The 144,179-nt window shown below is 48.2% G+C and overlaps 3 protein-coding genes across 4 annotated transcripts; 2 read left to right on the top strand and 1 right to left on the bottom strand.

Annotated features, from left to right (window-relative positions):
- Positions 1-31,483: 31,483 nt before the first annotated feature.
- On the bottom strand, positions 31,484-56,452 carry FBXW5 (F-box and WD repeat domain containing 5). 2 transcript variants are annotated; one of them, XM_063936173.1, is made up of 9 exons: positions 56,336-56,452; positions 50,630-50,856; positions 38,944-39,101; positions 38,682-38,856; positions 38,448-38,596; positions 37,922-38,369; positions 33,838-33,985; positions 32,079-32,291; positions 31,484-31,911 (listed from the first exon to the last, which is right to left on the bottom strand). In XM_063936173.1, exons 2-9 carry the CDS (start codon positions 50,820-50,822, stop codon positions 31,665-31,667), a joined length of 1,731 nt encoding a protein of 576 aa, XP_063792243.1. In that variant the 5' UTR covers positions 50,823-50,856; positions 56,336-56,452; the 3' UTR covers positions 31,484-31,664. The 2 variants fall into 2 exon arrangements, with proteins under 2 accessions (XP_063792243.1, XP_063792244.1); XM_063936174.1 differs by lacking the exon at positions 56,336-56,452 and adding an exon at positions 56,282-56,306.
- Positions 56,453-60,779: 4,327 nt separating this feature from the next.
- On the top strand, positions 60,780-98,528 carry C8G (complement C8 gamma chain). The gene is made up of 7 exons (XM_063936172.1): positions 60,780-61,024; positions 68,337-68,488; positions 72,981-73,054; positions 73,229-73,336; positions 73,841-73,942; positions 84,508-84,546; positions 97,643-98,528. Exons 1-7 carry the CDS (start codon positions 60,890-60,892, stop codon positions 97,654-97,656), a joined length of 624 nt encoding a protein of 207 aa, XP_063792242.1. The 5' UTR covers positions 60,780-60,889; the 3' UTR covers positions 97,657-98,528.
- A 27,716-nt stretch (positions 98,529-126,244) lies between these two features.
- On the top strand, positions 126,245-141,716 carry PTGDS (prostaglandin D2 synthase). Its single transcript, XM_063936171.1, has 7 exons — positions 126,245-126,408; positions 128,143-128,282; positions 129,132-129,208; positions 130,032-130,145; positions 132,443-132,544; positions 134,137-134,167; positions 141,598-141,716. The coding sequence occupies exons 1-6, from the start codon at positions 126,313-126,315 to the stop codon at positions 134,157-134,159; spliced, it is 552 nt and encodes a 183-aa protein (XP_063792241.1). The 5' UTR covers positions 126,245-126,312; the 3' UTR covers positions 134,160-134,167; positions 141,598-141,716.
- The last annotated feature ends 2,463 nt before the right edge of the window (positions 141,717-144,179 follow it).

Genomic DNA, 144,179 nt, shown 5'->3' with positions numbered 1-144,179 from the left:
AACCATGTTGCACTGCAGGTGGGGCAGATATAACATGTGCAGAGAGAGGTAGATTTGGGTGGGTTATATTGTTTCTCTAACGTCCTAAGTGGATGCTGGGAACTCCGTAAGGACCATGGGGAATAGCGGCTCCGCAGGAGACTGGGCACAACTAAAGAAAACTTTAGGACTACCTGGTGTGCACTGGCTCCTCCCTCTATGACCCTCCTCCAGACCTCTGTTAGAATTTTGTGCCCGGCCGAGCTGGATGCACACTAGGGGCTCTCCTGAGCTCATTGAAAGAAAGTAATATTTAGGTTTTTTATTTTCAGTGAGATCTGCTGGCAACAGACTCACTGCTACGAGGGACCTAGGGGAGAGAAGCGAACCTACCTGCTTGCAGCTAGCTTGGGCTTCTAGGCTACTGGACACCATTAGCTCCAGAGGGATCGAACACAGGCCCAGCCTCGGTCGTCCGGTCCCGGAGCCGCGCCGCCGTCCCCCTAGCAGAGCCAGAAGCAAGAAGACGTTCCTGGAAATCGGCGGCAGAAGACTTCGGTCTTCACTAAGGTAGTGCACAGCACTGCAGCTGTGCGCCATTGCTCCCCAGGCACAGCACATACTCCCGTCACTGATGGGTGCAGGGCGCTGGGGGGCGCCCTGGGCTGCAATATAAGTACCTTACTTGGCAAATTAACACATAATATAGCCTTTAAGGCTATATATGTGTAAAATCCCCAGCCATCACTATAAAAAAAGCGGGAGAAGCCCGCCGGAAAAGGGGCGGGGCTATCTCCCTCAGCACACTGGCGCCATTTTCCCTCACAGCTCCGCTGGAAGGATCGCTCCCCAGGCTCTCCCCTGCAGTTCCAGACTACATAGGGTAAAAAAGAGAGGGGGGGCACTAAATTTAGGCGCAATCTGTGATATATATATATAAGCAGCTATAAGGGGTAAAATCACTGTGTAGTGTGTATCCCTGTTTTATATAGCGCTCTGGTGTGTGCTGGCATACTCTCTCTCTGTCTCCCCAAAGAGCTTTGTGGGGTCCTGTCCTCAGTCAGAGCATTCCCTGTGTGTGTGCGGTGTGTCGGTACGGCTGTGTCGACATGTTTGATGAGGCTTATGTGGAGGCGGAGCAGGTGCCGATAAATGTGATGTCACCCCCTGCGGGGTCGACACCTGAGTGGATGGATATGTGGAAGGAATTACGTGACGGTGTCAACTCCTTACATAAAAGGTTTGACGACATATCAGATGTGGGACAGCCGGCTTCTCAGCCCGTGCCTGCCCAGACGTCTCAAAAGCCATCAGGGGCTCTAAAACGCCCGCTACCTCAGATGGCAGACACCGATGTCGACACAGATACTGACTCCAGTGTCGACGATGATGAGACTAGTGTACATTCCAATAGAGCCACACGTTACATGATTACGGCAATGAAAAATGTGTTGCACATTTCTGATATTACCCCAGGTACCACAAAAAAGGGTATTATGTTTGGGGAGAAAAAACTACCAGTGGTTTTTCCCCCTTCTGATGAATTAAATGAAGTGTGTGAAGAAACGTGGGCTTCCCCCGATAAGAAACTAGTAATTTCTAAAAAGTTACTAATGGCGTACCCTTTCCTGCCAGAGGATAGGTCACGTTGGGAGACATCCCCTAGGGTAGATAAAGCGCTCACACGCCTGTCAAAGAAGATGGCACTACCGTCTCCGGACACGGCCGCCCTAAAGGAGCCTGCTGATAGGAAGCAGGAAGCTATCCTGAAGTCTGTTTATACACACTCAGGTATTATACTGAGACCAGCTATTGCTTCAGCATGGATGTGCAGTGCTGCAGCTGCGTGGTCAGATTCCCTGTCAGAAGATATTGATACCTTAGACAGGGACACTATATTGCTAACCATAGAGCATATTAAAGACGCAGTCTTATACATGAGAGATGCACAGAGGGATATTTGCCGGCTGGCATCTAAAATAAGTGCAATGTCCATTTCTGCCAGGAGGGGTTTATGGACTCGGCAGTGGACAGGGGATGCAGATTCTAAAAGGCACATGGAAGTTTTGCCTTACAAGGGTGAGGAGTTGTTTGGGGATGGTCTCTCGGACCTCGTTTCCACAGCGACAGCTGGGAAGTCAGCATTTTTACCCCATGTTCCCTCACAGCAAAAGAAAGCACCGTATTATCAGGTACAGTCCTTTCGGCCCCAGAAAGGCAAGCGGGTTAGAGGCGCGTCCTTTCTGCCCAGAGGTAGAGGGAAAAAGCTGCAACATACAGCCAGTTCCCAGGAACAAAAGCCCTCCCCCGCTTCCTCTAAGTCCACCGCATGACGCTGGGGCTCCACAGGCGGAGCCAGGTACGGTGGGAGCCCGTCTCAAGAACTTCAGCAACCAGTGGGCTCGCTCACGGGTGGATCCCTGGATTCTACAGGTAGTATCTCAGGAGTACAAGCTGGAATTCGAGACGTCTCCCCCTCGCCGTTTCCTCAAATCTGCCTTGCCAACAGCTCCCCCGGACAGGGAGGCAGTGCTGGAGGCAATTCACAAGCTGTATTCGCAGCAGGTGATAGTCAAGGTACCCCTCCTTCAACAAGGAAGGGGTTACTATTCCACAATGTTTGTGGTACCGAAACCGGACGGTTCGGTGAGACCCATTTTAAATTTGAAATCCTTGAACACCTATATAAAAAGGTTCAAGTTCAAGATGGAATCGCTCAGGGCGGTTATTTCAAGCCTGGAGGAAGGGGATTATATGGTATCACTGGACATCAAGGATGCTTACCTACATGTCCCCATTTACCTTCCTCACCAGGAGTACCTCAGATTTGTGGTAGAGGACTGTCATTACCAATTCCAGACGTTGCTGTTTGGTCTGTCCACGGCACCGAGGGTATTTACCAAGGTAATGGCCGAAATGATGCTACTCCTTCGAAAAAAGGGAGTTTTAATTATCCCATACTTGGACGATCTCCTTATAAAGACGAGGTCCAGGGAGCAGTTGTTGGTCGGGGTAGCACTATCTCGGGAGGTGCTACAACAGCACGGTTGGATTCTGAATATTCCAAAGTCACAGCTGGTTCCTACGACACGTTTACTGTTTCTGGGGATGGTTCTGGACACAGACCAGAAAAGGGTGTTTCTCCCGGAGGAGAAAGCCAAGGAGTTGTCGTCTCTAGTCAGAGATCTCCTGAAACCAAAACAGGTCTCGGTGCATCACTGCACGCGAGTCCTGGGAAAAATGGTAGCTTCCTACGAAGCAATTCCATTCGGCAGGTTCCATGCAAGAATTTTTCAGTGGGATCTGTTGGACAAGTGGTCCAGATCCCATCTTCAGATGCATCGGCTGATAACGCTGTCTCCAAGGACCAGGGTGTCTCTGCTGTGGTGGCTGCAGAGTGCTCATCTTCTAGAGGGCCGCAGATTCGGCATACAGGACTGGGTCCTGGTGACCACGGATGCCAGCCTTCGAGGTTGGGGGGCAGTCACACAGGGAAGAAACTTCCAAGGGCTATGGTCAAGCCAGGAGATTACCCTACACATAAATATTCTGGAACTAAGGGCCATCTACAATGCCCTAAGTCAGGCAGGACCCCTGCTTCAAAACCAGCCGGTACTGATCCAGTCAGACAACATCACGGCGGTCGCCCATGTAAACCGACAGGGCGGCACGAGAAGCAGGACAGCGATGGCAGAAGCCACAAGGATTCTCCGATGGGCGGAAAATCACGTGTTAGCACTGTCAGCAGTGTTCATTCCGGGAGTGTACAACTGGGAAGCAGACTTCCTCAGCAGGCACGACCTCCACCCGGGAGAGTGGGGACTTCATCCAGAAGTCTTTCAGCTGATTGTAAATCGCTGGGAACGGCCACAGGTGGACATGATGGCGTCCCGCCTCAACAAACAGCTAGAAAGATATTGAGCCAGGTCAAGAGACCCTCAGGCAATAGCTGTGGACGCTCTAGTGACACCGTGGGTGTACCAGTCGGTTTATGTGTTCCCCCCTCTTCCTCTCATACCCAAGGTACTGAGGATAATAAGACGAAGAGGAGTAAGAACTATACTCATTGTTCCGGATTGGCCAAGAAGAGCTTGGTACCCAGAACTTCAAGAAATGATCTCAGAGGACCCTTGGCCTCTGCCGCTCAGACAGGACCTGCTGCAGCAGGGACCCTGTCTGTTCCAAGACTTACCGCGGCTGCGTTTGACGGCATGGCGGTTGAACGCCGGATCCTGAAGGAAAAGGGCATTCCGGAGGAAGTCATCCCTACGCTGATTAAAGCTAGTAAAAAAGTGACCAAAAAACCATTATCACCGCATATGGCGAAAATATGTTGCGTGGTGTGAGGCCAGGAAGGACCCAACGGAGGAATTTCAGCTGGGCCGTTTTCTGCACTTCCTACAGTCAGGGGTGACTATGGGCCTAAAATTGGGTTCCATTAAGGTCCAGATTTCGGCTCTATCGATTTTCTTCCAGAAAGAACTGGCTTCACTACCTGAAGTTCAGACATTTGTTAAGGGAGTGCTGCATATTCAGCCCCCTTTTGTGCCCCCAGTGGCACCTTGGGATCTCAACGTCGTGTTGAATTTCCTAAAGTCACATTGGTTTGAACCACTTAAAACCGTGGATTTTAAATATCTCACGTGGAAAGTGGTCATGCTGTTGGCCTTGGCTTCGGCCAGGCGTGTGTCAGAATTGGCGGCTTTATCATGTAAAAGCCCTTATCTGATTTTTCATATGGATTGGGCGGAATTGAGGACTCGTCCCCAATTTCTCCCAAAGGTGGTTTCACCTTTTCATTTGAACCAGCCTATTGTGGTGCCTGCGGCTACTCGTGACTTGGAAGATTCCAAGTTGCTGGACGTAGTCCGGGCCCTAAAAATCTATGTTTCCAGGACAGCTGGAGTCAGAAAGACTGACTCGCTATTTATCCTGCATGCACCCAACAAGTTGGGTGCGCCTGCTTCAAAGCAGACTATTGCTCGCTGGATCTGTAGCACGATTCAACTTGCACATTCTGCGGCTGGACTGCCGTATCCTAAATCTGTAAAAGCCCATTCCACGAGGAAGGTGGGCTCTTCTTGGGCGGCTGCCCGAGGGGTCTCGGCTTTACAACTTTGCCGAGCAGCTACTTGGTCGGGGTCAAACACATTTGCTAAATTCTACAAGTTTGATACCCTGGCTGAGGAGGACCTAGAGTTCGCTCATTCGGTGCTGCAGAGTCATCCGCACTCTCCCGCCCGTTTGGGAGCTTTGGTATAATCCCCATGGTCCTTACGGAGTTCCCAGCATCCACTTAGGACGTTAGAGAAAATAAGATTTTACTCACCGGTGGGTGGCGTGGCCTGGCTGTATCCCGGAGCAGACGTGCTGCAACATGGCTCCTGGGAATATAGCCACTAAACTTTCATCTCCGTGACCACACTTGGACCTGAACACCCCCAAGTGCTGTATTTGTGCCAGAGAGTGCCTTGCTGTGCGACCCCGGGCGGCGACGAACCACCGCAAGCTGCTACGGCGGTGAGGCCTACGCCGCCCACTGAAGCCGGGGCCTTGAGTTTGAAGACGGCCCGGCGGGAAGCTCCGGACTGGTGCGCGGCCGTAGCGGGACCCGGACGGCGCCCTGCGGACACCCCTGGAGCCCCCCTGATTGCCTGGAGACCTCCCCTGGACCCTCAGGTACTTTAATATAAAGGGGAAACCCCTCTAAAGCCCGCAGGCTCCACACACAAATCCGCACACCTCAGCCTGTCACAGCAGCGGCGGCCATCTTGGCTGCCAAGTCACAGTACACAAGCTGCACAGAGAAAGGAGCTCAGCTGTTTACCCTCCTGTACTGGACTAAACTCATTATAGCTATATCCTGGCTTTGCCCTGCCTGAGCCACCCCTAACACCGTTAAAAGCCACCCCTGTGCGGCCCGTTCCTGTCAACTGGTGCTCGCTGCGGAGCCGGCGGACAACTTAGGTGCCCGTGCGGGTTGCGGCCTGCGTCGAGATAGCAGCGGTGACCATCAGTAGTGCTGCCCCCTCTTCTCTGATCCCTGCCAGCCTAGACAGCCACAAAAGAGATCTCTGGGCTAATCCATAGCCCTCACCGGTCTACTCTCCTGGTCTTCATAAATATCCGTCGCGGTGCGGGCGCAGTGCCCTGACTGGTCGCATCCTGGCAGGCAGAGATTCCACACCTCTCCTACGAACCTGGCGGTGAGCTTCTAAGCCCTCATAGCATCCCCACCGTCCCCGGCCTGGGCTACACAAGCCCCACGAATTGGAAGCACGGTTACAAAGCTTGAAAAGAACCTGCTCCCTGGCTTCACTGATGATGGACTGATGCTGCCCCCGTGTGGCCCCCATTCCCAGTGTTTTTTTTAATTCTTTTTGTGGATCCGTGCATACTTTGTGTTCCCAAGTCAACTTGTGCCAGCTGTTAATATGTCTAACAAGAACAAGAAAGCGTCGGCTGCGAGTATATTCTATATTCACGCCCAAATCTAAAGCCCCGCCGCAGAATACATATCGTGCGGGATCATCTCCCCCCGACTCCCCGCTGGAACTGGACATAGACCCGTCCATACACTCTGTCCTTACTACCCTGGTTGACGGAATAAAGCTGACCTTTCAACAGGAGCTCAAGCGGGCAGTGGATGACTTTAAATCTGAACTGACTTCTCTTGGTACGAGAACAGACGCATTGGAGTCCAAAACAGACGACATATGCCGCTATCAAGGCTCAGTGGAAAAGGAGCTATCTCTCCTCAGATCTGAAATTGCCGACCTCAAGGAGAAACAAGAGGATATGGAGAACAGATCGCGCAGGAATAACCTGCGGATTCGGGGTGTTCCTGAGACTATATCGGCTCCATCTATACCCGCATTCCTTAAAGATCTTTTCCGGCATATTCTCCCCGGCCTTCAAGATAACGAACTTCTTCTTGATAGGTGCGGGCACTCAGAGCCAGGCCCCCGCCGGACCAACAGCCTCGGGATATTATCACCCGCCTGCACTATTATCAGACAAAAGAAAAGATCGTTGTTGCGACCAGGGATACACCGTCCATCACATTTAGGGACGCACAAGTCCAACTGTACCAGGATCTAGCACCTTCTACCATACAGAAAAGGCGAGATCTTCAACCCATTACCAGAATTCTGCGCCAGCATAACATTAAATATAGATGGAATTTTCCCTTCCAACTCCAAGTTCTAGCGGATAACACTGTTCGCACAGCCAAGACGGTAGAACAAGGTCAAAAATTGCTGGAGGACTTAGATATCCTGCCTGAAGCTAATTCCGGTTCTGTTCCACCGGGCTCTCCTAGACCACAGCGAACCCGTCCCTCTCAAGCGACATGGCAACAGGCGCGCCGTGGTCCGAAAAATGACTCTGCCCCGCCTTGACTTGGAACTCGCAAGCGATTTGTCTGATGTCCCACTTGCAGGCGGAAACGTGGCGGTTTAATTACTCCCAGGTGTTCGTTATTAATGGTTTGCCTCCTTATGCTCGGCCTCCTTAGCGCTGAGTTGTAACGAGGATTGTTTAACGATATGTTCTTATAGTTGAATGATGTTTTAACTACCCACCATTAGGGCCCGGATCGCGGCCACCACATCACCTGTCGTTAACTATAGATACCGATGGTTGCAATTTTTGATACTCTGTCTCTCTCCTTAGTTAACCTATTATATCTGTTCTAGATGTTATTGATTACCGTAAATTTCACTTTGTATAATACGGATCCACCACTCTGACTCCTCCCCACCGGGGAGGTCTGTTTACTGGTTTGGGGGCCCATGGTGTCTCGCCAGCCCCAAACTTTCTCTCCTCCTCTAGCGGAGGTCATTTTTGTAATTCTTGTTTACCATGGCCCTCATTCCGAGTTGATCGGTCGCAAGGCGAATTTAGCAGAGTTACACACGCTAAGCCGCCGCCTACTGGGAGTGAATCTTAGCTTCTTAAAATTGCGACCGATGTATTCGCAATATTGCGATTACTAACTACTTAGCAGTTTCAGAGTAGCTCCAGACTTACTCTGCCTGTGCGATCAGTTCAGTGCTTGTCGTTCCTGGTTGACGTCACAAACACACCCAGCGTTCGCCCAGGCACTCCCACCGTTTCTCCGGCCACTCCTGCGTTTTTTCCGGAAACGGTAGCGTTTTCAGCCACACGCCCCTGAAACGCCGTGTTTCCGCCCAGTAACACCCATTTCCTGTCAATCACATTACGATCGCCGGAGCGAAGAAAAAGCCGTGAGTAAAAATACTTTCTTCATAGTAAAGTTACTTGGCGCAGTCGCAGTGCGAACATTGCGCATGCGTACTAAGCGGATTTTCACTGCGATGCGATGAAAAATACCGAGCGAACAACTCGGAATGAGGGCCCATGTTTGTTTCCCCTTTTAATTCCAGTGCATTCCTAAATATCATCATTATGATTAGCCCCATAGTTGGGGTCCACTATGCAAGGGGTTCTGGCCTATTGAGGCCCTCTATTTCTTTTCTGGTTCCTCTATTCTCCACCTCTTCGTTCCTTTTCTTCCTTCCCTCTCTCCACCCTTCCTCTTCTCTTTCCCTGGCTCGTCCGGTCCTGTTCAATTTACCTAAGCTCTTCCAGCGGAACTCAAAGAGATCCTTATGATTGGCCTCCCCCATGGGTCTGAAGGTCTTCTCCTTGAACGTTAATGGTCTCAACTCCCCCAAACGACGTACGTTGGTCCTAGATGCTTGTAGACGTGAAAGGGCTGACATCGTGATGTTACAAGAGACTCACATGACTGGTTCCCATTCGCTATTACGAGGTAAGCGCTTTCCCCAATCCTATTTCGCTTCTGCCCCCTGTAAGAAAAGAGGCGTTGCAATCCTGATATCTAATAAGGTCCCTTTTACTCTAACTTCATCCTTAGCGGATCCGGAGGGTAGATTTCTTATGTTACTGGGCGCCATTGGAGCGGAGACAATAACCCTGGTTAACCTATATGCTCCGAATAACTGGCCAGGGACGTTTCTTTCGCAGTATATTCAGACAAATCGAAAGGTTCTCTCGGGGTCATGTATTGATTGGTGGTGACTTTAATGCGGTTTTAGATCCGACTCTCGATAAAAAGGCTGCCACACGGATCAAACATTCCCCTGAGATACTGCGAACGTCACAGGTCCTGGGTGAGGGTATGAATAGGCTGATGCTGTTAGATTCCTGGCGCCTTAAGAATTCTTCGGCTCAAGAATACACCCATTATTCTGCTCCCTACCAAGTGTATGCTAGAATAGATATGATACTTGTCTCCCGCTCCATGGCGTCAAAAGTCACCTACGCGGGTATAAAACCAATTTCGTGGACTGACCACTCGGGAACTGTCCTCTTGTTTGATCTTGGGGGTTTCAATGGTAGGACCGGGTCTTGGAGATTTGACGATAGCCTTCTTTTGGATCCCTCCACTCTCCGGGACGTTCGGTCAGCAATCTCGGAATACTTTGAGATCAACGTCTCTGATGAGATCGCTAGTAGTATTATCTGGGAGGCTCATAAAGCCACGATTAGAGGTAAGCTCATTAGTGTGGCATCGCACCGTCGGAAGCAAACTCAACATGAAATCGCGGCCTTAGAAACTGAAATAGCGTCGCTACTAACTGAACATCAATTGCGTCCCACCCCTGCCTTGCTCTCTCAAATTAATACGCTTAGAGGCAGGCTCAACACTATACTGTCACGTAGGTCGGCCTTTATCTTACGACGGCTCCAGCAGATATATTACGATAAGGCTGACAAGGCCGATTCTGTTCTAGCTAATAAGCTTCGGGATAAAAAGGCCTCAAACTTGATTAACAGAGTACGGTCCCCCATCACGGGGAACGTCACGTATGACCCGGAGGCAATTGTTCGGGAATTTCAAACCTGCTATGAAACACTCTATAATCTACACAATGCCACCCCCCAACGTGAACCAGAGGACATTCCCTCCCTACCTGCTTTTTTTACTGATATTATACTTCCCCGTATATCGGCCCAACAACTCTCAGATTTAAATACCGATTTCACGGATATAGAAATCCTTAATGCCATTAAAAATCTTAAGGCATCAGCTGCTCCGGGCCCGGATGGCTTTTCCCCCCAATATTATAAAAAATGTGCGGCGGTACTCACTCCTTTCCTAACAAGTTTTTTTAACGATATACTGCACGGTGCATCTTTTGACGCTTTGACCTCATTGGCAAAAATAGTTGTTATACCAAAACCCGGTCGGGACCCAGAGCTGGTCACTAACTATAGACCTATATCGCTCTTAAATGTCGATATCAAAATATATGCAAAATTATTGGCCAATAGACTGGGGCCTCTTCTCCCCCAATTGGTACATCCAGACCAGGTCGGTTTCATTCCGGGTCGTCAAGCTTTAGATAACACGCGCAGAACGGTCGACCTGATACACCAAATTCACAGACAAAAAAAGCCGGCACTGGTGCTGGGTCTGGACGCTGAAAAGGCATTCGACCGGATTAAATGGCCTTTCATGTTCCACACGCTTCAACAAGCAGGGATTACAGGACAATTCTCTCAAGGTGTATCAGCTCTATATGACAATCCTAGGGCGGCTGTACTTGCCAATGGGGTGATGTCCCCGACTTTCCAAATCGCTAACGGCACGCGTCAGGGTTGTCCGCTATCCCCACTAATATTCGCCCTCTCTATAGAACCCCTCGCTGCTAGGATTCGAGCCAATCCATTAATTAAAGGAGTGAAAGTGGGTGCTACTGAACACAAAATTGCGTTATATGCAGATGACGTGTTACTTACAATTTCCGACCCTATACACTCACTACCCCACCTTTTTCGAGAGATAGAGGAGTTTGGTACACATTCTGGCTATAAAATTAACCCGGACAAAACTGAGGTCTTGGACTTTTACATTCCGCAAGCCACAAAAAATATGTTGGCCAATAGCTTCAATTTTCGATGGAACACAAAGCAACTTACGTACTTGGGAGTTGCTATAACTAAAAATTATTCCCAACTTTTTCAGGCAAATTTCCCCAAGTTGCTCTCCCAACTTCAACGAGATCTTGAAAAATGGGGAACCCACTATATCTCTTGGATCGGCTTTATCAACGCCGTCAAAATGAACCTTTTGCCCAGACTCCTCTATTTGTTCCAAACCCTCCCGGTTCGGGTACCGCCTTATGTCTTCAAAAACCTCCAACACGCCACGTCCCAATTTATCTGGTCCAAAAAGAAACCTAGAGTGAAGCGTATAACTTTACAGAAACACACATCGGAGGGCGGTCTGGGGGTCCCGGATTTCAAAGCCTACTACATAGCGTCCAAACTCGCACAATGTATTCAATGGAACACGCCAAAAACGGAGAGAGTTTGGGTCGCAATAGAAACCGACTCTATTAAGTTGAACTATATCTCCTCTTTGCTATGGCTCCCCTGTTTGACACGCCCCCGTTCAATTAAATCCCATCCAGTAATCTCCCACTCCTTAGACATCTGGGACACGGTTAACCGTAAATTCCACCTAGCGCCGCCCCCTAGCCCCTTAATCCCGCTATTTGACAACCCCCTGTTCCAACCAGGCCGACACCCCAATGCCCTACCACATTGGCGGGAAGAGGGGGTTAAACTATTAAACGATATAGCTGCAGATTCCATGTTCCCATCTTTTATAGAGCTCCAAGCTAAATTTACGTTGCCGCGCTCCCTCTTCTTCCAATACCTACAGATCCGACACTTCCATTCCACACTACTGACGCAACTCAATCATAGACCACCGACTTCTCTGGAAGTTCTTGCACTGCGTACGGAATCGGCTAAAGGACTTATCTCTACCGTTTATAAGTTATTGGGGCCCCCCTCACAAGTAGACAGGGAGCCACACGAGAGGGCATGGGAATCTGACCTGGGAGAAACATTTGATTCTGAAGACTGGACTGACATATACGCTAGCCTAGCATCTAGTTCCATATGTGTTCGTGCAAAGGAAAACGCATATAAGCTTTTCTATAGATGGTATTATGTTCCCACCCGTCTTGCCAAGATGTTCCCAGACTTGTCTCCTCTCTGTTGGAGATGCAAGACAATGGATGGAGCGTTTTTGCATATCTGGTGGGAATGCCCTAGATTACTCCCCCTCTGGAGGGAACTGGGTTCCCTGTTTTCCACAATCCTTGGGATCCCCATTCCCCTGTTACCCAAGCACTTCCTTCTCTCTGTGTCACTGCCTGGGGCATCGCGATGTCAGAATAAACTGTTCACGCACATGGTTCTTGCATCTAGATGTGCCATTGCAACGTATTGGAAATCCTCAGAGGTCCCTGCCATGGGAGAAATTATAGGGAAAATATGGCACATATATACTATGGAACACATCACTAGCATCCTAAAGGGATCTTCTGAGACCTTTCTTAAGACTTGGGAGCCGTGGACGTCCTTTTTTAAGGCGTCTCCTCCCTTCCTTTAACAGGGCCCAGTTATTCCGCTAGTTTTAAACGATATCCGCAGCCTCGTATTCCCAGAACGGGACCGGTCGAGTCTTCCCCAACCCCCTCCACAGAATCATCTTATTTTGTTGCTTTCCTTTTACTCCCCCCTCTTCTAGAACTATGTTTCCTACTTGCCTATCTTCTTTCTTGCCCCCTCTCGTTTTCTTCTTCTTCTGTCTATCTATAATACCTCATAATATTTTGAAAATTGATGAGTTTAAGTTGTATTTTGAAGAGACTATAAGCTCTCCGGAACTTGCTCGTTTTGGTTAAGGATCTCCCTGAGTGGGATGTTTATTGTATTCAGACGACCATGTAAGTTCTCTGTTATACCTAGTTTACGTCTATATATGTATTGTATCTCATCTACCCAATAAAAACAAATTAAAAAAAAAAAAAAAAAGATTTTACTCACCGGTAAATCTATTTCTCGTAGTCCGTAGTGGATGCTGGGCGCCCGTCCCAAGTGCGGATTGTCTGCAATACTTGTATATAGTTATTGGTTAACTAAAGGGTTATTGTTATGAGCCATCCGTTGACTGAGGCTCAGTTGTTGTTCATACTGTTAACTGGGTATAGTATCACGAGTTATACGGTGTGATTGGTGTGGCTGGTATGAGTCTTACCCGGGATTCCAAAATCCTTTCCTTATTGTGTCAGCTCTTCCGGGCACAGTATCCTAACTGAGGTCTGGAGGAGGGTCATAGTGGGAGGAGCCAGTGCACACCAGGTAGTCCTAAAGTTTTCTTTAGTTGTGCCCAGTCTCCTGCGGAGCCGCTATTCCCCATGGTCCTTACGGAGTTCCCAGCATCCACTACGGACTACGAGAAATAGATTTACCGGTGAGTAAAATCTTATTTTTTGTGCAGATTAAATACTGGCTGCTTTATTTTTACACTAATTTAGATTTCAGTTTAACCACACCCCACCCAAATCTAACTCTCTCTGCACATGTTACATCTGACCCACCTGCAGTGCACATGGTTTTGCCCATTTAGAGAACAATTTTGCTGCTGCGATCAGGTCTGAATTAGGCCCCATGTTTTATTCTTTGCAATCAGTGGTGTTTTAAAAGTTTGAGTTAAAAACCTGCTGCTTGGAACTTTACCCCCAAAAGTTTCTTCACTAATTTCCGATCTAGGGGGCCTGATTCAGCGACGGATGCAGTAATACAGCTGCTACTACTGTGTACACAGTGGGTGTGCAATAACATGCAAATGTTTTAGGAGTGGCCCTGTGGAAACAGACTTCCCTTCCGGCTTCTCTGATCGGCTGCTGCGTCCGAAGATGCAGCATCAGAGTACTCTGCAGGAACATCGGTCATCTGAGTAACAATCACGATGGGTGGAGTTTTCATGCAGCCAGGGCCAGTGATGCGGTATCCAAGAACGCAGTCACTGGCCTCTGCACGCCCCCATTTTCTGGAACGTTGGCCGTCACTGCCCCTACCCCAAACCGACGGAGCGCGTCAGTCGCACTGTATATACATCGTGCAGTGTCCTTGGAGCTGGAGAAACTTTAGAAGCCACCGGACTCGAAGAGAAACACAGCAGTGACCTAAACTGGTTGATGCCTACAACATAACTATGATGCGGGATACCTGACGTCATATTAGATCAATTGATTATTTTATTATGTCACCAATACTCGACATTTAATAGGTCCTGTCACCTTTCTTGCCTCTGGTCAATAGCGGGCCAATTACCTCCAAGATAATGTAATAAAATAAAATGTACATTTTCCATAAATAGAAACAGCCATGAACATTTGAGGGAAATATATAAAAAAATAAGAATTTACTCACCGGTAATTCTATTTCTCGTAGTCCGTAGTGGATGCTGGGAACTCCGTAAGGACCATGGGGAATAGCGGGCTCCGAAGGAGGCTGGGCACTCTAGAAAGATTTAGGACTACCTGGTGTGCACTGGCTCCTCCCACTATGACCCTCCTCCAAGCCTCCGTTAGGACACCGTGCCCGGACGAGCAGACATAATAAGGAAGGATTTAGAATCCCGGGTAAGACTCTTACCAGCCACACCAATCACACCGTACAACTCGTGATACTATATCCAGTTTGACAGTATGAAAACAACTGAGCCTCTCAACAGATGGCTCAACAATAACCCTTTAGTTAACAATAACTATTTACAAGTATTGCAGACAATCCGCACTTGGGATGGGCGCCCAGCATCCACTACGGACTACGAGAAATAGAATTACCGGTGAGTAAATTCTTATTTTCTCTGACGTCCTAGTGGATGCTGGGAACTCCGTAAGGACCATGGGGATTATACCAAAGCTCCCAAACGGGCGGGAGAGTGCGGATGACTCTGCAGCACCGAATGAGAGAACTCCAGGTCCTCCTCAGCCAGGGTATCAAATTTGTAGAATTTTGCAAACGTGTTTGCCCCTGACCAAGTAGCTGCTCGGCAAAGTTGTAAAGCCGAGACCCCTCGGGCAGCCGCCCAAGATGAGCCCACCTTCCTTGTGGAATGGGCATTCACAGATTTTGGCTGTGGCAGGCCTGCCACAGAATGTGCAAGCTGAATTGTACTACAAATCCAGCGAGCAATAGACTGCTTAGAAGCAGGAGCACCCAGCTTGTTGGGTGCATACAGGATAAACAGCGAGTCAGATTTTCTGACTCCAGCCGTCCTGGAAACATATATTTTCAGGGCCCTGACAACGTCTAGCAACTTGGAGTCCTCCAAATCCTTAGTAGCAGCAGGCACCACAATAGGCTGGTTCAGGTGAAACGCTGACACCACCTTAGGGAGAAATTGGGGACGAGTCCTCAATTCTGCCCTATCCATATGGAAAATCAGATAAGGGCTTTTACATGATAAAGCCGCCAATTCTGACACTCGCTTGGCTGAAGCCAAGGCCAATAACATGACCACTTTCCACGTGAGATATTTTAGATCCACGGTTTTTAGTGGCTCAAACCAATGTGATTTTAAGAAACTCAACATCACGTTGAGATCCCAAGGTGCCACAGGAGGCACAAATGGGGGCTGAATATGCAGCACTCCTTTCACAAATGTCTGAACTTCAGGTACTGAAGCAAGTTCTTTTTGAAAGAAAATCGACAGAGCCGAGATCTGTACTTTAATGGAGCCTAGCTTTAGGCCCATATTCACTCCTGCTTGCAGGAAATGCAGAAATCGACCTAGTTGAAATTCCTCTGTTGGGGCCTTTTTGGCCTCGCACCATGCAACATATTTCCGCCATATGCGGTGATAATGCTTTGCCGTAACATCTTTCCTTGCCTTAATAAGCGTAGGAATGACTTCTTCCGGAATACCCTTTTCCTTTAGGATCCGGTGTTCAACCGCCATGCCGTCAAACGCAGCCGCGGTAAGTCTTGTAACAGACAGGGCCCCTGCTGTAGCAGGTCCTGTCTGAGCGGTAGAGGCCACGGGTCCTCTGAGAGCATCTCTTGAAGTTCCGGGTACCACGCTTGTCTCGGCCAATCCGGAACCACGATAATGGTGTTTACTCCTCGCTTTCTTATTATTCTCAATACCTTTGGTATGAGAGGCAGAGGAGGGAACACATAAACCGACTGGTACACCCACGGTGTCACTAGAGCGTCCACAGCTACCGCCTGAGGGTCCCTTGACCTGGCGCAATATCTTTTTAACTTTTTGTTGAGGCGGGACGCCATCATGTCCACCTGTGGTTTTTCCCAACGGTTTACCAGCATCTGGAAGACTTCTGGATGAAGTCCCCACTCTCCCGGGTGGAGGTCGTGTCTGCTGAGGAAGTCTGCTTCCCAGTTGTCCATTCCCGGAATGAACACTGCTGACAGTGCTAGTACATGATTCTCCGCCCATCGGAGAATTCTTGTGGCTTCTGCCATCGCCATCCTGCTTCTTGTGCCGCCCTGTCGATTTTACATGGGCGACTGCCGTGATGTTGTCTGACTGGATCAGCACCGGCTGGTGTAGGAGCAGGGATTTTGCTTGACTTAGGGCATTGTAGATGGCCCTAAGTTCCAGAATATTTATGTGAAGGGAAGTCTCCTGACTCGACCATAGTCCTTGGAAGTTTCTTCCCTGTGTGACTGCCCCCCAGCCTCGAAGGCTGGCATCCGTGGTCACCAGGACCCAGTCCTGTATGCCGAACCTGCGGCCCTCTAGAAGATGGGCACTCTGCAGCCACCACAGTAGAGACACCCTGGTTCTTGGAGACAGGGTTATCAAGCGATGCATCTGAAGATGCGATCCGGACCACTGGTCCAACAGGTCCCACTGAAAGATTCTGGCATGGAACCTGCCAAAGGGAATTGCTTCGTAAGAAGCCACCATCTTTCCCAGGACCCGCGTGCAGCGATGCACTGATACCTGTTTTGGTTTCAGGAGGTCTCTGACTAGAGATGACAACTCCCTGGCTTTCTCCTCCGGGAGAAACACTTTTTTCTGGACTGTATCCAGAATCATACCCAGGAACAGTAGCCGTGTCGTCGGAACCAGCTGTGACTTCGGGATATTCAGAATCCAGCCGTACTGGTGCAGCACCTCCTGAGATAGTGCTACTCCCACCAACAACTGTTCCTTGGACCTCGCTTTTATTAGGAGATCGTCCAAGTACGGGATAATTAAAACTCACTTTTTTCGAAGGAGTATCATCATTTCCGCCATCACCTTGGTAAATACCCTCGGTGCCGTGGACAGTCCAAACGGCAGCGTCTGGAATTGGTAATGGCAATGCTGTACCACAAATCTGAGGTACTCCTGGTGAGGATGGTAAATGGGGACATGCAAGTAAGCATCCTTGATGTCCAGGGATACCATGTAATCCCCCTCTTCCAGGCTCGCAATAACCGCCCTGAGCGATTCCATCTTGAACTTGAATTTTATTATGTATGTGTTCAAGGATTTCAAATTTAAAATGGGTCTCACCGAACCGTCCGGTTTCAGTACCACAAATAGTGTGGAATAATAACCCCGGCCTTGTTGAAGTAGGGGTACCTTGATTATCACCTGCTGGGAATACAGCTTGTGAATTGCCGCTAGCACCGCCTCCCTGTCTGAGGGAGCAATCGGCAAGGCAGATTTTAGGAACCGGTGGGGTGGAGACGCCTCGAATTCCAGTTTGTACCCCTGAGATACTATTTGAAGGATCCAGGGATCCACCTGTGAGCGAGCCCACTGATCGCTGAAATTCTTGAGGCGGCCCCCCACCGTACCAGGCTCCGCCTGTGGAGCCCCACCGTCATGCGGCGGACTTGGCAGAAGAAGCGGGGGAGGACTTTTGCTCCTGGGAACCTGCTGTTTGTTGCAGCCTTTTTCCCCTACCTCTGCCTCTGGATAGAAAAGACCCGCCTTTTCCACGCCTGTTTTTCTGGGTCCGAAAGGACTGAACCTGATAAAACGGCGCCTTCTTAGGCTGTGAGGGGACATGGGGTAAAAATGCTGACTTCCCAGACGTTGCTGTGGAAACTAGGTCCGAGAGACCATCCCCAAATAATTCCTCACCTTTATATGGCAACACTTCCATGTGCCTTTTAGAATCTGCATCTCCTGTCCACTGGCGAGTCCATAAGCCTCTCCTAGCAGAAATGGACAATGCACTAACTTTAGATGCCAGTCGGCAGATTTCCCTCTGTGCATCTCTCATATATAAGACTGAGTCTTTTATATGGTCTATGGTTAACAGGATCGTGTCTCTGTCTAATGTGTCAATATTTTCTGACAGTTTATCTGACCACGCAGCGGCAGCACTGCACATCCAAGCTGACGCAATAGCTGGCCTAAGTATAATGCCTGAGTGTGTATATACAGACTTCAGGATCGCCTCCTGCTTTCTATCAGCAGGTTCCTTGAGGGCGGCCGTATCCGGAGACGGTAGTGCCACCTTTTTTGACAAACGTGTGAGCGCTTTATCCACCCTAGGAGGTGTTTCCCAACGTGACCTATCCTCTGGCGGGAAAGGGAACGCCATTAGTACCTTCTTAGGAATTACCAATTTTTTATCAGGGAAAGCCCACGCTTCTTCACACACTTCATTTAATTCATCTGATGGGGGAAAAACTACGGGTAGTTTTTTCTCCCCAAACATAATACCCTTTTAGTGGTACCTGTATTTATATCAGAAATGTGTAACACCTCTTTCATTGCCTCAATCATGCAGTGAATGGCCTTAGTGGGCATCAGATTAGACTCATCGTCGTCAACACTGGTGTCAGTATCAGTGTCGACATCTGGGTCTGCGGTCTGAGGTAGCGGGCGTTTTAGAGCCCCTGATGACCTGTGCGACGCCTGGACAGGCACGAGCTGAGAAGTCGGCTGTCCCACATTTGGCATGTCGTCAAATTTCTTATGTAAAGAGTCTATACGTGCACTCATTTCTTTCCATAAGCTCAACCATTCAGGTGTCTGCCCCGCAGGGGGTGACATCCCTTCTAAAGGCATCTGCTCCGTCTCCACATCATTATCCTCATCAAACATGTCGACACAGCCGTACCGACACACCGCACACACACAAGGAATGCTCCAACAGAGGACAGGACCCACAAAAGCCCTTTGGGGGGACAGAGTGAGAGTATGCCAGCACACACCAGAGCGCTATATAATGCAGGGACTAACTGAGTTATGTCCCCTATAGCTGCTTTTTCTATATAATTTAAACAGCGCCTAAATTTAGTGCCCCCCCTCTCTTTTGTTACCCTTTTCTGTGTAGACTGCAGGGGAGAGCCAGGGAGCTTCCTTCCAGTGGATCTGTGAAGGAGAAATGGCGCCAGTGTGCTGCAGGAGATAGCTCCGCCCCTTTTCCGCTGCCTATTCTCCCGCTTTTTTATGGATTCTGGCAGGGGTATTTTCCACATATATAGCCTCTAGGGCTATATATTGTGGTATTTTTGCCAGCCAAGGTGTTATAATTGCTTCTCAGGGCGCCCCCCCCCCAGCGCCCTACACCCTCAGTGACCGGAGTGTGAAGTGTGTGTGAGGAGCAATGGCGCACAGCTGCAGTGCTGTGCGCTACCTTGGAGAAGACTGATGTCTTCTGCCGCCGATTTTCCGGACCTCTTCTTGCTTCTGGCTCTGTAAGGGGGACGGCGGCGCGGCTTCGGGACCGAACACCAAGGACTGGGCCTGCGGTCGATCCCTCTGGAGCTAATGGTGTCCAGTAGCCTAAGAAGCCCAATCCGGCTGCAAGCAGGCGAGTTCGCTTCTTCTCCCCTTAGTCCCTCGCTGCAGTGAGCCTGTTGCCAGCAGGTGTCACTGAAAATAAAAAACCTAAGTCTATCTTTCTTTCTAAGAGCTCAGGAGAGCCCCTAGTGTGCATCCAACCTCGGCCGGGCACAAAATCTAACTGAGGCTTGGAGGAGGGTCATAGTGGGAGGAGCCAGTGCACACCAGGTAGTCATAAATCTTTCTAGAGTGCCCAGCCTCCTTCGGAGCCCGCTATTCCCCATGGTCCTTACGGAGTTCCCAGCATCCACTAGGACGTCAGAGAAAATAAGATTTTAAACCTACCGGTAAATCTTTTTCTCCTAGTCCGTAGAGGATGCTGGGGACTCCGTAAGGACCATGGGGTATAGACGGGCTCCGCAGGAGACATGGGCACTCTAAGACTTTAGATGGGTGTGAACTGGCTCCTCCCTCTATGCCCCTCCTCCAGACCTCAGTTATAGAACTGTGTCCAGAGGAGACGGACAGTACGAGGAAAGGATTTTTGTTAATCTAAGGGCAAGATTCATACCAGCCCACACCATCCACACCGTATAACATGGAATATACTAAACCAGTTAACAGCATGAACAAAACAGCATCAGCCAGAGACTGATCTCAACTGTAACATAAACCTTATGTAAGCAACAACTATATACAAGCCTTGCAGAAATAGTCCGCACTGGGATGGGCGCCCAGCATCCTCTACGGACTAGGAGAAAAAGATTTACCGGTAGGTTTAAAATCTTATTATCTCTTACGTCCTAGAGGAAGTGTTTGAACCCGACCAAGTAGCTGCTCGGCAAAGCTGTAATGCCGAGACGCCTCGGGCAGCCGCCCAAGAAGAGCCCACCTTCCTAGTGGAATGGGCCTTTACCGAATTTGGTAACGGCAATCCAGCCGTAGAATGAGCCTGCTGAATCGTGTTACAGATCCAGCGAGCAATAGTCTGCTTAGAAGCAGGAGCGCCAACCTTGTTGGCTGCATACAGGACAAACAGTGCCTCTGTTTTCCTAACCCGAGCCGTCCTGGCTACATAAATTTTTAAGGCCCTGACTACATCAAGGGACTTGGAATCCTCCAAGTCACCCGTAGCGACAATAGGTTGGTTCATATGAAACGACGAAACCACTTTAGGCAGAAACTGAGGACGAGTCCTCAACTCTGCTCGATCCACATGGAAAATCAGATAGGGGCTCTTGTGAGACAAAGCCGCTAATTCGGACACCCGCCTTGCAGATGCCAAGACCAACAACATGACCACTTTCCAAGTGAGAAATTTTAATTCATATGTTTGAATAGGTTCAAACCAGTGTGATTTAAGGAACTGTAACACCACGTTAAGGTGCCACTGGGAGCACAAAAGGAGGCTGGATGTGCAGCACTCCCTTTACAAAAGTCTGGACTTCTGGGAGAGAAGCCAATTCCTTCTGAAAGAATATAGATAAGACCGAAATCTGCACTTTAATGGAGCCTAACTTTAGGCCCATATCCACTCCTGTCTGTAGAAAGTGGAGAAAACGACTCAGCTGAAAATCTTCCGTAGGGGCCTTCTTGGCTTCACACCAAGATACATACTTCCTCCAGATACGGTGATAATGTTTCGCCGTTACCTCCTTCCTAGCTTTGATTAGAGTAGGGATGACTTCCCCCGGAATACCTTTCCTAGCTAGGATTTGGTGTTCAACCGCCATGCCGTCAAACGTAACCGCGGTAAGTCTTGGAACACACAGGGCCCCTGTTGTAACAGGTCCTCCCTGAGAGGAAGAGGCCACGGATCTTCTGTGATCGTTTCCTGAAGATCTGAATACCATGCCCTTCGAGGCCAATCTGGAACAATAAGTATTGTCTGCCCTCTTGTTCATCTTATGATTCTCAGTATTTTTGAGATAAGCGGAAGTGGAGGGAACACATAGACCGACCGAAACACCCACGGTGTCACCAGGGCGTCCACCGCCACTGCCTGAGGGTGCCTCGACCTGGAACAATACGTCCAAAGCTTCCTGTTGAGGCGTGACGCCATCATGTCTATTTGAGGAAGTCCCCAACGACTTGTTACTTCTGCAAAGACCTCTTGATGAAGTCCCCACTCTCCTGGATGGAGATCGTGTCTTCTGAGGAAGTCTGCTTCCCAGTTGTCTACTCCCAGAATGAAGACTGCTGACAGAGCGCTTACATGATTTTCCGCCCAGCGAAGAAACCTGGTGGCTTCTGCCATTGCTGCTCTGCTCCTTGTCCCGCCCTGGCGGTTTACATGCACCACAGCTGTGACGTCTGATTGGATCAGAACGGGTAGGTTGCGAAGAAGACTCTCCGTCTGTTGCAGGCCGTTGTATATGGCCCTTAATTCCAGCACATTGATGTGTAGACAAGCCTCCTGGCTTGACCATATTCCCTGAAAATTTCTTCCTTGTGTGACTGCTCCCCATCCTCGGAGGCTCGCGTCCGTAGTCACAAGAACCCAATCTTGAATGCCGAACCTCTAGAAGGTGAGCACTCTTTAGCCACCACAGGAGAGACACCCTGGCCCTGGGGGACAGGCTTATCCTCCGACGCATCTGTAGATGGGACCCTGACCACTTGTTCAGAAGGTCCCACTGAAAAGTCCTCGCATGGAACCTGCCGAACGGAATGGCCTCGTAGGCCGCCACCATCTTTCCCAATACTCGAGTGCATTGATGAACTGACACTCTTTTTGGTTTCAGCAGGTCCTTGACCATGCTCTGGAGTTACTGGACTTTTTCCATTGGGAGAAAAACACTCTTTTTTTCCGTGTCCAGAACCATGCCACAAAAATGACAGCCGAGTTGTCGGAACCAACTGCGACTTTGGTAGATTTAGAATCCAGCCGTGTTGCTGTAGTACTCTCAGGGAGAGAGACACGCTTTTTAGTAACTGCTCCCTTTATCTTGCCTTTATCAGGAGATCGTCCAAGTATGGGATAATTGTGACTCCCTGCTTGCGCAGGAGCACCATCATTTCTGCCATTACCTTCATGAAAATTCTCGGGGCCGTGGAAAGCCCAAACGGCAACGTCTGAAACTGGTAATGACAATCCTGTACAGCGAATCTCAGGTACGCCTGATGAGGAGGATATATGGGGACATGAAGGTATGCATCCTTTATGTCTAGTGACACCATAAAATCCCCCCCCCTTCCAGGCTGGAGATCACTGCCCTGAGAGATTCCATCTTGAATTTGAACCTTTTCAAATATAGATTTAGGGATTTTAGATTCAGAATTGGTCTGACCGAGCCATCCGGCTTCGGGACCACAAATAGGGTTGAATAAAACCCTTTCCCCTGTTGTCCTAGGGGAACCTTGATAATCACCTGCTGTTGACACAGCTTTTGTATGGCAGCTGAAACCATTTCTCTCTCTGGGGGAGAAGCTGGCAAGGCCGATTTTGAAAAATCGGTGTGGAGGCACATCTTCGAACTCCAGTTTGTAGCCTTGGGATACAATTTCGACCACCCAAGGGTCCAAATCCGACTGAACCCAGACGTGGCTGAAGAGACGAAGATGTGCCCCCATCGGTGCGGACTCCTGCAGCGGAGCCCCAGCGTCATGCGGTGAATTTTGTAGAGGCCGGGGAGGATTTTTGTTCCTGGGAACTAGCTGTAGCTGGTGTTCTTTTCCCTCTACCTCTGGCGAGGAAGGAAGAGCCCCGACCCTTTCTGAACTTATGCGACCGAAAGGACTGCATCTGATATTGAGGTGTTTTCTTTTGCTGTGGGGGAACGTAAGGCAAAAAAGAAGACTTACCCACGGTAGCTGTGGAAACCAGGTCTGCGAGGCCCTCCCCAAATAAAACTTCACCTTTGTAAGGCAAAGCCTCCATATGTCTCTTTGAATCAGCATCACCTGTCCATTGACGGGTCCACAGGGACCTTCTAGCCGAAACTGCCATGGCATTGGCTCTTGAACCCAACAGCTCAATGTCTCTCGCAGCCTCTCTCATAGATAACGCTGCGTCCTTAATGTGACCCAAGGTCAACAAAAATAAGAATTTACTCACCGGTAATTCTATTTCTCGTAGTCCGTAGTGGATGCTGGGTACTCCGTAAGGACCATGGGGTATAGACGGGCTCTGCAGGAGACTGGGCACTCTTAAAAGAAAGATTAGGTACTATATCTGGTGTGCACTGGCTCCTCCCTCTATGCCCCTCCTCCAGACCTCAGTTAGGGAAACTGTGCCCGGAAGAGCTGACATTACTAGGAAAGGATTTGGAATCCAGGGTAAGACTCATACCAGCCACACCAATCACACCGTACAACTCGTGATAACTATACCCAGTTAACAGTATGAACAATAACTGAGCCTCTCTCAACAGATGGCTCATACAATAACCCTTTAGTTAAGCAATAACTATATACATGTATTGCAGAGAGTCCGCATTTGGGACGGGCTCCCAGGATCCACTACGGACTACGAGAAATAGAATTACCGGTGAGTAAATTCTTATTTTCTCTGACGTCCTAGTGGATGCTGGGTACTCCGTAAGGACCATGGGGATTATACCAAAGCTCCCAAACGGGCGGGAGAGTGCGGATGACTCTGCAGCACCGAATGAGCAAACTCAAGGTCCTCCTCAGCCAGGGTATCAAACTTGTAGAATTTTGCAAAAGTGTTTGAACCCGACCAAGCAGCAGCTCGGCAAAGTTGTAAAGCCGAGACCCCTCGGGCAGCCACCCAAGAAGAGCCCACCTTCCTCGTGGAATAGGCTTTTACTAATTTAGGATGCGGCAGTCCAGCCGCAGAATGTGCAAGCTGAATCGTGCTACAGATCCAGCGAGCAATAGTCTGCTTTGAAGCAGGAGCACCCAGCTTGTTGGGTGCATGCAGGATAAATAGCGAGTCAGTTTTTCTGACTCTAGCCGTCCTGGAAACATAAAGTTTCAGGGCCCGGACTACGTCCAGCAACTTGGAATCCTCCAAGTCCCTAGTAGCCGCAGGCACCACAATAGGTTGGTTCAAATGAAACGATGATACCACCTTAGGGAGAAATTGGGGACGAGTCCTCCATTCTACCCTTTCCATATGGAAGATCAGATATGGGCTTTTACATGACAAAGCCGCCAATTCTGACACACGCCTAGTCCAAGCTAAGGCCAAAAGCATGACCACTTTCCACGTGAGATATTTTAGCTGCACGGTCTTAAGTGGCTCAAACCAGTGGGATTTTAGGAATCCAACACACGTTAAGATCCCAAGGTGCCACTGGAGGCACAAAAGGGGCTGAATATGCAGCACCCCTGTAACAACGTCCGAACTTCAGGCAGTGAAGCCAGTTCTTTTTGAGAGAAAAAGGGATAGGGCCGAAATCTTGGCCTTTATGGATCCTAATTTTAGGCCCATAGTCACTCCTGACTGTAGGAAGTGCAGGAATCGACCCCCCTGGAATTCCTCTGTAGGGCCTTCCCGGCCACCCACCAAGCAACCTATTTTCGCCATATACAGTGAAAAAGTCTTGCTGTCACGTCTTTCCTAGCCTTTATCAGCGTAGGAATAACTTGCTCCTGGAATGCCCTTTTCCGCTAGGATCCGGCGTTCAACCGCCATGCCGTCCAACGCAGCCGCGGTAAGTCTTGGATCAGACAGGGTCCCTGTTGCAACATGTCCTGACTGAGAGGCAGAGGCCATGGGTCCTCTGAGAGCATTTCTTGCAGTTCCGGGTACCGAGTCCTTCTTGGCCAATCCGGAGCAAAGAATATTGTTCACACTCCTCCGTTTATTACAATTCTCAGCCCTTGGGTCTGAGAGGAAGAGGAGGGAATATATAGACCGACTGGAACACCCACGGTGTTACTAGTGCGACCACAGCTATCGCCTGAGAGTCCCTTGACCCAGCGTAAAACCTTTTTTATCTTTTTATTGAGGTGGGACGCCATGTAGTCCACCTGAGGCAGTTTTCATCAATATGCAAAACTGCGTGAAGACTTCCTGATGAAGTCACCACCTTCCCGGGTGGAGGTCGTGTCCACTCCCGGAATGAAAACTGCTGACAGTGCGCTTACTTGATTCTCCGCCCAGCGAAGAATTCTGGTGGCTTCTACCCTCGCCACCCTGCTCCTTGTGCCGCCCTGGCGGTTTACATGAGCCCCTGCGGTCTGACTGGATCAGAACCGGTTGGTCGCGAAGCAGGAACTCCGCTTGACTTAGGGCGTTGTATATGGCCCTTAGTTCCAGGATATTGATGTGAAGGCAAGTCTGTTGGCTTGACCACAAACCTTGGAATTTTCTTCCCTGTGTAACTGCCCCCCCACCCTCGGAGGCTTGCATCCGTGGTCACCAGGACCCAGTCCTGAATGCCGAATCTGCGGCCCTCGAGAAGGTGAGCACTCCGCAGCCACCACAGGAGAGACACCCTGGCTCTGGGGGATAGGGTGATTAACCGATGCATCTGAAGATGTGATCCGGACCACTTGTCCAGTAAGTTCTATTGTCCTTGCATGGAACCAGCCGAAGGGGATGACCTCGTATGATGCCATCATCCTTCCCAGGACTCGAGTGCAGTGATGCACTGACACCTGTTTTGGTTTTCAATGGATTCCTGACCAGTGTCATGAGCTCCTGAGCTCTCTCTATCGGGAGATAAACCCTCTTCTGGTCTGTGTCTAGGATCATGCCTAGGCGAGGCAGATGAGCTGTAGGAATCAACTGCGACTTCGGAATATATAGAATCCAGTCGTGTTGCCGTTTCACTTCCAGAGAAGGTGATACGCTGTCCAGCAACTGCCCTCTTGATCTCGCTTTTATGAGGAGATCATCCAAGTATGTGATAATAGTGACACCTTGCTTCCGCAGGAGCACCATCATATCCGCCATTACCTTGGTGAAATTGGTAATGACAATCCCGTACCGCAATTCTGAGGTACGCCTGATGAGGTGGATAAATGGGGACCCGAAGGTATGCATCCCTTATGTCCCGATTCATTTCAGGCTTGCAATGACCGCTCTTAGCGATTCCATCTTGAACCTGAACCTTTTCAGGTATATGTTCAGGGATTTTAATACAATATGGGTCTAACCGAACCGTCTGGTTTCGGGATTATAACATGGTCGAATAATAACACCCTCTTGTTGAAGGAGGGGACCCTTGACCACCACCTGTTGAAGATACAATTTACGAATTGCAGTTAACACTGGCTCCCTCTCTTGAGGGGAAGCCCGCCGGGTCCTCGGTGAGGGGGCATCTTCTCACAGTCCAGCCTGTATCCCTGCGATACAATTTCTATTGCCCAGGGATCTAACAGGGAGTGAACCCACTTGTGGCTGAACTTACGAAGGCGTGTCCCCACCGGGCCTAGCTCCGCCTGTGGAGCCCCAGCGACATGCGGTGGATTTTTGTAGAGTCCGGGGAGGACTTCTGTTCCTGGAGACTAGCTGTGTTGTACAGCTTCTTTCCTCTGCCCCCGGCTCTGACAAGAAAGGACGCACCTCAGACTTTCTTGTTTCTTTATTCGAAAAGCTGCATTTAATAATGTCGTGCTTTCCTAGGCTGTGCAGGAATATAAGGCAAAATATCAGAATTACCCGCTATAGCTGTGGAGACCAGGCCCGAGAACCTTTCTCCACACAATCCTCAGCCTTCCATATGCCTCTTAAGTCGGCATCATCTGTCCAATGTATATTCTACAGGACACGTCAAGCAGAAATCGACATAGCTTTTGTCTCTAGGACCCAGTATACTCATGTCCCTTTGGGCATGCTTTATAATTATATATCTATCACTTAAGACAGCATCTTAAAATATTTATATGCATACTAGGGTCTCAATCTCTGCTGATAAGGTACCTGTCCACGCTGCCACAGCGCTATAAACCCATGCCGACACAATCGCTGGTCTGGGTAGTATACTAGAATGTGCACACTATCTGCAGGATCCCTGAGAATAGCTAGTGCAAACAGGACACCCAAGGGGAAGATTCTCAACACATCCTGGCCCTAGTGGGGAAAGGATACAGCCTGAGAATTCTCTTGTGGGAAGCTGCCGTCTCTTGTCTGGAGATTCCCGCTCTTTTTCCTCATGAGAGGAGGGAAATTTACCTCAGCATTCTTCCCCTTAACATGTGTACTCTCGTGTCAGAGACAGATGAGTCATCAGTGATATGCAAATCATCTTTTATTCCAATAATCATATATTGAATATCTTTTAGCCCTCTTGGCTGTAACTTTGCATTATCGTAGTCGACAGTGGAGTTAAACTCTGTGTCGATACTTTGTTATTTTGGATAGTGAACATAGAGAGACTCTGAAGGACTCTGTGACATAGGGACAGACCAGGGTAGATTTCCTTTCTGTTCCCTAACCTTTTGTGCAATAATTTTACCTCAGCACTTACACATATCCAAACAGGTGTCGGCGTTGTCGACGGAGACACCCTCCCACACACATATCCGCTCTATCACCTCCTTAGAGGAGCCTTTTACCTCAGACATGTCGACACACGCGTACCGACACACCACACACACAGGGGATGCTCTATTTGAAGACCGTTCCTCCACCAGGCCCTTTGGAGAGACAGAGAGAGAGTATGCCAGCACACACCACAGCGCTATATAATACAGGGATGTACACTATACTGAGTGATTTTTCCCCTATAGCAGCTTATATACACAGTTTTGCGCCTAAATTTATGTGCCCCCCCTCTCTCTTTTTTACCCTTTGTGTACCTGGGGAGCTTCCTTCCAGCTGAGCTGTGAAGAGAAAATGGCGCCGGTGTGCTGAGGAAGAAGGCCTGGCCCCCTCAGCGGCGGGCTTCTGTCCTTTTATGTACTTTAATGGCGGGGGTTAATGCACATATACAGTTTATCAGACTGTATTATGTGCTTTTCGCCAAGTAAGGTAATCTAATTGCTGCCCAGGGCGCCCCCCCCCCCAGCGCCCTGCACCCATCAGTGACCGGAGTGTGTGGTGTGCTAAGGGAGCAATGGCGCACAGCTGCAGTGCTGTGCGCTACCTTAATGAAGACCGGAGTCTTCAGCCGCCGATTTTCAACTTCTCTTCGTTCTTCTGGCTCTGCAAGGGGGACGGCGGCGCGGCTCCGGGACCGGACGACCGAGGACTGGGCCTGTGTTCGATCCCTCTGGAGCTAATGGTGTCCAGTAGCCTTAGAAGCCCAAGCTAGCTGCAAGCAGGTAGGTTCGCTTCTCTCCCCTCAGTCCCACGTAGCAGTGAGTCTGTTGCCAGCAGATCTCACTGAAAATAAAAAACCTAACAAATACTTTCTTTTCTAGGAAGCTCAGGAGAGCCCCTAGGGTGCATCCAGCTCTGGCCGGGCACAGATACTAACTGAGGTCTGGAGGAGGGGCATAGAGGGAGGAGCCAGTGCACACCAGATATAGTACCTAATCTTTCTTTTAAGAGTGCCCAGTCTCCTGCGGAGCCCGTCTATACCGCATGGTCCTTATGGAGTACCCAGCATCCACTAGGACGTCAGAGAAATACTATCTTTATCTATGGTGTCAATGTCAGATGACAAGTTATCTGCCCACGCTGCAATTGCGCTACCCACCCATGCCGACGCTACTGTAGGTCTGAGCAGGGCTCCGTAGTCGCATAAACTGATTTTAAGGTAGTTTCCTGTCTGCGATCTGCAGGATCCTTTAGGGCCGCCGTGTCCGGGGATGGTAGCGCCACCTTTTTGGACAAGCGCGTCAAGGCCTTCTCCACCGTGGGTGAGGATTCCCACCGTAACCTGTCCTTTGAGGGGAAAGGATACGCCACAATAATTCTCTTGGGAACCTGCAGTCTCTTGTCTGGAGTTTCCCAAGCCTTTTCAAATAAAGTGTTCAGCTCATGAGATGGGGGAAACGTTACCTCAGGTTTCTTTTCCTTAAACATGCAGACCCTTGTGTCAGGTACAGAGGGGTCATCTGTGATATGCAAAACATCTTTTATTTCAATAATCATATATTGAATACTCTTGGCCACTCTTGGGTGCAATCTCGCATCATCATAGTCGACACTGGAGTCAGAATCCGTGTCGCTATCAGTGTCTGCTATCTGGGAGAAGGGACGTTTATGGGACCCTGAAGGGTCTTGTGACACAGCCAAAGCCATGGATTGAAAGAAAGTCAAATGTGTGAGAAGTTGGAACCTTATCCAAAGCGCTTTCTATATCAAACTGCAGCTGTGTCTCTTTAAAGGAAATTGCTGATCAGCCAATCAGCCTTGTATTGTACAGAAAAAGAATAAGTTCCTTTAAAAAAAATCTCAGCGCCGATTTTACTCCACAGGTATAAACAATTAGATACCACTTTGCACTCTATTTCTAGGTATGCAATCCAGCCAACAAAGAGTTAAAATGTAAAACACAGTTCATTTATTCATAAAAATCTTCTTGAGCTAAAAAGTTCTTTCAATCAGTATTGGGGTTCGCAGCGTTTTGGCACCTCAGCATAAATTTCAAATGTTATGATAGGAATTATCTCACCGGACTCTCCGGACGGAAGAAGATTTTTATGAATAAACGAACTGTGTTTTACATTTTAACTCTTTGTTGGCTGGATTGCATACCTTGCAATAGAGTGCAAAGTGGTATCTAATTGTTTATACCTGTGGAGTAAAAACGGCGCTGAGATTTTTTTAAAGGACCTTATTATTTTTAAAGCCATGGTTTGACTCCCTGCTCTGTCCTTGGACTCTGCTTTGTCCAATCTCTTATGTAATAAGGTCACATTAGCTTTTAAAACATTCCACGTGTCCCACCAATCAGGTGTCGGCTGTGCCGACGGAGACACCACCACCATCTGCTCTGCATCCTCCCTAGACGAGCCTTCCGCTTCAGACATGTCGACACACACGTACTGACACCCCCACACACACTGGGATATAAGAATATTGGGATAGACCCACAATAAGGCCCTTTGGAGAGACAGAGAGAGAGTATGCCAGCTCACACCCAGCGCCACTAGAAACAAAATCCCAGCCTGTAAAGGGCGATATCTACACAATTTAGCACCAAATAAATGTGCCCCCCTCGTTTTTGCCCCGTTACTTGTTCAGCAGGGGAGAGTCCGAGAGCAGCTTCTCTGCAGCTTGCTGTGGAGAAAATGGCTCTGGTTAGTGCTGGAGGATCAAGCTCCGCCCCCTCGACGGCGGGCTTCGGTCCCGCTCTTTTCCTTTAAACTGGCAGGGGATTTATTATATACTGCCTCTGCAGTATCCATATAACTGTGCCAGACTTATTTCTGTGTGTGTTGTGGGAGCAATATCGCGCAGCGCGGTACCTCATGAAGATCTGAAGTCTTCTTGCTTCTTACACTTACCCGGCTTCTATCTTCCGGCTCTGTGAGGAGGACGGCGGCGCGGCTCTGGGACGAACAGCAAGGACGACACCTGTGTTCCGACCCTCTGGAGCTAATGGTGTCTAGTAGCCTAAGAAGCAGAACCCATCAGTCCAGGAAAGTGGGACTGCTTCTCTCCCCTCAATCCCACGAAGCAGGGAGCCTGTTGCCAGCAGCGCTCCCTGAAAATAAAAAACCTAACAAAAGTCTTTTCAGAGAAACTCAGTAGAGCTCCCCTAGTGTGTGACCAGTCTCCTCTGGGCACAGGATCTAACTGAGGTCTGGAGGAGGGGCATAGAGGGAGGAGCCAGTTCACACCCATCTAAAGTCTTAGAGTGCCCATGTCTCCTGCGGAGCCCGTCTATACCCCATGGTCCTTACGGAGTCCCAGCATCCTCTAGGACGTAAGAGAAATTATATTAAAACAAAAAGTTTCATAGAGTCATGAAAGTGTTATTGAACCCAAACATACTGGACCAGGGAAACCCATCATGTTCCATTCTCTTGAAATTGTGGAGACCATGAGGACGTGAAATAAAATGTGACCACACAGGAACATGAGCTCAGGAGGTGCTATAACCTGGGTTTATTCACTGAAGGATAGAAGAGGAGTTCTGGGGTCCCGGTACCTTTTACGTAAACTTGTCGCACTTCCAAAATATTTTCCGGCCCCTGAGTTGTTAGACACTCGTTAGCTGCGATGGAGGACGGAGGAAATAGTTTAGCATTAGAAGGCTGTTCATAGTGCAGGATCTCCGGTCTTGTGGGATGAAAGCTGAAGAGACGTCCTCAACAGTTCCTGGGAGTCGCGAAGGGCCCGAGTGGAGCGCCAAACTTTGATGGTAAAGTCATCGCTGGCGCTAAGCAGTAGCTCCTGGTCCACAGGGTTGAAAGCCACAGAGTTGACCACGTCCTCGTGCGGCAGCGTGGCCAGGCAGACGTTGTAATGGCGGTCCCAGACGTAGCCGCATCGATCTTCTGCGCCGCTGGAGCAAGAGAAAATAGATTAGTCGATGACGTCACAGATACTTCTAATACTGTCCGTTATGAAAATTCCGTTGATGAAACGAAAGTTCCACAACAATAAAGTTAAACTTATTACTCACTACAAAAGGGGCAAGCAATTATATATATGTGTGCGCCTTGCGCTTACCTGGCCACAAAGTCCTTGCTGACGTCTAGGAAGATGAAGAAGCACTCATTATTCGGAGTGTAGGCACGGTGGGCTCGTAGAGGCTCCTTCACCTCTCTAAGGGTCCTCAGGTCAAAGACACGAAGTTCAATTTCTTCAGCTATGGGCGGAGGACACATGGGGTCGGAGATCACACAGTCGCGAGGCCAGGACCGGCAATTAACATACAAATACCTAGCAAGGCCAAGTGAGAGATTAATAACTGCTCTCCCCTACGCTTTGCATACAAACGCTGTACTATCAACTCAAAAACACAGGGCTCGATTCAGAGGTGACCCAGCACAGCAGCCACAGTGGCCATACCTAGAGAACGTTACCAGGGAGACTCTGTGCCAGGCAGGGGCAGCACGAGCAGCTGATGGTGCGTCAATGGTGGAGTAACTGGATCCCCTAGTGTACTTGGGTAAGTGCGTCGCAGGTAATGCACAATGGGGAATGCTTGCACTTGCAGGTGCAGAAAGAGTAAAGGGTAAATTCATCAAAAATGTATTCATCTAATTAAAATAATTATCCTGGGTACAGCAGGGAAAACCTGAAAGTTGAAGCAGGAGTTCCACCTGAAATCACCTGTTGAACTATCAGAACACACGTGTGACAGACAGCTGACCTTCTTCAGGATCATCGATAACATCGATACCAAGCTTAACTACACATTTATATCAATTCTGGGTGGGACGTCTTATTTCATGCATCCCAAGTTCAGTGTAAGCTTTCTAATTAATCATACATATATTTAACTGGCGTTACCCTTAAACTTTTTGGGTGAAAAATATTTCAGGCAGACCCCAAGTGTGCTGTACACATTCATTGTAGAATCCACGAGCCCCAAAATTCAGAATGGGGTCTCACCTCTGGGACCCCCTGTGTTAATTGTATATCACCCTTCACACATCTTCTGATTTATTGGAAATGAGGCATTTGTGACAAAACCCCCCCAATGGATGACTATTTCCCGGCCATCTATAGGGTCCAGGAGGAAGTGCCCAGAGACCTGAACAGAGAAGCCGCAATGCAGCGGATAATGTCAGGGATTCTAGGAACATTAATAATATTGGGAGAGGGTCGTCTCGAGCTGTCACCTTTGTCCAGAGAATCTGGAGAAGCCGCATCGTCACCGGCAGAAATCGTCTATTTTACCCAAATCACAACTATGAAATAGATTTAAGCATCAGAGGACACTTGTGGTCATTCCGAGTTGATCACTCGCAGTTTTTAGCAGCCGTGCAAACGCTATGCCGCCTCCCACTGGGAGTGTATTTTAGCTTAGCAGAAGTGCGAACGAAAGGATCGCAGAGCGGCGGCAAAGTTTTTTTGTGCAGTTTTAGAGTAGCTCAAAACCTACTCAGCGCTTGCGATCACTTCAGACCGTTCAGTTCCTGTTTTGACGTCACAAACACGCCCTGCATTCGCCCAGCCACACCTGCGTTTTTCCTGGCACGCCTGCGTTTTTCCGAACACTCCCTGAAAACGGTCAGTTGACACCAGAAACGCCCACTTCCTGTCAATCACTCTGCGGCCAGCAGTGCGACTGAAAAGCTTCGCTAGACCCTGTGTGAAACTACAACGTTCGTTGTAATAGTACGTCGCATGTGCGCATTGCGCAGAAGTGCATTTTTTTTGCCTCATCGCTGCACAGCGAACGAATGCAGCTAGCGTTCAACTCGGAATGACCCCCACTAACCGTAGTGATGGCTACAATACATATAGAGGGCACGCGTACCTGTGGTCAGGAGAAAGACGCATGCCAATGATGTGACCATGAATGTTGATGATGTGGTCAAGAGCATCGAAGAACTCGTTGGGGCCACGCTCTTCGCCCAGTACAAACCCTTCTGTGCTCATCTGATGAGGAAGGAGCCGCTTAATACCTGTGGGAACACAGACAAAGCTAAACAATCGCCGAACAGCTGCCATAAAGCAGTGCCGTTATATACGGCTCTATAGGAAAATGTATATATTTTCCATATAACTTATTTTGCAGCGCATTAAATGGGTTGTCTGTTCTCGGATAACTTTCATGCACTGGCTCGTACATGGGCTCCTCCTACTTTTACTGTTACATTGACTCTCTAAATCAGGGGTGGGCAATTATTTCAGCTGGTGGGCCACTTAACACTTTCAGTGAATATTCGAGGGCCGCACACAAAATATCTTGTATATACAATACCTATCACATTGGAAAATCATTGGAAATTGGGACCAGCTCCTGCAGGTCTTGGGCACACTTAAGGGCCCTACACACTGCACAACTGGCTGCTGAGCTGCCCGATGGCTGATACGGCCTTCAGACGACCCAGCGGCGGCGGGGGGAAGTGGGTGGTGATGGGGGAGGTGAAGTTTCTGCACTCCCCCCGTCACCCGGCCCCATAGCACTGCATGCTAATATAGACAATATTGTCCATATTGGCTTGCAGGCATAAACAAGCCGGCACCAATGATGAACAAGCGCGGGGCCGTGCATCGTTCATCGTTGGTGCATACACACTGAAAGATATGAACGATATCTCGTTCATTAATGAACGAGATCGTTCCTATCGCTCAGTGTAATCGGCCAGTGTGTAGGGCCCCTAATACAGAAGTTACACTTCTATAAAATCACACTTCTAAAAGGTAAATGTGTCACAAAATCACCAGGTCTCTCCATAGGAATAGATCTCAGAGTTTAACACAGCATGATATTATGCTGCATCATACACACATACGCCCTATACTCGGCACCCCTGCACCCCTTGCCAGCTATTTGTGTGCTACCAGGGGCGTAACTAGACCTTTGCGGGCCCCACAGCAAGATTTTTAAAAGGCCCCCCCGTGTGCGCTCCGTAGAGAGTGAGGGGGAGTGGGTGGTGGGCTGAGCGTGTTGGGGGACAGAACAGCAAAGAGGGGGTGGGTCCCACAAAGGTACATACAGTGTGTGTGTGTGTACCGTATTTGCCGGCGTATAAGACGACTTTTTCCCCCTGAAAAACATGCCTCCAAGTGGGGGGTCGTCTTATACGCCGGGTGTCGTCTTATACGCCGGGCGGGAAGTCGCCCGGCGTGGGAAGTCGCGAAACAGGGGCGTGACCTAGCATAAGGGGGCGTGGCCTCGCGGGCGGACCCCCGTTTTCAGCAATGGTGGTTGAGAAGATGATGTTGGCTGCCCCTTTCCCCACTTCCCCCGTGAAGTGCCTCTATCTGTACGGTGAGTGTACGGGTGAAGCTGTGTGAAGTCCGGCTCCTACACAGGGACAGGAGCCTGGTGCTGCACGTATTGTTACAGTGCAGCACCCGGCTCATGTCACTGAGCAGGAGCCGACATTCAGCAGTGACAGGCGGACATCGGCAGCACTTACAGTATAAGAGATTTGGTATGCATAAGAAGGGGGGGGGTGGACAGCGGCTTAGGCAGGGGGGACAGCGGCAGCACTGCAGGGAAGCTGCAGGTGAGGGGGGCTTAATACTGGTACTACAGGGCAGACCAGACAGCTGCTAGTGACAGAGAGACGTCAGGGACCAATCCAATCAGGCTTTGTATACAGCCAACAGCCAACCACAGTACTGCACCATTGTACAGTACAGTATAGCATAGCAAAATGCCTGCCTGTGTTTCTGAGAAATCAAATCAAATCTGATGTTCTTTTACGTTTTATTTGGTGTGTGGAAGGTGTGCGGAAGAGGGGGTAGTCTTATATGGCGAGTATATAACAAACTCTATATTTTGAGTGGAAATGTTGGGGGGTCGTCTTATACGCCCAGTCGTCTTATACGCCGGCAAATACGGTATATGTATATGTATATATATATATATATATATATATATATATATATATATATATATATTCCAAAAGCGGCACTCTGAATATGAAGTATGGACCACCATTCTTACATCAATATTTCAGAACTATTTATTCAGTTCTTATATCAGGATACATATCCTGACGAAAGAACTGAATAAATAATTCAGAAATGGTAATGTAACAAAAGTAGTTCCATACTTCATACTTTAACACAGACGATATAGAAAATAAATATATACAGTATATATATATATATATATATATATATATTTAAAAAAAAATAATTTTATATATATATATATATATATATATATATATATAATATATAATATATATTATCACACACACACATTTACATATACAGTCCCCGGAGATTATGGACCTTGTTCGGCAGGGAGCTCCGTTTTTCTGTGCCCAGATCACCCAGCAGCGTGAGCGAGTGTCAGCGTCTGGGAGACGGGAGTGCGGCCAGGAACTCACAGCTGCGGCGGAAGTGCGGGCGGGGACATAGAGTGGCAGCGGCGGAGAAGCTACTTGTGTGCTGTAACCTAACGTGACGGTGCAGGGGAGCAGCAGCCGGCAGGCCCCACGCGTCTAGGAGCGAGCTGCTGTACAGCAATGACAAGCAGCTCAGCTGCTCGGGCCGCTTGTCATTGCGCATTGGAGGGGGGCAGCGGGCCAGACAGGATCGGATCGCGGGCCGCATCCGGCCCGCGGGCCGCCTGTTGCCCACCCCTACTCTAAATGACCTACGCGTTTCGCTGCTTATTTTATTATGTATGTCGTACACGTTTCGCTGCTTATTTTATAATGTATGGCCTACGCGTTTCGCTGCTAGTTTTAGAATTTAGTATGAAGTACAAAATGATTGGACACATATTAATGAATACAATAGGAAATCTGCTAAATATGTTCAACTGTATATTAACCACTGGATGGCCGAAGGAGGGGCTTCACCCCTTCACAACCAGTCCATATTTCATTTTCTGGATGTGTCAAATTAAATGGTAATACCGTTTTTCGTTTTATGACTCATTCGACCTTAGTTAGTTTTATATTGTCTTTGCCTAGACAGACAGAGGTTTATTTTGTAGCAAACTTAAATATCTATTGATTATTATTTGTGAAGTGTTACCTAGGAGAATGCAAGCAAAATAACTAAGAAAATATAGCGTCTTAGGAATGTTGCCATAGTTACATGAATGATATTAGTACAGTCACCGAATTCTATAATCGCAATTTAATGTATTGGTTCTCCTGAGTAAAGCAATGGCAGATAAGTACTTTATTCAAAGTACAACATAGTTATAGGGCGCAAGAATAAAAGTTGTTTTTTCAAACTGTGTTTGGTATCCTCAGGGTGGCTGATGGGCTGAGAAAGGATTTGGATGGGTGAAAGGAATTTTGGTCCACAATTTTATATGGTTTATACAGTTTTTTAAAAAATTTTACAATTTGTTTCTTTTTTGTATATCATTTTTTATTTGCGGCATCAAGGAATACGGGAGCAGATACATAATGAGACAAAATAAACCTTGGCTTGATAGGACCCAGCAGTTAGAGAACCTGGCTAAGAAAACAAGGTTATAATATTTAATTATTTTTGGGGAGGACACAGGTGCAGGGGGACATAGGTCATCTCTCTCCATCCCTACCACAAATGTAAATAACTTCTAAAAGGGATCAACTGCTACTGAGAAGCCGGGCAGCCGCAGGGTCTAACAATAGTCTCAGCCTCTAAAGGAGGAAGATCCACTGGTTAAAGAAGCATTGTCACTTTTTACAGGCAATCTCACAGCTGTAGCAAATGATGCCCCTGAACCAAAGAGCATGGTTCCGTGCACCCACGGCTGGAACAGCGACAGCTAGGCTCTAGAGTCAGGATAACAAAACATGAGGCTACACCACATTTTGGCATTTTACCGGACATAGGAAATTGATAAGCTGCGAGAAAGCTGTTGGCGGCTATTTTTGGCATCCAGTTCGCCTGTAATTCATTTTGGATTCCCATTTACAATTGCCACGTACCTATCTGATGGGGTGAGTAGGTGAGGCAGCCGGTGGTGAAGATCAGGTACTTCCTGCTTACGGTTTCCTCCTTGGCGTTAGGGCTTTGTGGTCGCCTTGTCCTGTATTTTGCGTACAACTGGGCCACCTTGGTCTCAAACTGCTCAACGGTCAGCGGAGGTGGGGGCGGCTCCACCTGGTCTTGGCCTCCGTCGTCCATGAAGAGCTGAAGAGCAGCCGCAATCTCCGCATCATTTCCGACAATGTCCCTTTCTTCTTCGTCCTCCCCGGCGCTGTCCACCTCAGCCGGCTGTGGAGGGCTTTTTTGCGTGGCCTCTTCCACCTTCTCTCCAGCCTCCATCAGCAGATCTGGTGAATCAGCCACCATCACCATACGGATGGTGCTACTGTTCAGGTTCTGAATCTTGAAAAGTCTCTTCACCACATTCAGGTTCTCAGACTCCACATCCTGGGGACACAGCACAAATGTAATGACCCCATACGTCATCACTAAGCCTACGTTCCCTCTGCCGAGCCTAGCGCTTACCTGAAAGGCCTTATTTAACCACAGCACAGAGCAAGAAGTGACCCGGCCCATGCGGTGCAGGTTCCCGGAGATGAGGTGGGTGTTATTAAGCCAACAGCCAAACACGTCATACGGTTTATTTCTAACTCGACTCAAAAGGTTAAATCCATCTGCAAGTGAAGGGAAATGTAAGTCCTTCTGGTAATACTAGGTGTTTCCACGCCTGCAAAGTGGCAATGTTGCCCCCCGCCTTACCTAGGCTGAAGACTGCGATCTCCCCCGCAGTTGAGTTGTGAGGCCCCACGAAGACCCCAGACACCAGGAGGAGCGTGTCGTCAGAATTAAACTGGGAGAACTGAGTGTAGCTCCAATGGTGGGGTCTCATGTTGGCGCTGTGCAGGAGGGATAGGGGGTGTTTGGTGCTCCAGATCTGCAGAGGGACAACAGGAAGAAGGATCAGGACCAAACCATTCTCTATGCAATCAGGGCAACAGCGCAAGAGGTGGGGTCTCCTCACCTTGACTGTGCAGTCCTTAGAGCAGGTGGCGCACAGGTCCCCCGAGTGTGAGAAGCTGATGTGCAGGACCTGGTCCGTGTGCTCCTGGAGTCGCTGCACCTCCACGCACGGGGCCGTGTCACGCAGACGCTGGAACTCCTCATACCAGGAGTCCGTGCCTGTCACCAACACAATGAACACTTGATTATTTTATATATATATATATATATATATATATATATATATATATATATAGGATGTGGTGTAGACCCAATTATGCGCTATATATGAGCTGCAAACCTTATGACGTACTCTCTGTTAGCTAGAGTACAGATAATAGGATACAAAAATACAGAATGTCAAAGGGAGCTGTATATGTTGCTTGTGTAAAATACTCTTCCGGATTATGACCACAAAGTGATAAAATAACACTTGGTTTATTCACATATTATCTATGCACATTATACTTTGATAAACATAGATTATCACATAAAAATCAAATGGTGAACATATTTAAAATACAGATTCCAATTTTGTTGAAGACATGATATAATCAGTGTATTCCATCCAATAGTATTATATACAGGATGTCTGATGTTCTCACAGAAAAACCAAACCCGGCGCGTTTCGTCCCAAAGGACTTCATCAGGGGTTCATGTCAATCAATATTGGAAGAGTTATGGGGGAAAGAAACCGATTTAGCGGTAATGTTGTTCCCACAAGTAAATTCAGACACTGCTGTTCAGGAGAGCTTGTCACTATTCAAAGCTGGACCAATGGTGAACACTGGTGCACTCAGCGTGATTTTGTTTTGATTTTAATTCCTTGAATTTACTTGTGGGAACAACATTACCGCTAAATCGGTTTCTTTCCCCCATAACTCTTCCAATATTGATTGACATGAACCCCTGATGAAGTCCTTTGGGACGAAACGCGTCGGGTATGGTTTTTCTGTGAGAACATCAGACATCCTGTATATAATACTATTGGATGGAATACACTGATTATATCATGTCTTCAACAAAATTGGAATCTGTATTTTAAATATGTTCACCATTTGATTTTTATGTGATAATCTATGTTTATCAAAGTATAATGTGCATAGATAATATGTGAATAAACCAAGTGTTATTTTATCACTTTGTGGTCATAATCCGGAAGAGTATTTTACACAAGCAACATATACAGCTCCCTTTGACATTCTGTATTTATATATATATATATATATATATATATATATATATAATATAAATAAACAGGATACTGGTAGGAAACATTTATGAAGAGACCACTCATAATTGTGTATTGTAAGTCACAAACGCTGTCTGCAACATTTTCTGTAATACAATTTTACAATGCAGGACACACATCAATCACACTGGTGTTATACACATTTTACAAATATGTTACTGTGATGATACAATCATTCTGTCTCTTGGGTTCCCCACAAGACTGCATCTCCCTCAGGATTGCTGTAAATTGGATCCCCTGAACAGACTGTTATTTCAGCGGGATCCGGTTAAGGATTAGGTTTAGGCTGCGGGGAGGGTTAGGCTTAGGTTTAGGCTGGGGGGAGGTAGGTATACTTACCTTCCCCTGTCGGGATTACAATCATCAGGATGCTCTGGTCAGTATTCTGACCACCGGCATCCTAAACGCTGGCAAATTAATCCCAACCCATTCCAGCGATCGGAGCGTTATATCATTATTGGCTATAAATATTCACTTTATGTACTGCAGTGCCCCCTAGTGGCATTTCCAGTTATTTTGCCCTCTCCCCAAATGTCTCTCATTTTGAGGCTACACGAACTATGGGGGTAATTTAGACCTGATCGCAGCAGCAAATTTGTTAGCAGTTGGGCAAAACCATGTGCACTGCAGGTGGGGCAGATGTAACATGTGCAGAGAGAGTTAGATTTGGATGGGCTATATTGTTTCTGTGCAGGGTAAATACTGGCTGCTTTATTTTTACACTGCAAATTAGATTTCAGTTTGAACACACCCCACCCAAATCTAACTCTCTCTGCACATGTTACATCTGCCCTACCTGCAGTGCAGCATGGTTTTGCCCAACTGCTAACAAATTTGCTGCTGTGATCAGGTCTGAATTACCCCCATACGACCAGAGCCGGCCATAGGCATAGGCAAACTAGGCAATTGCCTAGGGCATTTGATATGCCTAGGGGCATCAGCAGCTTCTGCTGATTAAAATGATATGCGGCATGCTTATATTCTGTGTGTAGCATTTCATATGCAGATACAGCCACAGTCTCCCACAGTATATAGGCATGCTGCATATCATTTTAATCAGCAGAAGCTGCTTGTGCATCCTAGCCACATAGTAATGCAAATAAGATCCATTTTCATAAAAAAATGTGCCCGACATTAGCAATGAGGCAAGATTTATGAGGACACATCTGTATTCAAGCAGAGGCAGAGGTCACAGTGTTAGTGGCAGTGTGAGTGCTGTGTGCATGTGAGTGGGATGATTGTGCAGTAGTGTTCAGAATATGTGTAAGGAGCATTATGTGTGTCATGTAAAAATGCATTAATAATGTGCAACATATGTGTAAGGGGCACTATGTGTGTCATTATGTGTATAAGGGCATTAATAATGTGCGGCATATGTGTAACAGGGTACTACTGTATGTGTGTCATTATGTGTATAGGGGCACTAATATTGTGCAGCAAATGTGTAGGGGGCACTATGTGTCATTATGTGTATAAGGGCATTAATAATGTGCGGCATATGTGTAAGGGACATTATGTGTAAAAGGGCATTAATAAAGGTTGTCATAATGTGTAAGGCACATTATGTTTATAAGGACATTAATAATGTGTCTCATATGTGTAAGGGGCATTACTGTGTGGCATTATGTGTATAAGGTGCTCTACTATGTAGCGTTGTGTATAGAAAGGGCACTACTGTGTCGTCTAATGTGAATAAAGAGCAATAGGGTGTGGTGTAATGTGAATAAGGAGCAATTCAGTGTGATGTAATGTGAATAAGAGGCTCTACTGTGAGGAGTAACGTTTATAAGGTAAAGTGACACTACTGTGGGATGTAATATGAATTATGGACACTATCGCATGATCAAATGTGAATAAAGTTGCAGTACTGTGTGGCGTAATTGGAATTGGTGTTACTATTGTGTGGCCATGCCCCTTGCTAGCAAAAACACACCCCTTTTTGGGCTGTGTGCAAACTGTTCCTATTCAAAATATAGGGGGTACAAACCCCAAAATAAGGACTGCTATGGATGAGGGGTGATGGTGCTGGGAAAGAGGTGCAAGGTCAGAGGCGGAACCAGCGGTGGTGCTTGGGGGGCACCAGCCAAAATCTTGCCTAGGGCATCATATTGGCTAGGGCCGACTCTGCATACGACATTGGGCTGCTCGCTGATAACACAGCTCTAGATAGGAGATGACACAGAGGAGACACTGCCGGCGCCTCCCTTACTACACACTAACAAGGGGACAGTTCAGTTCACAATCATCAATGCTGGTTAGCAAATCTGAAGACACATTAAGAGAATCTTTTTTTTCAAGGTTATTTCCTCTCTATTCCTGCAGCAGTTGCCAGCGGCAACCAGCACTCATGTAACGTCTTGTACTACAGCGATCTGCATTATTCCCTTGTTCGTAATTGTTATACAGAGAGGGGTGGCTTGGGCCTATAGTGAGCTCCTGGGCACAGGCATCTACTTCCCGGTGGAAGGATACTGTCACATGACCAGCCACCAGGAAGCACACGTCCAGATCGATACGGAATCGCCATGTCTGTATTTAATACAGAAAATAATTGGTAAAATAATATTGATCTTCCCCAAGATATTGGGGTTATTGTTCACTAATCCTGAAGGGCCGGTTTTTCAAAACTCTGTGCTATTTAAAATAAGAATTTACTTACCGATAATTCTATTTCTCGGAGTCCGTAGTGGATGCTGGGGTTCCTGAAAGGACCATGGGGAATAGCGGCTCCGCAGGAGACAGGGCACAAAAAGTAAAGCTTTTCCAGATCAGGTGGTGTGCACTGGCTCCTCCCCCTATGACCCTCCTCCAGACTCCAGTTAGGTACTGTGCCCGGACGAGCGTACACAATAAGGGAGGATTTTGAATCCCGGGTAAGACTCATACCAGCCACACCAATCACACCGTACAACTTGTGATCTAAACCCAGTTAACAGTATGATAACAGAGGAGCCTCTGAAAGATGGCTCCCTAAACAATAACCCGAATTAGTTAACAATAACTATGTACAAGTATTGCAGATAATCCGCACTTGGGATGGGCGCCCAGCATCCACTACGGACTCCGAGAAATAGAATTATCGGTAAGTAAATTCTTATTTTCTCTATCGTCCTAGTGGATGCTGGGGTTCCTGAAAGGACCATGGGGATTATACCAAAGCTCCCAAACGGGCGGGAGAGTGCGGATGACTCTGCAGCACCGAATGAGAGAACTCCAGGTCCTCTTTTGCCAGGGTATCAAATTTGTAGAATTTTACAAACCTGTTCTCCCCTGACCACGTAGCTGCTCGGCAGAGTTGTAATGCCGAGACCCCTCGGGCAGCCGCCCAAGATGAGCCCACCTTCCTTGTGGAATGGGCCTTAACAGATTTAGGCTGTGGCAGGCCTGCCACAGAATGTGCAAGTTGAATTGTGTTACAAATCCAACGAGCAATCGACTGCTTAGAAGCAGGCGCACCCAACTTGTTGGGTGCATACAGTATAAACAGCGAGTCAGATTTTCTGACTCCAGCCGTCCTTGAAATGTATATTTTTAAAGCTCTGACAACGTCCAACAACTTGGAGTCCTCCAAGTCGCTTGTAGCCGCAGGCACTACAATAGGCTGGTTCAGGTGAAACGCTGATACCACCTTAGGGAGAAAATGCGGACGCGTCCGCAGCTCTGCCCTATCCGAATGGAAAATTAAATAAGGGCTTTTATAAGATAAAGCCGCCATTTCAGATACTCTCCTGGCGGAAGCCAGGGCCAGTAACATAGTCACTTTCCATGTGAGATATTTCAAATCCACATTTTGTAGTGGTTCAAACCAATGGGATTTGAGGAAATCTAAAACTACATTTAGATCCCACGGTGCCACCGGAGGCACCACAGGAGGCTGTATATGCAGTACTCCTTTGACAAAAGTCTGGACCTCAGGGACTGAGGCCAATTCTTTTTGGAAGAATATTGACAGGGCCGAAATTTGAACCTTAATAGATCCCAATTTGAGACCCATAGACAATCCTGATTGCAGGAAATGTAGGAAACGACCCAGTTGAAATTCCTCCGTCGGAGCACTCCGATCCTCGCACCACGCAACATATTTCCGCCAAATGCGGTGATAATGCTTCGCGGTGACTTCCTTTCTTGCCTTAATCAAGGTAGGAATGACTTCTTCTGGAATGCCTTTTCCTTTTAGGATCTGGCGTTCAACCGCCATGCCGTCAAACGCAGCCGCGGTAAGTCTTGAAAGAGGCAGGGACCCTGTTGAAGCAGGTCCCTTCTCAGAGGTAGAGGCCACGGATCGTCCGTGACCATCTCTTGAAGTTCCGGGTACCAAGACCTTCTTGGCCAATCCGGAGCCACTAGTATCGTTCTTACTCCGCTTTGCCGTATGATTCTCAATACCTTTGGTATGAGAGGCAGAGGAGGAAACACATACACCGACTGGTACACCCAAGGTGTTACCAGCGCGTCCACAGCTATTGCCTGCGGATCTCTTGACCTGGCGCAATGTCTGCTGAGGAAGCCTGCTTCCCAGTTGTCCACGCCCGGGATGAACACTGCTGACAGTGCTATCACGTGATTCTCCGCCCAGCGAAGGATCCTGGCAGCTTCTGCCATTGCACTCCTGCTTCTTGTGCCGCCCTGTCTGTTTACATGGGCGACTGCCGTGATGTTGTCCGACTGGATCAACACCGGTCTTCCTTGAAGCAGAGGTTCCGCCTGGCTTAGAGCATTGTAGATTGCTCTTAGTTCCAGAATGTTTATGTGAAGAGACTTTTCCAGGCTCGACCACACTCCCTGGAAGTTTCTTCCTTGTGTGACTGCTCCCCAGCCTCTCAGGCTGGCGTCCGTGGTCACCAGGATCCAATCCTGTATGCCGAATCTGCGGCCCTCCAATAGATGAGCCCTCTGCAACCACCACAGAAGAGATACCCTTGTCCTTGGAGACAGGGTTATCCGCAGGTGCATCTGAAGATGCGACCCTGACCATTTGTCCAACAGATCCCTTTGGAAAATTCTTGCATGGAATCTGCCGAATGGAATTGCTTCGTAAGAAGCCACCATTTTTCCCAGGACTCTTGTGCATTGATGTACAGACACCTTTCCTGGTTTTAGGAGGTTCCTGACCAGGTCGGATAACTCCTTGGCTTTTTCCTCGGGAAGAAAAACCTTTTTCTGAACCGTGTTCAGAATCATCCCTAGGAACAGCAGACGAGTTGTCGGCATTAATTGGGATTTTGGAATATTCAGAATCCATCCGTGCTGCTTTAGCACCTCTTGAGATAGTGCTAATCCCATCTCTAGCTGTTCTCTGGACCTTGCCCTTATTAGGAGATCGTCCAAGTATGGGATAATTAATACGCCTTTTCTTCGAAGAAGAATCATCATCTCGGCCATTACCTTTGTAAAGACCCGAGGTGCCGTGGACAAACCAAACGGCAGCGTCTGAAACTGATAGTGACAGTTTTGTACAAGGAACCTGAGGTACCCCTGGTGTGAGGGGTAAATTGGAATGTGGAGATACGCATCCTTGATGTCCAAGGATACCATAAAGTCCCCTTCTTCCAGGTTCGCTATCACTGCTCTGAGTGACTCCATCTTGAACTTGAACTTCTTTATGTACAGGTTCAAGGACTTCAGATTTAGAATAGGCCTTACCGAGCCATCCGGCTTCGGTACCACAAATAGAGTGGAATAATACCCCTTCCCTTGTTGTAGAAGAGGTACCTTGACTATCACCTGCTGAGAGTACAGCTTGTGAATGGCTTCCAAAACCGTCTCCCTTTCGGAGGGGGACGTTGGTAAAGCAGACTTCAGGAAACGGCGAGGTGGATCTGTCTCTAATTCCAACCTGTACCCCTGAGATATTATCTGCAGGATCCAGGGATCTACCTGCGAGTGAGCCCACTGCGCGCTGTAATTTTTGAGACGACCGCCCACCGTCCCCGAGTCCGCTTGAGAAGCCCCAGCGTCATGCTGAGGCTTTTGTAGAAGCCGGGGAGGGCTTCTGTTCCTGGGAAGGAGCTGCCTGTTGCTGTCTCTTCCCTCGACCTCTGCCTCGTGGCAGATATGAATAGCCCTTTGCTCTCTTATTTTTAAAGGAACGAAAGGGCTGCGGTTGAAAAATCGGTGCCTTTTTCTGTTGGGGAGTGACTTGAGGTAGAAAGGTGGATTTCCCGGCTGTAGCCGTGGCCACCAAATCTGATAGACCGACTCCAAATAACTCCTCCCCTTTATACGGCAAAACTTCCATATGCCGTTTTGAATCCGCATCGCCTGTCCACTGTCGCGTCCATAAAGCTCTTCTGGCCGAAATGGACATAGCACTTACCCGTGATGCCAGTGTGCAGATATCCCTCTGTGCATCACGCATATAAAGAAATGCATCCTTTATTTGTTCTAACGACAGTAAAATATTGTCCCTGTCCAGGGTATCAATATTTTCAATCAGGGACTCTGACCAAACTACCCCAGCACTGCACATCCAGGCAGTCGCTATAGCTGGTCGTAGTATAACACCTGCATGTGTGTATATACTTTTTTGGATATTTTCCATCCTCCTATCTGATGGATCTTTAAGTGCGGCCGTCTCAGGAGAGGGTAACGCCACTTGTTTAGATAAGCGTGTTAGCGCCTTGTCCACCCTAGGAGGTGTTTCCCAGCGCTCCCTAACCTCTGGCGGGAAAGGGTATAATGCCAATAATTTCTTTGAAATTATCAGCTTTTTATCAGGGGCAACCCACGCTTCATCACACACGTCATTTAATTCTTCTGATTCAGGAAAAACTATAGGTAGTTTTTTCACACCCCACATAATACCCTGTTTAGTGGTACCTGTAGTATCAGCTAAATGTAACGCCTCCTTCATTGCCAAAATCATATAACGTGTGGCCCTACTGGAAAATACGGTTGATTCGTCACCGTCACCACTGGAATCAGTGCCTGTGTCTGGGTCTGTGTCGACCGACTGAGGCAAAGGGCGTTTCACAGCCCCTGACGGTGTTTGAGGCGCCTGGACAGGCACTAATTGATTGTCCGGCCGCCTCATGTCGTCAAACGACTGCTTAAGCGAGTTGACGCTATCCCGTAATTCCACAAATAAAGGCATCCATTCTGGTGTCGACCCCCTAGGAGGTGACATCCCCATATTTGGCAATTGCTCCGCCTCCACACCAATATCGTCCTCATACATGTCGACACACACGTACCGACACACAGCAGACACACAGGGAATGCTCTACACGAAGACAGGACCCACTAGCCCTTTGGGGAGACAGAGGGAGAGTCTGCCAGCACACACCAAAAAAGCGCTATATATGACAGGGATAGCCTTATAATAAGTGCTCCCTTATAGCTGCTTTATATATATCAAAATATTGCCATTAAATTTGCCCCCCCTCTCTGTTTTACCCTGTTTCTGTAGTGCAGTGCAGGGGAGAGACCTGGGAGCCGTCCTGACCAGCGGTGCTGTGAGAGGAAATGGCGCCGTGTGCTGAGGAGATAGGCCCCGCCCCTTTTCCGGCGGGCTCGTCTCCCGCTATTTTGTGAATCCAGGCAGGGGTTAAATATCTCCATATAGCCTCTGGGGGCTATATGTGAGGTATTTTTAGCCTTTTAATAGGTTTTCATTTGCCTCCCCGGGCGCCCCCCCCCAGTGCCCTGCACCCTCAGTGACTGCGTGTGAAGTGTGCTGAGAGGAAAATGGCGCACAGCTGCAGTGCTGTGCGCTACCTTTAGAAGACTGCAGGAGTCTTCAGCCGCCGATTCTGGACCTCTTCTTACTTCAGCATCTGCAAGGGGGCCGGCGGCGCGGCTCCGGTGACCATCCAGGCTGTACCTGTGATCGTCCCTCTGGAGCTGATGTCCAGTAGCCAAGAAGCCAATCCATCCTGCACGCAGGTGAGTTCACTTCTTCTCCCCTCTGTCCCTCGTTTCAGTGATCCTGTTGCCAGCAGGAATCACTGTAAAATAAAAAACCTAAGCTAAACTTTCTCTAAGCAGCTCTTTATGAGAGCCACCTAGAATTGCACCCTTCTCGGCCGGGCACAAAAATCTAACTGGAGTCTGGAGGAGGGTCATAGGGGGAGGAGCCAGTGCACACCACCTGATCTGGAAAAGCTTTACTTTTTGTGCCCTGTCTCCTGCGGAGCCGCTATTCCCCATGGTCCTTTCAGGAACCCCAGCATCCACTAGGACGATAGAGAAATATACTTTGCTCAGCCTGAATAGCGTTCTGACACTACCTCGTCCCTGTTACGGTGAAATGGAGATTTTTATTCGGGGTTCCACGTCGCTTGAAGGTCTTCAGGCAATGACCCCTGTACAGCCGGGGTCCTAGAACGCACACAGCAGGTCTTCTTGCCTATAAGAGCCGTTTTACCCATAAGACTCTATGCGTCTACCGGTACTGGGATGCCTACCAGGACTTACTCCACTGGCGGTAGTATGAGCTCAACCCCAAAGTGATCTGAATCAAGGCCGGCAGGAAATGAAACCCTAAGATGCCTAAGAGGGCAGCAAGGATGGACGGGGAGAAGGGAAGGCAAACTATGGCTAGGTAACTGAAACTAAAGTACTGAGGGGAGAAGGGACTGCCGGGCCAGGGAGAGGTTATACTAAGGAGAGTTAACACAAAAGATACCCCTAGCTGGGGATAACCTCCGGGCTAGGAGGAATGGTAGAAAAACTAATACAAAAGAAAGGCTTTAGATCTATAATGTTGCTTGGTAACACTATGGAAGGCTGGTACGGAGCTGAATCTGGACACCAGAGCTGACACTGTCGCAGCGTGCTGAGCGATCTGCGGACGGAGACTGGAACACAGTGATGAAGGCTCCCGTACCAACCAGGAACTCTATGACCAGCACGCAGCGCAAGGCAGATTCAGAAGAGACAGGAGCCAATCACCAGCCTCCTGCAGCCAAGCCTCCAGAGATCACTAATCCCATGCAGCTGCTACAGCAATTACACAGACAGCACATGTAACAGTCCCCTCTTCAGCACGCAACTAGTCATCAGTATGGACATAGGGGCTAATTCAGACCTGATCGTAGCCGTGCAAAATTTTGCATGCACGGCTACGATCAGCCACACTGACATGCGGGGGGAAGCCTAGCACAGGGATAGCCCGCCCCGCATGTCTGGCCCTCCCCCCGCCGCACAGGTGCAAAAGCATCACACAGCGGCGATGCTTTTGCACCTGAAGAGTAGCTCCCCACCAGCGCAGCTTCTGCACGCCGGCAGGGAGCTACCCTTTCACTCTCCGGGCTGCAGCGGCTGCGAATGACATCACACAGCCACCGCGGCCCGCCCCCCACAAGATCCGTGCACGCCCGCGTTGCCCGGACCGCGCCAACAAAATGGCGGCCCAACGCCGCCGGCCCACCTTCTCCCGCCCAACCAACGCCTCTGCCTGATTGACAGGCAGAGGCGATCGCTGGGCTGAGATGCCGATCGCATCTCTGGCATGCGCCGACGCACTGCGGCGCCTGCGAAGTTCAGACCTGATCGCCCGCTGGGTGAAAACGCACAGCAGTGATCAGGTCTGAATTAGCCCCACAGACCTGGGCCCAGATACGTAGAGGAAAGGACACAATCACATAATCATCGTCTACCCGCAACTCGTTACTAAAAGACATAGGGAGGCTTGTCTTGTAAAAGATTATTACGCCAATGACGTTGTGCCATTTCTAAATGAATTAGGTCAGTTTTGGAAGACACACATGAAGTCTGTATATAAAAATGACAGCGTCTGCAGGGGATGAAGGATCTAGCAAGATCTAGAAAGAGCCGGGCTGCTGACACTAAATACGGGCTGGGGACCTCATGTTACGTCCACATGCCAAAAAACAAATAATTATTATATTTTTGTTTTGCGGAAATGGAAATGAAAATGTAACGGACGGAGAGGGGTGAAATCTGGTCTGCGGGCTGATGCAGGGAATTTCTCCTGGTGTGTGTGGAAAGGTAGGGGGTTTGGGGAGCAGCCTACTGCAAGGCCTCCTCGGTAGCTGACTTGTTCATCTTGCCAATATATAACCTGCAGAGTACTGTATATGATATCATAGAAGGATATTCTATCTGTAAGTAATTACTTACAACCAGATCTGCGCGCATCTCCTCACATGCAGGGGGCCACCCAGCATCTGAGACGGGCCGCCTCACAATGTGTCCGCCATTTGATTTGCGGACGCATCAAACTTAGGTTGACCTCTGGCAAAGCGGCCTGGCTGCGCTGGCAGCTGCCATTTCTGTTCATCGGATCCCCTTGCGTGACGTCACACAGCCGCTCTAAAAACGGTCGTGGCATGCCCACCGCGAAGCACTTCAGCAACACACCCACAAGACGGACCATCCCCGTACGTCCGCAGGGCCACCGCTCAGGAACGCCCTATGCATTCGCTCAACTGCGTCTGACATCAACACTGAGTCCGGCAGACTTAGCCCCTGGGTGCCCGACTCTCTCACTTACCTGGGTAGCGATGAATGTGCCGCTGCACTCGGTAATGTCTATAGAATAACTCCTTCCACAAGAAATCATCGCGGGAAACAGAGTACCAGCGTCGGCACACCAAGCCGGCAGAAAGCAGGTCGGCAGGCCCCAGGCTCAGGAATATCTGGTAGAGGATACTGTCAGGGAGGAGGGAGGGACCCACGTCGTCCATAGTGTCATTCTGTCATCTTTAGCCGGACTGGTACCTGTGAGAACAGGAAGACTGTACAGTGCAGGAACACTGATGCCGCCTGCTCACTGAGACCTGAATAATACTCATTACAGCCCAAAATGAGGACGATTGGGAAACGGAAAGGAGGGAACAGGGAAATTAATGGAGGTCACAGAGAGTCTTAATGCTGAGAAGGAGGGATGTACATGGCTGTATACTGTATAGGGCTGAGGGATATACATGGCTGTATACTGTATAGGAGTGAAGGGTGTACATGGCTGTATACTGTATAGGGGTGAGGGGTGTACATGGCTGTATACTGTATATGGGGAGGGATTTACATGGCTGTATACAGTATAGGGGTGTACATGGCTGTATACTCTGTATACTGTATAGGGTTAAGGGGTGTACATGGCTGTATACTGTATAGGAGTGAGGGGTGTACATGGCTGTATACTGTATAGGGGTGAGGAGTGTACATGGCTGTATACTGTATATGGGGAGGGATTTACATGGCTGTATACAGTATAGGGGTGTACATGGCTGTATACTCTGTATACTGTATAGGGTTAAGGGGTGTACATGGCTGTATACTGTATAGGAGTGAGGGGTGTACATGGCTGTATACTGTATAGGGGTGAGGGGTGTACATGGCTGTATACTGTATATGGGGAGGGATTTACATGGCTGTATACAGTATAGGGGTGTACATGGCTGTATACTCTGTATACTGTATAGGGTTAAGGGGTGTACATGGCTGTATACTGTATAGGAGTGAGGGGTGTACATGGCTGTATACTGTATAGGGGTGAAGGGTGTACATGGCTGTATACTGTATAGGGGTGAGGGGTGTACATGGCTGTATACTGTATAGGAGTGAGGGGTGTACATGGCTGTATACTGTATATGGGGAGGGATGTACATGGCTGTATACTGTATATGGGAGAGGGGTGTACATGGCTGTATACTGTATATGGGTGAGGGATGTACATGGCTGTATACTGTATAGGGGTGAGGGGTGTACATGGCTGTATACTGTATATGGGAGAGGGGTGTACATGGCTGTATACTGTATATGGGGAGGGATGTACATGGCTGTATACTGTATATGGGAGAGGGGTGTACATGGCTGTATACTGTATATGGGTGAGGGATGTACATGGCTGTATACTGTATAGGGGTGAGGGGTGTACATGGCTGTATACTGTATATGGGAGAGGGGTGTACATGGCTGTATACTGTATAGGAGTGAGGGGTGTACATGGCTGTATACTGTATAGGAGTGAGGGGTGTACATGGCTGTATACTGTATATGGGTGAGGGGTGTACATGGCTGTATACTGTATAGGAGTGAGGGGTGTACATGGCTGTATACTGTATAGGAGTGAGGGGTGTACATGGCTGTATACTGTATAGGGGTGAAGGGTGTACATGGCTGTATACTGTATATGGGGAGGGATTTACATGGCTGTATACAGTATAGGGGTGTACATGGCTGTATACTCTGTATACTGTATAGGGTTAAGGGGTGTACATGGCTGTATACTGTACATGGGTGAGGGGTATACATGGCTGTATACTGTATAGGAGTGAGGAGTGTACATGGCTGTATACTGTATAGGAGTGAGGGGTGTACATGGCTGTATACTGTATAGGAGTGAAGGGTGTACATGGCTGTATACTGTATATGGGGAGGGATGTACATGGCTGTATACTGTATATGGGAGAGGGGTGTACATGGCTGTATACTGTATATGGGTGAGGGATGTACATGGCTGTATACTGTATAGGGGTGAGGGATGTACATGGCTGTATACTGTATATGGGAGAGGGGTGTACATGGCTGTATACTGTATATGGGGAGGGATGTACATGGCTGTATACTGTATATGGGAGAGGGGTGTACATGGCTGTATACTGTATATGGGTGAGGGATGTACATGGCTGTATACTGTATAGGGGTGAGGGGTGTACATGGCTGTATACTGTATATGGGAGAGGGGTGTACATGGCTGTATACTGTATATGGGAGAGGGGTGTACATGGCTGTATACTGTATAGGAGTGAGGGGTGTACATTAATGTATAGGACTGAGGGGTGTACATGGCTGTATACTGTATAGGGGAGAGGGGTGTACATGGCTGTATACTGTATAGGGATGAGGGGTGTACATGGCTGTATACTGTATAGGGGTGAGGGGTGTACATCGCTGTATACTGTATAGGAGTGAGGTGTGTACATGGCTGTATACTGTATAGGGGAGAGGGGTGTACATGGCTGTATACTGTATAGGAGTGAGGGGTGTACATGACTGTATAGGGGTGAGGGGTGTACATGGCTGTATACTGTATAGGGGTGTACATGGCTGTACACTGTATAGGAATGAGGGATGTACATGGCTGTATACTGTATAGGAGTGAGGGATGTACATGGCTGTATACTGTATAGGGGTGAGGGATGTACCTGGCTGTATACTGTATAGGCGTAAGGGGCGTACATGGCTGTATACTGTATAGGGCTGAGGGGTGTACATGGCTGTATACTGTATAGGGCTGAGGGGTGTACATGGCTGTATACTGTATAGGGGTGAGGGGTGTACATGGCTGTATACTGTATAGGGGTGAGGGGTGTACATGGCTGTATACTGTATAGAGGTGAGGGATGTACATGGCTGTATACTGTATAGGGGTGAGGGATGTACATGGTTGTATACTGTATATGGATGAGGGGAGTACATGGCTGTATACTGTATAGGAGTGAGGGGTATACATGGCTGTATGCTGTATAGGAGTGAGGGGTGTACATGGCTGTATACTGTATAGGAGTGAGGGACGTACATGGCTGTATACTGTATAGGGCTGAGGGGTGTACATGGCTGTATACTGTATAGGGCTGAGGGGTGTACATGGCTGTATACTGTATAGGGGTGAGGGATGTACATGGCTGTATACTGTATAGGGGTGAGGGGTGTACATGGCTGTATGGTGTTTAGGGGTGAGAGGTGTACATGGCTGTATACTGTATAGGAGTGAGGGGTGTACATGGCTGTCTGCTGTATAGGGGTGAGGGATGTACATGGCTGTATACTGTATAGGAGTGAGGGGTGTACATGGCTGTATACTGTATAGGAGTGAGGAGTGTACATGGCTGTATACTGTATAGGAGTGAGGGGTGTACATGGCTGTATACTGTATAGGAGTGAGGGGTGTACATGGCTGTATGCTGTATAGAAGTGAGGGGTGTACATGGCTGTATACTGTATAGGGGTGAGGGGTGTACATGGCTGTATACTGTATAGGAGTGAGGGGCGTACATGGCTGTATACTGTATAGGGCTGAGGGGTGTACATGGCTGTATACTGTATAGGGCTGAGGGGTGTACATGGCTGTATACTGTATAGGGCTGAGGAGTGTACATGGCTGTATACTGTATAGGGCTGAGGGATGTACATGGCTGTATACTGTATAGGGGTGAGGGATGTACATGGCTGTATACTGTATAGGGGTGAGGGATGTACATGGCTGTATACTGTATAGGGGTGAGGGATGTACATGGCTGTATACTGTATAGGGGTGAGGGGTGTACATGGCTGTATGGTGTTTAGGGGTGAGAGGTGTACATGGCTGTATACTGTATAGGAGTGAGGGGTGTACATGGCTGTATACTGTATAGGGGTGAGGGATGTACATGGCTGTATACTGTATAGGAGTGAGGGGTGTACATGGCTGTATACTGTATAGGAGTGAGGAGTGTATATGGCTGTATACTGTATAGAAGTGAGGGGTGTACATGGCTGTATACTGTATAGGGGTGAGGGGTGTGCATGGCTGTATACAGTATAGGGGTGTACATGGCTGTACACTGTATAGGAGTGAGGGATGTACATGGCTGTATACTGTATAGGAGTGAGGGATATACATGGCTGTATACTGTATAGGGCTGTACATGGCTGTATACTGTATATGGGAGAGGGATGTACATGGCTGTATACTGTATATGGGAGAGGGGCGTACATGGCTGTATACTGTATAGGGGTGAGGGGCGTACATGGCTGTATACTGTATAGGGCTGAGGGGTGTACATGGCTGTATACTGTATAGGGCTGAGGGGTGTACATGGCTGTATACTGTATATGGGAGAGGGATGTACATGGCTGTATACTGTATATGGGAGAGGGGTGTACATGGCTGTATACTGTATATGGGAGAGGGGTGTACATGGCTGTATACTGTATAGGGCTGAGGGGTGTACATGGCTGTATACTATATATGGGAGAGGGATGTACATGGCTGTATACTGTATATGGAAGAGGGGTGTACATGGCTGTATACTGTATAGGAGTAAGGGGCGTACATGGCTGTATACTGTATATGGGAGAGGGATGTACATGGCTGTATACTGTATATGGGAGAGGGGTGTACATGGCTGTATACTGTATGAGTGAGGGGTGTATATGGCTGTATACTGTATAGGAGTGAGGAGTGTACATGGCTGTATACTGTATAGGAGTGAGGGATGTACATGGCTGTATACTGTATATAGGAGAGGGGTGTACATGGCTGTATACTGTATAGGAGTGAGAGATGTACATGGCTGTATACTGTATAGGAGTGAGGGATGTACATGGCTGTATACTGTATATGGGACAGGGATGTACATGGCTGTATACTGTATATGGGGAGGGGTGTACATGACTGTATAGGGGTGAGGGGTGTACATGGCTGTATACTGTATAGGAGTGAGGAGTGTACATGGCTGTATACTGTATAGGAGTGAGGGGTGTACATGGCTGTATACTGTATAGGAATGAGAGGTGTACATGGCTGTATACTGTATAGGAGTGAGGGGTGTACATGGCTGTATACTGTATAGGGGAGAGGGATGTACATGGCTGTATACTGTACAGGAGTGAGGGGTGTACATGGCTGTATACTGTATAGGGGAGAGGGGTGTACATGGCTGTATACTGTATAGGAGTGAGGGGTGTACATGGCTGTATACTGTATAGGAGTGAGGGGTGTACATGGCTGTATACTGTATAGGGGAGAGGGATGTACATGGCTGTATACTGTACAGGAGTGATGGGTGTACATGGCTGTATACTGTATGGGGGAGAGGGGTGTACATGGCTGTATACTGTACAGGAGTGATGGGTGTACATGACTGTATAGGGGAGAGGGGTGTACATGGCTGTATACTGTACAGGAGTGAGGTGTGTACATGGCTGTATACTGTACAGGAATGAGGGGTGTACATGGCTGTATACTGTATAGGAGGGAGGGTTGTATATGGCTGTGTACTGTCTATAGATGAGGTATATACAGGGCTGTACATTTTGTATAACGTCGTGTAGACAGTACAGTTCATGTTTCTGATTGCACAGTATGTACAGCACTTCCCATTATGTATACAGTAGAGTGCAAGCTCCTCGGCCACCTCCTGTCAGGCAATATCACTACCTCCACCCGTCCTAGGGGTAGCAACTAAATCTAGTCCCCAGCCACAGCTCTCACCTTCACTTCCGCATCCTCCTGTCTGTCCTCCGCCCCTCTCTATGATCTGAGACTCTCTGCACCCCCCTAGCAGCTGAGCTCTATGGTCAGGGAGTCCACAGATACTGGATAATACAGCTCTGTGGGTGGCTGGTAAGACCAGGGCAGTCAGGAAGGAGCAGGGAGGGACAGGTGGTGTACTCAGCTGAGACACCCAGCTTTCCCCCCTGATACTCAGCACAGTGCAATGTATATGTATGTACAGTATCTATCATGGTCATCATAGTGCAGTGCTGCCACCTCATGGACAAGGATCTGCATGGCAGGCCTGGAACTCCATCTGATATGCAGTTTAGAAGCTACATGACATGCTGAGACTCTTAGTTCTACAACAGCTGGAGAGTCCCTGATTGCTAACCTGACAAAATAACCACAGAATGCAACTCTTAGCAATATGCCTAGCTATCGCCATAAGTTGCACACCCTGTCAGTACATACATACCTCCCAACATTGCAAATTTCACTTTTGTGACAGATTGCTCTAAAAATGAGGTGCCTGAGTTCCCCGCGGGAGCATGCCCAGCACCTCTGTGGCCGGCCCCTATCCTGAGAACACCCCTGCTTGCCACTGGCATGTGCAATACTAAAGAGGCATCACTCAGATCTCCCAAATGTGGCGGATTCTGGGCTTAGGTGGTCATTCCGAGTTGTTCGCTCGCTAGCAGTTTTTAGCAGCCGTGCAAACACTATGCCGCCGCCCACTGGGAGTGTATTTTAGCTTAGCTGAAGTGCGAACGAAAGGATCGCAGAGCAGCGGCAAAGTTTTTTTTGTGCAATTTCAGAGTAGCTCAAAACCTACTCAGCGCTTGCGATCACTTCAGACTGTTCAGTTCCTGTTTTGACGTCACAAACACGCCCTGCGTTCGCCCAGTCGCGCATGCGTTTTTCCTGGCACGCCTATGTTTTTCTGAACACTCCCTGAAACCGGTCAGTTGACACCCAGAAACGCCCACTTCCTGTCAATCACTCTGCGGCCAGCAGTGCGACTGAAAAGCTTCACTAGACCTTGTGTGAAACTACATCGTTCCTTGTAATAGTACGTTGCGTGTTGCGCGTGCGCATTGCGCCGCATGCGCAGAAGTGCTGTTTTTTTGCCTCATCGCTGCACAGCGACCGAAAACAGCTAGCGATCAACTCGGAATGACCACCTAGGTTCTGATACTTGCAATGATAGGACAACAACCTCAAATCGGGGCTCAAATCAGGAAACATTTGTAAGCTATGTCAGTATGCCCTGGCATAGACGGACATGGAATGCTGGCACTTGTAGTTCTACCATTTGCTGGTGAGCTGGGGTTGCCACCGTTAGCTACGTGGTAAAGCAGCTGCACCGCAGTTTATTACTGTGCGTTATGTGCATTGATGTATAGCAGAAAGATAAATGCAGGTGGAAGTATTACTGCAGAACAAGTAAATAGTATGTACAGAAGTGCTCTCTGACCCCCAGCTGGATTCCGCAGAACTCTTATCAGTGAGAGTTCACCCCCAGCTTCTCTGGTGCAAGTTCCATAGAAGTGGAACCTACAAAGGTATTCACTGCACACAGCAAACAGTACATTGGATGATAGTGCCTCCGTACTTCCTGCTTGCAAATAAAGCAGTACAGATCTCGATGCGCACTCCCGTGGGGTCGGTATTGTAAGGCTAGATAGACTGTGCAGGCAAGACAATCTTGACTATCTAGTGTCCTATCTAGTACAAAGTATAGTCAAAATTGGCACTTAGTCAAAATCGTACTTAAGGTGCATACACACGGTGAGATTCAGGCTAACCCCCGATTCTCACTTTGCGAAAGGGACTAGGAGCCTCATTCAGACCTGATAGCTCGCTAGGGTTTTTTTGCACTGCTGCGATCACATAGTCGCGTATTTTAGCTGTGCAAGTGTGTGATCGCATGTGCAGCCGGGTGGTACAAAAAACTTTGTGCAGTTTTTGAGTAGCCCAGGACTTACTCAGCCGCTGCGATCACTTCAGCCTCTCTGGGACCGGAATTGACGTCAGACACCCACCCTGCAAACGCCTGGACACGGCTGCGTTTTTCCAACCACTCCCAGAAAACGGTCAAGTTGACACCTACAAACGCCTTCTTCCCGTCAATCTCCTGGTCATCGCCCGTGAGAATGGATTCTTCGTACAATCCATCACTCAGCAACGATCCGCTTTGTACCTGTGCAACACGCCTGCGCATTGCGGTGCATACACATGTGCAGTTCTGACCTGATCGCAGCGCAGCGAAAAAAACTAGCGTGCGATCAGGTCTGAATGACTCCCTAGGTCGCTATTGGAAGCACATAATAAGTATGCTTGCGATACTGACTATGGGGATAATTCAGACCTGATCATAGCAGCAAATTTGTTAGCAGTTGGGCAAAACCATGTGCACTGCAGGGGGGGCAGATATAACATGTGCAGAGAGAGTTAGATTTGGGTGGGTTATATTTCTGTGCAGGGTAAATACTGGCTGCTTTATTTTTACACTGCAATTTAGATTTCAGTTTGAATGCACCCCACCCAAATCTAACTCTCTCTGCACATGTTATATCTGTCCCCCCTGCAGTGCACATGGTTTTGCCCAACTGCTAACAAATTTGCTGCTGCGATCAACTCGGAATTAGACCCTATGTGCGATTTTGGCTGTCAATTTTGACTATCTTTTCTACGAGATAGTCAAAATTGACTTGCCTGCACAGTCTATCTTTTCTTGTGATGCCGACCGCCCATCGGCATCGCATCGGGATCGCAAGGTGACTTTCACCTTGCGATCTGCACTAACTTTTCTTGCGATTTTAGTCAAAATAAAAATATAATACCTCACTGTGTGTAACCCTAAGTTCAGGGTCCTCCTATCGTAATACAGGTTGAGTATCCCATATCCAAATATTCCGAAATACGGAATATTCCGAAATACAGACTTTTCTGAGTGAGAGTGAGATAGTGAAACCTTTGTTTTCTGATGGCTCAATGTACACAAATTTTGTTTAATACACAAAGTTATTCAAAATATTGTATTAAATGACCTTCAGGCTGTGTGTATAAGGTGTATATGAAACATAAATGAATTGTGTGAATGTAGACACACTTTGTTTAATGCACAAAGTTATAAAAAATATTGGCTAAAATTACGTTCTGGCTGTGTGTATAAGGTGTATATGTGACATAAATGCATTCTGTGCTTAGACTTAGGTCCCATCACCTTGATATCTCATTATGGTATGCAATTATTCCAAAATACAGAAAAATCCGATATCCAAAATACCTCTGGTCCCAAGCATTTTGGATAAGGGATACTCAACCTGTATCAGACATTAACAGAGTAGAGCATATCCACACATTTAATAAATAAGCCCCAACAATGTCTTATTCGTACAGCAATACGAGAGGGAGTGGTCTCTAAAATGGAAAGAACCATCTCACTTGTTTTGATGCGGAAAGAGTAACTGACAAAGTCTTTTCATGAAGGCAACCAATCAGCTGCTCTGTACAATTGTATAGTATGCAAATTATCAATGTTACGTGAATGCTGATTGGTTGCCATGGGCAACTTCTCCACTGGCTCACTTCTACACACTTTTCACTGCTTCATGAATAGTCCCCAAGAAGGCCTGTTGGTCCCAGTTACACCAGGGTTTATGTAATTATGTATGAGCAATGATTTGTTGAAATGACAAATTTCTGCATAGGCAATTAAATCAACATCCCGTAGGTTGTTTCGGGGTCACTATTAGGGTTATGGCCCTTCAGCATTCCAGTTTGCCCCTGGTGTTCCTGAGGTTACAGCTTCAGTCTTTTCTGCCGTGCCTCATGCCTCACTCCTGGCCTATTCAGCACCTCAGAATTTGCAAAGACCTTTCAGTGTTCCAGCTTCACTTTCTATGTTTCAGTTGTTTTTATGCTAGCTTCTGTCCGCAGGGCCTCCTAGTCCAATGCCTCATGCCTCGCTGCTCCATTTGGCCTTGGATTGTTGTTGTTTTTGTCCAGTAAATGGCTGTAAATATAAATCATTGAACCATTGACTTAATATTGACTAAAATATATCTGTGTCTTTATTTTATACAAATAAGATATAGTTTATAATAGGGTTACATTTCAGTGACACATTACAAAGCACCCACGAAGTCCAGGCATTGATTTGTAGCAACTGTTGGGCCTATTTGCTGTAAAAGGCCTGGATCTTTATATCCATCAATTGTTAAGGAGGTCATGCATGGGAGACCTATTAAGATCATGAACCTGTAGTGGCTGCTGTATAAGAATGCAAGATGCATCTAGGCTTATAGGGCTATCCGTAAAACCTGGCTCACTGACAGATAAAGCCGATGACCTTTGGACCCCAGAAATATTTAATGGAAACAGACCCTGTGTATTCCAGCAAACAGCACAGATAAAGATTTCCTAACCGCCCAGCAAACACTGGCAATGTACACAAACCCAATTGTCTGCAATAAGTCAATATATCAGCTGGGAATGTGCTGAGCCGTTCTGACCCCTTCATTACGCCCTGGGCCCGACGCAGGCATGTTACCCCTCAAAGTCTCCCTTTTCCTTGTGATTTTCTGCACCCACGGTGCCAGCGTGAGGGAAACGGGGAAGAAGAAAGATGATAATCCCATTGACAAGATAGCAAGCGTCGCCGGCTTTGATCCTAGTAAGGTAAGAATCCCAGAACGCTTAGTAATTATTGCTGAGCCTTTTCTGAGGGTCCTGGTTCAATCAATGAGAGATTATAGTGAAATGATCAAAATGGGGTCTTATAATATGTGAGCCTTTGCCAACTGCCCCCGATTTCCAGGGACAGTCCCAGGATCAGCGAATAGGTCACTGGAAAGATTATTTTTCCATATTGAGCAACTGCACATTGCGGCCCTGATTCTGAGCCACGTTGACGGATCTGAGTGTTGTGATATTGCACGTGCGTCTAAGTCGCTAATAAGCTGCGCAACGCCTTGTGCTACGCCGTGTATACGCACAGAGGCGCAGCTGCAACTGAAATGCACAGCATCATAAATGCTTTGCGTTCCTGGGCGGTCACTGGGGGGGGATTCCAGAAGGAATCATGTGTTTTTTATAGTGTGTGAAAATAAAAAATAAAAAAACGTATTAGGCTACGCGGTTTTCCTACTATTTTCCATGATATACGGTGCATGTGGAGAAGATTCCATTGAAGGGAATTTTGTGACGACTATTAGAAGGAAGGAGAAAAAGAATTGCGTCATCTAACACTGCCCTGACATATTCAGTTAAGGAACGTTACCCCCCCATCGGATAGAGTTAGCACCTATATAGAAATTGTTTACCGTTTATTCACATATGGTCACTGGGGGGGAAGGGGGGGCTATAGTGGCGCACAGAGGTGGTCCGAACTGATCAGACGCCTAATCGCTCACACTGGAGGCCGTACGCTGAGGGAGAATCTGCGCCTAGTATAGGGGCTGCTGCAAGTTTCGGAGGTGCGTCCAACGGTTATGTCTGAAAACGCACTGGGCGGTATTTAAACATCTGAAGATACTCAGAGTGGACGTCTCAGTCCTTGTACATTCATACGCATGGATGTATACCAGGGACGGGCTTGAAATGGCATAGAGTCACAAAAGCAACACCAGCAAAAGAGGCACAAACAGACGCTGCAAAGCCCTAAACCTACTAGCAGTGTCTACAAAGCAAGGCTGTATGGCCATACAGTACTGTGCAACGGATGAAACAGGCTGTAGAGTCGGCAAAATGGTTCATCTATAAATCTATGTATTTGATTAAAAAAAATTATTGAGCAGGTCTGGAAAATACTGCACTGGCCGCGTAGCCTGGGTGTGGTATGTTAGGTAGATTAAACTTAGATGGACAGTGTCTAGGTTGGCCACTATTGGTCGTCAGTAAGTAGGCCGACATGGGTTCTAGGTCAACAGGTACTCTAGGTTGACATGTACTAGGGCGAGATGACAAAAGGTCGACGTGAGTTTTTTCACTGTTTTTGGTGTTGTTTTCTCCATATAGTGACCGACAGGGGCAGATTGGGAACAAAAAGCGGCCCTGGAAAAATTTGTACTAGTGGCCCCACATGGGCGGCACCAGAGGTGTAAGGTCTAGCCATGGGCCATGGCAGCAGCACCCTCCCCCCAAGACTTTCCAGATAGTGGGCATGTCCAGCATCAAGGGGGAAGCTAAAAAGAAATAAAATGTAATATTATGAGCACATTATATGATACACCTTCAGAATTTAGGAAACTATATAATTCTTTAGAAAGATATATTTTCTTGCTTATTACACCAACCGTATCCCAATCACTATTTACTCAATCTTATATGTCAGCCAAGCAGGCAGACAGAGCATACACTAGATCATCTGCAATCACAGGCTAAGTGGCAAAGTCATTTTCATATATGCAAATTATTTTTCATCTTATTCATTATGTCTATAAAAAGGACCACATGTCCTCAAACAAACAGGCCCCACGGGTGCGTCGGCCCCCTGGGAATCTTGCCTGTAAGCCCTATGGCCAATCCGCCTCTGGTGACCGGGAACCCCAATTAGTGCACCATGTCCCCTCACACTCCGGGCAAGGTGCCCATTCCCAATTGTAGTCCACGTGGATTGTAAAGTAGGAAAAAGTTACGAAAATTAACATGTCGACCTAGACAGTGTCGACCTAAGAACCGGATCCCGCGTAGTCTAACGACAACTCTGGTGTCCGCTAAGAACTGCCGCAGGTCCGGATGGTCTTTGCTGCAGAGACCTCGCAGATGGTGGCCCCCTAGGGTAGCACAGAGTGAGAGAAGTGTGGTGGTGGGGGGGAGGGGGGGGGATAACAGGTGCAGGAACAGCATGTACTGGAGGAGGAGAGGCACTACTGGGCAGACTATGCAGAACTGAAGTAGTACTGCCGTCTGCGTTCATAGTAATTGGAGATGCGGCAGCAGCAGTAAATGCAGGAACAGGTGGAACACTGCAGACTGATTACGCAGCAACAGGAGTCTGACTGCAGGAGCAATGACTGGAGGAATGCTGCAGTCCAGGGGGCGTAATTGTAAGTTATTATCGCCCCCTACTGGTGGCAATATGTAATTAAGATTCGCCTGAATGTATTAAAAATCACATCTAGGGACAGCGATCAGCTCGCAGTGTTAATGCGCATGTGCAAACGGCAGACTCTACGTGAGCTGCGGCCTACGGAACCCTCTCCCAGTAATGTCTGCGATCTGTAGCCCATAGGCTTCAAGTGGAGTTAGCTGCTTGGTAAATTTGACAGCCTAGCAGTCCCCATAGAGTAAAAAGAAGGATATACTGGCGCTATGTATTTCTCCAATAATAATAAGTAACTGTGGATGAATTTTTTAAAAAGACATGGGGGTATATTTACTAAGCTCCCGATTTTGACCGAGATGCCGTTTTTTCATCAAAGTGTCATCTCGGTAAATCTCGGTCATTTACTAAACACTAATCACGGCAGTGATGAGGGCATTCGTAATTTTTTGCTAGTTCAGGTAAAAAATTACGAATGAATACACCATCGGTCAAAACGCGGCTGTTTAAGTATGAATCTCGGTCATTTACTAAGAAGTGCAAAGCAAAAAAACCCAAAACACTGCCGTGAAAAATTACAACTCGTAAAAAAGTCCTAAAAAAAAACAGACCTGCTTTTTTTATCCGTGATTTGAGATGCATGCAGGGATCCATGAGATCCGTGCATGTATATCAGTGGGAAGGGGTGTGAAAGTGCTTATTTTTGCTAAAAAAATTGCGTGGGGTCCCCCCTCCTAAGCATAACCAGCCTCGGGCTCTTTGAGCCGATCCTGGTTGCAGAAATATGGGGAAAAAAATGACAGGGGTTCCCCCATATTTAAGCAACCAGCATCGGGCTCTGCGCCTGGTCCTGGTCCCAAAAATACGGGGGACAAAAAGAGTAGGGGTCCCCCGTATTTTTAAAACCAGCACCGGGCTCCACTAGCTGGACAGATAATGCCACAGCCGGGGGTCACTTTTATACAGCGCCCTGCGGCCGTGGCATCAAAAATCCAACTAGTCACCCCTGGCCGGGGTACCCTGGGGGAGTGGGGACCCCTTCAATCAAGGGGTCCCCCCCCCCAGCCACCCAAGGGCCAGGGGTGAAGCCCGAGGCTGTCCCCCCCATCCAATGGGCTGCGGATGGGAGGGCTGATAGCCTTTGTTGTAAAAGAAAAGATATTGTTTTTAGTAGCAGTACTACAAGTCCCAGCAAGCCTCCCCCGCATGCTGGTACTTGGAGAACCACAAGTACCAGCATGCGGCGGAAAAACGGGCCCGCTGGTACCTGTAGTACTACCACTAAAAAAATACCCAAAAAAAGACAAGACACACACACCGTGAAAGTATAATTTTATTACTTACATACACACATACATACATACTTACCTATGGCCCCACGCAGGTCGGTCCTCTTGACTGTTCCGCCAAAATCGGGACAGTTGGGAGGTATGGTATTATAGCATAGCAGGGCTTCGATCGCTTGTGCAGCCCTGCTATGCTTAAAACGTTTCCTGCAAAACAAGACCAGGGTCAGACTTACTTACCCTGTGCGACGGATCCAGCGACGAAGGTCCCAGATTGATATCAGACATCCGCCCTCCAAATGCCTGGATCCGCCTGCGTTCGCCTCACCACGCCTGGAAAATGATCAGTTGACGCCCCAGAACGCCTCCCGCCTGTCAGTCTTCATGCGATCGCCGCTGCGATCACTTTCTGAGCTGGCGGCGTTGCTGCCCGGCGGCGACCGTCGCTGGGCAACTACGTGCGTGCGCTGTGCAGCCGCAGTCCCGACCCGTTTGCACCGCAGCGAAGAACCACTGCGTGCGAACGGGTCGGAATGACCCATATAGTCCTTCTGTGCTATTACCTGTGAAAGCGTTATAAGGTGGACAATGCTTACTGATTCTAGCACCAGGGATTCAACTTGTCGGTAACAGGTGTACCCTAAAGGAGACGTGAACGGTATACTGTTTGTTACAAGCATTTAACAATTAGCCCTTTTATGCACATCAAAAGGACGGGATCCAGCTGAATTAAGGAATTTATAAACAAATGGGGATTATAACCACTCCTTATTCATTATAGGAGCTATGGGCCCTCATTCCGAGTTGTTCGCTCGCAAGCTGCTTTTAGCAGCTTTGCACACGCTAAGCCGCCGCCTACTGGGAGTGAATCTTAGCTTATCAAAATTGCGAACGAAAGATTCGCAATATTGCGAAAAGACTTCTCTGTGCAGTTTCTGAGTAACTCGAGACTTACTCTTCCAGTGCGATCAGTTCAGTGCTTGTCGTTCCTGGTTTGACGTCACAAACACACCCAGTGTTCGCCCAGACACTCCTCCGTTTCTCCAGCCACTCCCGCGTTTTTCCCAGAAACGGTAGCGTTTTTTCACACACACCCATAAAACGTCCAGTTTCCGCCCAGAAACACCCACTTCCTGTCAATCACATTACGATCACCAGAACGAAGAAAAAACCTTGTAATGCCGTGAGTAAAATACCTAACTGCATAGCAAATTTACTTGGCGCAGTCGCACTGCGGACATTGCGCATTAGCGACTAATCGCTCCGTTGCGAAAAAAAAATAACGAGCGAACAACTCGGAATGACCCCCATAGTTTTTTATTGCCATTATAGAGTAATATTGTATGTAATTTTTACTGTGCGTGTGTGTATTTTAAACTATGTAATTTTATGGAAATTTATTGATATAATAAATTGCTAATGCGCTCTCTTGATAAATTGATCTATTGATCTTATTTATTATATTTTTTTCTTGTAAACTACAACCCATTACACTGACATGCGGGCCTAAGGCAAATGCCAACCCACCATCTTATGGGTCGCAGTGGGCCAGTGGCTGCGTTTGACGTCACTCAGCAGCTGCAGCCCACCCCGCAAATTGTCCGGACATGCCTGCATTGTCCGGAAAGCGCCCGCCCCCTCCTCTTTCCCCAACGCCACCCACAAAATGTCGACGCAACGCCCCCTCAATCAGGCAGAGGCGTTCGCACATGTGAGATGCCATCGCATCGTTCCGTGTGCACATGCGGTGCGGCTTCTATGCATGCGCACATTGCAGAGAGCATTAGCATGCGAACACTGTCGGAGCAGCGTTCCATGCTGAATTAGGCCCTAGGGCCACTACAGTGCGGCATGTGAACTAGGGCCACTTCAGTGTGGCATAATGTGAGCTGGGGCACTACAGTGTGACATAATGTGAACTAGGACCACTACAGTGTGGCATAATGTAATCTGGGCCACTACAGTGTGGCATAATGTGAACTAGGGCCTCTACAGTGTGGCATAATGTGAGCTAGGGCCTCTTAGTGTGGCATAATGTGAACTAGGGCCACTACAGTGTGGCATAATGTAAACTGGGGCACTACAGTGTGGCATAATGTGAACTAGGGCCACTACAGTGTGGCATAATGTAATCTGGGCCACTACAGTGTGGCATAATGTGAACTAGGGCCTCTACAGTGTGGCATAATGTGAGCTAGGGCCTCTTAGTGTGGCATAATGTGAACTAGGGCCTCTGCAGTGTGGCATAATGTGAGCTGGGGCACTACAGTGTGGCATAATATGATCTGGGGCACTACAGTGTGACATAATGTGATCTGGACCACTACAGTGTGGCATAATGTGAACTAGGGCCACTACAGTGTGGCATAATGTGAACTAGGGCCATTACATTGTGGCATAATGTGAGCTGGGGCACCACAGTGTGGCATATTGCACACTTGAGACACTACAATGCAGCAAAATGTGAACTGTTGACACTACATTGTGGCATAATGTGTCAAGGGGGGGGGCACTACAACATGACATAATATCAAATGTAGGCATTTAGGGGCAGATGTATTAACCTGGAGAAGGCATAAGGAAACGATAAACCAGTGATAAGTGCAAGGCGATAAACGCACCAGCCAATCAGCTCATAACTGTTCATTTACATATTGGAGCGGATTGGCTGGTGCGTTGATCACGGTTTCGGTATGAATGGTCGACCATGTTATGGTCGACAGTCATTAGGTCGACCACTATTGGTCGACATTGACATGGTCGACATGGACACATGGTCGACACATGGAAATGGTCGACACATGAAAGGTCGACACATGAAAAGGTCGACATGAGTTTTTTAGCTTTTTTTGGTGTAGTTTTTTGCTTCGCTCGCCATGCTTCGGGCATGGTGCCTTCGCTCCGCTACCGCTTCGCTCGGCACAGATTACCGTTCCAATCGTAGTCCACGTGGATCGTAAAGTATGGAACAGTTCCCCAAAAGAAAAAAAAGTTAAAAAACTCATGTCGACCTTTTCATTTGTCGACCTTTCATGTGTCGACCATTTTAATGTGCCGACCATGTGTCCATGTCGACCATGTCAATGTTGACCAATAGTGGTCGACCTAATGACTGTCGACCATAACATGGTCGACCATCTGAACGGATACCGTTGATCACCTTACACGTATCACTGGTTTATCACTTCCTTATGCCATCTCCAGGTTAATACATCTGCCCCTTAGTTCTGTGTCGTATAATATGAACTGGAGGAACTTTGTAATGTATGGCATGATATGAATTGGTGTCACTTTATGTGGCGTAGCATAGAGAAGAAGCTAGACAACTTTACATACAATGGTCACAGTAACACCAGAACTGGCAGCACCCAAATACCAAATGTCTAGTTCTGCCTATAAGGGTACCATAATGACGAATGACAAGTCAGACATAATACATTTAGTAAAATACAATACACACTGTGGGGGGAGATGTATCAAGCCATGGAGAGAGATAAAGTACCAACCAGTCAGATCCTAACTGCCATGTTGCAAGCTGTGTTTGAAAATGTACAGTTAGGACTAGATTGGTTGGCACGTTACCTCTCTCCAAGGTTTGATACATCTCCCCTATTATGAAAGTTCTCTTTGAATGTAGTGCTCACAGGTCTTATTCCTCCAGTTTGCAGGGAAGTGGTATCTGCTCTCAGTGGCTTCTGAGTGCGATTACCTGAAGACAAACAACCATCGCGTGGAGGCCACCACAATCCAGGCCACACAATCTAAGAACTGGAGGGATGAGGACATCCTGGCTATCAGCACGCATAGGAAGCTGTAAGGAGATTCTGTTCTGCACTTGCCATATTGTATATTTAGTTGGGTTGGGTCTGAAAAGCTGGAGGTTGGGATGCCGGGGGTCAGAAAACCGACCGCGGCATCCCGATGATCAGAATCCCAACAGGGGATGGTAAGTGTACTTCCTTCTCCTCCTGGACCCCAAACCCTAACTTCTGGAAGCCTAAACCCCCCTCCCCCCGTGGCCTAACCCTAACTGGCAGTGCCTAAACCTAACTCCCCCTTCCCTGCAGCCTAAACCTAACCCCCCCCCCCCCCCCCTCAGGCCTAACCCTAACCCTCCCCGGCGGTGCCTAAACCTAACTCCCCCTTCCCTGCAGCCTAAACCTACCCCCCCCCCCCCCCCCCACACCCTCAGGCCTAACCCTAACCCTCCCCGGCGGTGCCTCAACCTAACTCCCCCTTCCCTGCAGCCTAAACCTACCCCCCCAGGCCTAACCTTAACCCTCCCTGGCGGTGCCTAAACCTAACTCTCCCTTCCCTGCAGCCTAAACCTAACCCCCCCCCACCCTCAGGCCTAACCCTAACCCTCCCCGGCGGTGCCTATACCTAACTCCCCCTTCCCTGCAGCCTAAACCTACCCCCCCCCCCACACCCTCAGGCCTAACCCTAACCCTCCCCGGCGGTGCCTCAACCTAACTCCCCCTTCCCTGCAGCCTAAACCTACCCCCCCAGGCCTAACCTTAACCCTCCCTGGCGGTGCCTAAACCTAACTCCCCCTTCCCTGCAGCCTAAACCCCCCCCCCCTCAGGCCTAACCATAACCCTCCCCGGCGGTGCCTAAACCTAACTCCCCCTTCCCTGCAGCCTAAACCCCCCCCCCCTCAGGCCTAACCCTAACCCTCCCCGGCGGTGCCTAAACCTAACTCCCCCTTCCCTGCAGCCTAAACCTACCCCCCCACCCACCCTCAGGCCTAACCCTAACCCTCCCTGGCGGTGCCTAAACCTAACTCCCCCTTCCCTGCAGCCTAAACCTACCCCCCCAGGCCTAACCTATACCCTCCCCGGCGGTGCCTAAACTTAACTCCCCCTTCCCTGCAGCCTAAACCTACCCCCCCCGGCGGTGCCTAAACCTAACTCCGCCTTCCCTGCAGCCTAAACCTACCCCCCCCCCACCCCCTCAGGCCTAACCCTAACCCTCCCCGGCGGTGCCTAAACCTAATTCCCCCTTCCCTGCAGCCTAAACCTACCCCCCCCCCCCCCTCAGGCCTAACCCTAACCCTCCCCGGCGGTGCCTAAACCTAACTCCCCCTTCCCTGCAGCCTATACCTACCCCCCCTTCCCCAGGCCTAACCTTAACCCTCCCCGGCGGTGCCTAAACCTAACTCCCCCTTCCCTGCAGCCTAAACCTACCCGCCCCCCCAGGCCTAACCTTAACCCTCCCTGGCGGTGCCTAAACCTAACTCCCCCTTCCCTGCAGCCTAAACCTACACCATGACCTCCGCAGCCTAACTGTAACCCTCCCTAAGGGGATTCCTTGACCTAACCCCCCTGCCTTACCGCAGCCTAACCTTCCCCCTGCAGACTAAACCCAGCCTGCTTCACTGATGAGGCAGTGAAGCGGGCCGGGGGGGGGGGGGGGGGGGGCAGGATGCAGGGAGAACCCTAAACCTCTGACACTGTACTTGTGAAGCCGTGGCAGCCAGCCAAGCTAGGCCGGAGCCTGTGATATGCCTGCAGGAAGCAGGTAAAGGACACCATACACTGGGATGATTTTACACGATTTCATACAATTCCGATATAATGTACAATCGTATGTGTTTTAGATCGTATCCAATCTGATGCATGTCCCCGTGGCTGTCCCCTAGGTCGTTGGTGCTGCACTAATGATATATCGGAATTGGATGAAATCGGATGAAAAAAGTGTGTTTTTTGTGCATGTGATATATCGCATGTGATGTATTACAGGGAAGTTTTACTGGCATTCTCAGGACACTCCCAGCCCCCGTAGCCCTCTATCCAGCCCATCAGATATATCTCATGGTACAATTGTATGCCGTACGATATATTGCATGCGATGTATAGCGGCTTCATCAATCGCATGCGATATATCTTATGCAAAAATAGCACAAAAGTACCAAATCGTATGGAATCACTCCCAGGAAGGTCCGTGGGGAGTTCAAGGGAAATTACATCCGACTTCAGCCTCAGACCTATCGTTGTAGTGTATGGGGCCCTTAAGACTGTGAGATTTTGTGTTATTTTCTGTTTATTTAAGCTGACAGTAAGGCATTATTTACTTTATTCAGCGGAAAATCTGTGTGTGGACCCTGATTAAGGTGGTCATTCCGAGTTGATCGCTAGCTGCATTCGTTCGCTGTGCAGCGATGAGGCAAAAAAAGGCACTTCTGCACATACGTATGCAGCGCAATGCGCACCCGCGACGTACTATTACAACGAACGATGTAGTTTCACACATGGTCTAGCAAAGCTTTTCAGTCGCACTGCTGGCCGCAGAATGATTGACATGAAGTGGCGTTTCTGGGTGTCAACTGACCGTTTTCAGGGAGTGTTCGGAAAAACGCAGGTGTGCCAGGAAAAACGCAGGCGTGGCTGGGTGAACGCAGGGCGTGTTTGTGACGTCAAAACAGGAACTGAACAGTCTGAAGTGATCGCAAGCGCTGAGTAGGTTTTGAGCTACTCTAAAACTGCACAAATAAACTTTGTAGCCGCACTGCGATCCTTTCGTTCGCACTTCTGTTAAGCTAAAATACACTCCCAGTGGGAGGCGGCATAGCATTTGCACGGCTGCTAAAAACTGCTAGCGAGCGAACAACTCGGAATGACCCCCTAAGCACCTAGACACTGCACCAATACACCCCTCTACCGAGCTAAATTACCTCAGATCATACTACCCACACAAAGTGAGGCCATGAGGGGGGATGTTTCTGAGGTGTTGATGACATGTTCCAGACACACCATAGATTTAAGTCGGCGCTTTATCTTAAGACGCCTATGGGCCTAATCCAGAGGTGGACGCAGATCCCGACGCCACTGCGTCTTTGTACCCAGCAGAATTGAGAAGATCCGCTAATGTCGCAGCTGCTGCCTTTGTACAGAGAATCCCACCGCCAGCGTCTCAAATTTGGTCGCACATCAGACCTCTGGACGCTAAAAATATTCGTCGCAACTAAGGCACCGGGGTCACTACAACTGTGGGCCCGATTCAGACCTGATCGCTGTTGTGCGAAATTGCACACACAGCGGCCGATTATCGAATGACTGCGCATGCGTATACAGCACAATGCGCAGGCGCGTCACCAAACAGCGACAGGATGGTGCGAAAATGTAATACGCAAGGCGTTTGTAAGGTAATTGACGGGAAGCGGACGTTTGGGGGGTGGTAACCGGCCGTTTTCTGGGAGTGTTAGGAAAAACGCAGGCGTTCCCAAGCGTTTTCAGGGCGGGTGTGTGACGTCAGCGCTGGCCCCAATCAGCCTGATTGTATCGCACTGTAGGAGTAAGTCCTGGGCTACGCACACACTGCACAAATCAATGGTGAGTGAGGGGGTATGGGTCGTTAGGTCGACACGATTTAGGTCGACCACTATTGGTCGACATGCATTAGGTCGACAGGGTCACTAGGTCAACATGTACTAGGTCAACAGGTCAAAAGGACGACATGAGGTTGTTTTTTTTACTGTTTTTGGTGTCGTTTTCTTCGTCATGTGACGGGGAACCCCAATTAGTGCACCGTGTCCCCTCGCATGGCAAGTGAAGGCAAGATGCCTCGCTGCGCTCGGCACAGGTTACCGTTCCCAACTGTACTCTACGTGGATCGTAAAGTATGACAAAAAAAAATGTGAAAAACTCATGTTGGCATTTTGACCTAGTATATGTCGACCTAATGACCATGTCGACCTAATGACTGTTGACCAAATGACCGTATCCTGAGTGAGGTGCGAACGGATTTGCAGATGTCCGCTGTCTGGCGCAATTTTGGCACGCCGTACACATGCATTCGCCCACTTGCAGGGGGCGGGGTTTCACTCTCCATGGGCGGCGGCTATCTGATCGCAGACCGCTGCAAAAATACACAGCAGCCATCAGGTCTGAATCGGCCCTGTGAACGAATACGCAGTCGCTGGCTACGACATGCCCTCGAAGCAGTTGTGACATGCCTGCGTTTTACTCCAGACACCCCCCCGTTACCTCCCAATCCCACAATTGCTCACTACCCGTTAATCTTTCTGCATCTAAATCCACATTACGACCTTGGGGTACATTTACTAAGATGGGAGTTCTATTTAAGATGGGATGTTGCCCATAGCAACCAATCAGATCCTACTTCTCATTTATCTAGCACCTTCTAGAAGATAGTACCTGGAATCTGATTGGTTGCTATGAGCAACCTCCCATCTGAAATAGAACTCCCATCTTAGTGGGAATCCATGGTGGCATATGTGCAGTGAGAGTGGATGTGATGTTTGTGTGGACACCACTTAAAACATTTTTGTTTTGTTGTTACTTAGGGACGGAATCTGTTGGGAGATTAAACATGAGTATAAGATGGACACAAAGGTCAAGGGCAGATTTTCATTTAAAGGTTGGTACAAACATGTACTTTGTGATTTTATATTTACACATACTGTGTATATATATATATATATATATATATACACACACACACACACACACACACACACACACACACACACACACACACACACACATTATGCCAAGTGGCTGCACTAAACGCTTCTCTTCTTTGTGCACACAGTTGGGGGATATGGCGGTGACGCACAAGTGGTTGTGGCGGCCACAGATTACCAGAACTACGCCATACTGTATTACCAGCGGAGGAAGAAGATAACGATTAAACTCTATGGTCAGTATAGGCAATCATATGATGCGGCTTAATCGGTAGTGCGACACTGCGTGTACACACCAAGGGACGCATTTATAGCAAGTTAGACGTATGCACAGTAGAAAATATTGCTCCACTGCATGAACATTGGCAAACACAGGGGGGTTTCCAGTTGCCCGGAAACCCCAATTCCCCACAGCCTGGCCAGCAGCCACTACATGTAGTATGAAGGGTGGGATGAAGATGGTGCACATGCCCGGTGGCAGCAAACTTTCCTACCAAGTTGGCTGTCTGTGGTCTGCGTTTGCCCGTGGGCATTGCAGCTCGATCAGACCCTTAATATATTCTGGCAGTGTAATTGTAAAGCACAATGGAATACGCTGGCACTATATAGTTGTTAATAAATAAATATTCTATGTCTAATGTACACTGCTATTTAGAATATGATAATGTCTTTATGGACAGTGACATATACTCCTGAAGATGCCTGGGATGCATGTGGGTTATAATTGTCTTATGTCACAGGGAGAAAACCATCCGCGAGCGATGACGTCAGTCAAATACTTGATGACCGTGTCACTAAACAGGGCTTTGACCTGGAATACATCTACTGGTTCCCAACATACGGTGAGTGCTGAGATTCCCTTTGTAGCTGGGAGCTATTGGCAGTGGCCTTATAGGAGACCTGGGCTCTAGTTGGCAGTTTCAGCCTCTTATCATGAAGGTTATAATTTCAGGGGTATTTATTAAGGGTATATATAGGTTATATGTTCAAGATACCGGCTGTCAGGATCCCTGCAGGTGAAATACCAACGCTGGAATCCAGAACAGGGCAAGATCTTGACGCCACTATCCCGACAGCTGGAATCCTGACACCCATCAGAACACCAACGCTGGAATCCAGAGCAGGTCAAGATCCCGATGCCGGAAACCCGACAGCTGTAATCCCGACACCCGTCAGAACACCAACGCTTGAATCCAAAACAGGTCAAGATCCCAACAGCTGGAATCCCAACACCTGTCAGAACACCAATGCTGGAATCCAGAACAGGTCAAGATCCCGATGCCGGAATCCCAACAGCTGGAATACCAACACTGGAATCCCGACACCCGTCAGAACACCAAAGCTGGAATCCGGAGCAGGTCAAGATCCCGATGCCGGAATCCCGACAGCTCGACTCCTGACACCCGACAGAACAACAATGCTTGAATCCAAAACAGGTCAAGATCCAGATGCCAGAATCCCAACAGCTGGAATACCAACACTGGAATTCTAACACCCGTCATAACACTAATGCTGGAATCCAGAGCAGGTCAAGATCCTGATGCTGTAATCCCGACATCTGTAATCCCGACACCCGTCAGAACACCAACGCTTGAATCCAGAACAGGTCAAGATCCCAACAGCTGGAATACCAATGCTGGAATCCCAACACCTGTCAGAACAGCAATGCTGGAATCCAGAACAGGTCAAGATCCCGATGCCAGAATCCCGACAGCTGGAATACCAACGCTGGAATCCCAACACCTGTCAGAACAGCAATGCTGGAATCCAGAACAGGTCAAGATCCCAACAGCTGGAATACCAACGCTGGAATCCCAACACCTGTCAGAACAGCAATGCTGGAATCCAGAACAGGTCAAGATCCCGATGCCGGAATCCCGACAGCTGGAATACCAACGCTGGAATCCCAACACCTGTCAGAACACCAATGCTGGAATCCAGAGCAGGTCAATATCCTGATGCTGTAATCCCGACAGCTGTAATCCCGACACCCGTCAGAATACCAACGCTTGAATCCAGAACAGGTCAAGATCCCAACAGCTGGAATACCAACGCTGGAATCCCAACACCTGTCAGAACAGCAATGCTGGAATCCAGAACAGGTCAAGATCCCGATGCCGGAATCCCGACAGCTGGAATACCAACGCTGGAATCCCAACACCTGTCAAAACAGCAATGCTGGAATCCAGAACAGGTCAAGATCCCAACAGCTGGAATACCAACGCTGGAATCCCAACACCTGTCAGAACAGCAATGCTGGAATCCAGAACAGGTCAAGATCCCGATGCCGGAATCCCGACAGCTGGAATACCAACGCTGGAATCCCAACACCTGTCAGAACACCAATGCTGGAATCCAGAACAGGTCAAGATCCCAATGCCGGAATCCCGACAGCTGGAATCCCAACGCTGGAATCCCAACACCTGTCAGAACACCAATGCTGGAATCCAGAAAAGGTCAAGATCCCGATGCCGGAATCCTGACAGCTGGAATACCAACGCTGGAATCCCAACACCTGTCAGAACACCAATGCTGGAATCCAGAACAGGTCAAGATCCTGATGCCGGAATCCCGACAGCTGGAATACCAACGCTGGAATCCCAACACCTGTCATAACACCAATGCTGGAATCCAGAGCAGGTCAAGAACCTGATGCTGGAATCCCGACAGCTGTAATCCAGACACCCGCCAGAACACCAACGCTTGAATCCAGAACAGGTCAAGATCCCAACATCTGGAATACCAACGCTGGAATCCCAACACCTGTCAGAACACCAATGCTGGAATCCAGAACAGGTCAAGATCCCGATGCCGGAATCCCAACAGCTGGAATACCAACACTGGAATCCCGACACCCGTCAGAACACCAAAGCTGGAATCCGGAGCAGGTCAAGATCCCGATGCCGGAATCCCGACAGCTCGACTCCTGACACCCGACAGAACAACAATGCTGGAATCCAAAACAGGTCAAGATCCAGATGCCAGAATCCCAACAGCTGGAATACCAACACTGGAATTCTAACACCCGTCATAACACTAATGCTGGAATCCAGAGCAGGTCAAGATCCTGATGCTGTAATCCCGACATCTGTAATCCCGACACCCGTCAGAACACCAACGCTTGAATCCAGAACAGGTCAAGATCCCAACAGCTGGAATACCAACGCTGGAATCCCAACACCTGTCAGAACAGCAATGCTTGAATCCAGAACAGGTCAAGATCCCGATGCCAGAATCCCGACAGCTGGAATACCAACGCTGGAATCCCAACACCTGTCAGAACAGCAATGCTGGAATCCAGAACAGGTCAAGATCCCAACAGCTGGAATACCAACGCTGGAATCCCAACACCTGTCAGAACAGCAATGCTGGAATCCAGAACAGGTCAAGATCCCGATGCCGGAATCCCGACAGCTGGAATACCAACGCTGGAATCCCAACACCTGTCAGAACACCAATGCTGGAATCCAGAGCAGGTCAATATCCTGATGCTGTAATCCCGACAGCTGTAATCCCGACACCCGTCAGAATACCAATGCTTGAATCCAGAACAGGTCAAGATCCCAACAGCTGGAATACCAACGCTGGAATCCCAACACCTGTCAGAACAGCAATGCTGGAATCCAGAACAGGTCAAGATCCCGATGCCGGAATCCCGACAGCTGGAATACCAACGCTGGAATCCCAACACCTGTCAAAACAGCAATGCTGGAATCCAGAACAGGTCAAGATCCCAACAGCTGGAATACCAACGCTGGAATCCCAACACCTGTCAGAACAGCAATGCTGGAATCCAGAACAGGTCAAGATCCCGATGCCGGAATCCCGACAGCTGGAATACCAACGCTGGAATCCCAACACCTGTCAGAACACCAATGCTGGAATCCAGAACAGGTCAAGATCCCAATGCCGGAATCCCGACAGCTGGAATACCAACGCTGGAATCCCAACACCTGTCAGAACACCAATGCTGGAATCCAGAACAGGTCAAGATCCTGATGCCGGAATCCCGACAGCTGGAATACCAACGCTGGAATCCCAACACCTGTCAGAACACCAATGCTGGAATCCAGAACAGGTCAAAATCCTGATGCCGGAATCCCGACAGCTCGACTCCTGACACCCGACAGAACAACAATGCTGGAATCCAAAACAGGTCAAGATCCAGATGCCGGAATCCCGACAGCTGGAATACCAACGTTGGAATCCCAACACCCATCATAACACCAATGCTGGAATCCAGAGCAGGTCAAGAACCTGATGCTGGAATCCCGACAGCTGTAATCCCGACACCCGCCAGAACACCAACGCTTGAATCCAGAACAGGTCAAGATCCCAACAGCTGGAATACCAACGCTGGAATCCCAACACCTGTCAGAACACCAATGCTGGAATTCAGAACAGGTCAAGATCCCGATGCCGGAATCCCAACAGCTGGAATACCAACACTGGAATCCCGACACCCGTCAGAACACCAACGCTGGAATCCGGAGCAGGTCAAGATCCCAATGCCGGAATCCCGACAGCTGGAATCCCAACGCTGGAATCCCAACACCTGTCAGAACACCAATGCTGGAATCCAGAACAGGTCAAGATCCCGATGCCGGAATCCTGACAGCTGGAATACCAACACCTGTCAGAACACCAATGCTGGAATCCAGAACAGGTCAAGATCCTGATGCCGGAATCCCGACAGCTGGAATACCAACGCTGGAATCCCAACACCTGTCAGAACACCAATGCTGGAATCCAGAACAGGTCAAAATCCCGATGCCGGAATCCCGACAGCTCGACTCCTGACACCCGACAGAACAACAATGCTGGAATCCAAAACAGGTCAAGATCCAGCTGCCGGAATCCCGACAGCTGGAATACCAACGTTGGAATCCCAACACCCGTCATAACACCAATGCTGGAATCCAGAGCAGGTCAAGAACCTGATGCTGGAATCCCGACAGCTGTAATCCCGACACCCGCCAGAACACCAACGCTTGAATCCAGATCAGGTCAAGATCCCAACAGCTGGAATACCAACGCTGGAATCCCAACACCTGTCAGAACACCAATGCTGGAATCCAGAACAGGTCAAGATCCCGATGCCGGAATCCCAACAGCTGGAATACCAACACTGGAATCCCGACAACCGTCAGAACACCAACGCTGGAATCCGGACCAGGTCAAGATCCCGATGCCGGAATCCCGACAGCTGGAATACCAACGCTGGAATCCCAACACCTGTCAGAACACCAATGCTGGAATCCAGAACAGGTCAAGATCCCGATAGCTGGAATACCAGCACTGGAATCTGGACACCCGTCAGAACACCAACGCTGGAATCCAGAGCAGGTCAAGATCCCGATGCCGGAATCCCGACAGCTCGAATCCTGACACTAGTCAGAACAACAACGCTGGAATCCAAAACAGGTCAAGATCCAGATGCCGGAATTCCGACAGCTGGAATACCAACGCTGGAATCCCAACACCCATCATAACAGCAATGCTGGAATCCAGAACAGGTCAAGATCCCGATGCCGGAATCCCGACAGCTGGAATACCAACGCTGGAATCCCAACACCTGTCAGAACACCAATGCTGGAATCCAGAGCAGGTCAAGATCCTGATGCTGTAATCCCGACAGCTGTAATCCCGACACCCGTCAGAACACCAACGCTTGAATTCAGAACAGGTCAAGATCCCAACAGCTGGAATACCAACGCTGGAATCCCAACACCTGTCAGAACAGCAATGCTGGAATCCAGAACAGGTCAAGATCCCGATGCCGGAATCCCGACAGCTGGAATACCAACGCTGGAATCCCAACACCTGTCAAAACAGCAATGCTGGAATCCAGAACAGGTCAAGATCCCAACAGCTGGAATACCAACGCTGGAATCCCAACACCCGTCAGAACAGCAATGCTGGAATCCAGAACAGGTCAAGATCCCGATGCCGGAATCCCGACAGCTGGAATACCAACGCTGGAATCCCAACACCTGTCAGAACACCAATGCTGGAATCCAGAACAGGTCAAGATCCCAATGCCGGAATCCTGACAGCTGGAATACCAACGCTGGAATCCCAACACCTGTCAGAACACCAATGCTGGAATCCAGAACAGGTCAAGATCCTGATGCCGGAATCCCGACAGCTGGAATACCAACGCTGGAATCCCAACACCTGTCAGAACACCAATGCTGGAATCCAGAACAGGTCAAAATCCCGATGCCGGAATCCCGACAGCTCGACTCCTGACACCCGACAGAACAACAATGCTGGAATCCAAAACAGGTCAAGATCCAGATGCCGGAATCCCGACAGCTGGAATACCAACGTTGGAATCCCAACACCCGTCATAACACCAATGCTGGAATCCAGAGCAGGTCAAGAACCTGATGCTGGAATCCCGACAGCTGTAATCCCGACACCCGCCAGAACACCAACGCTTGAATCCAGAACAGGTCAAGATCCCAACAGCTGGAATACCAACGCTGGAATCCCAACACCTGTCAGAACACCAATGCTGGAATCCAGAACAGGTCAAGATCCCGATGCCGGAATCCCAACAGCTGGAATACCAACACTGGAATCCCGACACCCGTCAGAACACCAACGCTGGAATCCGGAGCAGGTCAAGATCCCGATGCCGGAATCCCGACAGCTGGAATACCAACGCTGGAATCCCAACACATGTCAGAACACCAATGCTGGAATCCAGAACAGGTCAAGATCCCGATAGCTGGAATACCAGCACTGGAATCTGGACACCCGTCAGAACACCAACGCTGGAATCCAAAGCAGGTCAAGATCCCGATGCCGGAATCCCGACAGCTCGAATCCTGACACTAGTCAGAACAACAACGCTGGAATCCAAAACAGGTCAAGATCCAGATGCCGGAATTCCGACAGCTGGAATACCAACGCTGGAATCCCAACACCCATCATAACAGCAATGCTGGAATCCAGAACAGGTCAAGATCCCGACGCCGGAATCCCGATAGCTGAAATACCAACGCTGGAATCCCAACACCTGTCAGAACACCAACACTGGAATCCAGAACAGGTCAAGATCCCGATGCCGGAATCCCAACAGCTGGAATACCAAAACTGGAATCTGGACACCCGTCAGAACACCAACGTTGGAATCCAGAGCAGGTCAAGACCCCGATGCTGGAATCCCGACAGCTCGACTCCTGACACCCGTCAGAACAACAATGCTGGAATCCAAAACAGGTCAAGATCCAGATGCCGGAATCCCGACAGCTGGAATACCAACGCTGGAATCCTAACACCCGTCATAACACCAATGCTGGAATCCAGAACAGGTCAAGATCCCGATGCCGGAATCCCGACAGCTGGAATTCTGAAGATAAGTATAGCCAGGAAGGTTAGGTTTTGGCTGCAGTATTTTAGGTGCCATTTGGGGAGATTAGGCTGCGGACGGGGGTGGGTGTAGGGTTAGGCTGCGGGGAGGAGGGGGTTAGGGTAAGGCATCACCAGGTGGGGGAGGTTAAGTTTAGTAGGCACTAAGGGGGAGGGTTAGGCTGCGGGAAGAGAGGGTTAAGGTTAGGGGGGTGGGAGTTTGAATACTTACCTCGTCCCTGACCACTGGGATGCTAGCATCAGTATTGTGGCGGCTGGCCTCCCGCCCGCCATGTTACATACCGATCCCATGTATATAGGGGGTGGTCTTCAGTTTACCGGCTGTCGGGATCCCGGCGCACAGTATACCGGCACCGGAATCCCGACAGCCGGCATACCGACACTTTTTCTCCCTCTTGGGGGTCCACGACCCCCCTTGGAGGGAGAATAAAAAGCATAGCACACCACCGTGCCTGCAAGGGGCTCATTTGCGCTCGCCATGCTGTCGGTATGCCGGCGGTCGGTTCCTGGTGCTGGTATTCTGGTTGCCGGGAGCCCGGCCGTCGGCATACCATACTACACCCGTATAGAGGCTACTCTGTTGTGCAAGATTGTCACTTCTGAGGTCGGCGCCCTCTCCAATCCAGCACCCGTTATGGCCACCTGCTCAGTGGTACTCATGGATTAAAGTTGCAAATGTCTCCACTTCACTCCTGATTGTCATATTAACCCTTTAAATATCTGTTAAAAAAAAAAGTGATTACTGGGGTACTACTGTGTGGCATACTGTGTATAAGGGGTTCTGCTGTGTGGCATACTGTGTATAAGGGGTTCTACTGTGTGGCATACTGTGTATAAGAAAATGTTTGTTTTTTCTGTGGTGCGCTCCCTGGGTTCAAGCAGGTATTCGTACTTATCGATCAGTCTGTAGGGTCAAGTAAATTCAAGGGTGCCTGACGCTGGATGGACCAAATCAAACACAGTCTCTGCTCTTCCACCAAAACACTTCACCCGTTCCCTACTATAGGGATTTTCACAGTCAGTATGAGAGGTAATATGTGATGGACGAATATACCATCATAGGTAGCTCTTCTCCACAGTACGATTCACCGCATCAACCAATATTGGCGTCCCCAAAAAATATAAGGAGAAGATTCGCATATGGTGAAGTACAGTTTTTTTATTCAACGAAAAAATGCAAATGAGCTAAAAACAAATTCTTCAGTGCAAATATGCTACAGATGATAAGGTATCCAATGTGCAAATAAGCAAGGCATGCAATTAGCAGCATAAAAATAGCAGCATACGTTTGATAAAAATGTATAATAAAATGAATCCACCACAAATTATGTGGACCTGCCTACCAGATTGTGTGGGGTGTCAGATAGTCCACCCAGAAACGCATGGAATGGTTGAGGAAGGCTCACTTATAAGAGCCGAAACGCGTTGGTGATTGATTGGATGGACCTTCCAAAAACCAGAGGGGAACAAGAACCAGCCGAGATTCTGCTATGGTCATTTGGGTTGCTGCAAATCCCGGGAAGTAACCATTCCATGCGTTTCTGGGTGGACTATCTGACACCCCACACAATCTGGTAGGCAGGTCCACATAATTTGTGGTGGATTCATTTTATTATACATTTTTATCAAACGTATGCTGCTATTTTTATGCTGCTAATTGCATGCCTTGCTTATTTGCACATTGGATACCTTATCATCTGTAGCATATTTGCACTGAAGAATTTGTTTTTAGCTCATTTGCATTTTTTCGTTGAATAAAAAAACTGTACTTCACCATATGCGAATCTTCTCCTTATATTTTTTGGGGACGCCAATATTGGTTGATGCGGTGAATCGTACTGTGGAGAAGAGCTACCTATGATGGTATATTCGTCCATCACATATTACCTCTCATACTGACTGTGAAAATCCCTATAGTAGGGAACGGGTGAAGTGTTTTGGTGGAAGAGCAGAGACTGTGTTTGATTTGGTCCATCCAGCGTCAGGCACCCTTGAATTTACTTGACCCTACAGACTGATCGATAAGTACGAATACCTGCTTGAACCCAGGGAGCGCACCACAGAAAAAACAAACATTTTCTAGCTATTAAGGGACTGAATGTGACCGTCCTGTCTGTTAGGTTGCTGCACCTTTGTATTGAAGCGCCATCTGTACATTTGTTTTTTATACTGTGTATAAGGGTTACTGCTGTGTGGCATACTGTGTATAAGGGGCACTGCTGTATGGCATACTGTCTATAAGGGTTACTGCTGTGTGGCATACTGTGTATAAGGGGCTCTACTGTGTGGCATACTGTGTATAAGGGTTACTGCTTTGTGGCATACTGTGTATAAGGGGTACTGCTGTGTAGGGTAATGTGTATAAGGGTTACTGCTGTGTAGGGTAATGTGTATAAGGGGTACTACTGTGTGGGGTAATGGTTATAAGGGGTACTACTGTGTGGCATGCTGTGTATAAAGGGTACTACTCTGTGGCATATGGTGTTTACGGGGTACTACTGTGGGGCATAACGTCTATAAGGGGTACTACTGTGTGGCGCAAAGTGTATAAAGGGTACTACTGTGTGGCGTAACATGTACAATGGGTACTGCTGTGTGGCATACTGTGTATAAAGGGTACTACTGTGTGGTATACTGGGTATAAGGGGTACTACTGTGTGGCATAATGTCTATAAGGGGTACTACTGTGTGGTGTAATTTGTATAAAGGGTACTACTGTGCAGCATAACGTGTACAAGGGGTACTGCTGTATGGCGAAACGTGTATAAGAGGTACTACTGTGGCGTATCGTGTACAAGGGGTACTACTTTGTGGCGTAATGTGTATAAGAGGTAAAACTGTGTGACGTAACATGTACAAGGGGTACTACTGTGTGGCATAACCTGTACAAGGAGTACTACTGTGACGTAACGTGTATATTATTACAGTACTTGCCTAGTTAGGACGCTGACGTAATAAAAATTGGAAAAGAGTTAATTGCAATGTTTCTGCAAAAAAACTGTACAATACCCAATATTACATTTACGGGCGGCTCACAAGTTGTGACCAGTTTGTAGAATTACACCAAGTGTTATTGCCAAATGAAACATACCAGGAGTGTTTAGGATGTTTGTGCTGTGCATTATGCACTATGCATTTGCCCAAACCGTGCGCAATTCAGAGACCACACCCCCTTTTTAATATGCCATTGGATCTGTGAGCAATTTGAATATGGGTGGTTATTGCAATTGGATTACCATGATTCAGCCCTGTCCAATTGGAAGGCAGATGCCCACTCTTCCCGACCAGTGGAAGGCCTGCCGAGACGCTCATACACAGGCTAATGAGTAATTACCTACCTCATTTTCTACCTTTATCATTAGCCATTTCCTTTATTGACTGAATCTGCATCTGTACCCAAAATAGAGATTACTTTTACAGGTAGAGGCTGCAGTGTTCAGATTGGCCTCATCACTGCTCACTTCCTCTCCTGCTGCGGCAGCCTGCTCGTACCCTCATGTAAATATGAGTATCCACCTGTCTATGCTGATCATTCAACCGTCCTCATGCAAAATGTCTCGCTGCTCACTGTTTTTCTGTCCGGGAGAGTAGTATCAAACCTTTGAGAGAGATGACGAAGAAGAAATTGAACAGCTTCCAACTGTCACTTTTTTTTTTTTTAACACAGTCTATGAAATGACAGAAGGTGATTGGTTTTTTTTTTTTATGGGAAACTTCTTCACTTTCTCTCTCTCAGTTGATTTATCGCTGTTTTTTTGGGGGAACCTTCTTCACTTTATCTCTCTCAGTTGATTTATTGCCCCCCTAATTGACGCCACACATCCAGTGACCAGGCAAGGAACAGGAAGCTTCAGTCTGTGTTATGTGTGAGTTGGTCTGGAAGAGAATAATGTCATGCTTGTGAACCATACATATGTTTTTCTTCTTATGCTTACTAAATTATTCTCACAGTCTACGAAACATGTAATAAATACAAAAAAATAATAACGACAAAGCGCAAACTTAGATGTGGCGTTTTTATTTCCAGGTTTCTGTGAGACGGCCGATCAGTTCCACATTCTTAACGGTAAGTAAACTGTTCCTCCCTGCTTCATTGCTGCAGTGACTTAGCTCTCAGCGGATCTGAGAAGATAAGCAGACATCACTGCCGCCGACTCAGACACTTGCTCAGCAATAAAAAAACATTGGCCAACTACAAAAGTATCGTGTCACGGCTGTTTCGGGGGCGTGCCACAGCTTGTGGCAGCGATCCAAAATGGAGTCACAATGGCTCCGGCATCTTACGGTCATCGGCCATGCTGCATGCCCTTACGGTTACTGAGGAGGGCAATGTGTTGACAGTTGTGTCTTTGTGCACAAGCAGCGGTCCAGAGAAGCTGCCAGTGGGCATCTCGATACAAATCCCAGCGTCCATGACATCTGCGTAGATTCGCACAGCCGCTGCGTACAAATTTGCAGCTGTGATGGCAAAAATGTACATCTCTGAATCAGGACCACTGTGATTTCAGCAAAGCAGTTTTGTGCCCTATACAAGAGCATCACAAATAAACTGCTCTGCCCGGCAGATATAAAAACCTTACTAGAAAGCACAAAAGGAAGTTCTAAAAATAAAACAACATACTTAGTCAAAATTGCATAAGGGCTGTGGTTCCCAAACGCTGTCCTCAAGGCACCAAAACAGTCCAGGTTTTATGGATATCCCTGCTTGTGCACAGATGGTATAATCAGACTGGCTGAGGTACTAAGTAAATCACCTGTGCCTTGAGGACCGCACTTGGGAACCACTGCATAGGGCACAGATTCTCAAGCTCGGCCCTCAGGACCCCACACAGTGCATGTTTTCAAGGTCTCCTCACAGAATCACAAGGGAAATAATTAGCTCCACCTGTGGATCTTGTCAGTGAGTAATGAATACACCTGTGCACCTGCTGGGTGACCTGGGAAATGTGTCAGTGAGTAATGAGTACACCTGCTGGGTGACCTGGGAAATGTGTCAGTGAGTAATGAGTACACCTGTGCATCTGCTGGATGACCTGAGAAATGTGTCAGTAAGAAATGAGTACACCTGAGCACCTGCTGGGTACCTGGGTACATTTTCCAGAACACCAGGTAATGAATACACCTGTGCACCTGCTGGGTGACCTAGGAAATGTGTCAGTGAGTAATGAGTACACCTGTGCACCTCCTGGGTGACCAGGGAAATGTATCAGTGAGTAATGAGTACACCTGTGCACCTGCTGGGTGACCTGGGAAATGTGTCAGTGAGTGATGAGTACACCTGTGCACCTGCGGGGTGACCTGGGAAATGTGTCCGTGAGTAATGAGAACGCCTGTGCACCTGCTGGGTGAACTGGGAAATGTGTCAGTGAGTAATGAGTGTATCTGTGCACCTGCTGGGTGACCTGCCAAATATGTCAGTGAGTAATGAATACACCTGTGCACCTGCTGGGTGACCCTGGAAATGTGTCAGTGAGTAATGAGTACACCTATGCACCTGCTGGATGACCTAGGAAATGTGTCAGTGAGTAATGAGTACACCTGTGCACCTGCTTGATGACCTGGGAAATGTGTCAGTGAGTAATGACTACACCTGTGCACCTGCTGGGTGACCTGGGAAATGTGTCAGCGATTAATGAGTACACCTGTGCACCTGCTGGGTGACCTGGGAAATGTGTCAGCGATTAATGAGTACACCTGTGCACCTGCTGGGTGACCTGGGAAATGTGTCAGCGATTAATGAGTACACCTGTGTACCTGCTGGGTGACCTGGGAAATGTGTCAGTGAGTAATGAGTACATCTGTGTACCTGCTGGGTGACCTGGGAAATGTGTCAGTGAGTAATGAGTACACCTGTGTACCTGCTGGGTGACCTGGGAAATGTGTCAGTGAGTAATGAATACACCTGTGCACCTGCTGAGCAACCTGGGAAATGTGTCAGTGAGTAATGAATACACCTGTGCACCTGCTGAGCGACCTGGGAAATGTGTCAGTGAGTAATGAGTACACCTGTGCACCTGCTGGATGACCTAGGAAATGTGTCAGTGAGTAATGAGTACACCTGTGCACCTGCTGGATGACCTGGGAAATGTGTCAGTGAGTAATGAGTACACCTGTGCACCTTTTGGATGTCCTGGCAAAAATGTGTCAGTGAGTAACAAGTACACCTGTGCACTGCTGGGTGACCTGGGAAATGTGTCAGCGATTAATGAGTATACCTGTGTACCTGCTGGGTGACCTAGGAAATGTGTCAGTGAGTAATGAATACACCTGCGCACCTGCTGAGTGACCTGGGATATGTGTCAGTGAGTAATGAGTACACCTATGCACCTGCTGGATGACCTAGGAAATGTGTCAGTGAGTAATGAGTACACCTGTGCACCTGCTGGATGACCTGGGAAATGTGTCAGTGAGTAATGAGTGCATCTGTGCACTGCTGGGTGACCTGGAAAATGTGTCAGCGAGTAATGACTACACCTGTGTACCTGCTGGGTGACCTGGGAAATGTGTCAGTGAGTAATGAATACACCTGTGCACCTGCTGAGCGAACTGGGAAATGTGTCAGTGTGTAATGAGTACACCTGTGCACCTGCTGGATGACCTAGGAAATGTGTCAGTGAGTAATGAGTACACCTGTGCACTGCTGGGTGACCTGGGAAATGTGTCAGCGATTAATGAGTATACCTGTGTACCTGCTGGTTGACCTGCCAAATATGTCAGTGAGTAATGAGTGCATCTGTGCACCTGCTGGGTGACCTAGGAAATGTGTCAGTGAGTAATGAGTACACCTGTGCACTGCTGGGTGACCTGGGAAATGTGTCAGCGATTAATGAGTATACCTGTGTACCTGCTGGTTGACCTGCCAAATATGTCAGTGAGTAATGAGTGCATCTGTGCACCTGCTGGGTGACCTAGGAAATGTGTCAGTGAGTAATGAGTACACCTGTGCACTGCTGGGTGACCTGGGAAATGTGTCAGCGATTAATGAGTACACCTGTGCACCTGCTGGGTGACCTGCGAAATGTGTCAGTGAGTAATGAATACACCTGTGCACCTGCTGGGTGACCTGGGAAATGTGTCAGTGAGCAGGGGTGTATCTCGGGGTCCGAGCTCCCCTGGCAAAGTAAGGGACTGGTGCCCCCCATATTTGAAATAGGGAAGGTGCACGTGCAAGAAAGGGACATGATCTTGTGGGAAAGGGGCATGACCATACAATAGATCCCCCAATTCAAATGACCCTACACAGTAGTAACCCTTATACACATCATGCCCACACAGTAGCAGTTCCCTTTACACATTATACCCACACTGAGGAGACATCAGCAGTGCCTAGCCTGGCTGAGGATGCAATGCCACCCAAGGCCAGGTAGTATAATCAAATAGTAGTGCAAAGAAGTGCAGTGCAGCTGTGCACTGCTGGGTGACCTGGGAAATGTGTCAGTGATTAATGAGTACACCTGTGCACCTGCTGGGTGACCTGAGAAATGCGTCAGTGAGTAACTAATACACTTGTGCACCTGCTGAGTGACCTGGGAGATGTGTCAGTGAGTAATGAGTACACCTGTGCACCTGGTGGGTGACCTAGGAAATGTGTCAGTGAGTAATGAGTACACCTGTGCACCTGCTGGATGACCTGGGAAATGTGTCAGTGAGTAATGAGTGCATCTGTGCACTGCTGGGTGACCTGGGAAATGTGTCAGTGAGTAATGCGTACACCTGTGCACCTTTTGGATGTCCTGGCAAAAATGTGTCCGTGAGTAATTAATACATCTGTGCACTAGCTGGTTGACCTGAGAAATGTGTCAGTGAGTAATGAGTACACCTGTGTACCTGCTGGGTGACCTGGAAAATGTCAGTGAGTAATGAGTACACCTGTGTACCTGCTGGGTGACCTGCCAAATATGTCAGTGAGTAATTAATACACCTGTACACCTGCTGGGTGACCTGGGAAATGTGTCAGTGAGTACTGAGTACACCTGTGCACTGCTGGGTGACCTGCGAAATGTGTCAGTGAGTAATGAGTACACCTGTGTACCTGCTGGGTGACCTGCCAAATATGTCAGTGAGTAATTAATACACCTGTACACCTGCTGGGTGACCTGGGAAATGTGTCAGTGAGTGATGACTACACCTGTGCACCTGCTGGGTGATCTGGGAAATGTGTCAGTGAGTAAGGAGTACACCTGTGCACCTGCTGGGTGACCTGGAAAATATGTCAGTGAGTAATGAATACACCTGTGCACCTGCTGGGTGATCTAGGAAATGTGTTAGCGAGTAATTAGTACACCTGTGCACCTGCTGGGTGACCTGGGAAATGTGTCAGTGAGTAATGAGTACACCTGTGCACCTTCTGGGTGACCTGGGAAATGTGTCAGTAAGTAATGAGTACACCTAAGCACCTGCTGGGTACCTGGGTAAATTTTCCAGAACACCAGGCAATGAATACATCTGTGCACCTGCTGGGTGACCTAGGAAATTTGTTAGTGAGTAATGAGTACACCTGTGCACCTCCTGGGTGACCAGGGAAATGTGTCAGTGAGTGATGAGTACACCTGTGCACCTGCGGGGTGACCTGGGAAATGTGTCCGTGAGTAATGAGAACGCCTGTGCACCTGCTGGGTGAACTGGGAAATGTGTCAGTGAGTAATGAGTGTATCTGTGCACCTGCTGGGTGACCTGCCAAATATGTCAGTGAGTAATGAATACACCTGTGCACCTGCTGGGTGACCCTGGAAATGTGTCAGTGAGTAATGAGTACACCTATGCACCTGCTGGATGACCTAGGAAATGTGTCAGTGAGTAATGAGTACACCTGTGCACCTGCTTGATGACCTGGGAAATGTGTCAGTGAGTAATGACTACACCTGTGCACCTGCTGGGTGACCTGGGAAATGTGTCAGCGATTAATGAGTACACCTGTGCACCTGCTGGGTGACCTGGGAAATGTGTCAGCGATTAATGAGTACACCTGTGCACCTGCTGGGTGACCTGGGAAATGTGTCAGCGATTAATGAGTACACCTGTGTACCTGCTGGGTGACCTGGGAAATGTGTCAGTGAGTAATGAGTACATCTGTGTACCTGCTGGGTGACCTGGGAAATGTGTCAGTGAGTAATGAGTACACCTGTGTACCTGCTGGGTGACCTGGGAAATGTGTCAGTGAGTAATGAATACACCTGTGCACCTGCTGAGCAACCTGGGAAATGTGTCAGTGAGTAATGAATACACCTGTGCACCTGCTGAGCGACCTGGGAAATGTGTCAGTGAGTAATGAGTACACCTGTGCACCTGCTGGATGACCTAGGAAATGTGTCAGTGAGTAATGAGTACACCTGTGCACCTGCTGGATGACCTGGGAAATGTGTCAGTGAGTAATGAGTACACCTGTGCACCTTTTGGATGTCCTGGCAAAAATGTGTCAGTGAGTAACAAGTACACCTGTGCACTGCTGGGTGACCTGGGAAATGTGTCAGCGATTAATGAGTATACCTGTGTACCTGCTGGGTGACCTAGGAAATGTGTCAGTGAGTAATGAATACACCTGCGCACCTGCTGAGTGACCTGGGATATGTGTCAGTGAGTAATGAGTACACCTATGCACCTGCTGGATGACCTAGGAAATGTGTCAGTGAGTAATGAGTACACCTGTGCACCTGCTGGATGACCTGGGAAATGTGTCAGTGAGTAATGAGTGCATCTGTGCACTGCTGGGTGACCTGGAAAATGTGTCAGCGAGTAATGACTACACCTGTGTACCTGCTGGGTGACCTGGGAAATGTGTCAGTGAGTAATGAATACACCTGTGCACCTGCTGAGCGAACTGGGAAATGTGTCAGTGTGTAATGAGTACACCTGTGCACCTGCTGGATGACCTAGGAAATGTGTCAGTGAGTAATGAGTACACCTGTGCACTGCTGGGTGACCTGGGAAATGTGTCAGCGATTAATGAGTATACCTGTGTACCTGCTGGTTGACCTGCCAAATATGTCAGTGAGTAATGAGTGCATCTGTGCACCTGCTGGGTGACCTAGGAAATGTGTCAGTGAGTAATGAGTACACCTGTGCACTGCTGGGTGACCTGGGAAATGTGTCAGCGATTAATGAGTATACCTGTGTACCTGCTGGTTGACCTGCCAAATATGTCAGTGAGTAATGAGTGCATCTGTGCACCTGCTGGGTGACCTAGGAAATGTGTCAGTGAGTAATGAGTACACCTGTGCACTGCTGGGTGACCTGGGAAATGTGTCAGCGATTAATGAGTACACCTGTGCACCTGCTGGGTGACCTGCGAAATGTGTCAGTGAGTAATGAATACACCTGTGCACCTGCTGGGTGACCTGGGAAATGTGTCAGTGAGCAGGGGTGTATCTCGGGGTCCGAGCTCCCCTGGCAAAGTAAGGGACTGGTGCCCCCCATATTTGAAATAGGGAAGGTGCACGTGCAAGAAAGGGACATGATCTTGTGGGAAAGGGGCATGACCATACAATAGATCCCCCAATTCAAATGACCCTACACAGTAGTAACCCTTATACACATCATGCCCACACAGTAGCAGTTCCCTTTACACATTATACCCACACTGAGGAGACATCAGCAGTGCCTAGCCTGGCTGAGGATGCAATGCCACCCAAGGCCAGGTAGTATAATCAAATAGTAGTGCAAAGAAGTGCAGTGCAGCTGTGCACTGCTGGGTGACCTGGGAAATGTGTCAGTGATTAATGAGTACACCTGTGCACCTGCTGGGTGACCTGAGAAATGCGTCAGTGAGTAACTAATACACTTGTGCACCTGCTGAGTGACCTGGGAGATGTGTCAGTGAGTAATGAGTACACCTGTGCACCTGGTGGGTGACCTAGGAAATGTGTCAGTGAGTAATGAGTACACCTGTGCACCTGCTGGATGACCTGGGAAATGTGTCAGTGAGTAATGAGTGCATCTGTGCACTGCTGGGTGACCTGGGAAATGTGTCAGTGAGTAATGCGTACACCTGTGCACCTTTTGGATGTCCTGGCAAAAATGTGTCCGTGAGTAATTAATACATCTGTGCACTAGCTGGTTGACCTGAGAAATGTGTCAGTGAGTAATGAGTACACCTGTGTACCTGCTGGGTGACCTGGAAAATGTCAGTGAGTAATGAGTACACCTGTGTACCTGCTGGGTGACCTGCCAAATATGTCAGTGAGTAATTAATACACCTGTACACCTGCTGGGTGACCTGGGAAATGTGTCAGTGAGTACTGAGTACACCTGTGCACTGCTGGGTGACCTGCGAAATGTGTCAGTGAGTAATGAGTACACCTGTGTACCTGCTGGGTGACCTGCCAAATATGTCAGTGAGTAATTAATACACCTGTACACCTGCTGGGTGACCTGGGAAATGTGTCAGTGAGTGATGACTACACCTGTGCACCTGCTGGGTGATCTGGGAAATGTGTCAGTGAGTAAGGAGTACACCTGTGCACCTGCTGGGTGACCTGGAAAATATGTCAGTGAGTAATGAATACACCTGTGCACCTGCTGGGTGATCTAGGAAATGTGTTAGCGAGTAATTAGTACACCTGTGCACCTGCTGGGTGACCTGGGAAATGTGTCAGTGAGTAATGAGTACACCTGTGCACCTTCTGGGTGACCTGGGAAATGTGTCAGTAAGTAATGAGTACACCTAAGCACCTGCTGGGTACCTGGGTAAATTTTCCAGAACACCAGGCAATGAATACATCTGTGCACCTGCTGGGTGACCTAGGAAATTTGTTAGTGAGTAATGAGTACACCTGTGCACCTCCTGGGTGACCAGGGAAATGTGTCAGTGAGTGATGAGTACACCTGTGCACCTGCGGGGTGACCTGGGAAATGTGTCCGTGAGTAATGAGAACGCCTGTGCACCTGCTGGGTGAACTGGGAAATGTGTCAGTGAGTAATGAGTGAATCTGTGCACCTGCTGGGTGACCTGCCAAATATGTCAGTGAGTAATGAATACACCTGTGCACCTACTGGGTGAACCCCCGGAAATGTGTCAGTGAGTAATGAGTACACCTATGCACCTGCTGGATGACCTAGGAAATGTGTCAGTGAGTAATGAGTACACCTGTGCACCTGCTGGATGACCTGGGAAATGTGTCAGTGAGTAATGAGTGCATCTGTGCACTGCTGGGTGACCTGGAAAATGTGTCAGCGAGTAATGACTACACCTGTGCACCTTTTGGATGTCCTGGCAAAAATGTGTCAGTGAGTAACAAGTACACCTGTGCACTGCTGGGTGACCTGGGAAATGTGTCAGTGAGTAATGGATACACCTGTGCACCTGCTGGGTGACCTAGGAAATGTGTCAGTGAGTAATGAGTACACCTGTGCACTGCTGGGTGACCTGGGAAATGTGTCAGTGAGTAATGGATACACCTGTGCACCTGCTGGGTGACCTAGGAAATGTGTCAGTGAGTAATGAGTACACCTGTGCACCTGCTGGATGACCTGGGAAATGTGTCAGTGAGTAATGAGTGCATCTGTGCACTGCTGGGTGACCTGGAAAATGTGTCAGCGAGTAATGACTACACCTGTGCACCTGCTGGGTGACCTGGGAAATGTGTCAGCGATTAATGAGTACACCTGTGCACCTGCTGGGTGACCTGGGAAATGTGTCAGTGAGTAATGAGTACACCTGTGCACCTGCTGGGTGACCTGGGAAATGTGTCAGCGATTAATGAGTACACCTGTGTACCTGCTGGGTGACCTGGGAAATGTGTCAGTGAGTAATGAGTACACCTGTGGACCTGCTGGGTGACCTGGGAAATGTGTCAGTGAGTAATGAATACACCTGTGCACCTGCTGAGCGACCTGGGAAATGTGTCAGTGAGTAATGAATACACCTGTGCACCTGCTGAGCGACCTGGGAAATGTGTCAGTGAGTAATGAGTACACCTGTGCACCTGCTGGATGACCTGGGAAATGTGTCAGTGAGTAATGAGTACACCTGTGCACCTTTTGGATGTCCTGGCAAAAATGTGTCAGTGAGTAACAAGTACACCTGTGCACTGCTGGGTGACCTGGGAAATGTGTCAGCGATTAATGAGTATACCTGTGTACCTGCTGGGTGACCTGGGAAATGTGTCAGTGAGTAATGAGTATACCTGTGCACCTGCTGGGTGACCTGGGAAATGTGTCAGTGAGTAATGAGTACGCCTGTGTACCTGCTGGGTGACCTGGGAAATGTGTCAGTGAGTAATGAGTACACCTGTGGACCTGCTGGGTGACCTGGGAAATGTGTCAGTGAGTAATGAATACACCTGTGCACCTGCTGAGCGACCTGGGAAATGTGTCAGTGAGTAATGAATACACCTGTGCACCTGCTGAGCGACCTGGGAAATGTGTCAGTGAGTAATGAGTACACCTGTGCACCTGCTGGATGACCTGGGAAATGTGTCAGTGAGTAATGAGTACACCTGTGCACCTTTTGGATGTCCTGGCAAAAATGTGTCAGTGAGTAACAAGTACACCTGTGCACTGCTGGGTGACCTGGGAAATGTGTCAGCGATTAATGAGTATACCTGTGTACCTGCTGGGTGACCTGGGAAATGTGTCAGTGAGTAATGAGTACACCTGTGCACTGCTGGGTGACCTGGGAAATGTGTCAGCGATTAATGAGTACACCTATGCACCTGCTGGGTGACCTGGGAAATGTGTCAGTGAGTAATGAATACACCTGCGCACCTGCTGAGTGACCTGGGAAATGTGTCAGTGAGTAATGAGTACACCTATGCACCTGCTGGATGACCTAGGAAATGTGTCAGTGAGTAATGAGTACACCTGTGCACCTGCTGGATGACCTGGGAAATGTGTCAGTGAGTAATGAGTGCATCTGTGCACTGCTGGGTGACCTGGAAAATGTGTCAGCGAGTAATGACTACACCTGTGCACCTGCTGGGTGACCTGGGAAATGTGTCAGCGATTAATGAGTACACCTGTGCACCTGCTGGGTGACCTGGGAAATGTGGCAGTGAGTAATGAGTACACCTGTGTACCTGCTGGGTGACCTGGGAAATGTGTCAGTGAGTAATGAGTACACCTGTGCACCTGCTGGGTGACCTGGGAAAGGTGTCAGCGATTAATGAGTACACCTGTGTACCTGCTGGCTGACCTGGGAAATGTGTCAGTGAGTAATGAATACACCTGTGCACTTGCTGAGCGACCTGGGAAATGTGTCAGTGAGTAATGAATACACCTGTGCACCTGCTGAGCGACCTGGGAAATGTGTCAGTGTGTAATGAGTACACCTGTGCACCTGCTGGATGACCTGGGAAATGTGTCAGTGAGTAATGAGTACACCTGTGCACCTTTTGGATGTCCTGGCAAAAATGTGTCAGTGAGTAACAAGTACACCTGTGCACTGCTGGGTGACCTGGGAAATGTGTCAGCGATTAATGACTATACCTGTGTACCTGCTGGGTGACCTGCCAAATATGTCAGTGAGTAATGAGTGCATCTGTGCACCTGCTGGGTGACCTAGGAAATGTGTCAGTGAGTAATGAGTACACCTGTGCACCTGCTGGGTGACCTGCGAAATGTGTCAGTGAGTAATGACTACCCCTGTGCACTGCTGGGTGACCTGCGAAATGTGTCAGTGAGTAATGAATACACCTGTGCATCTGCTGGGTGACCTGGGAAATGTGTCAGTGAGCAGGGGTGTATCTCGGGGTCCGGGCTCCCCTGGCAAAGTAAGGGACTGGTGCCCCCCATATTTGAAATAGGGAAGGTGCACGTGCAAGAAAGGGACATGATCTTGTGGGAAAGGGGCATGACCATACAATAGATCCCCCAATTCAAATGACCCTACACAGTAGTAACCCTTATACACATCATGCCCACACAGTAGCAGTTCCCTTTACACATTATACCCACACTGAGGAGACATCAGCAGTGCCTAGCCTGGCTGAGGATGCAATGCCACCCAAGGCCAGGTAGTATAATCAAATAGTAGTGCAAAGAAGTGCAGTGCAGCTGTGCACTGCTGAGTGACCTGGGAAATGTGTCAGTGATTAATGAGTACACCTGTGCACCTGCTGGGTGACCTGAGAAATGCGTCAGTGAGTAACTAATACACTTGTGCACCTGCTGAGTGACCTGGGAGATGTGTCAGTGAGTAATGAGTACACCTGTGCACCTGGTGGGTGACCTAGGAAATGTGTTAGTGAGTAATGAGTACACCTGTGCACTGCTGGGTGACCTGGGAAATGTGTCAGTGAGTAATGCGTACACCTGTGCACCTTTTGGATGTCCTGGCAAAAATGTGTCCGTGAGTAATTAATACATCTGTGCACTAGCTGGTTGACCTGGGAAATGTGTCAGTGAGTAATGAGTACACCTGTGTACCTGCTGGGTGACCTGCCAAATATGTCAGTGAGTAATTAATACACCTGTACACCTGCTGGGTGACCTGGGAAATGTGTCATTGAGTACTGAGTACACCTGTGCACTGCTGGGTGACCTGCGAAATGTGTCAGTGAGTAATGAGTACACCTGTGTACCTGCTGGGTGACCTGCCAAATATGTCAGTGAGTAATTAATACACCTGTACACCTGCTGGGTGACCTGGGAAATGTGTCAGTGAGTGATGACTACACCTGTGCACCTGCTGGGTGATCTGGGAAATGTGTCAGTGAGTAAGGAGTACACCTGTGCACCTGCTGGGTGACCTGGAAAATATGTCAGTGAGTAATGAATACACCTGTGCACCTGCTGGGTGATCTAGGAAATGTGTTAGCGAGTAATTAGTACACCTGTGCACCTGCTGGGTGACCTGGGAAATGTGTCAGTGAGTAATGAGTACACCTGTTCACCTTCTGGGTGACCTGGGAAATGTGTCAGCATACCCTCCAACATGACCCGCCCCACTAGGTACAAAATGCTCTGTTTCTGGACTTCCCTCTTAGTTTATTATTGCCATCACCTGTGAAGAAACAGCTTTCCTATCATTCAACTAGTTCAACACAGGTGATGGAACTCATAAATTAAGAGGGAAGTCCAGGAACAGAGCATTTTGTACCTAGTGGGGCGGATCATGTTGGAGGGTCTGTGTCAGTGAGTAATGAGTACACCTGTGCACCTGCTGGGTGACCTGGGAAATGTGTCAGTGAGTAATGAATACACCTGTGCACCTGCTGGGTGACCTGCCAAATATGTCAGTGAGTAATTAGCACAACTGTGCACCTGCTGGGTGACCTGGGAAATGTGTCAGTGAGTAATTAGCACACCTGTGCACCTGCTGGGTGACCTGGGAAATGTGTCAGTGAGTAATTAGCACACCTGTGCACCTGCTGGGTGACCTGGGAAATGTGTCAGTGAGTAATGAGTGTATCTGTGCACCCGCTGTGTGACCTGCCAAATATGTCAGTGAGTAATGAGTACACCTGTGCACCTGCTGGGTGACCTGGGAAATGTGTCAGTGAGTAATGACTACACCTGCTGGATGACCTGGGAAATGTGTAAGTGAGTAATGAATACACCTGTGCACCTGCTGGGTGACCTAGGAAATGTGTCAGTGAGTAATGAGTATACCTGTGCACCTGCTGGATGACCTGAGAAATGTGTCCGTGAGTAATGAGTACACCTGTGCACCTGCTGGATGACCTGGGAAATGTGTCAGTGAGTAATGAGTACACCTGTGCAGCTGCTGGTTGACCTGGGAAATGTGTCAGTGAGTAAAAAATACATTTGTGCACCTGCAGGGTACCCTGAGAAATGTGTCAGTGAGTAATGAGTACACCTGTGCACCTGCTGGGTGACCTGGGAAATGTGTCAGTGAGTAATGAGTACACCTGTGCACCTGCTGGGTGACCTGGGAAATGTGTCAGAGAGTAATGAGTACACCTGTGCACCTGCTGGGTGACCTGGGAAACGTGAGCTGTTTGGGGTCCTGAGGGCTGAGTTTGAGAACTACTGCATTAGGACATGTACAAAATAATAAACTCTTCAGTCATCTGGACTATAGAAGTACAAATGTCACATTTATAGCCACATTAACAGTTTCAACATAAAGCAAATGAACCAAAAAAATACATAAATGTTTCAGGAACAAAACAAAAGTGGAATTTACTAGCAAGACTTCCCTGTGATACACTGCGTGTCTGCTAGATCGGGGAACACGTGTGACTTGTGTCTGTTTTCTATTTTAGAAGTTCCAAGATAACGATTTTGGCAGATACAGGAAACGTGACGGCTACGCAGTGGAATACAGGCCCCGCACCTGACTCGGACATAGTGATAATTCTACAATTCTAGGGAAAAGATGTCTAGTAGTATTAGTAGTAATAAACAATCTGAGGGGGGAATTTATTTACATGGCTCAAATCTGTACCACAACTTTTACAGCCAATCAATATGGTTGCTACGGACCGTGATAGCTACAGACCATGGTGGTCATTCCGAGTTGTTCGCTCGCTAGCAGTATTTAGCAGCCGTGCAAACGCTATGCCGCCGCCCACTGGGAGTGTATCTTTGCTTAGCAGAAGTGCGAACGAAAGGATCGCAGAGCGGCTACAAAATAATTTTGTGCAGTTTCAGAGTAGCTTCAGACCTACTCAGCGCTTGCGATCACTTCAGACTATGTAGTTCCTGTTTTGACGTCACGAACACGCCCTGCGTTCGCCCAGCCACGCCTGCGTTTTTCCGAACACTCCCTGAAAACGGTCAGTTGACACCCAGAAACGCCCTCTTCCTGTCAATCACTCTGCGGCCAGCAGTGCGACTGAAAAGCTTCGCTAGACCTTGTGTGAAACTACGTCGTTCGTGTTAATTAATAGTACGATAAGTGCAGATTTTTTTCCTGATCGCTGCGCAGTGAACGAAAGCAGCTAGCGATCAACTTGGAATGACCCCCCCATGATAGCTAAACTCTGATTGGCTCTTTGCACCTTTTGGTAATGTTAGTAAATAACCTTTTGTGTATTAATCTCAGCTATCTGGAATCATAGCAATATTAGTCTTAAACACTGTGTTTTTGCGTGTGGGTTCATTTTAATTGTAATAACAACACACGTTATTAAAAATAATAGCAGAAGACTTGGACTTTGTTTCCAAACATATATTGGGGCTTATTCTGAGGGGGATATCGAATTACCTGAGGACAATGACCGCGGGTAATTGTATCGCCGGGGCTATCCTATAATCCTGATGCAGTACACTCCTTCACCCCCCGATACTGGCACGTATCGGAGATTATGTTTCGGGTGCCTCAGGCCGGAGTTGCGATACCACATGGGATCGGGAATCATACAATGCCGATATGTGTTTACAGTTGCAAAATGTTTTAAAATACAACACACTGTGCTTTTATTGTATTCCTCCCACATGCACGCACATACACCGGCCCCAGAAGTTTCCCAGCAGGACCGGCTTCAACCGCACTCGCCGCCAGCTGGCTACAGCACGCACCCCCCGAGGTAGGCACCAGCCGACAGCAGCCCGGATCCTTCCCTGAAAAACACAGCGCGCACGTGTTCCTCATAATGTCGAGGTCAGCGAGTGGAGCGGCCCAGACCTTTATCCCGAACCTTCCCTCCAAATCGAGCCCTATACACCCTCCGCCCCCCTCTATTCTCCTGCAGGCACTGCACTTTCATAATCTGTGCTGGAATTTTGGATACAGGCCAGCTTATGTAAGGCTGTACGTACGCAGGCCGCAGCAGTTTCACCACAGTTCAGTGAGGGGACAACACAACACAGCACAACAGGTGCTCTAACATAAAGGGTGACAGGGCAGCAATTTATGAAGAAAACAGAGAAAACAACCTTCAATACTAATTAACTGCAGACTCCAAAAAAAAAGCTGGATTTCATTGTATTTACTTCGGGTGAACGGGACGGTAGATGAGGTCGCTGACTTGGGCGCAAGGAGACCGGCTCCTCTGTTACGGAAACCATGCTGCCCCCTCAGCATTGCACTCAACGAGGTGGCACTGGTTGCACTGCAGCAGTATACAGTGCATCCGGAAAGTATTCACAGCGCTTCTCTTTTTCCACATTTTGTTATGTTACAGCCTTATTACAAACTGAAATAAATTCATTTTTCCTTCACATTTCTACACACAATGGGGGTCATTCCGAGCTGATCGCTAGCTGAATTTGTTCGCAGCGCAGCGATCAGGCAAAAAAACGGCAGTTCTGCACATGCGGCGCAATGCGCACGCGCGACATACGGGCACAACGAACAATGTCGTTTTGCACAGGGTCTAGCGATGCATTTCAGTCGCACTGGTTTCCGCAGAGTGATTGACATGAAGTGGCAGTTTCTGGGTGGCAACTGACCGTTTTCAGGGAGCGTGCGGAAAAATGCAGGCGTGCCGGGGAAAATGCAGGCGTGGCTGGGCGAACGCTGGGCGGGTTTGTGACGTCAAATCTGGAACTGAATAGTCTGAAGTGACCGTAGGTTTTGAGCTACTCTGAAACTACACAAAAATTGTTTGTAGCTGCTCTGCGATTCAACCGTTCGCACTTCTGCTAAGCTAAAATACACTCCCAGTGGGCGGCGGCATAGCGTTTGCACGGCTGCTGAAACTAGCTAGCGAGCGATCAACTCAGAATGACCCCCAGTACCCCATAATGACAACGTGGAAAAAGTGTTTTTTAGATTTTTGCTAATTTATAAAAAAAAACACAAAAAAACTAAGAAATCACATGTACATAAGTATTCACAGCCTTTGCTCAATATTTTGTTGATGCACCTTTGGCAGCAATTACAGCCTCAATTCTTTTTGAATATGATGCCACAAGCTTGGCACACCTATCTTTGGCCAGTTTCGCCCATTCCTCTTTGCAGCACCTCTCAAGCTCCATTAAGTTGGATGGGCAGCGTCGGTGCATAGCCATTTTCAGATCTCTCTAGAAATGTTCAATCGGTGAATACGTTCCGGATGCATTGTATATTGCAATTTTAGTTTGTACTGCCATCATTGGACCTACTGTAACAGCTGTCAGAGATACCTCAGACGTCTGGCAGTTTCTGTCCCTGCTATCTATGAGTTCCTGGCTCTGTAGCCTTTGCAGAGAGCATCCACAGTGGCTCTGCTAAATGAAAATCATCAAAGCAATACTGCCTATGTCGGAACTCAGTACTGTAAAACAGATCAGACTATTTTTGGGGGGTGCAATGCCCAGGTGTGGTCTCTGGATAAGACCTGAATCAGAGTCGGGGGCCACAATGGTTCTCAACATGTTAGTTGTGTACACAGGAAATGGAATCCGTCTTTTTCCACATGTGAGAAACTACTTTTACAGATAAATATGTTACAGCTGCAGTAATAACCTCTCAGGAACGACAGCTGCCAGCAAGAATTCTGCCTCCTGTGGTCACGCAAACCAAGGGTAATGAGAGGGACACTTCCTGACAAAAAAGTATGTGCAGGAATGGAGAGCCTTAACTGTAGGTGATCAGGAAACAATGAATACACCAAAATGTATACAGTGATCTATCACCAGAGGACACATCTACTTCAGGTTTGGCTTTCTAAATTTCATATGTTTATATAACCTATACACTACATCAGGCATGTCAAACTCAAAATCCCAACTGGGCCGAAATGATCAAGGTCTAAGTCTTGTGTGGGCCGCAAGGAAAAGAATGCACCAGTATAAGTGGCAGTTACACATAATGCCCCCAGTATAGTGGCAGTTACATGTAATGCCCCCAGTATAGTGCCAGATACACGTAATGTCCCCCAGTATAGCGTCAGTTACACATAATGTCCCCCAGTATAGTGCCAGATACACGTAATGTCCCCCAGTATAGCGTCAGTTACACATAATGTCCCAAGTATAGTAGCCAGTTACACGTAATGTCCCAAGTATAGTGCCAGATACACGTAATGTCCCAAGTATAGTGCCAGATACACGTAATGTCCCCCAGTATAGCGTCAGTTACACATAATGTCCCCCAGTATAGTGCCAGATACATGTAATGTCCCCCAGTATAGTGCCAGTTGCACATAATGTTCCCCAGTATATGGCAGTTACACATAATGTCCCCAGTATAGTGCCAGTTACACATAATGTCCTAAGTATAGTGCCAGTTACACATAATGTCCCCAGTATAGCACCAGCTACACGTAATGCCCCTAGTATAGTGGCAGATACACATGTGCCCAGTATAGTGCCAGCTACACGTAATGTCCCCAGTACAGTGCCAGTTACACATAATGTCCCCAGTATAGTGCCAGCTACACATAATGTCTCCTAGTATAGTGCCAGTTACACATAATGTCCCCAGTATAGTGCCAGTTACACGTAATGCCCCCAGTATAGTGGCAGTTACACATAATGTCCCCAGTATATTGCCAGTTACATGTAATGCCCCCAGTATAGTGGCAGATACACATAATGCCCCCAGTGTACTGCCAGGTACACATAATGCCCCCAGTGTAGTGCCAGGTACACATAATGTCCCCAGTATAGTGCCAGGTACAGATGATGTCTCCCAGTATAGTGCCAGTTACACATAATGTATCCTAATATAATACCAGTTACACATAATGTCCCCAGTATAGTGCCAGTTACACATAATGCCCCCCCCAGTATAGTGCCAGTTACAAATAATGTCCTCAGTATAGTGTCAGTTAAACATAATGTCCCCAGTATAGTGCCAGTTACACATAATGTCCTCAGTATAGTGTCAGTTAAACATAATGTCCCCAGCATAGTGCCAGTTACACATAATGTCTCCCAGTACAGTATATGGCCAGTTACACATAATGTCCCCCAGTAAAGTGCCAGTTACACATTATGCCCCCAGTATAGTGCCAGAACCACATAATGGGCCTAATTCTGAGTTGATCGCAGCATCAAATTTGTTAGCAGTTGGGCAAAACCATGTGCACTGCAGGGGGACAGATATAACATGTGCAGAGAGAGTTGGATTTGGGTGGGGTGTGTTCAAACTGAAATCTAAATTGCAGTGTAAAAATAAAGCAGCCAGTATTTACCCTGCACAGAAACAAAATAACCCACCCAAATCTAACTTTCTCTGCACATGTTAAGTCTGCCCCCCCGCTGCAGTGCACATGGTTTTGCCCAATTGCTAACAAACTTGCTGCTGCGATCAACTCAGAATTACCCCCAATGTTCCCAGTATAGTGCCAGTTACACATAATGCCCCCAGTATAGTGCCAGTTACACATAATGTCTCCAGTATATGACCAGTTACACATAATGTAACTGGTAAAAGTGCCAGTTACACATAATATCCCCAGTATAGTGCCAGAACCACATAATGTCCCCAGTATAGTGCCAGAACCACATAATGTCTTCCAGTAAAGTGCCAGTTACACATAATGCCCCCAGTATAGTGCCCGTTACACAATGTCCCTCAGTATAGTGCCAGTTACACATAATGCCCCCAGTATGCCAGTTACACATCTTCCAGTATAGTGCCAGTTACACATAATGCCCCCATTACACCCCCATACACCTGTGCAGCATGCCCCAGAGACTTGCATTAGCAGGATGCTCCTTCGTGGGCATGTTGGTTCAGGGGTCAGGGCTCCGGCTGTAAGGGCTGCAGCTTTAAGGGCTCTGGCGGTCAGGGCCGCAGCTGCCTGTCAGGGCTTCTTGCTTCACATTGCCGCATGTGTGACGGTGGGCGGTGCAGGTAGGTGGCAACATCACCATAAGCAGATGGAGGCAGAATGCCGCGAGTTTGACACCCCTGCTCGAGCTGCTTGAAGAAACTTCTGATTCCCTTACTTTATTCCACAGATGAAGGACCACTAACATTACCTAGAACCACCCATAGGTTATTTGGGGGGTTGAGCTTTTAGCCTTGGGGCTCCGACTCTCTAGAAAGCGCCTCCCCGCTCAGGTCGAGGCCCCATCTCTAGAAATCTTACACAAAGCTCAATACTTACCTGTTACTCATTAGTTATGTTCTATCATGTGGCTTCTGTTCTGCACATATAAAGCTCCTACCATTGGGAGAAAAGGGCAGTTTCAATGATTATTATATATCAGTTGGAACGGCGTTGTGAACGGTACAAGTCTATAAATGCAATAACATATGCCCTACTATACATTCTATGATTATTAAGTCACAGAGGAGTCGTATGGCCATGTAAAAGCAGACGGCTATAGGCCAAGTGCTTTTGTATAGTTTAAGGAAATCAAAAGCGGCTTCTATTATGCATAATAACAGTAGGGGGTACGTTATTTCTTATAATACACAAGTTTCACTACTGAATGCCAAAGTGATGACATCATAACTCATTGACTATATGCAATGATATCATAACTCACAACTGCGAAAAAATATGCAAACACAGACACTGCGGAGTCAGAATAAGGCCCATTATTCCCAGGCGTTTATATAGATATATTGACATCACTTGTGTGGTGTAGATGGATACGTCCTGCTCCAGGACAGTTTAGCACTGAGGGGCAGATGTATCAAGCCTGGAGAAGTGATAAAGCAGTGATAAGTGCAAGGTGATAACGCACTAAAACAATCAGCTACCATATGTCAATTGACAGTTAAGAGCTGATTGGCTTGTGCGTTATCACCTAGCACTTATCACTGATTTATCACTTCTCCAGACTTAATACATCTGCCCCTGAGTGCTGCACCTCACCTGTAGGATTGGACCCTGGTGAACCTGACTTGGGTGTTCCGCGTCATCCTGTATAATGAGATTAGTGGATGGAATGCCCTCTGCGGTGAGGATGACATAAGCCGGAGCCAAGGTGAGAGATCCCTGCTGCTATAATAACTACTGATATTGCATTATCCCAGCTTGCCGGGCTCAGATTAAACTGGATCAGCGGTATGGCCTGCAGGGCAGCTCAGCTCACCCTAGTAACAGAAACACTGGAAGGGCGTAAGGGGAGCGACTCAAATCCACGTTCCAACTTCTATGCAAAGCGGATTATCCCAGTAACTTATAGGAGAGGAGAGAGACTCACGGGTAACATGACGATATGTAGAAGCCATTGTTATTAGAACAGGTAACACTAACTAAAAGGAAGGCACCTGGCCTTGTGTGTTTATGCATCACCTGTGCTCAGTGTGGGTGGGAGACGCGGGGCAGCCGCACTCACGTCATGGCTGTATTTCCACTAGGCAATCTAGGTACATGCCCAGGGCTTAGGAATGGTGTAGGCTCATGCTATTTACTTTTATACATTTCACTGACAATGACAGGGCAAAACCATGTGCAGTGCAGGTGTGGCAGATGTAACACGTGCAGAGAGAGTTAAATTTGGGTGGGGTGTATTCAAACTGAAATCTAAATTGCAGTGTAAAAATAAAGCAGCCAGTATTTACCCTGCACAGAAACGAAATAACCCACCCAAATCTAACTCTCTCTGCACATGTTATATCTGCCCCACCTGCAGAGCACATGGTTTTGCCCATTTGCTAACAAACTTGCTGCTGCGATCAACTCAGAATTACCCCCCATGTGCACTGCAGGGGGGGGGGGGGGGGCAGATGTAACATGTGCAGAGAGAGTTAGATTTGGGTGGGGTGTATTTCAAACTGAAATCTAAATTGCAGTGTAAAAATAAAGCAGCCAGTATTTACCCTGCACAGAAACAATATAACCATACTTCCCAACTTTTAATTCTTTCAAAGAGGGACACACGCGCGGTGAAGCTGCGCGCTCCCGAAAAGGGGCGTGGTCTAAGAAAAGGGCGTGGCTTCATGAGATGACCTACGATCGCAAGCCACGCCCCCGTTTTCGTCACTGAGGGGGCATGCCCAGCGCTTTGTGAGCCGCTGGCATGCCCCCTCTCCCTCTGACTCCAGTGAATAGACGCTGTGCGCTATTCACTTAGCAGAGCAGCGAGAGGCAGAGCCTCCCAACTGCCCCCCCCCCCCCCACCGCGGGACACTGCAGCCCGCGGGTGGGACAGCACCCAAAAAACGTGACTGTCCCGCAAAAATCGGGACAGTTGGGAGGTATGATATAACCCATCCTAATCTAACTCTCTCTGCAAATGTTATATCTGTCCCCCCTGCAGTGCCATAACTGGACATTTTAGCGCTGTGTGCAAGAAACGGCATCGGCGCCCCCCCTCCCCCTTATGTAAAACAAGCAGTGCGCGCCACATTTATTATAGGGGCGTGGCTTCATGGGGAAGGGGTGTGGCCACAAAATAATACCAGTTCATATTACAGTGCACAGTAGTCTCCATTACTCAAATTACGCCGCACAGTAGTGCCACTACACCAGGTAGAGCCCCTTTTTACATATTACAGCAGACAGCGTCCTCTTTTTTACACATTACGGCAGACAGCGTCCCCCTTTTTACACATTACGGCAGACAGCGTCCCCTTTTTAACACATTACGGCAGACAGCGTCCCCCTTTTTACACATTACGGCAGACAGCGTCCCCTTTTTTACACATTACGGCAGACAGTGTCCCCTTTTTACAAATTACGGCAGACAGCGTCCCCCTTTTTACACATTACGGCAGACAGCGTCCCCCTTTTTACACATTACGGCAGACAGCGTCCCCTTTTTACACATTACGGCAGACAGCGTCCCCCTTTTTACACATTACGGCAGACAGCGTCCCCTTTTTACACATTACGGCAGACAGCGTCCCCTTTTTTACACATTACGGCAGACAGCGTCCCCTTTTTACACATTACGGCAGACAGCGTCCCCCTTTTTACACATTGCAAAAAAATACAGTAATTAATACCATCTGTGTCCCAGTGTCACATGGAAAAAGATAATAAGTGTCACGGCAACATCGCAAATTCACATATGAAGCCTCAATTAGTCAGAGAATATTGCTCCAGCTGTAGCCAGACGGGAGGTATTCTACCTATCCCACTTGCTAAAGTAATGAGGTAGGGTCCCTCTAGACCTATGTGTAAACCTCTCATGTCCTGACACCTCATTTACTAGGGCTCGCCAGTTGTACACACTGGGGGAAGAGGTAGCAAACCAGTTACGCGCTATAATCACCTTAGCTAAGGTAGTCAGGCAGAGAACATATTTGTATAGTGCCGGGCAGTAGGATTCCTCTAAGTCTAGCGCAAACATACACAGTATAGGAGAAAGGGGGGGCAGCGTAGGTTCAGTGAGCAGAATGTCCGCCCAAACTGCTTCCCAAAAGGCATGCAGTGGGGCACAGCCATAATAGGTGCCAAAAAGTAGATTCAGGGGCACCACATCTGGGGCAGGTACTATCAGGCCGTAGGCCTGCTTTATACAAAGAAACTGGAGTTCTGTATGTCCTATGCAGAACAAAGAAATAAACCTGCTGATATTTGATACACTGAGTGGAGTATTTAAGTGAGCTCAACACCTGTAGCCACTGGTCGTCTGCAATTGGGCCAATGTCTTGTTCCCATTTAAGTTTAAGTTGGTCAAATATATTCGGGCAGATGTGGGCATTCAGACTACTATATAAAATGGAAACTTGGTGTCTTGCACCTAAATTCCTAACCATATCTTTAATCGGGGAGTCAGAAATGAGCGGGGGCGAGGCCCCAAACTGTGCCTGCACCGCATGGCGGAGCTGTAGGTAGCGATAAAAGGATCTATTGGATATTTCAAGCTCCTCCTTCAGTTGTGCGAAAGACTTGAAAACACCATTATCAAACAGTTGCGAGACTGTGGTAAGGCCCGCCCCAATCCATATGTTGTCCTGTGAGAGCTGCAACAACTCCCTATATCTTGGATTGAACCAAAGTGGCGTGTCAGAGTCCGTGCCTTGCCATGAGTAATAGGAGTGAGCCTGACGCCACACAAGGAGCGATTGTCGGAGCAAAGGAGGAAGACCAGCAGTAGAAGAGGCAGAAAGAAGAAACTGGAGAGGGGAGAAATGAGACCCCACACACTCGGCAAAGAATCTCTCAAATGTGAGACTATCCCTACTGAGAATCCAATTAGACAGGTGTGCAAGCTGAGCAGCTATATAATAGGCCCGGAGATTGGGAAAGCCCAAACCTCCATCCGATTTAGCCCTAACCAGAGCTCTCAGGGCAACCCTAGGCGTTTTGTCGCCCCAAACAAAGGAGGAAAGCACACTATCAATGTTAGTGAATATTTTCTTGGGGATGTAAGTAGGAGAGTGCTGCAATAGATAAAGATACTTTGGTTGCATCACCATCTTAATAAGGTTAATGCGACCCGTGACAGTAAGGGGAAGCTTCTTCCATACATGAACCCGTCGCTTCAGATCCACCGTGACCTGGTCAATGTTTTGATGTACAAAAGACTTAACATTAGGAGTGATCCAGACACCAAGATACTGAAAGCGAAGGGTCCAGGCCAAGGAGGACACATCTGGCAACGGGTCAGGAAGAATACCAGAGATGGGAAAGACATTAGATTTATTCCAGTTGATAGTCAGGCCGGAGTAAAGACCAAATGTATCAACAATACCCAGAAGGGAGGTCAGGGAAGCATCAGGGTCTCTGAGGAACAAGAGCATGTCATCGGCATATAATGCAATGACATCCTCATGTCCGTCAATGGTGATGCCCCTAACATCAGGGGACGCTCTGATGAAACATGCCAATGGCTCTACAGCCAGGGCAAAAAGGGCAGGGGAGAGTGGGCAGCCCTGTCTGGTACCACGGGACAAAGCAAATGGGGACGTCACATAGCCATTGACAGATATTCGAGCCACAGGGGAGGAATAGAGTAATTGTACCCAGCGTATGAATTTGGGGCCAAAAGCAAACCATCTAAGGACTTCCCACAAATACTCCCATTCTACAGAGTCGAAGGCCTTGGCAGCATCCAAGGAAACCACCACAGCCCCCGACTCGGGGCGGTCCTCCATCTGCAGGTGACAAAACAGTCGCCTCAAATTTTGGAGGGTGGACTTGCCTGGCATAAATCCTGTCTGGTCATCATGAATGATCGAGGTGATAACACTATTGAGTCTAAGTGCCAGAATTTTGGCCAAAATCTTGACATCAGTAGGTAGCAATGAGATCGGGCGGTAGGACTCCGGGGCCGTAGGGTCTTTACCCGGTTTAAGGATCACCACAATAATAGCTTCGGACATAGAGGGAGGTAGACGAGCGCCCTCCAGCAATGTATTAAAGAGAGTCAAAAGATAGGGGACAAAGTATGCACGATATTGTTTATAAACTTCAACCGGTATACCGTCGCTACCCGGGGCCTTTTTATTAGGGAAGGAGGCAATAGCAGCCTCAACTTCCTCTGGGGTGATATTAGCATCCAAAATATCTACAGATTGTTGGGACAGCTGTGGCAGGGCAATGTCTGAAAGATATTGCTGTAGTTGAGTGGGGGTATAGGTGACTCTAGAGGCATACAACGAAGAATAAAAGGACTGTTAAACCTGGGCAATTTCAGGAGTGGCATATACCATTTCGCCCTGAGTATCACAGACCTGCTGAATGGAACCCCCCGTTCTCTCTCCCCGAGCCAGAAAGGCCAAGTAACTACCCCCCGTGTCCGATTGTGAATAGAGGGCGTGCTGGGAGAAAAGTAATTTGTGCTTTGATTTATCAAGCAAGTGGTCAGACCAGGCTTTCCTGGCCAAATCCCAACTTGCCCGATCATCAAGGGTCCTAGTAGTGAGGTAAGCAGATTCGGATTGGGAACAGGCAAGCTCCAGGCGCATCTCTTCCTCCCTACTAGATTTCTTGACATTAGCTATTTGTCGTATGAAGGAGCCCCGTAGTGAAGCTTTAAATGCGTCATGCTTAATCAGTGGATCAGAACAGGACGCATTATGAACCCCAAAATCACTCCATTCGCTAAGCAAGGCCTCGTGGTCAGTCAGCAAGGTCAACCAGAAGGGATTCAATTTCCAGAGTTTAGCCCCACAGGGAGGAACAGAATCTAGGACCACCAGCACAGGTGAGTGATCCGAGATTCCCCTCTGAAGGTACTGGACATCCAGTATTCTAGCAGTGAGATCAGGGGAGACGAGGGCCAAGTCTATTCTCGAGAACGAGTGAAAGCTGGCCGAGTGGCAGGAGTATTGGAGTTGTTTAGGGTGTCTCAACCTCCAAATATCCAGGAGTCCAAGCTCGGAAACCAACCTCGCGAACAGAGTGGGGGACGGGGAGGCAGAGGGTAGAGAAGGGGGAAGCTCAGCCCATCTATCTAAGACTTTATCCAAAACATTATTGAAGTCACCGATGCAAAGGACCGGAGCTGAGGGAGAAGTTGCAAGAAACGACATTGCCTGCCTGAGTACCTCATTATTGTAGGGGGGAGGGAGGTAGACAGCAAGTATGTGTAAAAGTGTACGGTTAACATAGGCCCTAAGAAATACATATCTGAACTAAGTGGAAATTAACCGACTTCCGCACCAAAACTGAAACCCCCCTGGAGTTAGCAGAGAAGGTGGAATGATAGGAGAGACCCACCCAGGGCTTCCTGAGAGCCAAGGTTCTAGTACCAACTAGGTGCGTTTCGGAAAGGCATATGATATCTGCCCTATACTTTCTCACCTGAGACAAAACCAGAGCCCGCTTAATGCGGTCATTCAGGCCCCTCACATTCCAGCCGAGTATGCGGAGTCCGTCAACCCCTGCAGCCATGGATACAAAAGAGAAAGGACAGAAGGAGAAAAAGGGCAAGGGGCAAATATGTAGAGGCAGGAGAAGAAGGAAATCCAAGGCAAGCAAGGCGCGCAAAAGAGAGGAACCCATAACGTAGAGGGGGAAGAAGCAAAGGGATCAGTACGGCCCCCCGCCAGCACACAGGCAGAGCATACGGAGAGCAGAAGGCATACATAGACGAAATCATGGACACATTACAGTTCGAGAAAAAAAAATAGCACAGTGACACATAAAGCAATACATGTACAAAAAGAAGAACAAACCCGGAACATCCCAAACCCCCCCCTCTCTGCATATCCATCCCAAACTAGACACGCCTGGATCCCAAAAAACCCTAACTAAACTAAGGCTGAGAACCTATAACAACCCTAGGGAGTAGAGACAACTAATGCCTCTACAAAAAGGCTATATCCTAGCATTCAGCTCCTAGAAATAAAGATCATTCCCGCTACATGGTTAGGAGGAGTACAGAACCCAGCAGTCAATGCGACCTCTGAGGGAGAAACAGTCCCTAAATAGGGGGCCTGGGTCTGCGCTCCAGCCAGGCCTCCGCCTCTTGAGGGGTATTGAAGAAGTGTGTGGAGCCATCATACACCACCCTCAAACGTGCCGGAAACAACATGGCATATTGAATTTGATGGTCACGAAGCTTTCTTTTGACCTGTAGGAACTGCGTACGCGACTTCTGGACTTCCACGGCAGAGTCTGGGTAAACAGAAAAATCATGGTTGTCAAATTTCAAAGGACCCTGTGTGCGGGCCAGCCGCAGGACCGCATCCTGGTCCCTGTAATGTAGAAAACGGGCTATGAAAGTGCGTGCAGGTGCGCCCGGGGGAGGAGCCCTGGCAGGCAATCGATGGGCCCTCTCCACAGAGAACTGAGGACCAAAGTCATCGCGTTGAAATAGACGGAGAAGCCATGTTTCGAGGAAGGATTCTGGGGAGGAGCCCTCCACTCTCTCCGGGAGGCCCACAAAGCGAACGTTATTACGACGCAGTCTTCCTTCAATATCGGAGAGCTTCGCCTTAACTGCCGACATCTGGGTTGTGAGGCTGGAAACTGTCTTTAAGAGGATTGGTGACGTCTTCTAGGTCGGAGATACGGTGTTCCGCCTCCCCCACCCGTTCACGAATCTTTTGCATGTCATGTCTGATTAAAGTAATATCCACCTGTACTTGGCCAATTTTATCCATGACTCTGTGCTCGGACGTGGATATGGCTAAGAGAATTTGCTGCGTCGACTGAGACGTGTCGTCTTCACGAGGTGGTGGACCCGAGGGGGAAGAGGGGGATGGGGGAGCAGCAGCCCTGGTGGGTTGGGAGGAGGATTGAGAGCCTCTAGCATATTTCTCAAGTTTAGCAGCAGCGATAGCAGCAGCAGCACTGCCCCCACGCACCATGATGGGAGACGGGCGGATTCAATGATATAGAATAAACAGTACGTGCTCACCACAGGCTGTAAAATCCCCAGGACTCCAGAGTCTCACGCAGGTGAATAAACCCAGGCAAGGAAAAGGAAATCTGTAATGTCAGCAGTCCGGCAGTATAATCAACAGCAGGCTTTTGAGTGGACCCTCTCAGAGAGTAGTGTAGATATGGAAGCGTCACCCAGCAGTGTGGGTAGAGCAGGGTAGTTGCAGGTATCAAGGCAGCCCCGCAGGCAGAGTAGTGCAGACTGGGAGGCTCCGACCAGCAGTGCAGAGAGGCAGGGGATGTGAGGAGAGACGGTCCGTGTAGGCAGATGCACCCCCGCGCCGTCAGCAGCTATCACCGCCACAGAGGGACCTGCAGTCCGCCAGACGCAAGGTGGAAGGAGACAGGGACACACAACGACCTCCGGTTCAGCAGAAAACAGCAGAGGGTGCGAGTGAAGGGAGCTCCGTCCCAGCGCGGCTCCGGACTTCGCCGTTGATTCCCAAGATGGCGCCGGGCGGAAGGAGTGAGGCCGAGCGGTGTAGGCCGCGATTCGTCCAGCGGCTCCTCAGGGCAGAAACACAGTCCCACAGACCCCTCAATATGAGCAGGGTTAAAAGCCACAACGCGTGAGCCGGGTCAGTAGTAGCCACGAGCGGGGGAAGCAGGATATATAAGGCAGGATAGACGGAGCTCTAACTCCTAGCTTCCTACTCCATGCTCGGCCAAGCCACGCCCCCGCGTCCCCTTTTTTACACATTACGGCAGACAGCGTCCCCTTTTTACACATTACGGCAGACAGCGTCCCCCTTTTTACACATTACGGCAGACAGCGTCCCCCTTTTTACACATTACGGCAGACAGCGTCCCCTTTTTACACATTACGGCAGACAGCGTCCCCCTTTTTACACATTACGGCAGACAGCGTCCCCTTTTTACACATTACGGCAGACTGCGTCCCCTTTTTACACATTACGGCAGACTGCGTCCCCTTTTTACACATTACTTTTTACACATTACGGCAGACAGCGTCCCCCTTTTTACACATTACGGCAGACAGCGTCCCCTTTTTACACATTACGGCAGACAGCGTCCCCCTTTTTACACATTACGGCAGACAGCGTCCCCTTTTTACACATTACGGCAGACAGCGTCCCCTTTTTTACACATTACGGCAGACAGTGTCCCCTTTTTACACATTACGGCAGACAGCGTCCCCCTTTTTACACATTACGGCATACAACGTCCCCTTTTTACAGCACACACATAACCCCTGGCCTTATCCCTTATAACCCCTGTCCCCCCACATACACCCCATATTCTTTTAATCCTTCAAACCCCTTCGTCCTCCTGTCCCCCCCACATACACAGACACACACCTGTTTGGTGACCACCTCCAGTTTGGGCCGCAACTCCCTTCAGATAGCCCCTATGTAGCACGTGGATGTAGCCATGGAGGGGAGCACAGTGGAGCTGGGGCTGAGACAGCCGTGGAGCAGGGAGCAGAGAAGCTCCCAGCCAGAGGTACTGCTGCTCACAGCGCCCGTCTTCCTCCTTCATGCGTGCCGTGGCTCAATCCATGAGTCGGAGGCGGAGGGGGTGGGGGGGGGGCCTCCTGCAGCTGCACTTCTTCTGCCCGTCTTCCTCCTGCATGCTTGAGGAGATAGGTGTAAGGTACCGGAGGGAAGATGGGGGGGGGGGAAAGGCAATACCGGAGGCACGCTGCTGAGGGGGGGGGGAGGCAATACCGGAGGTGTGCTGCTGAGAGAGGGGGCAATACCGGAGGCGCGCTGCTGGGGGGGGGGGGGGGGGGGGGGGGCTGAGGTAGTACTGGAGGCGCGCTGCGGCTCAGTCCATGAAGCGGTGGGGGGTAGGGGGGGTTTGGGCCTTCTGCAGCTGCACTTTGAGCTCCGGCTTGGGGAGGTGGGAGGTGGAGCTGACACTCATCCACCGGCGCTGTCTATTATAGACTGCTGCTGGGTGCGTCCCAGGTCATCCTGCGCTGTGTGCAAGGCCTTGCGCATATACCTAGTTACGGCTCTGTGCAGTACAACATGGTTTTGCCCAGTAGCTAACAAATTTGCTGCTGCGATCAGATCTGAATTAGTCCCCATGAGCACTGTAGGTGTGTGTGTGGGGAAGGCAGATGTAACATGTGCAGAGAGAGTTAGATTTGGGTGGGGTGTGTTCAATCTGCAATCTAAATTGCAGTGTAAAAATAAAGCAGTCATTATTTACCCTGCACAGAAACAAAATAACCCACCCAAATCTAACTCTCTCTGCACATGTTACATCTGCCCCCCCTGCAGTGCACATGGTTTTGCCCAACTGCTAACAAATTTGCTGCTGCGATCAACTCTGAATTACCCCCTTAGTCAGCGTGGGTTAAAGGCCTACTACACAGGTGGACGTCTAGGGTGCCTAATTCAGAGTTGATCGTAGCAGCAAATTTGTTAGCAGTTGGGAAAAACCATGTGCACTGCAGGGGGGGCAGATGTAACATGTGCAGATACTGTAGTTAGATTTGGGTGGGTTATATTCAGGCCCGGCGCTAACCCGCTCAGCGAAGGGATGCAGTGCAGGGAGGCGCTGGGACGGAGAGGCGCTCCCCCTGCTCTGCATCCCTTCCCTGCTGCTGCGCCGTCCTGTCCCCCCCTGCTGCTGCTGCTGCTGCCAGCTGCTGTGCCTGTCACTGTATGACAGGCAGCGGCGCTGGCAGCATGAAAAGCCTACTGCCCTCCTCTCACCTGTGTGACAGCGGCTGTATGGATCAGAAGAGGGGGCGGAGCTACACGTGGCAGAAGTGGGCGGGGCTACCTGGGACGGATGGGGGTGGAGCTACACGGACCAGGCTGTTGCAGAGAGAGGGACAGCAATTACAGACTTAGGTAAGTGGAGGGTGAGAAAGAAATGTATGTGTGTGTGTGTGTGTGCGGTGGGGGTGTATGTGTGAATTGTGTGTGTGAGGTACGTCTGTGTGCGCACGCATTATGGACGCTACTACTGGGGGGGCCATTACATGTAACGACGCTACTACTACTTGGGGGGGCATTACGTATAATGACGCTACTACTGGGGGGCATTACATGTAAGGACGCTACTACTACTTGGGGGGGCATTACGTATAATGACGCTACTACTGGGGGGCATTACATGTAAGGACGCTACTACTACTTGGGGGGGCATTACGTATAATGACGCTACTACTGGGGGGCATTACGTGTACGGATGCTACTACTACGGGTGGGGCATTACGTATAAGATGAATAAGATTGTGCTACTGTGTGGGATAAATTTAAATGGGGTTACTATTGTGTGGCCATGCCCCTTACTTGTGAGACCACACCCCTTTTCCTGGCGTGCGCCAAAGGCGCGCGCTAACCCTTTGTTGAATTTGGGAGGGCGCAAATTTATAGTTTGCAGGGGGCGCCGAACACCCTAGCACCGGCCCTGGTTATATTGTTTCTGTGCAGGGTAAATACTGGTTGCTTTATTTTTATACTGCAATTTTGGTTTCAGTTTGAACACACCCCACCCAAATCTAACTCTCTCTGCACATGTTATATCTGCCCCACCTGCAGTGCACATGGTTTTGCCCATCTGGTAACAAATTTGCTGCTACGATCAGGTCTATGGTGGTCATTCCGAGTTGACTGCTCGTTGACGTTTTTAGCAGAATAGCGATCAGGCTAAAAATTGGCAGTTCTGCGCATGCGTATGGGCCGCAGGGCGCACGCGCTAAGTACTTTCACACAAAACTATGCAATTTTACACAGGGCCGAGCGACGCTTTTCAGTCGCTTTGCTCATCGGTGATTGATTGACAGGAAGTGGGTGTTTCTGGGCGGAAACTGAGCGTTTTCCGGGAGTATGCTAAAAAACGCAGGAGTGGCTGGAGAAACGGGGGAGTGGCTGGCCGAACGCAGGGCGTGTTTGTGACGTCAAACCAGTAACCAAACAGTCTGCAGTGATCGCAATCTAGGAGTAGGTCCGGAGCTACTCAGAAACTGCAGGGAATTATTTAGTGCCAGTTCTGCAAATCTTTCGTTCGCTATTCTGCTAAGCTAAGATACACTCCCAGAGGGCGGCGGCCTAGCGTGTGCAATGCTGCTAAAAGAAGCTAGCGAGCGAACAACTCGGAATGAGGCACAAAATTATAAATGTGTGTGAGTTCTGGCGCAAAAGCTAGCTGCCCAATCCTAACCTTCCTATGATCTGCCCAAATCCAGATCACAAAAGGGATACAAGTGAAGAAATAACAAGTGGAAGGGAGATCAAAGGCGCTGCTATACAAGTGACAAATATAATAAACAAAATTTGTATAATATACTTGCAAAACCTTGTGGTCCTTCGTTAATCTTTTTTTCATATAAATCCAGTAATTACCAGATGTTTACATGCAAAGAACAAAAATAAACAACAAATGTGTAGTAATATCTACAATAAGTTCAATTTTTTGTGTGTTCTCCGATGAAGCAGAGCCCTGTGATGTGGAAGTTTTTCTTGATAGGAGATAAGGATAGTTTCTCACCACCACTTCACAAACATAGGTACACGTACCAAAACTCACTTAGAGTTAAATATCACCATACGCATAAAGGTTTCTTTTATACTTCTACTTAAGACACGTGAAACAAGATCCGTTCAACGAAAACGTACCACACTCACGTTTTCAGCAGATGGTATCCCACACGTAGCGGTTTCTTTGAATAGATGAATAACTCTTCTCTTCCATAAAGAATTAGTTTATTGGTGCGTGATAACAAATTTTAAAAATAATTCATAAAAACAAATCTCCTTAAATAATTACCAAAAAAATCAGGATAGAGCAAAATGTGTGTCAGAATGGAAAATGACAATCACAAGTGAATTCCGGACTTACACTTGCGAACACAAATGCTGCATATTACCTTGATTTGGTATCGGAGAATTAAAAAGCACTGTCTGATATCAGACAGTGCTTTTTAATTCTCCGATACCAAATCAAGGTAATATGCAGCATTTGTGTTCGCAAGTGTAAGTCCGGAATTCACTTGTGATTGTCATTTTCCATTCTGACACACATTTTGCTCTATCCTGATTTTTTTGGTAATTATTTAAGGAGATTTGTTTTTATGAATTATTTTTAAAATTTGTTATCACGCACCAATAAACTAATTCTTTATGGAAGAGAAGAGTTATTCATCTATTCAAAGAAACCGCTACGTGTGGGATACCATCTGCTGAAAACGTGAGTGTGGTACGTTTTCGTTGAACGGATCTTGTTTCACGTGTCTTAAGTAGAAGTATAAAAGAAACCTTTATGCGTATGGTGATATTTAACTCTAAGTGAGTTTTGGTACGTGTACCTATGTTTGTGAAGTGGTGGTGAGAAACTATCCTTATCTCCTATCAAGAAAAACTTCCACATCACAGGGCTCTGCTTCATCGGAGAACACACAAAAAATTGAACTTATTGTAGATATTACTACACATTTGTTGTTTATTTTTGTTCTTTGCATGTAAACATCTGGTAATTACTGGATTTATATGAAAAAAAGATTAACGAAGGACCACAAGGTTTTGCAAGTATATTATACAAATTTTGTTTATTATATTTGTCACTTGTATAGCAGCGCCTTTGATCTCCCTTCCACTTGTTATTTCTTAACTCGGAATGAGGGCCTGAATTAGGCCCAGTGTTCGCAATGCCGATGTTTGCGCAGTTGAACGATCATGTCCCGAGTCACTGCGGACATGCTTCTCGATGGTCGCAGAGCCAATCTGGACGCAGTTTAATAGACAGCGAGTGTTTGTGGAAGGTAACGGGCGTGTCAAATGCAGGCGTGTCGCAACAGTTTCAGGGCATATATGAGCCTGCAACTACATCGCCGTGCAACTACGCAGTTGTAAAAGCTCCAGCGACTTAGTAGTGACGGACATGTTCCGATTGTGCATCCGATGTGTGACCGATGGTGTGTCTTTGTACGCAATTGGCGGAACAGACGCCGCTGGCGGGTGTCGGCTGTGTCATTAGTATATTATAATTCTTGCAGATACATGGGTGTGAAAACTCGGCTCCCTCTCCAAAAGATTTTGCAAAACAGTAGCTAGCTCATCTGTACATGGCGTTACCTATCAGGGCCAAGCTTGGTAAATCCGACTGCATAGCAGCCTCATGGATGCAGCTGAAAATGGAGCGATTGCTGCAGATATTGGAGAGATCTGCTGTGATTCCTCCTTGGTCCATCTGAGGGATCCTTATTATTTACAGTTGCCAAAAAAAAATCAACAAAAACATCTGCTTTCAGGGAATGTCCGGCAAATACTGAACGGTAAATAGGCCTCTCAGTGTGGTCCCAATTAGTGATGTTTTTCCTTTGTGCATTCCATGCAAATGAACTCTTCAGGGCAGCCACCGAGGCTCCTGCTCAAGAATCAACCGACTCTTATGTTTAATTGCCCCTATACATCAGAGATGCGTGTGTGCGATGACCCGATCCCCTGGCGGACAAATTGGGGGAATCGGGATTATTAAACATTGAAAAATGCCCAAATCTCCAGATCAAAACTGGTCACCAAGCAACGGTGCTGGCGGGCCAGGGAGCCACGGCAGCTGCCCAGCTAGCTATTGGAGGGGCCCAGGTCAACTGCTGAAAGCAGAGTGGGCGTGGCCCACATTTGGCCATGCCCCCTCAGTACCCGGGCCCAGTTCAGCTCTCACCAGTCCCTTTCCCTCTGTCACTTTTATATACTGAAATGATCTTCAGCTGCTACTGCATGTAAACAGGAGATATTGGGGGTAATTCAGACCTGATTGCAGCAGCAAATTTGTTGTTAGCAGTTGGGCAAAACCATGGTGGTCATTCCGAGTTGATCGCTAGCTGCTTTCGTTCGCAGCGCGGCGATCAGGCAAAAAAACAGCATTTCTGCGCATGCATACGGGCCGCAGTGCGCACGCGCGAAGTACTTTCACACAAAAGTATGCAGTTTTACACAAGGTCTAGCGGCGCTTTTCTGTTGCACGAATGATCGGGGAGTGGTTGACAGGAAAGGCGCGTTTCTGGGAGGAAACTGACCGTTTTCCTGGAGTGTGCTAAAAAACGCAGGCATGACTGGGGAAACGGGGGAGTGGCTGGCCGAACGCAGGTCGTGTTTGTGACGTCAAACCAGGAACTAAACAGACTGAAGTGATCACAAGGAAGGAGTAGGTCTGGAGCTACTCAGAACCGGCATGAAAATATTTATGAGCAGTTCTGCTAATCTTTCGTTCGCACTTCTGCTATGCTAAGATCTCCCAGAGGGCGGCGGCTTAGCGTATGCACTGCTGCTAAAAGCAGCTAGTGAGCGATCAACTCAGAATGAGGGCCCATGTGCATTGCAGGTGGGGCAGATGTAACATGTGCAGAGAGAGTTAGATTTGGGTGGAGTGTGTGTAAACTGAAATCTAAATTCCAATGTAAAAATAAAGCAGCCAGTATTTACCCTGCACAGAAACACTATAACCCACCCAAATCTAACTCTCTCTGCACATGTTATATCTGCCCCACCTGCAGTGTACATGGGGGTAATTCCAAGTTGATCGCAGCAGGAATTTTTTTAGCAGTTGGGTAAAACCATGTGCACTGCAGGGGAGGCAGATATAACATGTGCAGAGAGAGTTAGATTTGGGTGGGACGAGATGTGCACCGGAAATTTTTCGGGTTTTGTGTTTTGGATTCGGTTCCGCGGCCGTGTTTTGGATTCGGACTCTGTGACAGGACGGTCCCGTACGAAAGTACTCGCCGCTTTCGCGTCCCGTCTCCTGCTCATAGATTGGAAGGTTAGGTCACACGAGGCCTGACCACATAGGGGATTCCCGCTTACCGTCAGTAACCGCCTGTTACTGACTCCACCCACTGCGTTGTGGGCGGGTTTATGCTGCCACCACCAAACTCCTAACCTGCCATGGCATTTGGAACCACGGTTCTGCTCTGTATGTGCCGACGCACTGCCTTACCACACCTGTGTGGTGTTGACGAATCCCCACTAGCCACTTGCTAGGCCTCTACCGGTAGCTGGCGGAAGGCGGAACTTGGAGACGTTAGGTGCTTCCCTGGACAGCCGGAGGACGGGGCTATGTTTGGCATAACCCTGTAGGTCACAAGATGAAGCAATCTTCTTGAGGCAATGATGTTTATTTGCTCAATAATAACCTTTAAAAAGGCTCCTCCCTATTGCTAGGGGCAACAGCATACAGCAAGATGTTCCAGCAGAATAAGATGGTACAACTACAAATCTGGAGGCACGCAGGCCTCCTTTTTATGTCAAATTTCCACACAGTACGACAGGGGGGTAAGCCCTCCCTGTCTTCTCCAACCAATCAGGATAACTTAGAAAATACAAGTAAATAAATTACATTTCAAAAGGAGATAAGTGCAATAAAACAATATCCTCCTTCCTGTCACCCAGACAACGTTTGGTATCAGATTAACATTCACTATTGATAAATTTATCACATAGCTTCAAAATACAAATGTTTCTGTCTCATTCAAATCTCCAGGCAAACCCAGTGTTTGAGATTACAACAGGAAAGGCTACAATACAAACAAACAAACAAACAGTCTTCCTTCCTGCATCTGCCATTCAGGGTTCGTATATCAATTAAATCAGGTACATGAAACAGGTTCCAAGCCCATAGATCCCGTGATTAGCATCTTTACACATCAAAAGGTTTTGTCATTCACACCTCTCTGCTAGTACAGGGCCATTTGTCCACAAACGTAAATGCATTTTAAAACCAACACAGCTTACACATTCCTTCTAAATGCTGGCATTTGCATGCAATGTAAATGTGCAATCCTACAACTGTGCCTATTGCATTAAATATACATTGGTGAAAACACAGTAGTAAATATATTTTTAAATACCCGGTGCCTAGCACCCACACTACATTTAAAGATGGCGCTTAGCACCAGTGCACAGTTTAAAAGTGGCGCCAAGCGCCCATTGTCCTTGAATATGGCGCCGGTCACTGAGGGTTAACCCCTTCAGTGCCGCGCCGCCACTGTCCACGTGGGCTGGGGGTCTCTCCGGCCACAGACGCGTTTTGCCAAAACCTCCCTGAAAATTTTTTGTCGGATTCGGGTGTTTTTTTTACAAAAAACCCTCAAAAACAGCTTAAATCAAGGAATTTTGGGGTCATTTTGATCCCATAGTATTATTAACCTCAATAACCATAATTTACACTCATTTTCAGTCTATTCTGAACACCTCACACCTCACAATATTATTTTTAGTCCTAAAATTTGCACCGAGGTCGCTGGATGGCTAAGCTAAGCGACACAAGTGGCCGACACAAACAACTGGCCCATCTAGGAGTGGCACTCCAGTGTCAGGCAGGATGGCACTTCAAAAAAATAGTCCCCAAACAGCACATGATGCAAAGAAAAAAAGAGGCGCAATGAAGTAGCTGTGTGCCTAAGCTAAGCGACCCAAGTGGCCGACACAAACACCTGGCCCATCTAGGAGTGGCACTGCAGTTTTCTAGCGAGAGGATGAGTGCTTCCATCCTCATGTGAAGCTGAACCACTAGCCATGAACATAGGCCAGGGCCTCAGCCGTTCCTTGCCACTCTGTGTCGTAAATGGCATATTGGCAAGTTTACGCTTCTCATCAGACGCTTTCAATTTTGATTTTTGGGTCATTTAACTGAACTTTTGTTTTTTGGATTTTACATGCTCTCTACTATGACATTGGGCATCGGCCTTGGCAGACGACGTTGATGGCATTTCATCGTCTCGGCCATGACTAGTGGCAGCAGCTTCAGCACGAGGTGGAAGTGGATCTTGATCTTTCCCTATTTTAACCTCCACATTTTTGTTCTCCATTTTTTTTTTTTTTTTTTCACAGTGATACAAAATGGAGATTTTATTTTAATGTGTGTAATTATATGCCAGTATCAATAGCAATGGCCTACTACTATATATACTGCGCACAACTGAAATGCACCACAGGTATGGATGGATAGTATACTTGACGACACAGAGGTAGGTAGAGCAGTGGCCTTCCGTACCGTACTGCTATATATACTGGTGGTCACTGTCAGCAAACTGCAAAACTAAAATGCACCACAGGTATAGAATCTAGATGGATAGTATACTTGACGACACAGAGGTAGGTAGAGCAGTGGCCTTCCGTACCGTACTGCTATATATACTGGTGGTCACTGTCAGCAAACTGCAAAACTAAAATGCACCACAGGTATTGAATCTAGATGGATAGTATACTTGACGACACAGAGGTAGGTAGAGCAGTGGCCTTCCGTACCGTACTGCTCTATATACTGGCGGTCACTGTCAGCAAACTGCAAAACTAAAATGCACCACAGGTATAGAATCTAGATGGATAGTATACTTGACGACACAAAGGTAGGTAGAGCAGTGGCCTTCCGTACCGTACTGCTATATATACTGGTGGTCACTGTCAGCAAACTGCAAAACTAAAATGCACCACAGGTATTGAATCTAGATGGATAGTATACTTGACGACACAGAGGTAGGTAGAGCAGTGGCCTTCCGTACCGTACTGCTATATATACTGGTGGTCACTGTCAGCAAACTGCAAAACAGGTAAAGAATCTAGATGGATAGTATACTTGACGACACAGAGGTAGGTAGAGCAGTGGCCTTCCGTACCGTACTGCTATATATACTGGTGGTCACTGTCAGCAAACTGTAAAACTAAAATGCACTACAGGTATAGAATCTAGATGGATAGTATACTTGACGACACAGAGGTAGGTAGAGCAGTGGCCTTCCGTACCGTACTGCTATATATACTGGTGGTCACTGTCAGCAAAACTCTGCACTGTACTCCTCCTATATAATACTGCTGGTCCCCAGTCCCCACAATAAAGCAGTGTGAGCACAGATATATGCAGCACACTGAGCACAGATATGGAGCGTTTTTCAGGCAGAGAGCGTATAATACTGGTGGTCACTGGTCAGCAAAACTCTGCACTGTACTCCTCCTATATAATACAGCTGCTCCCCAGTCCTCCCCACAATTATGCAATAAGCACAAATATTTGCAGCAACATTAATAAACGGAGAGGACGCCAGCCACGTCCTCTCCCTAACATTTCCAATGCACGAGTGAAAATGGCGGTGACGCGCGGCTCCTTATATAGAATACGAATCTCGCGAGAATCTGACCGCGGGATGATGACGTTCGGGTGCGCTCGGGTTAACCGAGCCATACGGGAGAATCCGAGTATGCCTCGGACCCGTGTAAAATGGGTGAAGTTCGGGGGGGTTCGGTTTCCAAGGAACCGAACCCGCTTATCAGTAGTTATTTTGTTTCTGTGCAGGGTAAATACTGGCTGCTTTATTTTTACACTGCAATTTAGATTGCAGATTGAACTCACCACACCCAAATCTAACTCTCTCTGCACATGTTACATCTGCCCCACCTGCAATGCACATGGGGGGTAATTCCAAGTTGATCGCAGCAGGAAATATTTTAGCAGTTGGGCAAAACCATGTGCACTGCAGGGGGGGGGCAGATATAACATGTGCAGAGAGAGTAAGATTTGGGTGGGTTATTTTGTTTCTGTGCAGGGTAAATACTGGCTGCTTTATTTTTACACTGCAATTTAGATTGCAGATTGAACTCACCACACCCAAATCTATCTCGCTCTGCACATGTTATATCTGCCTCCCCTGCAGTGCACATGGTTTTGCCCAATTGCTATCAAAAATCCTGCTGCGATCAACTTGGAATTACCCCCATGGTTTTGCCCAACTGCTAACAAATGTGCTGCTGCGATCAGGTCTGAATTACCCCCCATTATACAGACATCCTCACCCCTTGGTAATCTACGTCTTCTCTAATGTTTATCATCACACACACATGCTCTGCTTTCTGATAGGAGAGAATCTGCACCGGATTGATTTGTACTTTATTGCACATGTGCAGGGAAGCAGCTGTGCAATTCCGTACAAGTAAAATGCAAATACTGCAAGAATCTAGATGCAATCAAGAAGTCATTTCGTTTATTGAATCAGATGTAAAATATAACTGCGAGGAGAACAGGGACAATCGTGCAAACTGGTCACTACAGAATAGCTGCTACAACTATAACAAACAATCTAATTTTTACTCATTCCACACCCAGTACAAACAGGACAGCCATAGTATAATCTGATTGGTGCGTATAGGGGGTAAGGGCAGTTTCTGCACATTTTCCGTATAAACTCCCCCGGGGCCCAATAAAGACTGCAGAGGGGAGATTCAGCTTAAGAGCAGACCCTGCGATTCCTTCCAGAATGATATGTACTCACGCACACGGTTAAATAACATGTTTGCATTGCATAACAGCACAGACAGGCTGCAACTGATACAGGAATCTGCCAGTGGTCCAGAACAGAGAGATATATACACTGGAGTGCCCAGACACGGTGTAGCCACACAGCTCTGCAAAATGATCCAGGTAAAACCCTGGGTAGGGTGGTCCTGATAACTGCGAGACACAGCACAATGTAAGGGAGTGTTACATGTGATGGATAATACGACTGCTTCGGAGTGGACGCAGTAGCACGGCATCTGGGTCTTCAGACGCAGCTACTGTGCGACAATATGCTAATGACGGAGGAGGTGTCTTGTGTCGATTGACGCCTCCTGCCTGTGGGATCCGCTGCTGTGTCTTAAGATGCAGCATCGGATCACTTGCATGGAATTCGGCCATCTGAGTGACCCCAGCTGTGAGGGCCAAAGTACTTTTTGATGGGTGTGGCCCATTCGCAGGAGGTGTGGCTACCCCCCTTAAAACTGATGGGTCTGTGTACTAAAACTTGGAGAGCGATAAAATGGAGTCAAATAAATTACCAACCAATCAGCTCCTGTCATTTTTACAACACAACCTGTAACATGGTAGTTAGGAGCTGATTGGCTGCAACTTTATCTCCGCCCACTTTATTTCTCTGTAAGGCTTAGTACATAGACCCTCATACTGCACTGTGGGTTGAAAAGGAAGGGAGAAGCTCCCCCTCCCAACAAGCCCGGGTAATTAGGACCCGCTCCTCCCCCCTCCCTCTTGGTGGCCCTGACAGTTCTGCCAATACACAAACAAACCCCCACGTTACAGGACGAGTTCTCATACCATTCTCAGTATATTCAGAGGTTACTCCCGTTGGGGGGGCTGTTCAGGTTTCCGGGGCCAGTAAATCTGCATCAGAAGACACTGACACTGGCCTCAGTACACCCAGAAAACGGGGACGTCGCGCCCCCTTTTTTCGGGAGCACTTCCCCAGTGCCGCCCCCAAACAGGAGCACTGTGTGTGACGACACGGGACTTGTTTTGCACAAGAGCAGTACACCCACCATCAGTTTTACATAAGACTATGGGGGTCATTCCGAGTTGATCGCTCGCTAGCTGTTTTTTGCAGCCGTGCGAACGCACAGTCGTCGCCCTCTGGGAGTGTATTTTCGCTTTGAAAGTGTGCGATCGCTTGTGCAAGGGAGCTGTGCAAAAACATTATGTGCAGTTTCTGAGTAGCTCTGGACTTACTCAGCAGCTGCGATCACTTCAGCCTGTCCGGGGCCGGAATTGACGTCAGACACCCGCCCTGCAAACACCTGGACACGCCTGCGTTTTTCCAACCACTCCCTGAAAACGGTCAGTTGCCACCCACAAACGCCTTCTTCCTGTCAATCTCCTTGCGATCGGCTATGCGAATGGATGCTTCATTAAATCCATCGCCCAGCAACCATCCGCTTTGTAGCCGTACAACGCGCCTGCGCATTGCAGTGCATACGCAGTTCTGACCTGAACGCAGTGCAGCGGGAAAAAAAAACCTAGCATGCAATCAGGTCGGAATGACCCCCCTATGAATCAGGCCCGATGTCAGGTAAAACAACTCTGCAGTTAGGCAGTATGGCTAATGTCACAACTCTGGATAATGGGGGTCATTCCAAGTTGTTCGCTCGTTATTTTTTTCTCGCAACGGAGCGATTAGTCGCTAATGCGCATGCGCAATGTCCGCAGTGCGACTGCGCCAAGTAAATTTGCTATGCAGTTAGGTATTTTACTCACGGCATTACAAGGTTTTTTCTTCGTTCTGGTGATCGCAATGTGATTGACAGGAAGTGGGTGTTTCTGGGCGGAAACTGGACGTTTTATGGGTGTGTGTGAAAAAACGCTACCGTTTCTGGGAAAAACGCGGGAGTGGCTGGAGAAACGGAGGAGTGTCTGGGCGAACGCTGGGTGTGTTTGTGACGTCAAACCAGGAACGAAACTGACTGAACTGATCGCAGATGCCGAGTAAGTCTGGAGCTACTCAGAAACTGCTAAGAAGTGTCTATTCGCAATTCTGCTAATCTTTCGTTCGCAATTTTGATAAGCTAAGATTCACTCCCAGTAGGCGGCGGCTTAGCGTGTGCAAAGCTGCTAAAAGCAGCTAGCGAGCGAACAACTCGGAATGACCCCCAATGTCAGGTGAAATCAACTCTGCAGACATGTACAAGCCTGATAAATAGCCAGGGACCACATGGTGGAAATAGGAACGGTCAGTTTTATTGTATACGCATCACACTCACACACAGTACAGTATATAGTGACCGTGGACCTACACTGCCTTTGTTATTCAGCGTAATGAAGTCAATCTGCCGCACAGCTGGAATAGGCTATAATACTGATATAACCCCCCCTCCCTCCTCTACCCACTGGGCGCATTCCATAACATAATCCACAGGGAGCATAGAGCGGGTGATGTTCCAACTTGCAAGCTCCAGCCCCCGGAGTCCCATGACCAGCCCCCAGCTGTGTGATTGTCCTCCCAGCCTCTATATAACTGCCCCAGGTCCTGCTTCTCCATCACTAGCTCCAGAGAAGACATCAGCAGCCTTTCAGAACAAACCAGGACCATGAAGGAAGTCGTGCTCAGCGTGGCCCTTGTCGTACTGTCTGCCCTGTGCGCCCAGGGTGAGGTCCCCGTCCAGCCGGACTTCCAGGAGGATAAAGTAAGTCACAAGTCAGACCAAACTGGTGATGTTGCTCCTAGCAACCAATCAGATTCTACTTAACATTTATCTATCTGCTGCTAGAAGATGATAGATTGAATCTGACTGGTTGCTATGGGCAACATCATTAGTCCTAAGGATTAGAGCGTGGGTCTTCAACCTGCGGCCCTCCAGCTACTGTGGAACTATACATCCCAGCATGCCCTGCCAGTTTTGCTATTAAGGCATGCTGGGATGTGTAGTTCCACAGCAACTTGAGGGCCACAGGTTGAAGACCCATGGACTAGAGCAGTGATGGGGAACATCTGGCACTCCAGCTGTTGTTGAACTATACATCCCAGCATGCCCTGCTACAGTTTTAGCATGGCCAAATTGCAAAACTGTAGCAGGGCATGCTGGGATGTGTAGTTCAACAACAACTGGAGTGCCAAAGGATCCCCATCACTGGATTAGAGGGATATTATAAGTCACAGAGGAGCTCTCGGACCCTATAAAGGCAGCAGGACAAGACTCCTATACAGGGGACTTCTTATATCTGTAAGTTTACAATGGGGTGTGCATTATTCTCTACAGCAGGGCTAGGCAAATGGAGGCACTCCAGCCGCTGTGGAACTACATTTCCCAGCATGTCCTAACAGCAAAACTGTGGCAGGGCGTGCTGGGATGTGTAGTTCCACGGCAGCTGGAGGGCCTAACCCTGCTGTATAGGACACAAATTCTCCTAATGATGTCTGAAGTGATGGCATCAGAGTTTATACATACGTCGCCCTCATTATATACACACTGAGCAGACACTATATATAGCCATACTGACATTTTACAGGTGGGATAGGTGCTCCATGGTTTATCATCTTTGTGCATCACATGGTTGGTAACCCTGGACCCCCTCCCCAAATAGTTGGGAAATGGTTTCAGGACTGAGGGGAACATTTACTAAGCAGTGATAAGAGCGGAGAAGTGAGCCAGTGGAGAAATTTCCCCATCAACCAATCAGCAGCTCTGTATAATTTTATAGTATGCAAATTACAGATGCTACTTCAGTGATGATTGGTTGCCATGGGCAACTTCTCCACTGGCTCACTTCTCCGCTCTAATCACTGCTTAGTAAATGTCCCCCTTATGCTCCTCTTTCATACGAGAGGGAGAGGAAGAGAGAGAGAGAGAGAGAGAGGAGGAAGAGGGAGAGAGAGAAAGGAAGAGGGAAAGAAGAAGAGAAAGAGAATTAATATACATAGAAGGGGTGGGTATGTATAATGTGCAGCTACAGCACCACTGCTTTTCTGTCTAAGCAGTTTATTTATTAAAGGGCAAAAAGCCCTATTGCCACCATAAAAAGGGCATTTCCACAGTGATGTCTTCGTTTATCCAAGGGTTACTGAAAGCTGTCACCAGTTATGACCCCCTCGCCGGTGGCAAATTAACTTGTGTGATGGGAATACTACTTAACAAAGCACCAAGACAGTCCCCTCGGGGATGGACGACTCTTTCAATAACCTTGTCCAAAGAGCTTACGATCAAAATAAAGATGAAAAGCAGCTCAGCCCTTGCAGGTTTCATAGTGCTACTTGGACAGTTTGTGACCAAATTAAAATCAGAACCTAGAAGGGTTTAGCCCGATTAGGGCCAGAAACAAGGTTCAGGTGGGTGTCGGGAGTTATAATTAACCCCTCGTGTCCAGAACACGTCGCTTTCTTCGCTGCCTATTTCTGTGTACTAGTCAAGTTCTGGTTCTAGATTGTAGGGAAGTGGTACGGAATGGCCCTGGCCTCCAACTCCGCATGGTTCCAGTCTAAGAAGCAGGTGATGAAGATGTGCACCACCCAGATCACACCCACCGCCGATGGGAACCTAGACGTTGTGGCCACTTTCCCCAAGTAAGTGCAGATTTGGACCACTGTAATCTTTCAGGGGGATTTTAGTTTGTGTAGGCTGCTGTAACTTCATTCTGGAAGTTTTCTGCTTCTGGGGGTTTTCATTTATTGGCTCATTCGTATCCTCCGGTAACTCTACATATCTGATTTTTTTTTCCAGTCTTCTTCCCTTAGTTCTGTGCTTTTCAGCCATGTGTGTTTAGCAACGTTTATTTTTGGTGCCCTCTGGTAAAATAAAGATCTGTCACTATAAAGTGGCGAAGTTGCCCAAATCAACCCAATGTGAGGAGATCTGGAAAACATGAACTGTTAGGTTAGGGAGTCAGGAAACACTAGTTTATAAAATGTTTGCAATTCTCAGGATATTGATTCAAATCATCACAGGTTTCAATTCAGCTGAAACATTATTGTGAAATGAAATTATTTCTCTTCATCTAGGGGGGAATTCAATTGAGGGTGAATCTGTTTGCCCGGCCGAATATGCCGGATGCCGCCACGCTTTACGGCAGCGAGATCTTGCAGTGTTTGCTACCCCAAAGGGTAGTGAGCACTTCTGAGTAAATCAGGGTGCGAATCGGCCAGGCAAAGGGTGCCAGGAGGGCTGCCGTTGCCGGTGTTTAAATGCCGCAGCATTTCACCCTCAATTGAATCCCTCCCCGTCCAATCGTCACTACTTACACCATATATCAGACACATTGATCTATCTGGGTAGAAGCGCGCATTCTCTATATGTGTTCTGTGCGACCCTCACTCACAAATATTGATATCATGATATAATGATCAGTGAACATTGTAAAAAAAATATATATATATTTTTTTTATTAAATAACTTGTTGTATGGTTCCGTTCCAGGCAAGATCGCTGTGAAAAGAAGAGTATGACTTACATCAAGACCGAGCAGCCCGGACGCTTCCTGTCTAAAAGCCCACGTAAGCCGCGTCCTGCAGACCTAAAACAGAACTCACGATTATAGCAAATGTATATTAATAAAAATATTATACACTAAGGTGGTCATTCCGAGTTGTTCGCTCGCTAGCAGTTTTTAGCAGCCATGCAAACGCTATGCCGCCGCCATCTGGGAGTGTATTTTAGCTTAGCAGAAGTGTGAACGAAAGGATCGCAGAGCGGCGGCAACGTTTTTTTGTGCAGTTTTAGAGTAGCTCAATGCTTACTCAGCGCTTGCGATGACTTCAGATTGTTCAGTTCCTGTTTTGACGTCACAAACACGCCCTGCGTTCGCCCAGCCACGCCTGCGTTTTTCCTGGCATGCCTGCGTTTTTTCGAACACTCCCTGAAAACGGTCAGTTGACACCCAGAAACGCCCACTTCATGTCAATCACTCTGCGGCCAGCAGTGCGACTGTAAAGCTTCGCTAGACCCTGTGTGAAACTACATCGTTCGTTGTAATAGTACGTTGCGCGTGCGCATTGCGCTGCATACGCAGAAGTGCCGTTTTTTTTGCCTCATCGCTGCACAGCGACCGATTGCAGCCAGTGATCAACTCGGAATGACCCCCCTAAAGCCGTGGTTTCCACATTTTTTTGAATCAGGGCACCCTAGAGAAAGTTATTTCTAACCTATATACTTCAGAGTTAGAAGTTTCTGCTCATGTACCAAGTGAGTTTGAAAGCATTTTTTTTTCAGCCACAAATCAACTTAGTACTAAGCCATGATCAGCCGGTTCTTGTAACGTCCATCTGCCTCTCACACATAATGGGACAATGACTGATTGCAACGTTTCTCTCCTATAAGGTTACGGCAGTGATCACGTGATCCGAGTGGTGGAGACCAACTACAGTGAATACGTCTTGATGCACACTCTGAAGACCAAGGGCGACCAGGTCAACACCATCGTGTCTCTCTTTAGTAAGTACCACGTCAGACCGCTGGCGCCAGGGCAGGGAGCGTCAGAAAAAAAGCACAGGCAGATAGTGACGGCACAAAGGGATTGTGAGCAGTGTAACTGCCATTCACTTACCTTCACCATTTTGCAGATGCAACTTTTTTTGGGGGGTTATTTTTTTTATGGAGATTATTACATGGTTTTGCTAATCTATTAAACTTTTTTTTTTCTGGAGGTGGGGGGGGGGGGGGGGGAGGTGAACATCAAAGTACATTTATTTTGTAAGTTTTAGGGCATTTACCAAGTTTCTCTGTTTCGGGATTTGACGCATATTAAACATAACTAACAACCTATAAATGATTTTGCAGGGTGAGCTAAAACACACTAGTTTTACCATACTTACCGACTCCTCTTCTGGAGAAGCTTGAAGAGGAGAAGCCGGTGGGCGGGGCTGCACCAGTTGTGTCATTAGGCTCTCGCCTTATGGAAAAATGCTGCGGTTTGTGCGTATTTGAATAAGGAGGGGGGGGGGAGGTCTAAATTGACGTGATTACCATAGAATCATATCACTAGGCCCCGCCCACACCCAACGGTTGGCGAATTCATGGTGTTTAAAAACCAGGAGTCTCCCGCAAGTTCCGAAAGAGTATCGGACTGGGGCACGAAGGGCCCACCTTGGGGGAATGCAGTGGTAAGGGGTCATGCTGAAGGGGTGTGGCCAGTCACCACAGAGAGGACACAGCCCGTATTCAATATGGATACCACAGTACATGGAGCCTAATTCAGATCTGATCGCCGGGCTGCTAATTTTGCTGACCTGCGATCAGATCGTTGCCACCTCCAGGGGGAGTGTAAATTCGCCGTGCAAGTGTGCGATTGCATGTGTATCTGAGCTGTGAGAATCCACTTTGTGCAGTGTGTGCGCAGCCCAGGACTTACTTCTCCAGTGTGATCACATCAGGCTTATCGGGGATGGAGCTGACGTCACACACCCTCCCTGAAAACACTTGAGCACGCCTGCGTTTTTCCCGACACTCCCTGTAAATGCTCAGTTGCTACCCACAAATGGCCTCTTCCTGTCAATCACCTTGCGAATGCCCATGCAATCGGATTTTTCGCACCATCCAGTCGTTGACCGATGATGTCCTTTGTTGTTGTCCGACACGCGGGCGCATTGCGGTGCATACGCAGTAAGGATCTGATCGCCCGCTGTGCGAAAACACACAGCAGCGATCAGATCTGAATTAGGCCCAGAGCCGGCCCTAACTAATATGATGCCCTAGGCAAGATTTTGGCTGGTGCCCCCTAGCACCGCCGCTAGTTCTGCAGGAGATGCCTGGCATGAGTCAGCTGGCAGCTCTGCTAACGTCAGGCGCCTTTTGTTTATGAAAATGCATCTTATTTTCATTGCTATGTGGCTAGGATGCACAAGCAGCTTCTGCTGATTAAAATGATATGCAGCATGCCTATATTCTGTGTGCGACTGCGGCTGTATCTGAATACGAAATGCTACATTACAGTGATTTCTAGGAATACACTGCAACGTAGCATTTCGTATGCAGATACAGCCGCAGTCACACACAGAATATAGGCATGCTGCATATCATTTTAATCAGCAGAAGCTGCTGGTGCTCCTAAGCATGCCAAATGCCCTAGGCATTTTCCTAGTTTGCCTATGCCTAAGGCCGGCTCTCATTAGGCCCATAGTCTGGGCCCCTTTATCAATATATATTTTCAAAACTGATAGTACATGTAGCATAATCTACCATAGCTCTGGGAATGCAGTATAATGTAACATGTATAAAAATAAAGCACATGATTGTGATCCTGTATATATATGTATACACCGGACATTGTGTGGCGCTCAATGAGAACTGCATTAGATCTAGTACCGGACAAATTTATACCTGCGTCTACTTATCTAAGTTATTACCAGTGGGATGAAGTCTTGGTTACTTTTTTGCTTATTACAATAGCTGGCAATATGCTATATTTTTATTTAAATGTTATTTTCACCCAAGAAAACATTAGATCTGTAACCCATCCGCTAATTTTGATTGGCTGCAGGGGGAATCGTGGTGTAGCTTCTATAGAAACAAGCGGACCCACTAATAGAGTAACAATGTATAATTCGAGTGCGCGGTCTGGAAGCTGACATTAGAGGAGGGGGCGGGGCTCTCAGGCAGAGGGACCTACCAGGGATTTCCCTGTTCCCCTCAAGGCCGCTCCGACCCCACACTTGGCTCACATATATACACACATTAGCTGCCAATTTGTATTGACAACCGTTTACACGTCTCCATTCTCTTCTCCTTTTCAGGCAGAACAAAGGACATAAGACCAGAACTGGTGGAGAAATTCAGAAAGCTGGCTAAGGAACAAGGCCTGACCGACGACAACATCCTCATCCTGCCTCCCACCAGTAATTAAAGAACAATCGCACAACACGACACCCTGGTCACATGGCTGCACACATCAGTAATACTCCACACATGGGCGGAACTAAACATTGTTAACGCCCTACACAATTAACAACACATCGGTTACATCCGCAACACCAGCACAACATAAATGACGAAACGCGCCGGCAACTAAAACACGGTGACATATAGGCACAATGCACCATTAACTACCCCCAAAATGGGGCAATACGCCTGTAATAACCCTCACTACAACACTGTACATGGGTAACATCAACGTAACACACTGGACACTGGTAAAAGAATCCAGTTTAAGGGAAGAAAAGCGTGAAGTGGCGGTGACACCTTGTATGAGTTCCGACATTGTGTGAGATCCCATCCCGCTCTGTATTTGTGCGTAGTGCAGTCAGCCTTTGGCAGAATTTATAGTACATCTCCTCTGTGGTGTGGCTGGGGAGTAATACAGGAGAGGTTGGAGGCAGATAAAAAAAAAAAAAAAGAGATATATTAGGCATAGGCAAAAGCAGGGGGGTTTCCAGTCGCCCGGAAACCTCCCTTCCCAACAGCCTGGCCGCCGGCTACTGCATGCAGTATAGAGGATGGAATGGAGCTGCTACAATCATGCAACGAGAGAGAGGCCCAGATTTATCAAGCCTTGGAGAGTGATAAATTGCTTGATGATAAAGTACCAACTAATCAGCTATTAAGTGTAATTTTTCAAACACAATCTGTAACATGGCAGTTAGGAGCTGGTTGGTTGGTACTTTATCACCATGCTAATTATCACTCTCCAAGGCTTGATAAATCGGGGACAGGATCTGGTAAGTGGCTTACCGTGATCATTGGGCACCACCTGCAGTGCAACGTAGTTTTTTTTAAATTTAGTCAGAACTCTGCTCCAAGCCCTAGATGTTTTTATAAAGAAGACGACAGAGAAGGAGAATAGATAACTCTATAGGAATAGGGGGGAAGCTAGTTACTTTATGCATAGTGCTTATGGTAACATTCACAGATATGTAGGTAAAGGTTTCCATACCTTGACAGTACTTCAGATGGTTGCTAGTTTCTTCCACCTGCCATGTAGCCTAGGGTAAGCATATTTACCCCCTCACGTTCTTAGAGTTACCTCAAAAAAATTCTGTACGGCATGATCAAAAGACAGGCCCACTTCAATATACAGTGGGAGGGGCCTATTAAACAGCTAGCCTGCCTGCTGAGTCTGTCTCCTCTCTCATTTGCATAGCATGCCACTGGCAGTAATATACATTGTGCAGACAGGCAGAGAGGGTAAATATTGTGTGGGGAGTAATATATTTCCGGAAAAGAGTAGATCAGCTAGACTTGTATACAATTTGTTTGTTTTTTTCCGCAATGTAATCACAATGAACAGATCATATGACAGGAGTGCTTGAAATGTTACTCCCAAGCCCATATAGTGGAATTCTGCAACTTGCGGCTCTCCAGCAGGCGTGTTATCTGCGGCTGCCCCTTGTTGTTAAATGATATATAATATGTCTAGTAGCAGAACCACTTCCAGTTAGAACGCCGACACGTGTCTTTTGACCTGACCTAATATTCTGCCTTCTCTCCACAGATAGCTGCATGTCAGACGTCTAACATAACAGGTGAGTGTCAAGGGCGAGATAACACTGGAATAAAAGGTCTTCGCCTTCTGTCACCTCCACACAACAGCGGTGGCGGCCATGTTCTGGGCTAAACCAAGAGAAAGTCTACTGCTTCACTAGGAGTGACATCACCAAGGTGTGAAGAATGGTGATGTCACTGGCTCCCTGTGACTGGATAGGCTGCAAGGGGTGCAACTGTGCATTGTCTGAAGCTGGGGGCCTGTGTAGGTGACCCAATACATTTTGAGGGCCTCACGGGTGGCCGTCTAACCTTCAAATGGGCCACACAATGGGGGTAATTCAGAGTTGATCGCAGCAGCAAATTTGTTAGCAGTTGGGCAAAACCAAGGGCCTAATTCAGACCTGATCGCTCGCTAGGGTTTTTTTGCACTGCTGCGATCAGATAGTCGCCGCCTATAGGGGAGTGTATTTTTTGCTTTGCAAGTGTGATGAACGCATGTGCAGCCGAGCGGTACAAAAATGTTTTGTGCAGTTTCTGAGTTGCCCAGGACTTACTCAGCCGCTGCGATCACGGAATTGACAGCAGACACCCGTCCTGCAAACGCATGGACACGCCTGCGTTTTTCCTACCACTCCCTGAAAACGGTCAGTTGCCACACACAAACGCTTTCTTCCTGTCACTCTCCTTGCGATCAGCTGTGCGAATGGATTCTTCGTTAAACCCATCACACAGCGACAATCTGCTTTGTAACCGTGCGACACGCCTGCGCATTGCGGTGCCTACGCATGTGCAGTTCTGACCTGATCGCAGCAACAAAAAAAACTAGCGTGCAATCAGGTCTTAAATCTAACTTTCTCTAACGTCCTAAGTGGATGCTGGGGACTCCGTAAGGACCATGGGGATAGCGGCTCCGCAGGAGACTGGGCACATCTAAAGAAAGCTTTAGGACTATCTGGTGTGCACTGGCTCCTCCCCCTATGACCCTCCTCCAAGCCTCAGTTAGATCTCTGTGCCCGAACGAGAAGGGTGCACACTAGGGGCTCTCCTGAGCTTCTTAGTGAAAGTTTTAGATTAGGTTTTTTATTTTCAGTGAGACCTGCTGGCAACAGGCTCACTGCATCGAGGGACTAAGGGGAGAAGAAGCGAACTCACCTGCGTGCAGAGTGGATTGGGCTTCTTAGGCTACTGGACATTAGCTCCAGAGGGACGATCACAGGCCCAGCTTGGATGGGTCCCAGAGCCGCGCCGCCGGCCCCCTTACAGAGCCAGAAGGCAGAAGAGGTCCGGAAAATCGGCGGCAGAAGACGTCCTGTCTTCAACAAGGTAGCGCACAGCACTGCAGCTGTGCGCCATTGCTCTCAGCACACTTCACACTTCGGTCACTGAGGGTGCAGGGCGCTGGGGGGGGGGCGCCCTGAGACGCAATAAAAACACCTTGGATGGCAAAAAAAAAAAAAAATGCATCACATATAGCTCCTGGGCTATATGGATGCATTTAACCCCTGCCAGAATCCATAAAAAAGCAGGAGAAAAGTCCGCGAAAAAGGGGCGGGGCCTATCTCCTCAGCACACTGGCGCCATTTTCCCTCACAGCTCCGTTGGAGGGAAGCTCCCTGTCTCTCCCCTGCAGTCACTACACTACAGAAAGGGTTAAAAAAAGAGAGGGGGGCACTAATTAGGCGCAGTATTAACTATACAGCAGCTATAAGGGGAAAAACACTTATATAAGGTTATCCCTGTATATATATAGCGCTCTGGTGTGTGCTGGCAAACTCTCCCTCTGTCTCCCCAAAGGGCTAGTGGGGTCCTGTCCTCTATCAGAACATTCCCTGTGTGTGTGCTGTATGTCGGTACTTTTGTGTCGACATGTATGAGGAGAAAAATGATGTGGAGACGGAGCAGATTGCCTGTAATAGTGATGTCACCCCCTAGGGGGTTGACACCTGAGTGGATGAACTGTTGGAAGGAATTACGTGACAGTGTCAGCTCTGTATAAAAGACAGTGGTTGACATGAGACAGCCGGCTACTCAGCTTGTGCCTGTCCAGACGTCTCATAGGCCGTCAGGGGCTCTAAAGCGCCCATTACCTCAGATGGCAGATATAGACGCCGACACGGATACTGACTCCAGTGTCGACGGTGAAGAGACGAATGTGACTTCCAGTAGGGCCACACGTTACATGATTGAGGCAATGAAAAATGTTTTACACATTTCTGATAATACGAGTACCACCAAAAAAGGGGTATTATGTTCGGTGAGGAAAAACTACCTGTAGTTTTCCTGAATCTGAGAAATTAAATGAGGTGTGTGATGATGCGTGGGTTTCCCCCGATAACAACGGATAATTTCTAAAATGTTATTGGCATTATATCCTTTCCCGCCAGAGGTTAGGGTGCGTTGGGAAACACCCCCTAGGGGGGATAAAGCGCTCACACGCTTGTAAGGGCTCTACCTTCGCCTGAGATGGCCGCCCTTAAGGATCCTGCTGATAGAAAGCAGGAGGGTATCCTAAAAGGTATTTACACACATACTGGTGTTATACTGCGACCAGCAATCGCCTCAGCCTGGATGTGCAGTGCTGGGTTGGCGTGGTCGGATTCCCTGACTGAAAATATTGATACCCTAGATAGGGACAGTATATTTTTGCCTATAGAGCATTTAAAAGATGCATTTTTATATATGCGTGATGCACAGCGGAATATTTGCCGACTGGCATCAAGTCTAAGCGCGTTGTCCATTTCTACCAGTAGAGGGTTATGGACACGTCAGTGGTCAGGTGATGCGTATTCCAAACGGCATTTGGAAGTATTGCTTTATTAAGGGAGGAGTTATTTGGGGTCGGTCTTTCAGACCTGGTGGCCACGGCAACAGCTGGGAATTCCACGTTTGTACCCCAGGTCGCCTCTCAACATGAGAAGACGCCGTATTATCAGGCGCAGTCTTTTCGTGGACAAGCGGGCAAAAGGTTCCTCATTTCTGCCCCGTGACAGAGGGAGAGGAAAAAGGCTGCAGAAATCAGCCAGTTCCCAGGAACAGAAACCCTCTCCCGCCTCTGCCAAGCCCTCAGTATACGCTGGGGCTTTACAAGCAGAATCAGGCACGGTGGGGGGCCCGTCTCAATGAATTTCAGCGCGCAGTGGGCTCACTCGCAAGTAGACCCCTGGATCCTTCAGGTGATATCTCAGGGGTACAAATTAGAATTCGAGACGTCTCCCCCTCGCCGTTTCCTAAAGTCGGCTTTACCGATGTCTCCTTCTGACAGGGAGACAGTTTTGGAAGCCATTCACAAGCTGTATTCCCAGCAGGTGATAATCAAGATACCCCTCCTGCAACAGGGAACGGGGTATTATTCCACACTGTTGTGGTACCGAAGCCGGACGGCTCGGTGAGACCGATTCTAAATCTAAAATCTTTGAACACTTACGTACAGAGGTTCAAATTCAAGATTGAGTCACTCAGAGCAGTGATTGCGAACCTGGAAGAAGGGGACTACATGTTGTCTCGGGACATCAAGGATGCTTACCTTCATGTCAAAATTTACCCTTCTCACCAAGGGTACCTCAGGTTTATGGTACAGAACTGTCACTATCAGTTCAGACGCTGCCGTATGGAACACGGCACCCCGGGTCTTTACCAAGGTAATGGCCGAAATGATGATATTCCTTCGAAGGAAGTGAATTTTAGTTATCCCTTCCTTGGACAATTCCCTGATAAGGGTAAGATCCAGGGAACAGTTGGAGGTCGGTGTAGCACTATCTCAGGTAGTGTTGCGGCAGCACGATTGGATTCTCAATATTCCAAAATCGCACCTGGTTCCGACGACGTGTCTTCTGTTCCTAGGGATGATCCTGGACACAGTCCAGAAAAAGGTGTTTCTCCCGGAGGAGAAAGCCAGGGAGTTATCCGAGCTAGTCAGGAACCTCCTAAAACCGAGCCAAGTCTCAGTGCATCAATGCACAAGGGTTCTGGGTAAAATGGTGGCTTCCTACGAAGCAATCCCATTCGGCAGATTCCACGCAAGAACTTTCCAGTGGGACCTGCTGGACAAATGGTCCGGATCGCATCTTCAGATGCATCAGCGGATAACCCTGTCACCAAGGACAAGGGTGTCCCTCCTGTGGTGGTTGCAGAGTGCTCATCTTCTAGAGGGCCGCAGATTAGGCATTCAGGACTGGGTCCTGGTGACCACGGATGCCAGCCTGCGAGGCTGGGGAGCAGTCACACAGGGAAGGAATATCCAGGGCTTATGGTCAAGCCTGGAGACATCACTTCACATAAATATCCTGAAGCTAAGGGACATTTACAATGCTCTAAGCTTAGCAAGACCTCTGCTTCAAGGTCAGCCGGTGTTGATCCAGTGGGACAACATCACGGCAGTCACCCACGTAAACAGACAGGGTGGCACAAGAAGCAGGAGGGCAATGGCAGAAGCTGCAAGGATTCTTCGCTGGGCGGAAAATCATGTGATAGCACTGTCAGCAGTATTCATTCCGGGAGTGGACAACTGGGAAGCAGACTTCCTCAGCACGACCTCCACCCGGGAGAGTGGGGACTTCACCCAGAAGTCTTCCACATGATTAAAAACTCGACAGGTATTGCGCCAGGTCCAGGGACCCTCAGGCAATAAGCTGTAGACGCTCTGGTAACACCGTGGGTGTACCAGTCAGGGTATGTGTTCCCTCCTCTGCCTCTCATACCCAAGGTACTGAGATTGATAAAATGGAGAGGAGTAAGCACTATATTCGTGGTTCCGGATTGGCCAAGAAGGACTTGGTAACCGGAACTTCAAGAGATGCTCACGGAGGATCCGTGGCCTCTACCTCTAAGAAGGGACCTGCTCCAGCAAGGACCCTGTCTGTTCCAAGACTTACCGCGGCTGCGTTTGACGGCATGGCGGTTGAACGCCGGATCCTGAAGGAAAAAAGGCATTCCGGATTAAGTCATCCCTATCCTGATCAAAGCCAGGAAGGATGTAACCGCAAAAACATTATCACCGCAATTGGCGAAAATATGTTGCGTGGTGCGAGGCCAGTAAGGCCCGACGGAGGAAATTCAACTGGGTCGATTCCTACATTTCCTGCAAACAGGAGTGTCTATGGGCCTGAAATTGGGGTCCATTAAGGTTCAAATTTCGGCCCTGTCAATTTTCTTCCAAAAAGAACTAGCTTCAGTCCCTGAAGTTCAGACGTTTGTAAAAGGGGTACTGCATATACAGCCTCCTTTTGTGCCTCCAGTGGCACTTTGGGATCTCAATGTAGTTTTGGGTTCCAAAAGTCACATTGGTTTGAACCACTTAAATCTGTGGAGTTAAAATATCTCACATGGAAAGTGGTCATGCTGTTGGCCCTGGCCTGGGCCAGGCGCGTGTCAGAATTGGCGGCTTTATCCTGAAAAAGCCCTTATCTGATTTTCCATTCGGACAGGGCGGAATTGAGGACCTGTCCTCAGTTTCTCCCCAAGGTGGTTTCAGCGTCTCACCTGAACCAACCTATTGGTGGTGCCTGCGGCTACTAGGGACTTGGAGGCCTCCAAGTTGCTAGACGTTGTCAGTGCCCTGAAAATATATGTTTCCAGGACGGCTGGAGTCAGGAAATCTGACTCGCTGTTTATCCTGTATGCACCCAACAAGCTGGGTGCTCCTGCTTCTAAGCAGACTATTGCTCGTTGGATTTGTAGTACAATTCAGCTTGCACATTCTGTGGCAGGCCTGCCACAGCCAAAAATCTGTAAATGCCCACTCCACAAGGAAGGTGGGCTCATCTTGGGCGGCTGCCCGAGGGGTCTCGGCTTTACAACTTTGCCGAGCAGCTACTTGGTCAGGAGCAAATACGTTTGTAAAATTCTACAAAATTGATATCCTGGCTGAGGAGGACCTGGAGTTCTCTCATTTGGTGCTGCAGAGTCATCCGCACTCTCCCGCCCGTTTGGGAGCTTTGGTATAATCCCCATGGTCCTTACGGAGTCCCCAGCATCCACTTAGGACGTTAGAGAAAATAAGAATTTACTTACCGATAATTCTATTTCTCATAGTCCGTAGTGGATGCTGGGCGCCCATCCCAAGTGCGGATTGTCTGCAATACTTGTACATAGTTATTGTTACAAAAATCGGGTTATTATTGTTGTGAGCCATCTTTCAGAGGCTCCTCTGTTATCATGCTGTTAACTGGGTTCAGATCACAGGTTGTACGGTGTGATTGGTGTGGCTGGTATGAGTCTTACCCGGGATTCAAAATCCTTCCTTATTGTGTACGCTCGTCCGGGCACAGTATCCTAACTGAGGCTTGGAGGAGGGTCATAGGGGGAGGAGCCAGTGCACACCAGATAGTCCTAAAGCTTTCTTTAGCTGTGGCCAGTCTCCTGCGGAGCCGCTATCCCCATGGTCCTTACGGAGTCCCCAGCATCCACTACGGACTATGAGAAATAGAATTATCGGTAAGTAAATTCTTATTATCTCTGCACTGCACATGTTACAGCCCCCCCCCCCCCCCTTGCAGTGCACATGGGGCCTAATTCCGAGTTGATCGGAGCAGCAAATTTGTTATCAGTTGGGCAAAACCATGTGCACTGAAGGGGGGCAGATATAACATGTGCAGAGAGAGTTAGATTTGGGTGGGGTATGTTCAAACTGAAATCTAAATTGCAGTGTAGAAATAAAGCAGCCATTTTTACCCTGCACATAAACAAAATAACCCACCTAAATCTAAGTCTTCCCATTATCTGACTGTCACCCCTACAACCTGTTCTGGACACTATGGGGTACATTTAATAAGGTGGGAGATTTTTAGAACCGGTGAAGTTACCCATGGCAACCAATCAGATTCTTCTTACCATTTTTCTAGCTGCTTCTAGCAGATAATAGATATAATCTGATTGGTTGCTATGGGCAACATCACCAGTTCTAAAAATCTCCCACCTTAGTAAATTTACCCCTATGACTAGACTCATTTTCCTTGAATAATGTTCTCCTATTGCTGCCCCGCTCTGTCAGTCCATACTTTGGCTGCCTGGACTTTACAGATTCCAATATAAAATACTTCTACTGAAATGCAAGACCAGAAACAAGACCGCACTAACTTACATCTTTTCTCTGGTCTCATCGGTAGCTGCACGCAGTCCTGGTGCCCTCTAGTGGCGGGCACAAGCGATAGGTACCCCAGAACATTTCAGCGGAAATACCGTAATACCAAGATGTATTGTCTGTGATCAATTGTTTAGGATAATTGCATCTACTGATTTAAAAATCTGTTATCGGTAAATCAATGGACCTTGGTGCCATGTATATTGTCAGAAACATGTTACAGACCAACATTTAATAAAAGCTAAGGGGTCTATTCATGAAGCAGTGAAAAGAGTGGAGAAGTTGTCCATGGCAACCAATCAGCAGCGACGTATAATTTTATAACATGCACTTGATGTTCCTTACATTCAATTCACAGATAATGAGACTTGTTTGTGTTTCCCCCTGCAGAGTGAAGATACAGTGCCCACACCTTTCCACTAGATGGCGTCTGTGTTATAGATGGGTTAGCGCGCTACAGTAAATGTTTGTACAATTCTGCATATAATAAATTCCTGCATGAATCCCCACAGCTGCCTCCGCTTTTATTGGTTAGTCTCTATTGGTATACAAGGGTCACTATCCGCATTATATAGTATATACAAAATATGTAGCTCTACCGAATGTATATATAACAAAGTATTATTGTGTGCATAACTGAAACCCTCATGAATAGCCTGGGTCAGACTGCCCCACAGTGGGAAAATTCCTGGTGGGCCCCACTGTCAGAGAGCTCAAGCACCTCCTCCAGGTATGAGTATCATGGATGAAATGGAGTGCTTGGTTTCTATGGAAACTACACCAAGATTAGTCCTCCTGTCAATCAGAATGTGTGGCCCTGACACACCCCTGCCCCCTCCTTTATAAAGGGTCCCTGTTTTTTGCATGGCCTCTCCAATGGTTGGCCAAGTCCCTCTCAGGTGACTGGCCACACCCCCTCGGGTGACTGGCCAGGTGCCTTAAGTTTGGGCACCTACCATTGCATTCCCTGGTTGGCCCTTTATGCCCCAGTCCAACACTGGTAACAGTAGTGCAGTCGACCAGGTCAAGACTGGAACCCAAACACGTTCCTCACGGCACCCCACCAGTCCAGGTTTTTGGGATATCCCTGCTTGTGCACAGATGGCATAATAAAACTGAGGTACTAATTAATACACCTGTACCTAAGCATGGATATCCTTAAAAGCTGGACTGTTGGGGTGCCCAGAGTGCCGCGTTTGGGGACAACTATCCTAGCTGGTTTGCAGTAGGCACCAGTGGAATGTGAAATGGAGTACAGGCCACAGGCTTGCAGGTTTATTAGGATTAGAGGTAACGGTGGTATATGTGCAGCAGTATAGTAGACACACAGCGGTGCTGGTACCAGCGGCATGGCAGGTAGTTATAGCGGTATTAGGTCACTACTCTCCAACCAATATTACAGGGAAGGGGACTGGGATCCATATAAGTAAGTAGAAAAGAAGTGGAGGATCAAAGGCGACAATAATAATTCATAAGAACATGTACGATGACCCTCATTTATCACGAAGAAAAATACGAAGTTCAAAATACCGGTTTCCCCCGCCGTGGTATAGTGGCATCGCGCTCTTCTATTTAAGAAGAGACTATGCCACGGCCAGCGAATGCGGTATTTGCCTTGTCAGCGCTGATTTCAACACTGCGTCGGCGCTGATGAATTAACTGTTTCTCTGGACTGGCATCCTAGCGCGCATACGCCGGTTTATGCTAATTCCCGGCACATGCGTGGTAGTGATTTCCGGATACAGCGGCTATTTGCATAACTCCTCAGGCTTCCTGTCTCTATAGCAACCCGGCAGGCGTGATGCATGCTGGGATTGCTGCTGGAGGGGGGAGCCAGAGCGCAGGACGGACTTCGCTGCAGCGGTGTCCTAACGTCTGCTCGGAGCAGACAAGGCCGTTTCAGTTAACCGAGCGCTATTTCAGAAATAACGCTCGTTCTTAAATAGTAGTTTACATGGCCGCAGTATGGGGAATATGAAAGGGCATTTGGTCCCATTTAACACCAAAAATGAGTTTCCAGCATGGAAACTCGTTGTTAAATGGGGGCCACTATATTATATCATATCATACAACCCATATGGTCCTCTATGTCTGTGATGGAGCCAAATTTTTTCTTCACAGTATGTTCAAATTGTCCAACCGGGACCATGAAAAGCAAAAATAAGAATTTACTCACCGGTAATTCTATTTCTCGTAGTCCGTAGTGGATGCTGGGAACTCCGTAAGGACCATGGGGAATAGCGGGCTCCGAAGGAGGCTGGGCACTCTAGAAAGATTTATGACTACCTGGTGTGCACTGGCTCCTCCCACTATGACCCTCCTCCAAGCCTCAGTTAGGACACTGTGCCCGGACGAGCTGACATAATAAGGAAGGATTTTGAATCCCGGGTAAGACTCATACCAGCCACACCAATCACAGCGCACAACTCGTGATACTATATCCAGTTTGACAGTATGAAAAACAACTGAGCCTCTCAACAGATGGCTCAACAATAACCCTTTAGTTAGCAATAACTATTTACAAGTATTGCAGACAATCCGCACTTGGGATGGGCGCCCAGCATCCACTACGGACTACGAGAAATAGATTTACCGGTGAGTAAATTCTTATTTTCTCTGACGTCCTAGTGGATGCTGGGAACTCCGTAAGGACCATGGGGATTATACCAAAGCTCCCAAACGGGCGGGAGAGTGCGGATGACTCTGCAGCACCGAATGAGAGAACTCCAGGTCCTCCTCAGCCAGGGTATCAAATTTGTAGAATTTAGCAAACGTGTTTGCCCCTGACCAAGTAGCTGCTCGGCAAAGTTGTAAAAGCCGAGACCCCTCGGGCAGCCGCCCAAGATGAGCCCACCTTCCTTGTGGAGTGGGCATTTACAGATTTTGGCTGTGGCAGGCCTGCCACAGAATGTGCAAGCTGAATTGTACTACAAATCCAACGAGCAATAGTCTGCTTAGAAGCAGGAGCACCC

The sequence above is a fragment of the Pseudophryne corroboree genome, chromosome 8 (assembly GCF_028390025.1).
Source record: "Pseudophryne corroboree isolate aPseCor3 chromosome 8, aPseCor3.hap2, whole genome shotgun sequence".
NCBI lineage: Eukaryota > Metazoa > Chordata > Amphibia > Anura > Myobatrachidae > Pseudophryne > Pseudophryne corroboree.
This window is presented reverse-complemented; position numbering and strand designations above follow the sequence as displayed.

Coding starts and splice junctions, on each gene's coding strand:
- FBXW5 (XM_063936173.1), bottom strand. CDS start 50,822: ATGGACGACGTGGGTCCCTCCCTCCTCCCTGACAGTATCCTCTACCAG. Junction 38,597..38,681: donor GATCGCAGTCTTCAGCCTAG/GTAAGGCGGGGG, acceptor CTTCACTTGCAG/ATGGATTTAACCTTTTGAGT. Junction 32,292..33,837: donor CGTCTTTCTCCTGACCACAG/GTACGCGTGCCC, acceptor TGGCCTTGCTAG/GTATTTGTATGTTAATTGCC.
- C8G (XM_063936172.1), top strand. CDS start 60,890: ATGTTACCCCTCAAAGTCTCCCTTTTCCTTGTGATTTTCTGCACCCAC. Junction 61,025..68,336: donor CCGGCTTTGATCCTAGTAAG/GTAAGAATCCCA, acceptor TTATTCCTCCAG/TTTGCAGGGAAGTGGTATCT. Junction 73,943..84,507: donor CTACTGGTTCCCAACATACG/GTGAGTGCTGAG, acceptor TTTTATTTCCAG/GTTTCTGTGAGACGGCCGAT.
- PTGDS (XM_063936171.1), top strand. CDS start 126,313: ATGAAGGAAGTCGTGCTCAGCGTGGCCCTTGTCGTACTGTCTGCCCTG. Junction 129,209..130,031: donor CTTCCTGTCTAAAAGCCCAC/GTAAGCCGCGTC, acceptor CTCTCCTATAAG/GTTACGGCAGTGATCACGTG. Junction 132,545..134,136: donor CCTCATCCTGCCTCCCACCA/GTAATTAAAGAA, acceptor TTCTCTCCACAG/ATAGCTGCATGTCAGACGTC.